Raw genomic sequence first — 144,179 nt, 5'->3', positions numbered from 1 at the left:
GCTGGGCTCCAATTTTGTTTCTTTTTGCGTTGGCTCCGCGGGCGGCTGGAGTTTGTTTTGTTTTGTGGATTAACACTTTTCCTTAAAGAAACTTTTGCATTGACGGAAGATCACTTTTACAATGAAGTTCCCAGGCAGATTGAGAATAGACACTACGGATGAGTGCAAAATATCTACATGCCCACACAAAGGATGTCTTTTATAAAGTTGGAGGACTGTGTAAATCATGGGATATACTTTTATGCGGCCTCCGAGTAAATTGACACTTGACCATCCGAGGAACCGGGATGCATGTTTCGTTTCCTTTTGTGCTGGTTCCACCTAGCGGTTGGAGCTTGTTTTGTTAAATAACACTTCTTAGGGACAGTTATGGATGAATCTGTCAGTTCCTTGTGCTTATGCCTCCTGTTGGCTGGAGTATGATTTGTGGAGTATTTTCATGGGGCAGTGAAATGATTACGTCATCTACTGCACTCATCAGCTGGCTCACTGAAGATTAGTTTGTCTGTCCGAGGAAACTGAACGGCTTTATATCATCTGGAATTTGTTTTGTGAAGGAACACACCTTCGAGACAGTTATGTGAATGAGTCTACATGTTCTTTGTGTTTATTCTGCCTATTGGCTGGGGTTTGTTTTACAAAATATTTGATGTCATGTAATTTTGCCTTACAAATTTGTGAGGAAAATTGAGCAATCCGATGGCAAAGTTGTCGCAGGGGCTCTTGTAGGTGTACATGGACTCTTTGAGTATAAAGGGATTGACGCCGGTTGGCGCTTTCGTGCGCGAGGTTAATGCGCACGTTTTTCTTTTTTCTGTTTGTTTTGTTCTGAGTTTTATTGTTGCATTAATGTTGAAATGTGGTCTTCATTATTTTGTTTTTGGCACACAATATATTTTTTCTATTATATAAAAATGTCAAATGTTATTATGAGTGTACTATCTCTCTCCACATGGAATGTGAATGGGTTGGGGCACCCCATAAAAAGAAGGAAGGTTATTTCTTTTCTTAAGCATAAGAAATATGATATTGTGTTTCTTCAAGAAAAGCATCTTTCTCCACAGGAAGCTGAAAAATTTGGGAAGATATGGGGTGGACATGTTTTCTTTAGTGTTGGCTCAAGTAAGAGCAAGGGAGTCATTATACTGGTAAATAAACATTTACAATTCAAATGTCTCAAACTGTTTAATAATATATTAGGAAGAGTCATTATTGTTTTAGCAGAAATTCAGGCGCAAAGTCTAAATTTGGCTAATATTTACGCACCTAACTCTGATGATCAGGGCTTTTTTATAGATCTTGAAGGGATGTTGCAAGCCGCTGGCACCCCTCATGATATAATTTTGGGAGGAGACTTTAATCTTTTGAAGGACTCAGTCCTTGATCTTAGTGAAGCAAAAGTGTGTAAGCCCCCTAGAGCAACATTGACGCTTCACAGGATGTGTAAAAATCTTGGTCTTACAGATATTTGGAGACTTTTTAACACATCTGGTAGAGTCTATATATTTTTTTCATCAGTCTATAAGATTTATTCTAGAATAGATTTTTTTGATATTCAAATCCCTCATTTCATCTGATGTTGATTGCTCTATTGGAAACATTTTAGTCTCAGATCATGCCCTGGTGAATTTAGAGGTGTTTCCACATATAGAGAAATAGAAATCATATAGTTGGCGCCTTAATGTATCCCTTTTGCAAAATCCTGATTTCCAACAAATGTTAAAGACTGAAATCAGTGTTTATATGGAGACCAACTGGTCCTCGGTATCCTCTGTGGGTGTGGCTTGGGAGCACTTAAGGCGGTTCTTAGGGGTCGGATCATACAGTATGCCTCATTCATCAAAAAATCCAAAGCACGAGAACTCATGGAGTTGGAAGGAATTTTTAAAAGTGCAGAGGCAGAGCTGAAGCGCCGTATGTCATCTGATGGCCTCAGAGAATTGACCCGATTGAAATATGGATATAATACTATTTTGTTGCAGAAAGTGGAGTTTTGGTTATTCAGGGCAAGACAGTCATACTTTGAGTCGGGGAACAAAGCAGGGAAGCTTTTGGCTAGATATATAAAGCAGAGAGAGTCTCTTTCTATCATTCCCTCAGTGAAATCTGCTGGTGGTGAAATTTTTAACTGAGCCATTGATATTAATATGCCTTTAAAGAGTTCTATCTTGATCTTTATAGTTTCACGTCTTTGTCTACTGATGAAGATATTAGAAACTTTGTGGAACCATTAGATCTTCCTAAACTGAAGAGTGAGCAAAAAAAAAACTCTCTTGATTCTGAGATAACCTTGGAGGAGCTTGACGAGGTAATTAAGTCCCTACCTACTGGCAAGGCTCCGGGGCCAGATGGTTTTGCCGCAGAATTTTTGAGATCCTATGCTACAGAACTGGCTCCACATTTGTTAGAAGTTTATACTGAATCACTAAAGAATGGAAAACTTCCTCCAACCATGACACAAGCCCGGATCAGTCTGATTCTTAAAAAGAACAAAGATCCAAGCAAGTGTAAAAGTTACCGTCCGATCTCCCTGATCCAACTAAATGTAAAAATGTTGTCAAAAATGTTGGCTAACCGATTAAGTAAGATTATGACATCTCTTATACATATAGATCAGGTGGGGTTTATTCGGGGCCGCAACTCTTCTGATAACATCAGGCGTCTCATCAATATCATGTGGTCAGTAGCGAATGATCAGTCTCCGGTCGCTGCCATCTCACTTGATGCCGAAAAGGCGTTTGATATGGTAAAATGGGATTATCTTTTTAAGATTTTGGAAATGTATGGGTTCGGGAGTACATTTAGTGGTTGGATTAAGTGACTTTATAGACACCCTGTAGCAGCGGTACAAACAAATGGATTAATTTCAGATTATTTTACTCTGGATAGGGGCACTCAGCAGGGTTGCCCTCTTTCCCCATTATTGTTCTGTCTTGCCCTGGAACCATTAGCAGCCACGATAAGAAAGGAGGATAATTTTCCAGGGGTGGTTGCGGGAGGTGTGGCACATAAACTTCTGCTTTACACAGATGATATTTTATTGTCTCTGAACCTGCTAGATCTATGCCTGGCCTCCACAGAATTACTAATTCTCAGGATACAAAGTCAGTTGGTCTAAATCTGAAGCTTTGGCTCTGACAGTATACTGTCCAGTAACGGCTTTCCAGCTGGGTGCCTTCCAGTGGCCCAAACAGGGCATTAAGTATTTGGGGATTTTATTCCCAGCAAATTTGTCTGATTTAGGTAGCGTTAATTTTGACCCTTTAATAAAAAGGTTTTCGAGCAATGTGGGCAGGTGGGCTTCATTATATTTATCGATGATTGGGAAGGTTAATATTATTAAAATGAATTGTATTCCAAAATTTACCTGCTACAATCTCTCACTGTAGATGTCCCCCTTTCTTATTTCAAGCAATTTGATAGCATAGCAAAGTCCTTCATTTGGAATGGTAAACGTCCCAGATTGCATTTTAATAAGTTACAAAGGCCGATAGACAAAGGTGGGCTAGGCCTACCCAAGATTTTGTTTTATTACTATGCGTTCAGTCTCAGACATTTGGCTCATTGGTCACTTCCACCTGAGAGAGCCCCTCCCTGGTTTGTTATTGAACAGGCAGTTCTTGCCCCTATTTCACCATTACAAAGCATCTCTATCAAACTAATCGGAAAAGTTAAGTAACACCCCATTATTTCGCATTTACTTTCGGTATGGACTAAAGTGTCCAGATTGTTAAAATTGGACACTTATTTAAATGTTGCCTCAAGCATATGGCAGAACCCAAGATTGTGTATTGGCAAGTCCCCTTTCTGCTGGCCAGAGTGGATTGTGAGGGGGGTTGCTACACTCGGTGACCTATATGAAAGTGGAGTGTTGAGATCGTTTGAAAACTTGGTCCAACATTTTGGGATCCCCAGACCTCAGTTTTATAGGTATTTACAACTGCGCCACCTGCTTTGTACTATTTTGTGGAGTAGCACACCCCCCCCAAGGAGGCAGATGCTTTGGTAGAGGTGATTGCGGCTTTTGGAAAAGGTCATGAGGCATCAGTGTACTACTCCCTGTTAATTCAGAGTCTGGGGGATGGAGCCTTATCTTCTCTCAAGAGAGTATGGAAGAAAGATTTCAACTTGGCATTGGAGGAAGGAGTGTGGGCTAAGATTCTTAAAAACGTTAAGTCTGCATCTAGAGATGCAAGGGTGCATCTTATACAATTCAAAATTTTGCATAGATTTTATTGGACCCCCTCTAGACTGTATAGGCTTGGTCTTAAAGACACACCCACCTGGAGATGCCAATCGGAGGATGGAGACATGGCCCATGTTTTTTGGTGGGGTGTTGAGATCCAGAAATTCTGGTCGAAGATTCAGAATTTTGTGTGTGACGTGGTGGGCACTTGGGTTTCGTTTTGCCCCAGACTTTGTGTTCTGGGCAATGGGGCGGTCATCGATGTGGGGGATGGCCATATAGAAAACTGGGTTTGACCTGTGTGATGATCGCCAGGCAGGTTATTTTGAGGGTTTGGAGGTCAGCTGGTGCTCCCCCATATCCGGAGTGGTGCACGGAGGTGGGAGGGTGGCAGCTTATGAGGAGGTGTCATCGGGAAGACGGGGTGGCTTGGATATGTTTATACGGAAATGGGGCAGGTATTTGGAGGTTTTGGAGGGCTCTCGGGTGGGGTGTGGAGAGAGTAGTGTAATATAGTTAGTATGATTATTATGTGTGTGTATGTATGTATGTATTTGTAAATGTAATTACAAAAAGAATGAGACTGATCAGGGCTTGCGCCATGGTTGGCAGTAGTTCCCCTTTCTTTAATGACTCTGTGTAAACTTCTAACATAAGTGGAGCCAGTTCTGTGACATAAGATCTAATAAAATTCTGTGGCAAAACCATCTGGCCCGGTGCCTTACCTGTTAGCAAGGATTTAATTACCTCAACAAGCTCCTCCAAAGTAGTATCTGAGTCAAGAACATCTTTTTGATTATTCATCAATTTAGGAAGTTCTCTACAAAGGCTCTAAGAAGTTACTAATGTCCTTATCAGAAGACGAGGATGTGGAACTATAAAGACTAATATAGAATTCTTTAAAGGCTTTATTAATATCTGTGGCAGAAGTAAATACTGTATATTGCTTCCAGAAGACTTCACTGAAGGAATGGAAACTAAAATGTTCCCAATTGAGCAGTCAGTAGAAGACGGAATAAGTGACTTAGATATAAAAATAAAAAAGTTGCTCTACAGGGTCTACACATCTTTGCATCACTATGATCAAGGACCGGATCTATTAAAAGATTGAAGTCACCACCCAAAACCATATCATGAATGATCCCAGCAGCTTGTAGCGTACCCTCAAGATCTATAAAAAAAGTTCTGATCATCAGCATTAGGTGCATAAATATTAGCCAAAATCAGATTTTGCCCCTGTATTTCAGCCAAAACAGTAATGATTCTTCCTAAATTATCTTTAATCTGTTTGAGACATTTAAATTGTAAATGCTTACTTATTTATCAATGTGATGACTCCCCTATTCTTACTCGTACCAGCACTACAAAACACATGCCCACCCCATGCCCTGCCAAGTTTTTCAGCTTCCTGTGAAGAAGGTGCGTTTCTTGAAGGAACACTATATCAGATTTTTTACGCTTATGAAAAGATACAACATTCCTTCTTTTTATAGGGTGCCACAGCCCATTAACATTCCATGTGGAGAGAAACATTTTACCTATATTAAAGTGTGATATATTGATATGTAAAGATAAATTGTGTACCCAAGGCTAAATTATATAGACCACTATCCAGCATTGATGTTACCATAACATCCTTAATAAACCACAGAACAGAAAAAAGATGCGCTTCAACCCCACTGTCATGTGTATTTTGTTGGTTCATGTTTTTCATGTCTTTTATTTTGAAATGTCTAGTCCCTCCATGTTCATGTGTCTTGTTTTCATTGGTTGATTGTCTTGTAATCTTTTTTAGAGTCCTTTGTGTTTATTGGTTATCTTTGTCATGTGTTCTCCCATGTCATGTATTTAACCCTCATGTTTTCCATTGTCCATTGTCAGCTATTGTTGTGAATGTAGCTGTGTTGGATTATTCAAGTTTATGTCTACTCTAGTTATGCCAATCCAAGTTTATTTTATGTCAAATTCATGTTTATGTTTATTTAGGATTATAGTTAGGGTTTTGGATACACTGTTGGAATAAATTTGCACTTGGGTTCTTTATTTCTTCGTAATCATCTTTGTCATTGCCAGCGCCAGCAAATGTTACAGAATACCTGACTGACGCAATATGAACCCAGCAATCCAGCTTCTTCAATTTCACCAGGGGAATCGTCCCCTGGAGGATTATGTGGAGGAATTCTGCACTCTGGCCTGCAGGGTGCATTTTAATGAGGTGACCCTCAAGGACTGTTTCCGATTTGGACTGTATGACCCCATCTCTTCTCTGATGCCAGGCGGTCAGAGTACCCACAGCCTAGCTCAATATATCGACCTCACCCTGCAGATTATTGGTTCCACGTTCACTGTGGGGGAGGTGGATGCCGAGCCAGAGTTCCACGGCAAGGCCGCCGAGCCAGAGTTCCACGGCATGGCCGCCGAGCCAGAGTTCCACGGCATGGCCGCCGAGCCAGAGTTCCACGGCATGGCCGCCGAGCCAGAGTTCCACGGCATGGCCGTCGAGCCAGAGTTCCTCATAATGGTCGCTGAGCAAGCGCCATCTTTTGCCCCGGATCCTCAGCCTGCTTCATGCCATGTCACAGCAACGCCTCAGCCTGCTCCATGCCATGTCACAGCCATGCCTGAGCCTGCTCCATGCCACGACACAGCCACGCCTGAGTCTGTTCCATGCCATGTCATAGCCACATCTGAGCTAGTGGACCTGGAGATGGTTCCTACCCTTGTACCCACCCTATGGATGCTTCCTCAGGATCAGACAAGGGGAAATCCTGACCCTTCCGAATTTGCCTAGACCCTCCGAGCCCTGGACTCCACCTTAGTTCTCAGAGCCCTCAGTCTCACCTTGGCTCTATGTCCCTTCGGCTCCACCATGGTCCTTTGGCCAATCGGCTTCACAGGGGTCCCTTGTCCCACCTGGCTCCACCTGAGCTCTCCAATCCCACAGCTGCACTTCGTCAATCCGAGCCTGCAGCTCCACTGGGGACCTCCTTCCCTACGACTCCACCTTGGTCCTCAGTCCCACCGGCTCTGCCTCTGTCCTCCAATCTCTCAGCTCCACCTTGGTCCTCCGAGCCTTGGGCGCTACCTCGGTTCTCCGAACCTCCGGCTCCACCATGGTCCTTCGAGTCGTCGGCTACTCTCTGGGCACCAAGTCCCATGGTGTCGCCCTTCAAGTCTCTCACGGCTCTGCCTTCCATGGCTCCACCCCTCAAGTCTCAAGGCTCCGCCCCTCGAGTCTCTCATGGCTCCACCTTCCACAGACGTTGTCCCATGCTCCACGCCTTGTCTTGCCATGCCACGCTTAAAGACACCCCCCCCCCAAGCTTCCTACAGAACTTTGAGTTTATGTGTTGGGGCATCGGGAGCCTCCCCATAGTGGGGGGGATATGTCATGTGTATTTTGTTGGTTCATGTTTTTCATGTGTTTTATTTTAAAATTTCTAATTCCTGTGTCATGTCATGTGGTTCTCTTGTCATGTGATTTCATGTTTCCCTCCATGTTCATGTGTCTTGTTTTCATTGGTTGATTGTCTTGTTATCTTGTTTAGAGTTCTTTGTGTTTTATTGGTTATCTTTGTCATATGTTCTCCCATATCATGTATTTAACCCTCATGTTTTCCATGGTCCATTGTCAGGTATTGTTTGTAAATGTAACTGTGTTGGATTATTCAAGTTTATGTCTAGTCTTGTTATGCCAAGCCAAGTTTATTTTATGTGAAGTTCATGTTTATGTATATTTATGATTGTAGTTAGGGTTTTGGATACACTGTTGGAATAAATTTGCACTTGGGTTCTTTATTTCTTCGTCATCATCTTTGTCATTGCCAGTGCCAGCAAAGGTTACACCCATGCATAACAATCCCAACTGGTGTCCATTGACGGTCCATGCATGCTCACAAGGCTTTCCACAACACTATTGCTACCAGATTTCTCAAATCAATGTGTGTATATATATATATATATATATATATATATATATATATATATATATATATATATAATTTTTTTTCTTAACATAAACCATGCCATTAAATAGTACATAAATATGTTCAATAAAATGAAAAATAAAATAGGCCCCAGTAAACAATAATATCGAACCCACAATGTGAGCAAATGAGCTCAACAGCAAGTTAACAAAGGGAGGGGAAAAAAAGAAAGGAAAAAAAAGAGTCAGGCAGGAGCCAGTGGGCAGACAACAGAACAACAAACCCTCTCAGGCTGCATCAGTAAAATGCATGATGTGTAGTCTGAACTGTTGATCGAGTGCAGGCAAAGTTACCCACTCACTCCATTGATTTAATGAAGGCCATATCTTGTCGTGGCATGAAAAATTCTTACGCCCATCCTTGTCGGTCAATTCTCAGCTTAGCCGGATAGAGCAGTGCCAAGCTTACCTTCTGTTGGTGCAGCAATTTTTTACACTCTTTGTATCCATGCTGCTTCGCTTGAGTCGATCTAGCAAAGTCCGGAAAAACCATGATGTTGTGGTCCTCCCAGCACAACTTTCCTTTATTCCTAGCCGCTCGTAGAACAAAGTCTCTGTCAGCTGACCCCAAGAATCTTGCCAGGATAGAACGGGCTCAGTCACCCGCCCCAGGAAGCTGACCGAGAGCTCTGTGTGCGCTCTTTATCTCGAGCCAGGGGGCCGCTGTTTCCAAAAACTTCACCATATCCTGACCTTCTTTTCCCTCGGTGATTCCAATGAAACGAACATTATTACGTCTGCTCCGATTTTCCTTATCCTCTAGTTTTTCCCACACCCACTCCACATCAGCCTTGGAAGTAGGCGGGTTAGCCTGTAGCTCTCTTTTGACCAACTTCAGAAACTCAACCTGTTTTTCAACATCATCCATTCTTGTGATCAGGGTGGAAAATTTCACCTCCATAGATGAGATCGCTCGACGTATATCTGCAAGGCCCTCCATGTCGGTCGAGATTTTCGTCAGTGCTGCATAAATGTTTGAGATATCCCGACCTACGTCATGAAGCTCGCTGCCGTCACTGTCGACTGGACCTCTGCCATCTTGATCCTGCGAGGCATCTGGCACGTGAGAGCGTAAGTGCTTTTTAATGTCCCCACAGGCCGACGATTTCGAATTTTTTGACATCCTGCCCTCCCAGCACAGTTTACCAAACAAAACTGTTACAGTTCTCACTGGTTAAAATTGTTTAAAAGGATAATTGTAGCAAAGTTTAAGCGGAACTCTCCTTTAAGTGACCAACCCTCACATAGCGTCATGTAACCCCCCACCCCCTAAAATCTCTTTGGGGTCTTGTGCAATACAGTTTATACAAAACATTGTTATAGGATGTTTTGATGTTCAGTGCCATATATTTTCTGTGAGTCAAAGAAAATCTTGAAAAAGCTAAATCAAATACAGGTTACAATCCTTTATTTGCAGTGCATCAAGAGTCAAGTAACATTTGTTGCACATTGCATTGTCTTCATTTAGTATTTGGTAGTATTGCTTAATGTAAAAAAAAAACCCATCAAGTATTTAATTACACATAGCATATATGTATATTTCCATTGTTTGTGGAAGTATATTTGGAGACTGGCAACATTTAGCACTGAGGTAATAAAGACACTGAATGACATTAAAGGCTCTGATAATATTGTCCCATATTGTCTAAAAAATGCTACAAAATGTGATATTTGTGTTATTGTGTCAAAAGCGGGTAATAATATGCCTGAAAATAGTGACAAAATATAGTCCAATTATCCATCAACCCGAAACTGGACATATTTATCAATCTGTAGACAAATATATAACAATTTGCAGGTTCTACTCAAAGATAAGGTATTGAAAGATTTTGAGGTATATACCTTCCTTTGTTTTGTTTTTTCAGTATCAATGGTTCTGTCTTGCTTTGTTCAGATGAGCAAAAAGGACAGAAGCACAATGTGACGAGGAGGAGGGCATGGCCAGGCCGTGATGGAGCACGGTCGGCGCTGAATCAGCTGATCAGCGGGAGAGCGAGATAAAGGGCAGCCAGAGACGCCGGTTCGAGAGAGAGAGATGCACGCAGCCACGTTGCATATGTGTCTGTGTTTGTTTACGTTTGTTTTAAGTTGAGTTTCTCATTAAAGTTTATGTTGACTGTTCTGCTGGTTCCTGCTTCGTCCTTGCCCGTCCTTTATACTTTGACGTAATGTGTGGTGTGTGGTTGAATTTGTGCGGGGGATTTCCATTTCCCAGGGTGCTCAGCGTAGGGCTGGAATGTGTTAATTAAAGTAAGCAGTTAAGTGTTAAATAAAGTGTGTTTAGGAAGAAATTCAGTAAATAGGGATATCTTTTATGTTCTGTTATGCAGGGGTTGAAAAGAGGTGCTTTTATTTCAGGGGGGTTACCATGACTGAGAATGCTGGGGTGTTTGGTTTATCTGGGGCCTGGCTTGTTGAATGGTGAGACTGTTCTTTAAGTTATGAAAAATAAAATGCTGTTCTTGAATCAGCAAACATGCAATGCTCAGTCTCCTCTTCATTTTCATATTCAACTACGCCTTACACTACAATACTGTTACACACAGTTTAGCACGTATAAGTTCCTGCATTGAGTAAACAAATGCAATCTTCATTTTAAAGAGAGCCATTTTAGGGAAAAAATGTTTATGACAATCTGAGATTTAAAATTTCTGTAAATTAGCTTTAACTCTGGTTGTGAGGTTTCTCTATCAGTAATCTAATCAGTACATTGTTTTTCTTCTGCTGTACAGTAGGCTATTGATAAAGATCTATATTTAAAAAGATACAATTATGAATTCACTCACCATACCTGTAATCTAGGTAATGTGTTTGTGTTTGTACTCTATTTGAATAGCTTTCAAGTTACATGGCAACTCAGCGTGATTTGGTATATTACTATAACTTTATAGGACAGGAAATGCAACATCCAGCTCTAATTACAATAATAACAGTCTAATGTGCTTGCATTGTGACTGTGCCCATACTTTTGTTTCAGCAAAAATATGGATATCATAAATTGAGGCACATAATATCTTTGCTAATCTATATTTTGTATCTTTACAATTATTAAAGACAGTGGGCTATATGGTTAATATGTTCCACTAGTACAAGTTAACTAAAATAATGATGAATCTATGATTATATCGTAAAGGGATAGTTTACCCAAAAATGAAAATTCTCTCATCATTTACTCACCCTCATGCCATGTATGACTTTTTAATCTGCTGAAAACAAAGATTTTTAGAAGAATATTTCAGCTCCGTAATGTAGATAATGAATAGGTACCAACATTTTGAAGCTCCAAAAAGCACATAAAGGCAGCGTAAAAGTAATCCATAAGACTCCAGTGGTTAAATCTGTGTCTTCAGAAGCGATATGATAGGTGTGGGTGAGAAACAGATCAATATTTAAGTCCGTTTTCACTATAAATTCTCCTCCCTGCCCAGTAGGTGGCGATATGCACTAAGAATGCGAATCATCAAAAACAAAAGAAGAAGAAAGTTAAAGTGCAGATTTATAGTAAAATAGGACTTAAATATTGATCTGTTTCTCACCCACACCTATTATATCGCTTCACAGATTTAACAACTGGAGTCTTATGGATTACTTTTACACTGCCTTTATGTGCTTTTTGGAGCTTCAGAGATTTGATCACCATTCACTTGTATTGTATGGACCTACAGAGCTGAGATATTCTTCTAAAAATCTTTGTTAACAGCAAATGAAAGAAAGAGAGTCATACACATCTGGGATGGCATGAGAGTGATTAAATAATGAGATTATTTTAATTCTTTAGTGAACTATCCCTTTAAGTGTATAATTATGCAAAATTAAGTGCAAAATTATGTAATATGGATCACATGACCTGTATTTTAGTTTTTTTAAAAGCTATTTTGACATCATATTTGGCCAGTTTTAAATGCATTGATTACATTATAAAGCATGCTGTTTGTATCACAGAAGGCTACACCTTCATGTACCCTGTTTTAGGTAAATTTGCTCCCTGACTTTGAAGTGCTCTGACAGCAAGCATTATTTAAAGGGATAAGCTTGCTTTTATAATTTTGGGTCTCAAGTCGCAGGTAAGTACTAGGTGTCAGTGCTTTGTAAAAAAAAAAAAAAAAAAAAAACTGCATAGATTAAACTTTTCCTGTTGAAATCCATCAACAAATTAACATAAGAATCCAGCATTCAGTTCAAATTACAGAGCATATAATGGTAGAGAACTAAGATTCAGAACAGTCATATGTATCTAGTCAGACTCCAGTTTGTGCAAACAAGGCCTGCGTCTACATCACCAAACAGTAACATTAGTTGTAAAAATAATCAATCTTCACTAATGCAAAATCCAATTGAGCTATGATGTGCCATTGTGTGGCTTTGTGGCCACATTTTCATAAAAGAATAGTTCACACAAAAAAAGCACAATTATTTACTCGCCCATGTTATTTTTTCAGTTGAACACAAAAGTAGAGATTTTTGAAGAATGACATGAGGGTGAGTAAATAATTACATAATTTTCATTTTTGGGTGAACTATCCCTTTAAATACAACTAAAGTTCAACAAGAGAAGCAGAGTGGTCAGTAAAAAGGCATTTTGTAAAGGCACAGCAGTATCCCTTTCCTCTTCGTGTCTCTCCTGTTCCACCTTTTTCTCCTCCTCCACCTCCTCTTTTATCATGTTGTCCTCCTCTTTCTCCGTTGGCTCTATGCTATCACAGCGATCCCCCTGGTAACCCTGATAACAATGACAGTGGAACCTCTCGGCCAACAGCTGCAGCTCGTGCTGGGAGTGCCAGCCTGTCACGGTGAAGGTGCCGTTGCGGTTGTTCAGTATGCGGTAGTTGGTGCGGCTCAGGTGCAGGTAGTGGGGTGCCTCCGGGTCTCGGCGGATGCAGCGTCCATTTGACTGACACAGGAATTCGCTACAAACTTCTGCTGCCCGGGTAACGTTAATGATGTACTGACCCAGTCTATGGTTTAGAAATGCCTTCACCTTGGAACAGTTGTGCTGAGGAGAAATTCAGAGGAAGTTATAATGTGTGGCATAAACCTGTAGGGAAACTTTACCTAAAATTAGCTGTCAAGTATACAAGTAGTTCACCCAAAAATGAAAATTCAGTCAATTTACTCCCCCCTCATGTCATTTCAAACCCATATGACTTTCTTTCTTATGTGGAACACAAAAGGAAAATTTGTAAAGATTTTTTTGTATTTTCAACACAGTGGCAGTGGATGCCTCACTTTAAAGATTAAACAAAAAGCACTAACGCGGTCTCGTGAAGTTCGTAAGAAATCAGACTTTCGTAAGAAAGCATGCAACTTTTTCTCCCATAGAGAAAAATAAATGAAACACGTGATGATGTTGTTCCTAAGTTTAAGGCTGCATTTCATTCAACTCGAAAAGTTGGAAAAGTGCAATAAAACGGCGCTTTTACAATCGTCCGGACTTCCAGTTTGGAGATTTGTGCATTTTGGAAAACATCAACTCTGATTTCGTCAAGTTGCAGGTGCGTGACGTCACACAATCATGTCAGCACCTGGGGCGATGTACAAAGTTAGTGATTAAACATTAACTTTTATTAAATAATATTGATAAATGAGTCAAAGTTCCCACATTACTTGATATTAAAGATTGTTTAACAAACATTTGCAGAGACAGGTGTACAAATCATGGTAAATTATACTCTCTTTTGATAATCGTACACCTGTAGCACAAATGCTAGCACTGCAGCATTGTTTATCAGTTGGGTTGCTAAGAGGCATCTCTGGTGACAGTAAAACCCCTGCTAAGCTAACGGGAGCATTGCAGTTTTGTTTCCTTACACGTCATCTTCCGAGCATCTGGGAATGGAATGCCTTTAAGGCCGGAGAGGAATATCCCACAACTGACTTTGAATGGAACGTAGCATAACCACTATGCCAAACCAAAACCTAATCATAAAGTCGATCACCATATTCAAACCCTAAATCTTACCATGATTTGAATAGGAAAATAAGTTTTGTGTATCACAGAAGAAAGAAACATAAGGGTTTGGAACATATTACAGGTTATTGAGATACATCAGTGTTGTTCCAAATTGGAACCACATTTGTTCACAGACTTGTCCTTTATTTGAAGAAAGTGTTTGGTAGAAGTGTTGCTAAAATTTGATGCCTGTATTGTATTGATTTGAAATTCTGTATGTTGATTGGTTGATCTCTATGGGAATAGAATTTTTTCATAAAAACCAAGCTGTGCAATGTCATACGATTTTGCCATCTTGTTCGAATTATTACGAGATGTCATGAGATATTGAAAGCACCACAAAAGTAGTCAGTATGGCTTGTGCGTCATATACTAAGTCTTCTGAAGACATATGAGAAACAGGCCGAAATTAAAGTCCTTTTTCAGTAAAAATCTTGATGACTGTTGCACATCCATGAGCGCTATGAGACGCTTACCAGGGAATAGGACATGAGGTCCCTTTTAAGCTTTAAAGTGCATCACTATCAACTGCCCCATTGTATTGAAAAGACATTACAGAACAGATATTATTTTTTTCTTTTGTGTAAGAAAGTCAAAAAGGTTTTGAACAACATGAGGGTGAGTAAACAATGACAGTATTTTCATTTTATTTTCATGAATACATTCTGTATTGAACCTGAAATCAATATGAATTTCATATTATTGCAACTGCAGTGATAAATCATCTCATTTGGAGGCTGCTACAAACATCCTCGAACCATATTGAAAATCTCTAAGAATGTATGAACATTTCTCCTTGAAGCAGATTATCTAGTCTTGACCTGCACCACTTAAATAAGTATGTGAAGAGCAGAAACAGATGTTTAGAGATGTTTCAGGTGCATACATGAACAGGTGTTAAAATACTCACCCTTGAGGAAGTGAGGTTAAGATCTCCCCAAATTACAAAACCTGCAGCTCCCAAAGCAGCAATTTCTCCTATTGTGTGTATCAAGTCCTTCTGTGAAATAAGTGAATTAAATAATTAATAACATTATTAGAATATAAAATGTATTTATTATGACATCAGGCTGTGATGTGTTAGTATCGTTACATTAAATTCAGTGCCACAGTTTCTTAAAACATGAAATGGTTATACTGAGGTTTTATATGTAAATGTAAGTATTTTTTTTTCTTTTTTTTTTTTTTATTGTAGTCAATCCAGCCATTAGTGTCTTAAATTGTAAGTGTGCTTTTGGACCACTAGAGGGAGCTCTTGATTTCAGTCTTGTACAGGTGATATTACAGTGGAAAACAATAAGTATTTTGTTTCACCATTTGCTATAGGCTATTATTTTGAAAGCATCTAATAATAACATCAGATAAAGACATTTGTTGTAGAATTTATCTTTTAGCTGACTGTAACAGCTTTTTGTAAAAATTAGGTTTTATGTAAAAAAGCCAATAATATATGCACAGGTTACTTACCTGAGTCAGAAATGTCATTGCCTCATCCCTATACCCCAGTCGTGTGTATACGTATGTAGGCAGCTCATAGGGCAATGAGGTAAGGGAGGCCAGCCTCAGCGCCTCCATTACCCGATTCTTCGAGAAGTGCAGGTTGCGAACGCTGTCTGTGTGGCTCTTGCGTATCGCCAGGGCCGGAAAAAGGGCAGTGCTGCTGTTCCACATCCAAAACAGCTCTTCATTTCGGAGGGTTTCCTGTTGGGGGCATGTGCCACTGTAGTTGTGTGCATGAACATTGTAATTGTGACAGTCAGGGTACAGATAGAAACCCCAGAGGCCATGTGGGCGAATTTGAGTAGCAAGCTGCAAAGTGCCCTGCATGAACGCCCTGGCACTCTTTTCGAATCGCAAACGCGCCAACTCTTCCACCTGCTCTTCGGTCACATTAATGTACGCCTGTGCGATCAGCTCGCGTGAATGCTGTCGGTAAATGTCTTTCTTGTGCCAATTCCGACTCCATTGCGGTCTCCAGTACTCCCAGTCGATTACAGCCAAGCCATGGAAGTCTTCCGAAGGAATGAAGTGTGCTATGTCTTTTTGGGCTTTGCGAAGATGTTCTTCAAGACTAGTGTTCTGAGGTAGGCCTCCGTTGATGGAAACCCCTTGTTCATTGTAGAAAGGGTAGTAGCCCAGGCGGTTGGCATAGAAGATGGTGACATTTTGGCCTGTGTGGACCGCTCGTGGACTGCCGCTGATGTGGAAAAGATCAAGACTGACGTTGACATTGTACTTCAAGGTACACATGTCCAGTGGAGCATTCCAGGCTGCAAGGAAAGGCTTGCGGCCCACCAGAGGCAGTTTAGCAGGTTTCTGGCAAAAGGTGGAGTGGACCAGGATCAGCAGCCAGGAACAGATGATGGCACAGGCTACGGGCACAGTGTGGTGTTGCAAGGCCCCCCAGGGCACACCGGGCATTCTGCTGCGTGACTCAGCACAGGCAAATGTCAATCATCCTGTGAGATAAAAATACAGAAAATATTGTTTAGAGGTTTGGTCGAAAAGACATGTACTATTTTAACCATAATTTGTATGTCTTGAATTAGACAATAACTTGAATACTTCGGAAATAACATGCACTGATGAATTGTGCACAATAAGACCAAAAATGCATGTGTTAATGTATTAATAAAGTAAGTAGGGTCTATTTTGATTACATGTTGACTTCAAATGCTGTCCTAGGGGCATGCTAATGCTAATTACATTTAATGAGCCTGCCATTAGCAAATACTCGTGGCAAAAGGAAAGCATTTGTACAAATGATTGTAAAATTATATCTAGCTTAAAGTTTAATAGCTTGTGAAACAGAAAAATTTGAAATATTCAGAAAATTTGGCAAAAATTGCAACTAAGTGAATATAAACACAAGAAATGCAACTCTGAGCATGTTGTGAATGATGCATTGGTATACATGGAGCACAGCTCTATATTTATATACATTTATACTTTCCAAATTTAAACAAAAACATACAAGCATGTTAGCTATTGACGAAGTAGCTAACAGCTAAAATGGGTAATGCGCTCATTTGTAAGATAAATGTGACACCTTTGGCCCAAAATCTTAAGCCAAGTTAAATGTGAAATGTAGGGAGAAGTCAACTGTAAACACATTTTGTGCTTCTGTCTGGTTTGTTGATGAGTCAAATGGTCATTTAGGGGGTTGCAGTCATCAGTGAAACCAGCAGTTAACCACAAGTGTAATGGCCAAATCCAGCCACATACTCTCACCAGTGTGGCGCCCACATAGCCATAATCATAGCTGTCCTCTCCGGATGGCCTATCAGCACACAAAAGCTTTCAAAGACAAATTAGCTGAGTTCACCACACAAGTAAAGGGTAACCTTTACATATGTGGTTAAACATTTTGCAAGGTTTTTCCAACACAGATCATGGACCTAAATGCAATTGTCCAAATTCATGCCACTTCTGTGGCAACTTCATATGCATAGATCAAAATTCCAAAGCTTTCATCTGGGTTTCAGTACATAGTTGATGGAGAAATATTGAAAAAATGATGGCTTAAATGACCAAAATCCTATATCACGATATGAGCAATTTTATATCACGATAACGATATATATCACGATATAGTTACATTTTTCTGAAAAATCAATAAAATTTTATTATATATGAAGCCATGTTGCAATGTGTAATTTTGAGTAATCCAGTCAGTGAATTAAATTCTTTATAAATGAAAACTTCTTCATCTTATATCATTTTCTCTTTATTTTGAACTTGACAAACATAGTCAAAGTAAAAACATAAATAAAAATACACATTTCGGTCTGATGATGTGCACCAATTTTCTTCTTCTTTTTCTTGTTGTTGTTGTTGTTGTTATGATTATTGTTATATAATTACTGTTATATGTAACTTTCCTCAAGAAACTTAACATCTTCTCAAAGCAATGCAAAAAGTAAAATGACATAAATTAAAAAAAATATCCATAAATAAAGCATTAAATTATGCTCTTTGTTTTTTAGTAATCTCTATAAAGAAAATATAAAATATCTGAAGGACAATATGGCTGGTTTGTCTCCTGATATCAAAAATCATTTGAACTGAATTTTAGAAAGGGGTTTGATGTGTCTTTTTAAAAACCCACTTGACATCGAGAGAAACCAGAATGAGTAACGGGTGTGATCTGCGCTTTTTCTGTCATAGGAGCACAAATAAAGGGACCGGGATGACTTTAAGACTCAGCGCACTTGCATGTTTCCGACTGCATGTGCAACACTTGCACAAAACACAGCTGTGTGTGTTTGGATGGGAGGCATGTTTGGAGCACAGGATGAATGTCACTGAATTTGCTTTGACGGTCACTCAAGCGAAATTTCATGCCACAGAAGCTGATTCAGGATTAATTTTTTCTCGCGTTCTAGACAAGCTTTTCATCTAATGGCATATGCAGCTGTCAGTGAAAAACTGCGTATCTTTATTTCTATCAGTCTCATGTGAAGCCCTGACCTCTGATATATACGCGCACATGGATAAATCGACATACACAATGTACAAACCTTGCAAATTGCTGTTTCCTGCCCGGTATCGCGTTTTCTAAAGCCAAACCAGTTCTACACCACGGAGGATGTTTGTTTTTTTTTCTCCATAATCTCATTTTCTCATTCAAATGAATTTGAGGAACGAGCAGTCCCTCTGCCTTCCTCCATTTATCCGACAGAGTGTGTATTGTGGACATGTTATGTGCTGTACACAAGGGCGTAGATTTGGCTTGAACACACATACAATGTGAAGAATTTACATGTTTCCATTGATCATGGTATAAATATTGGGGGGGGGGGTTGTACTTGCTTGTTTTTATTATTGGGGGGGGTTACCCACCCCCCCCCAGAATCTACGCCCCTGACTGTACACATTTCTCATGTGGCAAATTTGCATTACCGTGATAGAGACGATAATCCAAAATGTATACCAATTGGCAAATTTCTACTGGTTTATCATGTTTACCGGTATATCGCCCACCCCTAGCTTAAATTAGAGACTTATTCATGTCCAAGTTACTTTAAAAATGTTACAACATGTCTCAGGAGTCTCTGATTTCTCTCGGCTGCTGCATTAGAGTAAGGCATGGAATCAGTCACTGGTAGCCATCGCAGTAATAACACATGCACTCGAAGGTTATTAATGCCAGTCATGTGCTAAATCAGAGATTGAAAAATTAGGTACAGCGTGGAATGTTGCGGAAGAAGGCAAATTCTGTAGCCCCGTGGTCGTTGTGTTATTGACTGGAAAGAGCCTGGCTGAGAGCGCTGGGCCCATGCCAGGAGGGGGAAGAATAAACCACTTCCTGCATAATAAGACCTCTGCTTTGCAGTAAGCTTCACAGATACAGTTGACTGCTCTTTATGGCATTTGTTTACCTTGTGTAGGATGTTCGATGTGTTTAGTATGATATGGAGTTCATATAATACCTTAATAACTTGGATCTATGAAAGGTTTTACTTACTGTAACGATTGTTTTGTTAGGTAATAAAAAAAGTGCTTAAATGTTGTAAAATCTAATTAAACTGTCTTTTAATCATCAAAAATATGATTTAATATGACTGCATCAACCTGACTACATTTAGTCACAAAAATCAGTTTTAAGGTATAGATCAAGTAGAAATAACTAGCTACTCTAGCTGAAGTTTTTAATTTTTTGTTATTGTTAAAATAATTTCTCCTTTCCCAGCATAACATCCAGAGACAACTGTAAGTGAGCCATTTTAGGTTAATTTCCCCAAAAATTTAACACTGTGGTTCTGTCACTTTAAAATCATTGCCCTGATTATTCAGACTATTCACACTGTGAATTTGGTGACCGTTGGTCAATAGTTTTGCTGCTGAAATCATTTCCTGCTGACTGAAATTCAAATTACTGCCCCCAGGGGCCAAAGCTGGAAGTTTTGTTGAGGTGAAATGTCTACAAGGTGGCACTAAATGTGAGTTGTATTTATAGTTTTAAATGATTTAGTAAAATAAAGAGGGAATGCATATTTTAAAAGCTCTGCCCCTTAACCCAATCCCCAACCCTAAACCTAACCATCATGAAGTAAAAATGTCATGGTGGTTTATTTGAGCATCCCAAACTTCCTGACTCAACAACATTTACGTTAGTTTGGGGCGGGACTATCTGTTTTTTCGATCAATGGAAGACTGGTGTAACATTCGGGAAAACTGGTTTGAAAATATTAATTTATTTTTGCAGTTTCAGCATAGAAATTATCTTTAATGCATTGACTTACCGATTTCATAAATGTATGTTTGTGAAAGGCTTTACTAAAGGCACTTTAATCCAGAGCATATTTTCAAGAGCACAAGACAAGGTTTTTTCTTTTTTTCTTTTTTTTTTTTTTTTCAAAGTACTGTATTTGGGGAATCCAAGTCGGGGGGGAATGAATAAAACTTTCCATGAAGCTTCTGGGTTAGCATTCAGTGAAAACACTGGGGCATGTGAACTTACCATACAGAATTGAAGAGATTACGTTTGAATGGCTTTCAAATAGATTTATTTACCATACCTTCAAGCTTCCTCAAACCCTCAGCCCTCTCTGGCAATAATTAAGATACATGTGGGTTAGTGAGAGTGGTTTATGCAGAAACCTTTCAGGAAGCAGCTTCAGAGAAACTACAAAAGACATGGAGTCAACCTGATGTGAACATTTCAACGCATCTTCATTGAATACAATCCAAATGTGAATTCAATCCAAATTGGAAACATAAATAAGACCAAAACCAGATTTACAACAGGAGACAGAAAGGCTTCTTGAATAGCCATAAAGGAACCTCAGAGCTATTTGGCAGAAGTGTGGTTTAATCACTGTGGCTTTGAGGACGATGTGAGGCAAGCTCATTCAAGCATCTTACCATTTAACCTTTTGTTAGTCTCAAATGAAATTAAATGATATTCTGTGACAGGCATAGCTTTCAATTTTATTATGAATATTTTCTGTTTGATCTTTCGACTCTTTATGTAGTTGGAATCCAAAGATCACACAGAAAGATCACAGATAAGAGGTTTAATTTGGTTATTTATTGCTGTTTGATGCTTGAATGGTAAACAACCCAAAAAAGGGAATCTTAATCATGGTGTAACCCAAACAGACTTTAACAGACTAAAACAAAAATTATAATCAAGTTAATCTGAGGTTGTGTTTTGGTTTGAAGTAGATTGTCATCTCTTAGATGGTAGGGGACCATTCACACCGAATATATATTTTTGTGTCCATCAGCGATGTTTTATAATTGCTTTTCTATGTAAACATGCGCTAAATCAATGTCTTAGACCATTACACTACATCTCACTGTTTTTTCATCATCTCATGGAGAAGCGCTGAATTTTTAAGATGCCATGTCAAGTTCAAGTTGTAAAACATGCTCCATCTAGTTTTTTGCATTGTTCTGGCCCCTAAGAGTGTTCCTTTAGCTCAACTGGGAGAACATGGCACAAACAACACCATGGTTGTAGGTTAGATATGTGTTCCCAAGAACCACAAACTACTAAAGCATATAGCTGGAATGCACTGCAAGTTGCATTGGATAAACGTATCTGCCAAATGTGTTATTGTAAATTGCAATAAGGTTAATGAATGGATCACGCTGGATATTCTGAATAAAGCTGTCACCATCCATTGCACTGTAATCTACTTTTCAGTCATATGGATAATGAACAGTTATGAATACACAAGCGCATTGACCAAACATTTCCTATTTATAAACAAACGTTCACTATAATTGACGACAATGGCACCACATTTGTCTGTCGTTTACTCATCTTCAGTGTTGGTGCATTTTGGCTGTGATCCCAGAGAAGCTCTTGATCAGGAAGTTAGTTATCTCATCTCTAAACCCTTCCCTCTTATTAAGTCACTTCAAAATATTTACAGTGGCACTGTTCAATGACATCAGTGGTGCTTCAGCACACTTCCTCACAGTAAATTTTAAATTAAACTGACTCTGAGGAACTGAGGAAACTGAGGAACGCATGGGCTAATTAGGTTTTCTTTAATTTGATTTCCTTTTAAAACACTTGTGGAAAGGTCTTACCCTGTCACTTTTACATCCAAACCCATAAAGTCACAACACACTCGAACATGCCCTTTACACTATTAATGAAACATTTAGAGTTGCTTGAAAGCCCATGTAAACACCACTGACTCTTGAAATAACTTGAAATCCTTGAACTTGTAACTTGAAAGTTTCCTCTTGAATGAGAGCAAACATTGTTCATTGACAGCTACAGTATCATACCAAGGAAATGTGCTTCTGATATCAAAAATGCAATAAATTCAATATAAAATTCCATGTAAAAAATGTTTTATCATTTTTTTACAGCAACACCTTTGTTTCCATCCATTTACTGGAACTTGTCCCAAGAATTTCTGTCATCTCTACTCAAGTTTCAACTCAATTATTTCCATTTAAATCATTTAAATTAAATAAGTAATTTAGATTAGGTTTAAAAGTGTGTACTCTCACTCAAGTAAACAATTGGTGGCATTCCTGTCATTACATTACTGGGCTTAATTTTAGTTCATGTGTAATTTATTGAGAGATTATTGAATGGGACTTTTATGACAGCGGAAGTTTACAGCTGCGCTCGCTGTCACAGACTGTCACTCAAGCCGAATCCATCACTGCTGCAGCTTCGTGCTCTTCAAACAAAGTAAAACACTCTTTGCTCTGCACAGTGAAAAAATAATAGTTTCGTCATGCAATGCCTTCATTTAACACCAAGACAAGCGGATATTTCAAGATTAAAATTGCAGCTCCAACTTAAGGCAGCACTCAAAGGTAAGTTGTGGCTCTAATGCTAACGCGGGCTTTTCTGTGTAATGCGATGGTCATTTTCAGGGTGATTCTGTAATTGGACTCTTATGAGTGCTCATTTGAGTGTACATTTTTAAATCTGCAGCAAGATATCAGTATGCTTTGTCCCGTGTCCCACATGTCATGAGCAGTATTTACACATTTACTCCACGCCCTCGTGAGGGTTCTAGATACTATGGCAGCTATGGGCTGATTAACTGTATAAATCCATGTAGACATCCAAGTTAAGTGTAAATGCATTTTGCGTGATTGACAACTGGAGCGCAAACACACAACATTTCTGCACGTGTGTTAGAGATGGGCAGGCGCGAGGTGATCTTATGATGATGAGAGTGGCTGTGTCCAAAATCGTTCACTCATTCATTATTTCCTATTTAGTGAATGGCAGTAAGTGCACTATATATCAGCAGTGAGTGAACAAAATGTGTGAGTGAATTCAGACGCTGACGTATACACTGAGCTTTGGAGCTCTGGGGCTGTCGCAGAAACAACATCACATATGAACTTTTAAAATTCTTGGGCCTTACTTGTTATTCTTATTAAATAATAATAATAAATGAATACAATAAATCGTCATTCTGTTTGTCATTTTTAATATATATGTTAATATAAAGAGTAAACACATTTTATCAAATGTACATTATTGTATTTATTTGTTATACTTTAGTATCTTTAAACTCCAATACAAGCTGGGTAGCATTTCTGATGCTGATAATTTGCTCATCCGACCAACTTATCATAACCTACATGCTATAATGGAATATTTCAATCATCCATTGAATTAAGGGGCCTGGGTAGCTCAGCAAGTATTGACTACCACCCCTGGAGTCGCGAGTTCGAATCCAGGGTGTGCTGAGTGACTCCAGCCAGGTCTCCTAAGCAACCAAATTGACGCGGTTGCTAGGGAGGGTAGAGTCACATGGGGTAACCTGCTCGTGGTCACAATTAGTGGTTCTCGCTCTCAATGGGGCGTGTGGTAAGTTGTGCATGGAGCGCGGAGAATAGCATGAGCCTCCACATGCTGCGAGTCTCTGCGGTGTCATACACAGTGAGCCACGTGATAAGATGCACGGATCTCAGAAGTGGAGGTAACTGAGACTTGTCCTCCGCCACCTGGATTGAGGTGAATAACCGTGCCACCATGAGGACCTAGTAAGAAGTGGGAATTGGGCATGCCAATTTGGGGAGAATAAGGGGATTAAAAAAAATAAAAATCATCCACAGAATTATAATTTCCACTGTGTGCAGTCTCCTAAATTAGAAATAATATCATCTCAGTGAATTATTTATTAAATAAAGAATTCTTCATCTTAATGGCAAAATTCTGTATAAATATAAATAAAGAGTACATTTTAAAATGTATCTGTATGTTGTTGCTTCTCTATATGTTGTTATTTTAATCAAGTAATGATTTGTCAAAAAGTAATTTAATATATTCAGCATGAAATAAAACATTGCAGGAGTGAAGGAAGCAGTAAACTCCCAGCTCGTATGTCTCAATTGTACACTTAAAATTAGAGTCAATTGTGGGTAAGAATGAGTGAACAAAAGTAGGGAACGAGTGGCTCACGCAGAATTCAGACAATCCTACAAAATGGCGTACACCCGAAATAGTGCATTATATAGTGGATAGGGGGCGGTTTCAGACACAGCGAGAGTTCTGTGCCCTACGCAGGCTGCATACTCTGCGTTTAGGGAGCGGTGGTACTGCTGTACAGAACTAATGATCTAAATTCTTTCGACACTGAAAACTGTAACTACACTGAAATAAAAATCCACGCAGGACTTTAAAAGCTATGAAATAGCGAAAAGTAGGCATTAATAAAGTATGATCTTGTTTTGGTTTATATTTCAGCATTATATATAATGTCCATGTGGGACATTGTTCACATTATAACTGTAATAATTACTAGAAAGGTTTCCAAACCTCTCTTCTTATTGACAAATTCATCCAGATCTGACAAGAGCCCTTAAAGGAATAGTTCACCCAAAAATGAAAATTCTCTCATCATTTACTAACCCTCATGCCATCACAGATGTGTATGACTTTCTTTCAACTGCTGAACACAAATGAAGATTTTTAGAAGAATTTTTCAGCTCTTTTGGTCCATAAAATGCAAGTGAATGGATGCCAACATTTTAAAGCTAAAAAAAATCAAATAAGTCAGCATAAAAGTAATCCATGAGACTCCAGTGGTTAAATCAATATCTTCAGAAGCGATGTGATATGAGAATGTGTGGATGAGGAACAGAGAAACAGATCACTTTCACATTCTTCTTGTGTTTTTGGTGTTTGTTCTCTGCATATTGTCCCCTGCTGGGCAGGGAGAAGAATGTCTAGCAAAAAATGACAAATATTGATCTGTTTCTCACCCACACCTATCATATCACTTCTGAAGATGTGGATTTAATTATTGGAGTCATATGGATTACTTTTATGCTGCCTTTATATGCTTTTTGGGACATCAAAATTTTGGCACCCATTCACTTGCATTGTACTGATCTACAGAGCTGAAATATTCTTCTAAAAATCTTAATTTGTGTTATGGAGAAGAAAGGAAGTCATGCACATCTGGGATGGTATGAGGGTGAGTAAATGAGAGAATTTTCATTTTTGGGTGAATTATCCCTTTAAAGTGATAATAGTAATAATTTAATATTCTGTCATAATTTCCCTACACTCAAGTTGTTGCAAACCCGTGTGACCATCTCTATTCTGGGGTACACAAAAGATGTTACACAGAATGTAGATACTGACAAAATACATGACAAAATAAATGGTGACTCAGGCAAACATTCTGTCTAATATCTCCTTATTGTGTTGCATGGAAGAAAGAAAGTCATACGGGTTTGGAACAACATGATGGTAAATGATGACAGAATTTCCATTAATAACAATTATAATAATTCTGGTATATATGTTAAATGTGTATTATGTAGTGGAATATAGGGGAGTTAACGTCTATTATGTCATTTGTGAAAGTAATGATTTACTCACTACTTAAGTACTCTTTTATTTGGATACTTTATTACTCTTACTCAGGTATTATTTATGTTAGTACTTTTATTCTACTTGAGTAATTTTATTTTATTTGTTTAAGTAATTGTACTTTTACTTGAGTACAGTTTTTGGCTACTCTTCCCACCTATTTTACTGCTGCTTCAAGCTAAACTCTCAACAGAAAATTTGTCTAGAAACAAATAACCCTGTATTTCAGTGTACATTACACTGTAAACTTAGCTAAAATAGAAACAACACAGACAACTATTTTTGAATGGAATTTTACTTCAGTGCCTACCTTTACCATGCACATTGTTTTGAGAGCAGATGTCAACAGTACCATGTGAGCTCTGTATATAAAGTACTATACACTATACAGTATATATACTATGTGTAATATAAACATAATAGTAGTGAGTCAAGGTAATGAGAGGTCACTCACCTGTACATCCCACGCTGCTGCCTCAATCGCATTCTACTGGTAATACACTACGCACACCTCTCTACTTCTACAGAACACTAGCATAGTTTTTTACTATCTGCTCAACAGCCTACCCACCACTTTCTTATATACACAGTTAAGAGAGAGAGGAAGAGAGACAGATAGTTTCCAGAGAGGGAGGGAAAAAAACCAACCATAGAACCTCGGCAAGAAAGCCACAACACTGCGATTAGCCTAGACCAGGAGGGGAGGGAGAACTCCCGTCTAAATCCCATTGACTGAGTGTGTATGTGAAAGTTTGTGTGTGTGTGTGTGTGTGTGTGTGTCTGTCTGTCTCTGTCTCTGTGTGTGTGTGTGTGTGTGTGTGTGCATGTGTGTGTGTGTGTGTATGCAGTTGATCCTACCTCAAGACACTGTACACAGTGTCAGCGTCTTACGCTCATCCACATCACTCAGCATTAGCTGGGTTTATATAGTTTTTCATCCCTCAGTCACCTGGTTTGTGTGTTCACATGGGATTTTAGTGCAATACAGACAAAGTCAGGTACTGCCATTTGGATGCTCTGGGAGCATTTTTCCTGCTCAAGTTACTGTCCCCTGTGGCCTATGATTGTCTTGTTTTTCTGTCTTAGTCACTGTCTTTTGTGGATTTGGAGTAGACGTTTGTCAAGAAATATATCTAGAGGCTGTAAATTAACAAGAATATTAAAGTTCTTCTCAAGGTAATTTCTCAGTAATGTAGTATTTGAATAATTTATTGTTATGATGTAATAAATTATATATTTCATATGAGTTATGCATGCATGGATGGATGGATGGATGGATGGATCAATGCATGGTTGGATGGATGTATTGAGAGATAGATAGATAGATAGCTAGATAGATAGATAGCTAGATAGATAGATAGCTAGATAGATAGATATCATAAATGGATGGATGAATGGATTGATAGATTATTATATCCAAACAAGATACACAATCCACACAATTTGCATAGTATATTTTACAATAAAAATACAAATTTAAAAATAGTAAACATTATATGACAATTACACAATATGGACCTTGATCAAAGGTATACAATAACTTGAATATTTGTGAAAGCCATTTCAAATTTATGTTCACACATTTGAATTTCTCCATGCTTAAAAACACAAATAAATCCTTGCTTTGGTTAAAAATGCATTGGATTGCAATAATCCATGGTGTGATTTCTGGAACCATTAGTTGGCCTCCCCATCGCATTCCTATGGCAAACCGTGCTAAATTACCATGTGAAAGTTACAGTCCCCAAAGTTTGTTAGCACATTTATCTTAAAATAATTTCCTCTGACTCTAATTTAAAGACAGCACATGAGACCTGTGGTGCAGCTGTCTCTACATTTTATGGGGTTCCTTTAGATGCTTGACTTGCAGTTGAGATAAACAGGGGATTCTGCCTTTCAATCTCACATTCATCCTCCTTAAACAAAGTCTGAATTCTCAATCAAACAATTGCATCAGGTACAGAATAGTACTTGTCTTTCTGAAATGACTGTGACTATTCAGTTGATATATGGAAAGATAGTAGAAACCTGTTAGATCTTGCCACGATTTCATGTTGTTATCCAAGCATAAGGAAGTCAGCTGAATGGAGTGTTGTTGACAGCCAACAGTCACCAAGTCATCTGCTATGCAGGGCGTACAAATTATAGGGTCTAGGTCAATGTGCAGGGGTAGTGGAGGCCGGTTGTCATGGTGTACACAATTTTCAAACTGAAAGCCATTGCAGAGAAGGCCTTACTCTGTCTTTCCCCTTATGCAAAATTCCTTTGTTGTACATGAGTTAAAGAAAATAAGATACCAGCCAAAATGGATAGATACTGTAGATAAGCAAATGCAAAATGCCAACAGAAAATAGACTGACCTGTTCTTTTTTCAGGGAAAACAAACAGAACTACTTGTTTAAGAAAAGGAAATGTCTTTATGACTAACAAGGACCACCGACACACCAAGCAGATCTTGATCCATTGAGTGCAGGATGCTGGATTCCACCTCCTCAAAGTGAAAGTCAAAGTTGAAATTAATTTATTTGTGATAAGTTTATTCAGTGGTGTGAGAGAAATGAGGGTAGTCCAAGTGGTTGGAATGCTTCAATAGAAAACCACATTCCCACATCTAAAATATTTGAGAAGGTTGCATTGGCCCAGCACCGTGGATCATTGGTTAAGATTTACCTGACCTCTTGTACCCTTAGAGAAAAGGGCAAATCTGTTTCTAGGGAACAAATGGCAGGCTCTGGACAAACGCTTTAAGAGTAGGAAATGATTTGTTGGCACCAGACCTTAGGGGGGCAGTGCAAGACTCAAGGACTTCAGACATTTGCTTTCCTGTTTTGATAGACTTGTTATTGCACATCCACTCTCAAAAGTTTGGAACAGATGAGCCATAGAATTCCATCTGACAAGAGCATTAAATTTTGAGGAACGAGTAGTGTAGGTTCAAAGGTATACAGTTGAAGTCAGAAGTTTACATACACCTTAGCCAAATACATTTAAACTCAGTTTTTCACAATTCCTGACATTTAATCATAGAAAAAAATTCCCTGCCTTAGGTCAGTTAGGATCACTACTTCAATTAAAAAATGTGAAATGTCAGAATCATAGCTTTTATTTCTTTCATCACATTCCCAGTGCGTCAGAAGTTTACATACACTTTGTTAGTATTTCGTAGCACTGCCTTTAAATTGTTTAACTTGGGTCAAACATTTTGGATATTGCTGGAATTTTTGCCCATTCCTCCAGACAGAACTAGTGTAACTGAGTCAGGTTTGTAGGCCTCCTTGCTTGCACACACTTTTTCAGTTCTGCCCATAGATTTTCTATCAGATTGAGGTCAGGGCTTTGTAGTGGCCACTCCAATACCTTGACTTTGTTGTCCTTAAGCCACTTTGCCACAACTTTGGAGGTATGCTTGGGGTCATTGTCCATTTGGAAGACCCATTTGAATCCGAGCTTTAATGTCCTGGCTGATGTCTTGAGATGTTGCTTCAATATATCCACATAATTTTCCTTCCTTGTGATGCCATCTATTTTGTGTTGTGCACCAGTCCCTCCTGCAGCAAAGCACCCCCACAACATGATGCTGCCACCCCCATGCTTCACGGTTGGGATGGTGTTCTTCGGTTTGCAAACCTCACCCTTTTTCCTCCAAACATAACGATAGTCATTATGGCCAAACATTTCAAATTTTGTTTCATTAGACCAGAGGACATTTCTCCAAAAAGTAAGATCTTTGTCCCCATGTGCACTTGTAAACTGTAGTCTGGCTTTTTATGGCGGTTTTGGAGCAGTGGCTTCTTCCTTACTGAGCAGCCTTTTAGGTTATGTCGATATAGGACTTGTTTTACTGTGGATATAGATAATTGTCTACCTGTTTCCTCCAGCATTTTCACAAGGTCCTTTGCTGTTTGCACTTTTCGAACCAAACTACGCTCATCTCTAGGAGACAGAATGCATCTCCTTCCTGAGCGGTATGATGGCTGCATGGACCCATGGTGTTTATTCTTGCATACTATTGTTTGTACAGATTAATGTTGTACCTTCAGGCATTTGGAAATTGCTCCCAAGGGTGAACCAGACTTGTGGAGGTCCACAATTTTTTTCTGAGGTCTTGGCTGATTTCTTTTGATTCACCCATGATGTCAAGCAAAGAGGCAATGAGTTTGAAGGTAGGCCTTAAAATACTTCCACAGGTAAACCTCCAATTCAGTACACCTCCTATCAGAAGCTAATTGGCTAATTGTCTAAAGGCTTGACATCATTTTCTGGAATTTTCCAAGCTGCTTAAAGGCACAGTTAACAGTTGGTGTACAGCCTCGACAGCCCCCTCCCAGCAAAAATGAAACTGACGTATCCTTACCTAGACACAGATCAATGCAAAGTAGAGGGTGCATCTGCATCTTTAACTGTTGTCACCTTGTACATTTCGCTGGCAGCAATTTTTCTCAGTGTGCGCTTGTCTTTCAAGAGTTTATCGTAAAATGCAGAGCAGTCCAGTCTAAAATTAAAATGTACGGAAAGCATTGCCTTCATGACTGTTTCACTGTGTCGAGATTTATCCGGTGTCCATGCTGCATTCATTAATGAGAACACACGCTCCACAGATGCAGATGTTCCAGGCCAGCATAAAACAAACTCCACGACCTTGGATAAGACTCAGAAGTTGATGGTCTTGCTCTCAGCTCACAAAAAACGTCTGTCCATCTCTCAGACACAGCCGTTTTCTTCATGTTCCACTCAATGATGCGACAATTAACAATGTTTTTCATGCAAGCCCACTCATCAAAGAGTGTGGTTTCGTCAATCAAACTGAGAGCGAGGATTCTGGAGCAGAAGTGTTCGAGGCTGCTCTGAATGTCTTTCCACCCTGGGATGTCTCTCAGTAGGGCCCACTCAAGTTTTTCTGTGTTCTTCAATGAGCGGCTCCAATTTAGGAGGTAATCCACTGATGCTGAATAAAAGTTTCTCACTGCACAAAAGAATGAATCCTCTCATATGTCACCAGCTTCAATCAGGGCATCCAACTGCTTTTTAATGTCAGAGGGTATGAATGATTCCTCCAGCCTGGTCTGCAAGACTTTTCTCAGGTCATGTGTAAAGCCACTTCTGTGGCTGATATGTGGTCTTGCTCTACTATCTCCAGTGCATGGTTAAAAGTGTCTGTTTGCTTAAGTGCAAAGCCAATCCAAAGTTTAATGCAAGGATTGCTGAAAATGTTTCTCAGAAACTTTGGGCATTTTTCTTGAGAAAGAAATTATGCACGCAGACCATTGAAAATGTGTTGTATACTTTCAAGAGCTGGACCAAGAGAGAGGAAACATGTGTTGCCATGCTACAGTAATTTCTGATAGTCCAGCTGCACAAAATCACAAACATCTATGAGCTCCTTCATACGCACTGTGTAGATATGGATGTATTTGTACACCTTCACAGCAAAACTCTCCAAATCTATCGGAAGACAATCCACTGCTGTTTGCAATGTGTTATGGATGATGTGTGCATTACAGCCAATCCCCAAAATTTCCCTTCCTAGCTTTGACTGCAGCTTTCTCCAGATATTGCCTTTACAAGCTCTCTTAACACCACCAAAGTGTTGGTGTTGTTGGCACAGAGGGCAATTAGTTTTTGATCAAGGCCATGTTTTTTCAATGACGTTGGAAATGTAGTCAGTTTGCAAATCTGACATCTCAACTGGCAGAGCCGAAAACTCAGTTATCTTGAATTTTATACCATCTAGTGGATTAAAGTAACGCACAAGCACAGTGAACAATTGTATGTCTTTGTGATTGGATGCATCCACAGTCAATGTGATAAATGAGCACTTGTCCAAATCACTCTGAACTTCATCCTCTGACAAAGGAGCGAGTACTTTGCATATGACAGCTACAGATTTAGTGTGGGCAGAAGAAAATTTCGGATCATACAATTTCTTGATCAATTTCGCAGTGTAGTCAGCTGACCGAAAATTATGGTCATGCACAACAGAATGATAAGCAAAAAGTCCTTCACTTGTGTACACCTTGTAAGATTCGGAACTTTGCTTCACAAAAAAATCGCTAACACTTGGTGTGGCACACTTACTTTTAGCAACATCCACATGCTTTTTTGTATGAATGTGCTGCGCGATGTCGGTGCAGCCTCCATGGGCGATGGAAAAGCGAGCTCCACAAATCTCACACCTCACTTTATTATGCTCTGTCTGTAACTCCTTTTTTAGAAATGTAAACTCTTTTTGAAGATCCTCATTAAATGTACATGCACGCTTCCTTGACATTTTTCCAGCAGCAGTTTCATCTGTGTGCTCTTTCAAACTGGCTGACTCTTCAATCAGTTCACTAACTGGACGTCTATTGATAGGGGATTGTGATTGGATAGTTTAATACAATCATGTACTTCAAATAACACAGTGTGATTTTAATGGTTTTACAAGCCGTATCCTTGGCTACCTTTTATTAGAATAATAAATCCCAAAAGTGGGACTGTCCCGGGAAAAACAGGACGTCTGGCCACCCTAGCAATAATGCGCGTGAGGGTTTAAAACATGCACGTAAGTTCTTCTTGTTTCCACACGCGGCTATAATCTATCGCAAGGGTAAATAATGCGCTTTGATTAATGGCATTAAAATGCTGTTATAGTAATATGTTGATATATAATTAATAATTTACGCTAACATCACCCAGGGAAAGAGCCGCAGGTAAGCCAAAACTGCACACACTCCCTTCCATTTTTAAGCAGGCACTCAGTGCTAATTCTGACAGACATGAAACAATAACTAAAGCACTTGGGGTGTTCATGTGGGATTTCTACGTATTATTAAAATACTCGAGCAGCATTATCACAACATCCCTTCTCGTATGCTTTTTAATAGCAATGTTATTCCTTTTATAGTGATGTACAGCTTCTGAAAATATTGAATATATGTTGAGATGAATTTGAAGTGAACTTTATGTTGATGCATGTAGCGTATTAGTGCAGGTATTAAGTTAAAATGTTTATTTAGTAATTTGAGAAATTTTTTTTTTTTTTTTTAATTTAAGGGCCCTGACGAAAATTAACCATGGTTTTACTATAGTAATATTGTAGTAACCGTGACTGTTGTTTCCATGGTTTTCTGAGCAGAAATCATGGTTTTGATACAATTAACCACGGTTTTATAACAGTAATACTGTAGTTTCTATATAGTAACCATGATTTTACTATATATTGTAACCATGACAGTAACTATGTTTAAATTGTGGTTACTATGATTTTACTACAAATGACATGGTTAAACTATGGTTACTTTTGTAAAACAATGATTGTTATTTAAAGGAAAACCTGTTGAAGTGTTTACCAAGTAGATTATTCATTGGATTTGGCAGTAATATTTTTTTCTGAACAAAGCAAATACCGAACCGTATCGAAACTGTGACCTTAAACTGTGATACAAACTGAACCGTTACACCCTTAGTTAATGTTGATGTTGATGGAGTGGGGACAAAATTTTGCAGAAATGTCAAGAAACCAGTGAGGCCTAGTCAAGTGGAGTCATAAGATTCCAAACCTCAGGGATCTGTGCCAGACCAAGTGGTCAGGGAGCTGTTTCTTTGGCACTTTACCCTTCAGGAACATACTCTTCAAGACTCCCCCCTCACACTCATTCCCTCTACCCTTAGTAAATTGTTGTATATGCCTGCAATTGCTTCTCATCGTTTCTCCTAGACATCAATGAGATTAGATGGAGATCAAATGTACACTTTGGCTGAAATCTCCTCAGATTTTTCTCCTCGGAAATAGACCCCTGTAATCCCACAAATGTCTGCTCCAAAAGCAGATTATCTGAGTCATGTACATTAATTTTGTAGCTCTGTGCTGGTCTCATTTGTGTCCATTTTTATTTCTCCTACTGAGTTTTAGGAGAAATATCTGATTCTGATACTTCAGTGACACATACATGTAAATGACTATTCCATTAAGTCTTAACTTATTCTGGGAATGGAAGTACAACATAAATTGTTAAAATTTTGGTGTATAATCCTTTCAGGGGTTTTCAAACTGGGGTCCAGGGACCCCAAGGGGGCCAAAGTGAGGTGCCAGTGGTTCTGGGGGAAATTTAATAGAAAGAAAGTGTAAAAAAAATACACTGACCCGAGGCAGCCGCGCTGAGGGGACCCTCGAAGCACTTACCTTGCTTCGCGCGCCCGGCGTAAGGCGGGCCAGTGACTGAGGAGGAGGGCCTCTCGGGCCGTCCTCGAGACTCGTCACCACCGGCCGCCTCACCGTGCACTTCCGGGAAGAAAGGGACAGGAGGGGGGCGTGGCCGCGAGCGGCGCGCCGAACCCAGAAACCAGTCGGCCCGGGCAAGCATGGCGGTCAGCTCCGCATCGGCCTCGGACTGGGCTGCCACACCCGAAGGCGGCAGCCCGGTCGAGTCCTCGGTGTCCGACATCACCAAGGCGCTCTCCGATGCAGTGATCGACATCTCATCCGGCTCATGTGCTCCAAAAGAGACATTAGGCTGGCACTGAGGTGAGCTGCCTGTCTCATCCCAAAACTGGACAGGCGCAAACGAACATACCAGGGAGTGGGCAGTCCGTGGGGGTTTACCCAGCAGAACCGTACCCATTGAAGCCCCCATATCGCCTTCAGCGTCAACCAGGCCGTCCTCGTACCCGTAGGTAGAAGGACCAGCTGGGGGGACAGCTGAAGTGGCTTTCCCTCAAAAGAAGGAAAGCCTCGACTGCAACATTGCCATGGTCATGTTCTCGCAATGAGAACATGAACCATCCATGAATGCTTCCTCAACGTGATTTTGGCCCAGGCACGTGAGGCAGTGATCATGACCGTCAGAGGCGGAGAGGTAACGACCGCATCCAGGAACTGCACAGAGACGGAAGGGCATCTTTAAAAAGACGCGTCTTTAAAAAGATGTTCAACGTCACTGTGCCTGCTCTAATAGAGGAAATATACTCTCTAGAGGAAATAAACTCTTTTAAAACACTGTCGAAGCACTGCAGTGGAGTGCAGAGTGGAGAGAAAGCCACTGGAATGCGCTGTATATCCAACAGCACACGTTTCTGAAGAGGTGAATGGATCAGTAGTAGTATTCAGCTCGCTGGAATACAACCGCTCGGCTCCAAAGAAAAAATCTGAATGAATCCGCATTCCAGCCTCCCTTTTATTATGCATATTATGAATTATAGATATCAACAATTAAATTTTCACTAGTTAAAATGGCAATTCTTGATATCAGAAATGGATTTACTAGTAATTTTTCATATCAGTGATTACATTTGCACTAGTAAAAATGTTAATTTTTGATATAAGAAATTACGTTTTGCAGAAATACACATTCTTAATATAAAAAAAATGGAATTTCAACTCGTAAAAAAACGGAGAAAAAAATTATTTTTACATGTAATTGCATTTGATATTGTAATTGCATCAATACCAATTTACTAGTAAAAAGTATAATTTTGTATTACTAGTGCAAATGTCGATTCCTGATATCAACAATTTAATTACAACAATTTTTTAAATGTGTAATTTGGTTTAAACTAGTGGAAATGTTCATTTCAGATATCTGTAATGTGATTGCAACTAGTAAGAACTTTATAAGCTTGTGGCAGCGGGGGCGTGTTCAAGCGTCCGTCCGGAGAGAGAGAAAGCAATAAGGGCGCTTGCACCTGAGCTAGATTATGTTTAACACCTGTCTCTAATTCCTGTGAGCAGGGGGAGAGCGACATATAAACAGCCACGCCACCAGCAACCAAGAGAGAGAGAGAGAGACTGGCATAAGGAAGGCCACGGTGCTACAGAAGCTATTGTGTTTATTGTGTTTATGAAGTTAAAGTGTTTAAGTAACTATTTGCCTGTGAAGCTGATATGTTTAAATAACTCTGTAAGCATCAAGGTGGCCAAATTAAACACTTACCTGAACCTGGAAACCTCGCTTCCCTGTTCTCCTTTCCACTGAACAGTGTTACAAAGCTATTTTTTTAATTACTCTCCAATTTATTGATATCTAACATGTTGAAATACATTTACAGATATCAAAAAATAACATTTTTGAATGGATATTTGTATTAGTATTGATATAAAAAAATATCATTTTTTACTAGTAAGAAGCACATAGCTGACATGCAAAATTGCCGTTTCAACTGATATGAAATGAATTATTGATATCTGTAATTGTGTTTTGAATAAGAGTGATTGACAGATCATTGTAAACTTCTACTAGTGAAAATGCAATACAGATATCAAGAATTATGTTTTTTACTAGTTGGAATCACATTTTTGACATCAAGAATGTATATTTCTGCAAATAATTACATTTTTTGATATCAAGAACATTTTTTAGAACATTTTTACAAGTGCAGATGTAATTACTGAAACCAAAAATCAGCACTTTCACTAGTAGTTCCATTCCTGATTGAGATTTAGCATTTTAACTAGTGAAAATGGAATTGTTTATCTATAATGCATCTCATCTTATCATAATCCAGCCTCTGCTTTATAACGAGCTGACTTTCATCACTCGTTATGCCTTCCTTTGTTTTTACCTCCCTCCACCCCATCACCACCAGTTTAGGTCCTGTCCTGCCACTGGGGTAAGTTCCTCTCACCTGCCCTCATCGCCTTCTGGCAGGATCTGATGGTTCGAGCGAGCATCTCAGCGCTGAACTGTAGGATGGGGCTTACGCCAAAGGAAACAAATTTATCACTATATTTGTAATTTTTTCTTATTTATTTTGAGTCTTTCTGGTCGAAAAATCTGTTTCATTCTACATACATTATGGTGATTGGTGCACATTCATGAGTGATTGAGATCCATGTTGAGATCATATGACCAGCCGAATATTACTCGCTTATCTCAGTAACCTCCTATTATTGGATGCTTTTAATTTATGAAATATATTAATCATGGCTAACTGCAAATAGTGCACTTCTACAATGAGAGCTGTGGCACAGTGGATAGTGCACAGCTTATGGGGTTCAGGTTTGTATGTGGCTTGGGTCATGTTTTAATCCCTTTCCCCCTGCAAACTGTCCGTTATTGTAAAGGCAAAAAGCCCAAAAAGACTGAAATAAGTGTGAGTTTTGTAACAACAGTAACCATCCAACCAGCCTGTCATCATGGATGGTAAATTTAATGTTGCATGTCATTTCCATAACATACTGTTGGCCCACTATTATATTATATAATAATATTTGGAGTGTGATTTTTTTTTTGGACATTGAATACCCTACAGTATGTCCTTTCATATAAAACCACATTTCACTATACAAACTGGGAGGTCCGTTTTATTAAACCGCTGCTTAGGAAATGCGAGAATACTGTTGATTTAACACTACTTTCAAGTTTGCTGTATCCTGAATCTAGTGATTGGTTTGCTTGTTCAGATGGGGCATGCCTGTACTGTACAAACTTGCTGAGAATGAACTGCTCTTTTGAACTACCCATCTAAAGGGCAAACAGGCTGGCATGTGATCTGAACCTCTGCAAAGAAAATAACGATTCTTCCAGTGCTCTGAATGTTCCTTGTTAGAGTAGCTTTTGGCACAAGGAATTATGGCATAATTGTATGGAAACATTAGCTTCTCCTACTTACAAAAATCGCATTTATGTAAACCAGGTCCAGAGAACAAGTGATGAATCATTCATGGTGCTGTCCTTTAAATGTACCCAGGATGATGTAGTGATTACTGGAATTTTTTTTTTTTTTACAAATAGTACAACTTTTTCTTTAATCCAATAGGTTTTAAAAATGTTGAGTTTTTTAAAATGCTATACAGGTGTTGCAAAACAGGGCAAAGAAACTGAAACTTCTGGTCTGTATTGTGGTCTATTTTGTGCCAGAGTGATTATACATACATGTATCTGGTGCCAATACAATGTCAAAGTCTGATCTCATGTGAGAATCGGCAACAGGAGGTAAAATGTTTTCTCTGCTAAAATCAGTCTATGCTTTTCGAATGTTCAAACTATCCCCAGTGGCTGAAGTGGAACTACAGTTGTGTGCATTGTGTCTCGCTAACCGGAGTTCAAAATCGATTTTCAGGGCATGAACATTCGCTGCATGGTAGGAGTTGCACAGACTAGTCGCACTGTTAGCCTGATGTTGACAAGTCGCTTACCATGTGATAGCCTCTGCTAGTCAACTTCTAAAAATCAGTAGTCGTGCAACCTCTACCGCATGGTGGCACTTGTCTGTAATTCGGCACTTTGGGTCTGACTTAAGGTGGCAAAACATTCTGATCTAACACTGTTTTTCACTTTTTTTATTTTATTGATCCAATCACTTGAGCCATAAATGGCATGAGACTGATCACTTTACAGTATATTAGATCTCTTTGCAGCAGATAGAGAAAAATATAATCAATTTCATGCTTTAAAGAGTCCTCCAAAAAAATCGGTCCCTGGTAGAACAGACTGATAAAAATGTATTCAGATGGACCCTTACCAACATCCTTCACAGTTTTAGCAATAAATGCTTTTTGAGTTGTTATTAATAATAATAAGTGTATATCCTTACTTATATGCTGAGAGCTTTCCTGACCCATGACTTAGAAAAAATATTCTTATTTTAATTTCTTCGATTATTTATCTTCTTTATCTTATTTATGTATACATCTGTGTTGGTTTATATGTGCAGTATTTTAAAGTTGTTGTTTTTTATTTAGTGTTGGCAGGTATGGTTGTAAATCGAGTTATTTTAGTTGTAAATGGAGTTATCTGCCCTTACAAAAATAGAGTTCATGGCAAATATTTGTGGAAAATCAGAAGCTCATTTGCATGTGAAAATAATGAGTGGCAAATTTGTGGAAAGTTTGCAGCTAGTTTGCCAAAACCCTAGAACCTCAACAGGACTGCATATTTTATTAACTCTAACCCAAAACCCCAACCCCTTAACCTAAACGTTAATGGAGGAAAAACTTAATCTCTGAGGGAAAATGCAACCTCAGAATAATGCTCATCACTGATAATGTGAATGCAATTGCTTCCTAGTTACCATGGGAACAGAGCCTGTGTCTCTGAGGTTGCTGACGTAACATGCTATCAGTAGAAAAGGAAAAGGTAAACATGTTTGAATTATGAAAATGTCTGATGGGTATGGAGATGGAATTGTTGCATATTAACATACAAATGAAAAGATATTCACAAATAGAAAGTTGGTTCACAAATAAATTTAATGAGATCCACAAATAAATGTAAGGAGTTTCACAAAAATAAAGTGAATTCACAAATAAGTAAAATTTGCAAATAAAAAAAATATTTACAAATAAAATTTTTAACTCACAAACACAACTCTGTCCAGCATTCATATGTGAATCATGCGCATTTATTTGTGAATCGTTTCCTGTGCGTTTGCGGATCACTACACACATTTGTCGATTTTGAAACAAATCTAGCATCAAGACGTGCACATAAATCTTCAAATAGGTGGACTCCACCCATCGTCTACTCAAGCCAATCAGATAACAGCCACATTACTCGGACCAATCAAAGCACGTTTTATCTTCAACCAATCACGCTTCGTTTTACTATCAGGGTGGGACCAGAGTCACAGCTCTCATGAGCATGGAATCAAGCACATACAGATAAGCTCCAAGGCCACAAACTTTTAAAGAAACAGACATCATCAGAGGAATACTGTGATTTAAGGTTCGTATCATTTTCTCTCAGTTATAAAGATGTGTAATGTCTTTTTAAATGTCAACAGCTGAAAATTGCCCATTTGTAGAGTGTTCTGGGCAGGGTTGCACCAGCTGTGCGTAAGGTCTCACTTAAGCTGAGACGTGAAGTTCACACTAAGGGCGTAGTAACTACTAGTTAGTTTGTTACTAAGCCAGTGCTTAATTTGGTTGCACCACCTGTTCTTAAGGCAAGACTTAACTATTAGGTCATAAGCTCTTCGTGAAGTAATGTGTAGTCGCATAATATGACGTTTACCTGTATTGATCCAATAAGCAGCCTTCAAATTTGTACACAGAAATGTTAAAAAGCCGTGAATTTCAGTTTGATCTTGTTACGGTTGATGTTCAAACCTTGTTTGCTCACGTAAATGTCAGCTGTAATAAATTATATCTCCATTAAAATACGATACGTAATAAAACAAGATTTAATTAATGGTATATTTAGCCTATGTAAATAACAATATTTAATAACTTTATCTAAAATGAATAAGGGGCAATAAATAAATACTAATACAGCAGGCTGGAAAAATAGACATGTATTAATTTTAATATCTATTTCGTATGTTGAAACTTGACACCGGGCAGCGTACACAGGAAAGTGCACCGTTAGATTGGTTGAATCATGCTGAAGAAGTAAGTTTTTTACATAATGTTTTCTTCCATAAATTTAAACGTGTGTTATGCAAAATCATCATACATGTCAAAAGAACTGAAGCCTGTCAACCAAAACATGAGCTCACTGATGTCATTAAGTGACTGCTTTTTATTCCATCCGTTACTCCTGGTCGGAGGCTTCCGTAAATATTTAATTTAAACGTAGGGTTACATCCTACCTCAGTTCAATGGTGTGACGCTCAAATATTTAGTAGTGCGTAAATTGTGACTTAGTGCCCATTTACGCCACAACTTGGCTAAGTTGTATCGTACGTATAGCTGGTGCAAACGGCCCATGATCATTATCTTTATAGCTAACCTGGCTGACTGTATGAGTCTGCTATTTTAATTTTAACCAAGTTTCTTGACTGAAATGTGTTGTCAAAACCTTTACTCTTAATGTTACGTGGCAGATCCAAACAGACACACTACTAGACACTACAAAAGATCAGTAGTACAGATAGTGTCTTTATAAAACATGAATCATATTAGATGATCTTAGGAGCACAAACCATATATTAATACTCTATATTATACACTGTACAAGATCAGCTATGGCATTAATTTGGTTTCACATTATGTAAATGTATAAAAAAATAAAATTATCCATTGATTGATTTATCTTTTTAGCACTTAGTGTTACGGCAGACCAGTCCAATGTTACTCACAATAAATAATTATGTTAACCCTGTAAAACAATGCATGTTTCACTTATTTACTCAGGAAGTAAATGGGCTGTGAGATACAGGAGGACAATAATAATAATAATAATAATAATAATAATAAAAGTGTTGTGAGGATACTGTAGAACTGGTGCTCTATGCTCCACATCACAAAAAGAAGGAAACAGTTGTGGGACTTTTGTGCTATTGGTGGTAAGACATCACAAAGCTCCATGGCCCAATCTTGTTTGTGTAGCATGTTCTTTTCCATACAGTAATGGACTTGTTTACAACATGTAACAGTTATTTTTTCCAATCATTTGTGCAGAATGCTCTTACCCTGACTAGGAGTATCTGTCCTAGACAACTGATACTACACCATGACGTGGCAATGAGGATGTTCATGTACAACAAACTTGAGCAAAATGCAAGCGCTCCAGTTGTAATGTTTAATTCCAGTGTTTGTGTGTGTAAATACATGTGCTCAAATGTATTGTCTTCTGTAGTTACATGCATGACAACCTGTAATTTAACCAATAACCAAAAAATTATACCTTTTAGCCAACCATTTAAACTTGCTTTAAAGTGCTAAAAAAAAAAAAAAAAAAAAAAAGACACTCTTTAAAACCTATTTACCTCAAAATGCCTTGATAGAACTCAATAAAAGATTTGTCAACTAAATAAAAAATATTTTGTCAAATGGGATGAGTCATCATTTATACTCCTATTCATATTGTTCCAAACCCAAATGACTGAATTTCTTCTTTGGGAGGAAGGAATTATGATAGCCTCGCTTTCATTTCAGCCTCATTAGCAGCATCTACATTTTACAGTGTATTCTCATATTCCACAGAAGAAACTAAATAGTACAGGTTTACAAAAACATGCGGGTGAGTAAATGACAGAATTTTCATTTTTAAGTAAGTCAACCCAAAGACAATGTTACGGTTTATTTAAATTTTGTATTGCACTTTCATTTCAAGACATGATATTGTAACTTAAAAGAAATTTGACATAACAGAAAAATAAAGAATCTCATATTACACATTTTAAAAGGTGTCCTGTATTGGAGCTGGAACCACTGAGTTTTGGTGCAGGTGAGTCAAGTACTCGAAGTCAGGGCCGTAGCAAGGTAATCTGGGCCTCCTGACTGTACATTGCTCTGGGCCCCTTTCCTATTAAAAAATACAGTTTAGAATTTGTTGTGGGGCCCCTAGAATCATTACCAGCTTTCACCCCACTAGCTACGGCCCTGCTCAAAGCTGATGGGCAGTACACAAGAGAAACATGGCAATAACCAATGAGATGGCAATAACCAATGTGTCAATTATCACTGTCAGAACATGATGCTGTATTTTATGAAGGGACCCCGTACCTCCTAAAACATTCACACAAAAGTGCTAAAATGCAAAATTCTAGTAAATATTACCTTACAGCTGCTTTTATTAAATACATTAACATAATGTGAAACCAAATTATTGGCATAGCAGATTTTGTACACTGTGTAATATAGGGTATTAGTTTATAGTTTGTGCTCCTAAGATCATCTAATATGACATTCATTTACATTTATTTAATTCACTCTATTTATTTATTTGTGAATTCACTTTATTTTTGTGAAACTCCTCTAACATATATTTATAAATCTCATTCTTTTTATTTGTGAATTAATTTCATTTTTGTGAAACTCCTTACATTCTATTTGTGAATATCTTTTCATTTGTATGTTAATATGCAACAACTCCATCTCCACGGTATGGGAGATGGCGCTTGCCAGTATCTCAGCAGAATGGGGTCGATGTCAGTGTTCTAGAACATTCAGTGTCAACATGTCAAGTTCCACTGTGATCTTTTTGACTTTAAAAAAATTAATTTTTCTATAATTTATATGTTACTTGCAAAAAAATATATTTATTCAGAATACACTGCTAATATAAATGGCCATCAATGGAGAAAGAAGTTTTTTAGCCACATACTAGTGTAGTTCCCTATCTGTCACTCACTCAACGTTGTGTTGATGTAGTGACACTAGGGGTCACTCTTGGGAGCCTGAGACACCTCTGGTCTTTGATAAAAGGCCAATGAAAATTGGCGGGTGGTATTTGCATGCCACTCCCCCAAACATACGGGTATAAATGGAGCTGGTATGCAACCACTCATTCAGATTTTCTCTTTGGAGCCGAACGGTCATGCTCACTGAGCTGAATTACCACGACTGTTCATTCACCTCTGCTGGATCTGACGGCGCATTTCAGCGGCTTCTCCCTCCTCTGCACTGGTGCACTGCAGAGAATGCCCCTGGCAGAATATATTTCTCTAAAAGAGTATATTTCTCTAAAAGAGTATATTTCTCTAAAAGGGCGGCACACATGGAACGTCTTTTTAAAGACGTGTCTTTTTAAAGATGCCTTTCCTTTGTATGTTATTCCTGGTTGTGCTCGTTATCTCTCACCTTCTGATGATCACGATCACTGTCTTTCATGTCTGGGCACTGCTCACGCGGAGACAGCGTTCGTGGATGGGTCATGTTCTCATTGCGAGAACATGTCCATGGCAACGATGCGGTTGCGGCTTACCTTCGTCAGAAAGCAAGCCACCCCAGAGGCTCCCCGCTTTGGTCCTTCTACCTACGGGTATGAGGCCAGCGCGGCTAACACTGGGGGCGATTTGGGTACCCCAATGGGACCACCTCTGTCGGGTATCCCCCCACGGACCTCCCATTCACCAGCACGCTCGTCTGCCCCGATCGGGCTTCCGTATGAGTCCACCGGCTCGTCTCACGGCGAGTTCGACCTCTTATTCAGAGCCCGCGAAAGTGATGAGCTCTCGAGTGCAGCATCGGAGAGCGGGCTCGTCCAGTCGGATGCGGAAGCCTCAGCTGGGCTCCTCCCTCCGAGTGCGGTCGCCCAGTCACAGGCTGACGTGGAGATGACGACATGCTTTCCCGGGCAGCCATGAGCGTCGTGCTAGAATGGAACCCTCCACTCTCCCCTGAACCCTCGTGGCTCGATGATTGGTTCCTGGGCATGGAGATCGCTACCCTCCTACGGAAGGGCGCGATAGAACCTGTCCCTCCAGCCGAGATGAAGAAGGGGTTTTACAGCCCCTACTTCATCCTACCGAAAAAAGGCGGTGGGTTGTGGCCAATCTTGGACCTGTGAGTACTGAACTGGGCCTTACACAGACTCCCGTTCAAGATGCTGACACAAAAACGCATTCATGCGAGCGTCCGGCATCAAGATTGGTTCGCGGCGGTAGACCTGAAGGACGCATACTTCCACGTCTCGATCCTTCCTCGACACAGACCCTTCCTGCGGTTTGCATTCGAGGGTCAGGCATATCAGTACAAGGTCCTCCCTTTCGGCCTGTTCCTGTCTCCTCGCATCTTCACGAAGGTCGCAGAGGCAGCACTCTCAACTATCTCGACAACTGGCTAATCTTAGCTCACTCTCGGGACATGTTGTGCGCACACAAGGACTTGGTGCTCTCAAACCTCAGCCGACTAGGGCTTCGTGTCAACTGGGAAAAGAGCAAGCTCCTCTCGGTTCAGAGCATCTCTTTTCTCGGTCTTGCTCGCCCTGCGTAGGTTTTGGCCATTGATCCAGGGCAAGCATGTGTTAGTTCAGACAGACAACACGGCAACGGTAGCATATGTCGTTGCTGTGTCTGGTGTGCACTTTATGCATCTATTTGGATCGCACACAGAGCTTTAGGATCTCTGAGCAGCTCTTTGTCTGCTTTGGTGCACAGTGGAAAGGAAGCGCTGTCTCCAAGCAGAGGATCGCCCACTGGCTCATTGACACCATAACTATGGCATATCACGCCCAGGACATGCCGCCCCCGGTAGGGCTATGAGCCCATTCTACCAGGGGTGTAGCAGCCTCCTGGGCCCTGGCCAGGAGTGCCTCTCTAACAGACATTTGCAGAGCAGCAGGCTGGGCAACACCCAACACCTTTGCAAGGTTCTAAAACCTCCGGGTGGAACCGGTTTCATCCCAGGTAGTGGCACGCAATACAAGTGGATAAGCCTGGTCGAGTGATAGATAGGGAACGTCATGGTTACTTGTGTAACCTCCGTTCCCTGATGGAGGGAACGAGACGCTGTGTCCCTCCTGCCACAACACTGAACTACCCGCTGAAATGGCCAGACCTTGTCTCGGCTCCTCAGCATAAAACCTGAATGAGCATACCAGCTCCTTTTATACCTGTATGTCCGGGGGAGTGGCATGCAAATACCACTCGCCAATTTTCATTGGCCTTTTATCAAAGACCAGAGGTGTCTCGGGCTCCCAAGAGTGACCCCTAGTGTCACTACATCGACACAACGTCTCGTTCCCTCCATCAGGGAACGGAAGTTATGCAAGTAACCATGACGTTATGAAATCTACCAGCGGGGCTAACTGCTAAAGCTACCATCCAAACTATGACCCTTTTGTCAATATCCATCTTTATTTATTCCTCAAAACTGTTGACCATCTCATGGATACTTCCATAATTCACCTAATTTAGAAAGTGTCATCAGAGCAATTTACAAATTGAAGTATCACTGAAGAAAACTATCTTTTGTTTTAACAAAGGACAGTGTCAAAGCAATTCACACTCACTTCTGAGGAACATGTGCAGACAATCATCTTGTATTTTTAACAAAGGGTCAAAACAAATTAATCTTTGATTGTAGCAAGGCGGTGTTTTAACAGATTCTGCACTTTTCACAGTGGCACTTTGATTGACAGACTTGTTAGAAACCTCAACACTGTAGAGTACATTTAATGTAGAATGTTTTCATATTTGTATAAAAAAAATGTTAGTATATTGTAACTATAAAATTAATTAGACTTCACATTACAGTGTGAATGCATACTACACACATACTAAGTAATAATAATGAACAACATTTATGCAATAATTACTGTTATTATGTTTTGAAAAAGCCTGTAGTTACTCATTGGCTTTGCTTTCATAATTAATTGTATTAACATAATTAACTTATTTTACAAGCAGTTATGATTTTTTAATGCAATAATCAATATATTAAACCTAGTCTTAACCTGGTGTTAGATTTATAGACTCTGTTTAACAGTTCTAAAACTTTTCTTAAAAGCTTTTAAAACACATAATAATATATCTAATTATATCATTTAAATATTTTTGTTATTAACTTTATAATTCTTTTAGTATAAGAGGTAGTGATCAACCCAAATTTAATGTAATGCCTGTGAGTGGGTATATGATAAATTAATGTGTAGTACATTCTAACGTCCCGTAACCTGTTATTAGTGGTGAGCGAGTGGGGTAATGTAAACTGGTAGTTTGTGGAGAAATGATGGAAAGAGGAAAGAAGACATCACCACTGAAGCCTTTCCTTTCTCCTCTCCAGTTTTCAGTCAAAAAAAAAAAACACCTGGTAATTATTGGAATTCAGACTCACTCTTTGCCCAGGAGATGTCAGTATGCTTTTCTGTAAAATGGAAGGAAATTATCCATGGCTTAAGGTTAAAAGAAGGTACAAATGTTTTAATAGGAATGAGTACAGGGCAAAGACAGATTATTGCACATCCCTAGGAACAAAATATTTCTAAATATTGATTTTCTTAAAAATTATTTTTCACATCAAAGTCTGCACTACAAAAACACACGACTGATAACAAAACGACTAGAAAAGCTTTCCTCCAAATGTTTGTAAGCCTTGACTTCAAGTAGAGAATTCTTAAGGAATGCAGAGTTAAGCAATAAGAATCTAAATAAAGGAAAATTTCACAAGGGTTCTGTGTACATAAATTATAGAGCAGTAAAATTGGGTCGCAGGTCTGTTCTGATTGGGTTGCGGACATCGGAGAAAAAAGTTAAATGCAAAAAGTTAATTACCACTAAATATATAATTGCGCATAAATAGATTATCACAATAAATAGACTTATGAACTTCAACATATCTTTTGTTGTTGACATAAAATGCTGTGCTTCAAGGTATGTTGGGACTAATTCATCTGTCACTTGGTAGACGCTAGCCAAATTTGTCAGGTGTCAAAATGGACAAGTTGCGTGACATACCCTCATCCTCGAAAAAATATATATGAACCAGACTGCAGAAAATATCTGTTCACATGAGGAAAAACATGGTTTGTGTCAAGCATAATGTGTTTTGTTCTGCGAATTAATAGCTGCAGAGAGCCAGTAGAAGATAAATGAGAAAGTGAAACTTGATGAACATTTTTACCTCTCCTTTTGTGTTCCACAGAAGAAAGAACATCGTACAGGTTTAGAAAAAACACGAGGGTGTAAAAATGATTACAGAATTTTTAATTTTGGATGAGCTATGTCTGTAATGATGAGTGTTATCTGTTGATTGGTATGAACTTATGACTCCTTGGTCCATTAGGATAACTGTATGAATTTGTTGTTGTAGTTAAAAATGCACTTCTGTACGGTCTGCTCTCTATTGCACCAGCAAAGTACACAAATACCCATCTACCCACCAAAACACACATATTGTACTGCCTTTGATGTGTTCCCCATAGAGCACAAACTATGTGAAGGCACTGAATGACCCCACTCTCCCTCATATATACGGGTGTTTTCTTTCTCTTAACTTCCCGGCAAGGGGTCTGGAGGTGCTCATGTTGGATATGTCTGTCCCACCCAAACCTCCAGGAATTCCTCCATCTGTAGATCAGGTTCCAGGTCTGTGTTTCTGAGTGTATCCTGGGCTCAAACCAACACACTACGAGGTGTGTCTCTGTTATGCATGACCTTGGTAGCCTAAAACCTTTCCTTGTATTCCCTTTTTTACGTGTGCAATGATCTGCAATGTGCCAGATTCAACAAATAACATAAATGCATATACATATTCAAATCTAACTCCAGAGCTGTGTTTTATGTAAAAGGGAAAGTTCTTTGATTTTGAGTGGGACTATGTTTGTTTTCAGAAAATGTAGATCTAAAATTAAATTAAAGGAATCAGGAGTCACATAGACTACTTTTATGAGACTTTTGGGTCCTTTTTAAGGTTTAATGTGAGGTACTATCAATTGCCATTGTGTTGAAAAAACAGGCTGTTAGGCATATGCCATAACATATCAATATATCGATTATATATTGGCAAGTTATTTTATCAATATGTTTTTGAGGCATCAATATATTAACATTAGCCGACATTTAAATTATAAGTCTAATTTGCATGCTTTCCAATTCACTGTCAGTTAGCCTTGTTTAATTTTGTCTGGCGTAATAGCTTTGGGAGACCACAAGAGGGTGATATAAAATTTACTGAAGCCGGTCGAGGGACAAGGCAAACAATTCTGAACTACGGATCTAGTCACTATACACACAAACGTTACAAGGTTTTTGTACTTCTTCAAGAATGAACAAAGTGATGTTGATGAGTTTACAGGTTAGTGTATGAAACTGGTGTAACTGTGCAAACTGAACGATTAGAAGTTAATATGCAATTTGTCTGTATGTAGCTTTGAATATGTTTCATTCAAGTTGTCAAACCACAAAAAGACACACTTGTAACTGAAAATACATTGTGTAGGTTATACGAAAGATACATATTCAATTGTGTATATATATAACATGTATATGTATATGTATAACATCCAATGATGGCTAGAGTAAATAATCTTTGTCCTTTGATAATGATTTGGGTCGAATTTAATGGAAAAGTATGCGTGTTGTGCTCCGTGGTGCTGCAGAATTTTGAGCAGCCTCTGGAGTCGTAGCTGGGAGGCGTAGGTGTGCCGTATGTGTGCGTACTCTCGTAGAAAATAATTATTTCGAATTTTAGAATGCGCCATGTCGTTTACCAGATGCGTCCTGTGTGCAACCCCCTTTAATTTACCTTGCCGCTCACACTTTACCAGAGTTGTGTTGAGAAATTTGTTTGAAGAGACCATTGTGAAACGAGCAGCCCTATTTATACCTGAAAAAAAATGAAGAAATATAATATGTTCTGGTTATCTGTGCGTGAAAAAAGCATCGATCCCAGGCCTACAGGCTGTGATATTCATAACAACATCTTTTGTGTTCTGCATAATAAAGAAAGTCCTATGGGTTGGAACCTCATGAGGATGAGTAAATAATGACAGAAATGTAATTTTTGTGTGAACTTTTCCTTTAATACTCCTTAAAAACAAAGACAGTTCCATCAATAAATGACGAGTCCTGACAAATTAAATAAAAAGCTTTACTAAATATTTTGTTTAGTGTACACTTTCCTGAAAAGCCAAAAACATACACCCTCCTCTTCCTCTCCTTATGACTCACTTTTACCAAGACAAAGTCAACAGTGGACTACATGCACCACATATTGTTTGCAAAAACAACAGTTTTATGTAATGTCTTGGTCCAACATTGGACAAAGGAGTTTTTTCCAATAGAAGAGCCTCACATGCCCTAACAGAAGATGTTGAAATTCAACTGCAACAAAAAGAGATGCTATTTAATTTTAAATGAGCAGAAATCCGAGTTTTCCCAGGGTTTGTAATTTATTGCAATTTTGGTTGACAAGCTGAATCACAATCCACAGAGCCTCAGTCTACACTGAGACGTCTCGGTCAACCATTTTTGTCTCATTACACCACACTGTTATACTGTATGTCATTTCTGTGGGAATAATTGTGAAAAGCAACATTTTGTGTTCTTTAAATAATGAAAATGTTTGTTTTTATTCTAAACACTGAAAATTTGAAATGTGACTATACAGTATACTGTTAAAGTTAAAAGTTGGCTAAAAAGATAAAATATGGAAAGCATGGATCAATCTATCACTTTTACTGGATATTTTTAAATTAAAAATCTATATTAAAACCTGCAATTGTTACCATAAGGACCTACTAGATATAGTCAGGTTGATTCAGTAATATTTTTTACTTAAATAAAACCAGTTAATTTAGATAATACCACATGATGCAAATTTTTAGGTTTTTCAGTGTATATTCATGTAAATTAAATGTATTCCCAGTTCTTTTTGTTTTACCAGACAGATCTCACAATGAAATCGGAAACAGTGGGTTGAGTTTTCTTTAGCTAAAGTCGGTCTGTGCTTCCCAAAATTCTAAACACTGCCCCTAGTGGCCAAAGGGTGTTGTTGGGCATGCTGGGCATTTGAGCATGTGTGAGCTCCATTTTCCGGGAATAATGTCCACTACTGGGTGCCAAAAGCGAGTTGTGAAGCGAGTTATTTTCAGCTGTAAAGAATGTAATAAAATGAAGAGGAATGCATATTTTATAAACTGCAACCCCAACCCAAACCCCAAACCTATACCTAACCATCAGTGAAGTAAAAACGTAATGTTAGAGGGGGAAAATGCAACCTCTGAATTGTGCTCTTCACTGATTATGCAAATACAATTTCTTCCTGGTTTCAATGCAGGATCCGAATCCAGGTCTCCCATGCTGCTGACACAATGTGGTTATGGTTGCGCCACAAGGGAAGGTATATATGCTTAAGCTGATAGAAAAATATCTGATAGCAGATGCTTCTTGCCAGTGAGTCGGCATAATATGGCCGAACCAAGGGTACTGGAACTCTCAGAAACAACATGCCGACTTCCCATGTGATCATATTTGTTTTACAAATACAGTCCAAAGTCATATTTGCACAATAAATCTGTTTTACAGTTTCAGACACTTAATTATGAGACAAAGACCCAAAAATATTATGACAGACAGACAGGAAAAATGGAAAGACAGGACCACCAGCAGCTCTCCCAGGACACTGTCTCTCGGGTGGGGGGAAGAGGCTGTGCTACCTGAGGCATCTCACAGTAGATACCGGTCCAGCCCTGATAACACTGATAGGGGAACTTTTGCCTCATGTCCAGGATATCGTGGTTATTGAGGTGTCCACAGACATGAAAGTGCGATCCACGGATGCCACGGTTAAGGCAAATTTTGTAGAATCGAGGGTTGAGGTGCAGATAAGCTCTAGAGTCTAGACTCTTACAGACACATTTGCCATTCTTTTTGCACAAAGCCTTGCTGCACAGCTTAGCAGTTGGGGTCACATTGATAACACAGTGACCCAGTGGACCATCAATGTACTTCTTGACTGTCAAGCAGTTTCTCTGCACAAAAACAGCTCACATACTGTATACTTTCAAAGAATTATATTGCTCTGAAATAACCACATTTCCCAAAGCCGGGGGATATCTCTTACTGTTAGAACTACCCAGAGTAAAATTTTATTCACACATACTGTGGACTAATTGCAAAAAAATTAGTCTCATTTTTTCAGAACACCCGCCAAATAAAAAAAAAGACTCCAATTATTCATAAAAAATATTGTATATGTTTACAGTCTTATGATGAACAGAAATAATTAAAAAAAAAAACGTTTTTGTTGTCCTAACATTATAAGCATGTGTCGTGTATTGTGTTGATTCATGTCTTTTATTTTGAAATTCTAGTTCCTGGTTCATGTCATGTGTTCCTGTTTCCCTTGTCATATGATTTCTGTTTTCCCTCCATGTTCTTGTGTCATGTTTTCATTGGGTTATTGTTTAATTAGTTTGTTATGAGTTCTGTTTGTTCATTGGTTTATGTTCTCCCATGTCTTGTATTTAAGCCCTCATGTTTGCGTTGTCTAGTATTGAATGTGATGAATGTGAATGGGTATGTTTGTAGTCAAGCCATGTTTGTAGTCAAGCCATGTTTGTAGTCAAGCCATGTTTGTAGTCAAGCCATGTTTGTAGTCAAGTCATGTTTGTAGTCAAGTCAAGTCAAGTCATAGTCATAGTCAAGTTCATGTTTATGTTTTATGTTTAACGTTTGTAGTTAGGGTTATTGGTTCACGTTTGTAAATAAACTGCACTTGGGTTCTTCATCTCATCATTGTCTTCATCTTTGCCATCATTGTCAGCAGCCAACAATGTTACAGCATGTAATTCTAGTTCTGTTCACTCTATCTCCCTTAAAAAGTTCTTATTTTATTCCACTAGATGGCAGAAAGTAAAATATTTTTTTTCCCTCTATCATCTTCCATCACAAAATGAAGATCATAAATGTAGGTGGCTCTCTAACGCATTTTAGCCCTCACAAATTTGCTTGTCCATTGACATTCAGTCTAATTTTCAGTTCATGCACCACCCCCATTGTTTCATAGAATATCTCAGCATCTGAGTCGACTAGAAGCTCAATCTACAGTAGGTGTCATTAGAAATCTGAGATTCTGCCCTTTGTGATTATATAAATAAAGTAAAAAAAAAATAAAAAAAAATAAAAAACATTTCAAAGATTTGTTTAGCATGCTTTTCCTGCTGGACTGCATATTTTGTTCTGGATATCTTAGATATAACATTGGATTATTCACCTAAGCAAGCTCACAGACAAGTTAATATGTGACTCATTTTGTAAACAACTGCCTAATGTAAAAGCAGATATAAATTTTTTTGGCTACTTGGGGCTTACAGCTGCATTGATCAGCATATATTTGATCATATAGTCATATTTCACTTTGTGATTCTTTTGAAAATATTTCAAACTGTGGTATAAGGGCAACAAAATAAACTGTACAGTCACATTCCTGATAATGAGAGATTTCCTTTGATATATAACTTGTCCATTTAAGTGCTAAGTGAAAGACTTTTAAATTCACATTAATATTTCTACCACATTACCTCTAGGTGGTGCTTATGTGCGACACAAATGTTTTGAGGCCTTATTTTATTATTTTATGTAACATAAATGGATGGTATTCTATGAAAAGTTCAGATTCTAAGCTTGATTCAAATGATACAACATATGCCTAACTTATGTATCTGGGGTCACTCTTGGGAGCCCCAAACACCTCTGCTTTTTTGAAAAAAGGCCAATGGGAATTGGCGAGTGGAATTTGCATGCCACTCCCCTGGACATACGGGTATAAAAGGAGCTGGTATGCAACCACTCTTTCAGGTTTTGTGCTGAGGAGCCGAGACCAGGTCCTGGCCATTTCAGCGAGTAGTTCAGTGTTGTGGCAAGAGGGACACAATGTCTCGTTCCCTCCATCAGGGAATGGAGGTTACGAAAGTAATCATGACGTTCCCTATCTGTCACTCACTCGATGTTGTGTCAATGTAGTGACACTAGGGGTCCCTATACAAAACGCCACAACTATCTGAATAGTGTTACGTGAACTGGCGGTGTGTGATGGGCAGACTGCTGTGTGCCTCGTAGCCAGCACACCAGGCCATCACGTAACCTCCCCCAACGCTCTTATGAGCGTCGAACGGTCCCACAGGAACAAGTCGACTGCCCAACAGTAGTTTTCCTCTCTTTTCTCCCCAAAAAGAGTGGAATTTATTAACCGACTGGGAGTCATAAGTGTCTACGTCGGGGGGTGTCCCTCCCAAGGGGAAGACACCACAGAGACCACACCCCGCCCAAAAAGGGGGAGGGGGGGCATTTTGAGTGGAATACGTCACATGGCCTTACCGAGTCTTGTCATGTGGAGAGGTCCCATGGTAGGTCCTACCCGAAGGGGGAGGAGTTTCTACAGAGCATGGCGACCGGGGGCAGAGGGGTCTCTGCCCAAGGAAGATGCAGTTTACCGACAGGGAAACGATTTTGCGGAAGACATCACATGAGGTTGCCTTCGAGGAACCAGCACATGTGGAGCACCTACCTCAGTACAGGGTCTCATTAGTGCACGTACTGGGCCAGCAGCGAGTTTCTCCGCAAACTCAACTACCAGAGGGCTAAGGGTATAAGTCATCCAGGGATCACAGTCTGTGAACACGACTGGGAGTCAAGAGTGCACGTCTTCACCTCAAGGGAGGGGAAAGGCGCTATGTGCAAGCGGTACACCCGGCCAGCTGTCCCGGAACTTACCTGCTCGTGCCTGCCAAAACACGGGATGAGACCGGCTTAACCCGGAGATTGTAGAACCTCACAAAGGTGTTGGGTGCTGCCCAGCCCACTGAAAGGGGTTGTGGGAACCTTGGGCACATAGCCTGGTCGGGGTCTCAGGATCACGTGAGAGTAACCCGGACCGAACTCCAGGCATGATTCACTGACAGAGTACACCTGCAGTTCCCCTACCCTTTTGATGGAAGTGAGCGCAGTCAGGAGGGCAGTCTTCAAAGAGAGTGCCTTAAGCTCAGCTGACTCCAAGGGCTCAAAGGGAGCTCCCTGTAGACCCCAAAGGACTACAGAGAGGTCCCATGAGGGGACGAGGCACGGTCTGGAGGAATTCAACCTCCTAGTGCCTCTCAGGAACCTGATGATCAAGTCATGCTTCCCCAAGTACTTACCATCTACTGCATCGTGATGAGCCAAAATAGCGGCTACATACACCTTCAAGGTGGAGGGGGACAGCCACCCCTCCAGCCTCTCCTGCAGGAAGGAAAGTACCGATCCGACTGCGCATCTCTGGGGGTCTTCGTGTCTGGAAAAACACCACTTAGCGAACAGACGCCACTTCAAGGCATACAGACACCTCGTAGAGGGATCCCAAGCCTGAGTGATCGTGTCTACCACCGCGGGTGGTAGGCCACTTAGGTCTTCCGTGTCCCATCCAAGGGCCAGACGTGGAGATTCCAGAGGTCTGGTCGCGGGTGCCAGATGATGCCCCAGATGATGTGTTGTCCGTCCGGACCAACACGTGCTTGCCCTGGATCAACGGCCGAAACCTCCGCAGGGTGAGCAGTATTGCCAACAACTCTAGGCAGTTGATGTGCCAACGCAGCCATGGGCCAGTCCAGGAGCCGGCGGCTGTGTGCCCGTTGCATACGGTACCCCAGCCCATCTTGGAGGCATCCTTCCTCAGGGGAATTCATCAGGGGGGCTGTCGTGAGGAGCGTGAGATCCGAGAACCATGTCTGGGTGGGCCAGTAGGGTGCTACTAGGACGATCTGCTCCTCGTCCTCCCTGACCTTGCACTGGGTCTGTGCAAGTAGGCTCACAGGGGGAAATGCGTATTTGTGTAGTCCAGGGGCCAGCTGTGTGCCAGCGCAACTATACTGAGGGGTGCCTCGGTCAGGGCGTACCAAATCGGGCAGTGGGAGGATTCCCGGGAAGCGAACAGGTCTACCTGTACTCGACCGAATCGACTCCAAATCAGCTGGACCACCTGAGGGTGGAGTCTCCACTCTCCCCTGAGGGTAACCTAATGTGACAGCGCGTCCGCTGCAGTGTTGAGGTCGCCCGGGATGTGAGTGGCTCGCTGCTGACTCCAGAGGAGGAGACGGCGGGCGAGTTGTGACATGCAACGGGAGTGTAGACCGCCTTGATGGTTGATGTATGCTACCATCGCTGTGTTGTCCGTCCGGACCAACACGTGCTTGCTCTGGATCAACGGCCGAAACCTCCACAGGGTGAGCAGTACTGCCAACAGCTCTAGGCAGTTGATGTGCCAATGCAGCCATGGGCCAGTCCAGGAGCCGGCGGCTGTGTGCCCATTGCATACGGTGCCCCAGCCCGTCTTGGAGGAGTCTGTTGTAACCATGACGCACCTGGAGACCTGCTCTAGGGGAACTGTACTGGTACACCTGGCCTTCGAAGGTAAACCGCAGGAAGGGTCTGTGTCAAGGTAAGACCGAGACATGGAAGTACATGGTCTTCAGGTCTACCACCGCAAACCAATCTTGATGCCGGACGCTCGCTAGAATGCGTTTTTTCATCAGCATCTTGGACGGGAGTGCACAAGTGCACCGCGAGCACCTTATCCACCTAGGGGATCACCGAATACCCCCTGGCTGCTCCTCCATTGAGGGTTGGGTCACCCCCAGTGCTAACCGATGCGGCCTCAAACCCATAGGTAGAAGGACCAGTGCGGGGAGCCGCTGGGGTGTCTTTCTTTCTTACGAAAGCAAGCCGCAACCGCAACGTTGCCATGGTCATGTTCTCGCAATGAGGACATGACTCATCCACGAACGATGTCTCTGCGTGGGCAGTGCCCAGACACGTAAGACAGCGATCGTGGCCGTCAGAAGCAGAGAGATAAGGACCGCAACCGGGAATAACACACAAACGGAAAGACATCTTTAAAAAGACGTTCCGTGTGTGCCGCTGTTTTTGTGAATGAAAATATACTCTTTTAGAATATACTCTCTTATTTTCGCTCTGCCGAAGCGCCCAGGGGTGTTCTCTGCACTCCACGCTGAAATGCGCCGTAAATCCAGCAGTTTTCAGGTGCGTCTTTGGAGGGAATTGAATTCAGTGCACTGAATACAACCGCTCAGCTCCGAAGAGAAAATCTGAATGAGTGGTTGCGTACCAGCTCCTTTTATACCCATATGTCCGGGGGAGTGGCATGCAAATTCCACTCGCCAATTCTCATTGGCCTTTTTTCAAAAATGCAGAGGTGTTTGGGGCTCCCAAGAGTGACCCCTAGTGTCACTACATCGACACAACGTCGAGTGAGTGACATATAGGGAACATGATTTAAGTGTGATAAAATTGCTTACTAACATTTAATGTGTTTTATTCAGCAGGGAAATAGACTATAGATCTATAAAAGTTTAGTGGATAGCATAGCTTGGATAATTTGGTTTGATTCATTTTGAAATGTATGACTTTTGATTGCAGACTTGGGTATCTTGGCAAATCTGGCCACAGTTTGTGACATTGTTGAGATTTGTTTTAAAAACTCCACAGACTTGTAAGATTATTGGGGTCTTTTTCTCAGGAGAAAAATATGAGAGGCAGGAGACTGAAGCCAAAGTCTCAATATGGTCTCCATTTAATCTCACTGATATTAAAGAGATGTGATTTTTCTTTCCTATAAATAAGTGTGTTTTTGTGTACTTCCATTAACAAGACTGAACATGTTACAACTCAGAGCTAGTCAAAAATTTCCTGATAAGTGGGACATATAATATTCTAAGCTAATTTACGTGTCAGACAAGTAAATATTTAAAAAATGCCATTACGTCATACAATAGAAAAACATATTAGCATGTTGTTAACTCTTTCCATCTGGTTCAGTTAACTCTCACCCTGTGCTTTTTGTAAACAGGAAATGGGACGAACCCACAAAATGAGCATGTGTCCTTTAGAAGTACGTCGGTCTGTCATTGAGTGAAATATATCACCAAATACAGAGACACCCTGATGTCATCAGTCATGGTATCACCAGTATTGTTCTATTTTAGGTTTAGACAGAAATAGCAGAAATAATCTTTGAGATGTCCCTTATAAGACATAAAACAACAAATGGATTGATAGTACTCTGAGCTACCATAAGCTCGAATTGATTAAAATAATAAGTAGATGCTGATCCCTAAGTGGTTCCAAATGCTTCTGGTTATGGATGCAAATAGTTGAATGAATTTTATAAATGCAGCATCTTAAAGCCAAAATGGTTTAATTTAGAATTTGTTTGAAGGATGTTTATTAGATTATTGATTCAGTGGTTAAATGTGCCTCATGTCTGATGTAGATGATGAGTACCTGAGATTTTGCATATTCAGATGACCCCCACAGTATCACTCCAGCAGCCCCAAGTGCTGCGCTCTCCCCTATGGTGTGCACCAGGTCTCTCTGTACAAGGTGAGAATATCCATATTTTAATGAAAGTTAAAATGAGGATAATTACCGCCAGGTAGGTGCTAACTTGGTCTAACAGGCCTGGTGAAGAAATTTGTTATAAGTCATCCTTACTATGGCAAGCATTACTAGTACTTTTGCTCATACTTATGGCTAGGGATTTATTCTGAATGCATAACTCTTCTAAATGAATTAAAAACAGTACTCAGAATACCATAGCAACTGCAACAAGAAGGCTATAGCTGCAGACATTGCTCCAAAAAGGTGTGTGAGCTCCAAATTGCCATTAATGGAGCCCTTAAAATGTTTCCATCAGCTTAAGTGTATATACCTTCCCTTGTTACGCCCCCCTTTTGGAGCTGGCGCAATCCCCTTTTGGAGTAACCCCACCCCATTTTGAGGTCTCCGGCCTGCAGCTATACCTACTTGACTGCAACCACACTGGCAAACAACCCCAACACTCTAACATCGTAGCAGCAACTTTTTCACATTCAAGGACCATTTATATTTCTTCAGAAAATGTAAAATCTAGTTTTTAATCTTAGCACAAAAGAAAAAAATTCTTAAATGCTTTCTTATTTGCATCTATCTAGACATTGTACAAATGGTTAGTACAGGTAGTTAACTTTTAACTTATGGTCTGGAATCTGTTTTATCACAATGAACATATGGAAGCTATTGGTTGTAACCCAAACTAGTCATAAAAAGTACATTACCTTGATGTACCTCACTGTCTAGAAAGGCGGGTGGTCCCATCAAACTGAAAACATGACTGCAGACCTACTGCAGAGTTTGATTTGGAACATTCCCCTCATAATTATGTGACAGATGAGTGTTTTAGCATATCGCTGGCACTTCAGATTCTGGAGAGGGTCTGTCATTCAAGTATCTGACGAGAGATTAAAACAATGTGTGTTTGAGAGGTTCCTACAGTATAGAGGGCTGCAGCAAAGTTCTCATCTTGAAAGTACCCTTGTAAGTATTGGGAAATGCAAAAATAAAGTTAAAGAGTACTAAAACAATTCCATGCTAAAATTAATTCTCATTAACTAATTGTTAAAGGTCATTTATTTTTTTTAATTCCCAATAAATATGCAGAGATGTAAGCCATTCATATAATAGGTTTGTTCACCCAAAAAGTGTAAACACTGTGGCTTGACCAGACTGACATAGCAACTTTGGCTCAATTAATAGCGTGAGTTTGGAGAAGGACCAAAATAGGTCGAAAGTTCTTCAGTTGAAATCGGCCTGTGCTTACTGAAATTCAAACCACAGCCCTGAGTGGCAGAAGCTGGAAGTGTTGTTGAGCGTATGGGCAAGTGTGAGCTCCAGTTTTGGGTGAAATGGCCAAAAAGTGGCACCAAAAGAATTGTAAAGCGAGAAAACAGGAATGCGTATTTTGTTAACCCTACCTCCTAACCCAAACCCTAATCCTAAACTTAACTGTCTGAGGAGTAAAAATGCAATTTTAAAGAGAAAACACTACCTCCGAAATGCGCTTATCATTGTTAATGTGAACGTGATTACTTCCTGGCTTCCATGGGACCAGAACCTGTGTCTCTGAGGCTGCTTGCACAACACACTATAAGTAGCCCCACAGAAAAAGATAAACAATTTGAATTGGTGCAAAAATGTCTAATAGGAGATGCCACTTTTCAGTAATTCAGCAGAACGGGTCGATTTCAAGGGTACCAGGACATTCAGTAGCAACATATCGATTTCCTGTGTAATCATGTTGGAGGGACTATTTGCTTTGCAAACCAATTTCATATTTGAGAGTGTTTACTCCAGTGGCACTTCACCTTTAACTTTTTGATTTATTTTTAGCCTTTTGCCATTTTCTATTGATATGCATATGGTAGTAGAGAGATGATTGGAGTGGAATCGAAAAATGAAATCTCCAGTCAACCGCTTCTCCATAGCTCCAAATTAATATTTTTAACTTTTTTACTTAAAAATGAATGGATTGTTACCCCAAACCATTATCTGAACCTTCCAATACTCTGCTCACTTCTGACAGTACGACACATGTATAGGCATAGAAGGGCCTTGAGTAGATGAAAACAGGCAATGTGTAGTCGTTCCGGGCGATTGAGGCAATCCGCATGGCCTCCTTGACACGGTAGTGCACAAATCTTACTCTATTGTGTGAAGACTTAAGCTCATAACCGAGATAGATTGAAGGGTAGAGGGCTGTACTTACTTTCCAAAGCCACATAAGGTGATCATTACATACATGCTCTATATTAGGACCCTCTCCATTTAAATGTGATGGATGCTCCTTGTATCCGTAGTTGTAACAGTCAGGAAAGAGGTAAAAACCCCATAGACCATGCGGTCGGCAACTTTCGGCCAATAGAAGTGCTGAATTCATGAACACTTGTCCAGCTCTCTCATAAAGCTCTTTTGCTTCATTCTCCACCTTACTTTGTGGCCAGCCTGGATGCAGCTTCCTAATAAGCTCCTTGGACTTGTTCCGGTAAATGTCTTTAGAGCCCCAGTTGCGCACCCACTGTGGTTGCCAGTTTTCGCAGTTGATGACAGCCAAGTCTTTGAAGGCTATAAGCTTGTCAATGTCAGCTTGAGCTTTGCTGAGGTTTTTGCTCAGACTTGGTTCTGAGGAAGTCCACCGTTGACGGGAATTGCAGAGCTGGTGTAGTAAGGGTAGTAACCCAGGTGACTGTGGTAAAAGATGGTCACGTTGGGGCCACTTAGAGTCTCGTTGTGGTTAGCAACTATGTCAAAGACACTAAGGTCCAAATCCACCTTGTAAAAGAGAAAGACAAGATGGTTTTTCCATCATTTGGACCACACAGATGTAACATTTGCTAGATTGAGAGAACACACGTTATAACTAGTGTTATTATCATTTATGAACACTAAAACGAGAACTAAAATTAAAACTAAATTAATACATTTTTGTATTGCTGCCAACTTGTGGTGTATGTAGAGCTTTACGCAAAAACAGAATTCCACAGTTTCTGGTGTAATTTAAAAAATGCGCTATTTGCAGTCAGCTCTGATGAATTTATTCCGCGAGTAAAAGCGTCCAATTACAAAGAATAATTATTGCGATAAAGCTAGTAATATTTGGCTGATAATGTGATCTCAATGTGGCAACACTCAAAAATGTGTTTCCAGCACCAGTTGTAGAATAAAGCAACTTTTTCTCAAAGACTGATATGATGAAAGTCTTCTCACGTCTCATCTCACTTGAGTGTACATTTTAAAAGATTTTCAAAAATACTATTCTAATATTAGCTTCTATTTCTTTCTGTTTAAAAGTTTAGCAATTAGCAAAAAAAAGTACTAAGTGCACCTTTAAGTAAAATAAAAATAAAAGTTGAAACTAAACTGATACATTTTCATGAATTCAAAACTAACTAACATAAAAATTACCACAAATAAATTTTAGTTGAAAATCAGTTAATTAACTAGCTTTGACAACAAGTAAAAAAAAAAAAAAAAATAAAAATGTTAATGCTAAAACTTAAGTCAAGTCATTTTTATTTGTATAGCGCCTTTCACAACACACATCGTTTCAAAGCAGCTTTACAGAAGATCATGCATTAACAGAAAATGAAACTGTAATATCTATACTGTCTTAGAGTCATCACTGTGTAGTTTGATAAAATACGATTGTGAATTGTGTTTAAAAATAAATAATCAAATAATAATTGTATTTATAACCCCAGTGAGCAAGCCGAAGGTGACTGTGGCAAGGAACACAAAACTCCATAAGATGTTGGTTAATGGAGAAAAATAACCTTGGGAGAAACCAGGCTCACTGTGGGGGCCAGTTCCCCTCTGGCTAGCATTATGAATATAATGCCAATATTACTTATGTATAGTGCAAGTTATGATTTAAAATTATTAAACTAAGTAAATGTTAAGGGTCAGTGTTTAAACAAAGATTTTGTATGAACTGTAAGACTAATGTCTTTGAAGTCCATCCTGGATTAACTGCAGACGTTCACATAGATGCAATTGTCCTTGTTAGTTGGCTGATGAAAAGATTTGTTGGCAATTAATTGATAGTCTATGTATTCTATTTCAAGAGTGTAGTCCATCATTAGACTGAGGTGATGCAGGCAGAGATCAGTGAGGTGCATCGCAGTTCAACTGGCTGGTAATTTCGGTGAGGTCTATCCTAAATCCAAGGTTCAGGTAATGGCATATGATGTATCCCATGGCTTATGGTTGGAGTTGGCATCAGTTCATCCCCTGAAATCCATCGTAATAGACTGAAGTGATGTTTGGCTGGCACCGGCTGCTATTAGTTGTCATTACTCAGAGACACATAGCAGTGGAGTCCAACATGAAGCAGGAATGGAGCTGGATCCAGCCGGTTCTTGTGACCTCAGGATAGGAGTCCTGAGGTTGAGACAGGGAAACAAATAGGATAATATTAGCATAGATGCCATTCAATTTATTGCAGAGTTATAGATCATTATCAATGTTTCTGGTTTCTGGTAAAACTTAACAAAAACAGTCACAGAGTAAAAAATACCAAAAACTAATTTGAAAGGATACATTGAAAATAAAATGGAAAAAAAATGGAATCAAAAATGTGTTAAACCTTGAATCGAAGATGGCAGGATTCAGTAGGCGCGTTCCACACAACCACAAATGGCCGATGGGGAAGCAAAGGTGTGCGGGACTACTTCAACTGATCGCCCCTGGCAACCACCAATCCACACTGCCAAAGCCAGATAGCCAATCAGTGCCATTGCCCGAGCACCCTCATAGACCAATCAACCCACATGCCACAACCTGAAGAGATCTATGAAGAACAAAATATAAAGAATCACATCACTGCTGAAAAAATTGTTACATTATGAGGCCTTTGGCCTTTGGTCTTTGGCCCGCCAACTACCCTTGGGCCAAACAAAGCAAATGGGGAGTGAGTCGGGGTCAATGTCAAAGGTGGAGATTCGTCAAACTTGCCAGGTTGGCACCAAGGCGCCGTGTTAAATGCGGGTTTTAGGGCAATGCTGCGGGGCTATTGGCCCGATGGTGGGAACGCAGATTGATTTTTGTCTCACGGCTCAAGGTCCGAGGGTATTGGCCCCGGCTGGCCAGTTGATAGCCCTGGCTCGCACTGGCCTGATAGTGGAAAAGCTGCTACTGGTAAGCACGATTCAGAGGTTGCATTTTGCTCTTAAATTTAATTTTTAGACTGAGAGTTAGGTTTAGTGTTTGGGAGTAATAAAATATGCATTTCTCACATTTACAACTCATTTCAGCCACCGGGGGCAGTGCTTTAAATTTCGGTAAGCACAGACTGATTTCAGCAGCAGAACTTTCAACCTGCTGTTGCCGAATTCACTGTGCAATCAGTCTTTTGTCAAAATGTATGAGTTCATGATTTTAACAATAATGACCGAAATCGAATCTCTTGGTTTGGCTCAACTATGCACAGATTCAGAGAAAACTGCAGTAACTGAGTGTGAAAATTGCAGTAACTACAAAATCCACACTTAAACCAAGTAATTTTTAAGCCATTTTTTCTTAGTTTCAGTTTTGGCGTAGTAACTGTGTTTTGCCTTTGTAGGACAGAATTGCTGTAAAAATTTCCCCAAATCAGCATTTTTACACAACCACAAAACAACACCATTGACAATACCTAGATTCATACTTCTGAATATTTGGGATCAGATTTGCAATTTTGCTTACATAACAGAAGACTAGTATGTTAAATTACAAGTCTGTTGTGAAGTTTTAAGAGTTTCAAACAAAATAAGATTACAGGAGCTTTGGCATTCACAATTTTTATCTGTTTTTTCCTACTCTTTTGATTGACACTTGAAAATTGATGTGTGTTACGTTAAAATTCCTCGCTAATCTCTGTTGAATCCCTTTCACTTTATAAGTGTGAGCGTGTACACGTTGGAGGCCTCGTAAATGAAATCCACACTGAACATGGCCATCCTGCCTTTTTTTAATTTATTTTTTATAATTCTCTTGAATGAAGTCTTGAATTTTTCTAAAAAGTTTTGGTTAAAATAAATTAAAGATCAAGGTTTGTTTTTATTCATTTTTATAAGGTGTTCTGCCTCTTTCAGAGTTGTTTTTTTTTTTTTTAATTTAATTTATTTATTTATTTATTTATTTATTTTTTCAGATACTCTCATATTTTTAACAGATAATATCTCATAGGTTTTTGGCGGTCTGTCAGATACAATAAAGGGATGATGTTACTACGGTAGATGGGGAAGATCTACATTTCCTCTTCCAATGAGATGGCAGTGAAATTTAAAGCTCTGCCCAAGAGCAACATCGTGGTGAAGTCACTAAGTCCTTACATAAACCACAACCATCCACAGTGCCCAACCACAAAAAAGACCCCCCAAAAGACATGTCTGAGACAAAACTGGCACAGGCTTTTTCCTCAAACACAAAGAGGTTCTCAAGGGACATGAGAGCCAAGTCATTTTTTCCTTTTTGTCTTAAAAAATGGATTAAATCCAGATGACTAAAAAGCTGAACATCATTATATAGATTGAAATTTTCTGCATTTATGTTGGAAAAATTAACTAAGTCACCTTAATAACTGTACAATGTAGATGTATGTAAAAGTTTTTGTGGACCACAAATCAATACCTTCATACTGTGCATGCACTGATATGAATAAGTTTGATCAGATTTTTGCTTTCATTAAGACCTCATAAATAATTAAATTATTTTTTAATCTAAAGTAACCATCTTGAAAAAGAAAATGGACTGCAAAAAGTCTTCTCTCTTATATTTTGCGATACAACCAGAGCATTTGCTTCATATTGTAACCATCTGTGTGCAACTGGAATAAATACAGTGGTCAGCAGCAGCAATTAAAAGCCCTCATGTTGCATACTTAAAATCTTGTGTTCTCTAACTTGTGTTCACTCATTTGCTTTTCTGAAAAGAAAGTTGGAAAAATGGAGACAGTGCAGAAATAAATGTAAACCTCATTCAAGCCTTTAAACACAGAAAAATAATTTTATATCTGAGACTGGGAAAAGGTTTGTCATTTCTGAAGATTTTCCAACATTATTCTCATAAGTTTATGACCTAATAGCTTTGACAGAAACAAACCCTGAATAGATTTTGCATGAGATATGTTGATGTAACTTCATAATACTCTCTAAAATAATATTTCATCATTGCTGGTGAAGATGGAACTGGAGTTTGCCTAGCTACAAACTGCACATCATTTTACTAAAGTCAAGCTAATCTTTTGAAAAGTTTTATACAGCTACACTACAGACTACTATCTAAAACAAAAAGTAGCTAACTACTTTAAAACTAGTTAAGGGGGCAATATATTTATTTTGACACAAAAACAAAGACGACTTTTGAATGAATGAGCATTTAAGCTTAAACAGATAAATTTACACTAAACACAATAAAAAAAAAATTCTATATAAGTTCAAAACATTTGCCATAAAAAGATGCCACACAGGGATTCAAATCAGTGACGATACATATGAGAAAAGGCAGTTTAGGAGAGTGCGTTCTATTATTGCCTTAGTTCGCTCAGCTATAAGGTAGTGTGTGCAATACAATGTGACAAAAAATAAAAAATATAATGTAGTGTTTTGTAGTGTGCTTACACTAGAAAAGCTACACAAATTACAGCTGAACTACTGTCATGCTATTAAAAATTTAGCTAAGTTAGCAAAGTAACTACTTTTAGTTAGTTACTCCAACACTGTCCTTCCCTGATGAAGAAAAAAAAAACAAAAAAAACAAGCTGGTCTCCCAGCCTGGCAAAGCTGGTCTTCAGCTGTTCCTCAGCTGGTCTCCTATCTTGGCCAAGCTGTTCTTCATCTGGTCTAGCTGCTTTTCTAGTTTGGCCAAGCTGGTCTTCAGCTGGTCTAGCTGGTCACCTAACCTGGCCACGCTGGTCTTCAGCTGATCTCCTAGTCTGGCCAAGCTGGTCTTCAGCCGGTCTAGCTGGTCTCCTGGCGTGGAAAAGCTGGTCTTCAACTTGCCTAGCTGATATCCCAGCCTGACCAAGCTGGTCTTCAAATGGTCTAGCTGGTGCATCTGGTCTCCCAGCCTGGCCAAGCTGGTCTTCAGCTGGTCTAGCTGGTCTCCCTGCTTGGCCAAGCAGGTCTTCAGCTGGTCTAGTAGGTTTCCTTGCCTGGACAAGCTTGTCTTCTGCTGGTCTAGCTGATCTCCTAGCTTGGCCAAGTTGGTATTCAGCTGGTCTAAATGGTTTTCTAGCTTGTCCAAGCTGGTTTTCAGATGGTCTAGTTGACCTCCAAGCTTGGCCAAGCTGGTCTTCAGCTGGTCTAGCTTGTCTCCATGCTTGGCCAAGCTGGTTTTCAGCTGGTCCAGCTGACCTCCAAGCTTGGCCAAGTTGGTCTTTAGCTGGTCTAGATGGTCTTCTAGCTTGGCAAAGCTAGTCTTCAGCTGTGTTAGCTGATCTCCAAGTTTGGCCAAGCTAGTTTTTAGCTGATCTAGCTGGTCTCCTAGCCTGGCCAAGCTGGTCTTCAGCTGGTTTAGCGGGTCTTCTACTGTAGCTTGGCCAAGCTGGTGTTTAGCAGGTCTAGCAAGTCATTAGCTGATCTCCCAGCCTGGCCAAGTTGGTGTTCATCAGGTTTAGCTGGCCGATCAGCTGGTCTCTCAACTGACAAGTGGCAAAAAGTCCTCTGAAACCAGCAAACAAATCAGCCTGACTAGGCTAAAGCAGGTTTAAGCTGTTTTCCAGCAGGGTTGTGGCATACAACAGTTGTTGATGTAAGGCATTTGGTATATACAGCTTGTGTGAGCATAGTGTGTATGTGACAATGTGTAAATTCTATAAATACAATTTGCATATGGCTTTTGGCTGATGTGGGATACTTTGCATGGGAATAAGAATGTAAATTAAAAATGTGAGAGCTTTTTCGTCTTGCCTCAACAAGACAGAAAAAATGAGTCAGCTGCCACAGACTCTTTTGCCTGCTGGAGTCAGCATGTGGAAATACAGTATGTGTTTATATCTGCTGTTGGTCCCATATATCTTGTGGAAAAGGCTTGTAGACCTGCTGTGTTTGCATTTTTCTGGGTGCTCTAAATATGTTTGTTCCCAAGGGTCATGTCTGAATGACCCGCTGTGCTTCATAGATTATTTACAGATTTACGTGCTTCATCCGGACATACATGCAAGTGGGCATTTGTTTATGTGCTGTCACTCTACAGTTGGATGGTTCCCAAGAAACAGGTTGCCCTCGCAATGAATAAATGGGAACTGATGCTATTGAAAGCCTCTTCTGTCAAGCCCTGGTGAACTTGTCTCTTGTCCAGTCCTAATTATGAGTGACTTGGTCTCGCTTGGCCTACACTAAATCATTTTGTTACCAGCAAGTTCATCAGCAGGACTTTGTCCATGCCTTGAACATGTTATTTCTTATAGTCAGCTTCTTTTTAAGAACTTCTGCTCTCTAATTTAAAGGTGAAGTGTGTAACTTTCTGTTCCACTAGTGACACAAAATGGAATTGCTAAAATAATGATTGTTTTTAAGTTTCCTAAACACTCCCCCTGTCTGCCATTGTTCGGCGAAACAGTTAGGTCTGCTCCAAATGCCATTGGTTGAGCCAGAAGTTGACATGTCAGGCCTATCAAACAAAAAGATCAATGTATTGATAGCGCCACATTGTTTACATTTTTGGGAGGAATCAATCTATGAATGGCTTACTTACTGTATAGTAATTAAGTGTTTAATATTAAAAAAATTACACTGATTGGTAATTTCCTCTGCATAGAAATCATATCCAATGGCAATGCTGAACTGGTTAAATTGTGCACAATATATTTTCAGTCAGTTGTAGGCTACTTGGTAGTTCTTCTTCTAAAAAACACTGGCAATTCATCCATAGTTTTTGGGGGGTTCATGCCGCATAAAACTTAATGTCAACGAAAGTTTCTGTTTTGAAGCTTCAAACTGTCTGAATGGTATTTCAGAGAATATAGTTGAGTCAGCAATACTTTACATTAAACATTAAAAGCTGTAAAGACTTTATGCAAGACTTGTTAAAGGATTCTACTCTTTGATTGGGATAAACACACTACACTCACCTCTACAGCCTGTTTTCAAAGAAGAACCAGCAGACTTCTTGAGCCACCACTGTGTCCAATGTCCCCTAATGCAAACTAGGAGGCACCAAGTAACATGTCCAGTGCCGTTATCTTGTCTCTTTATGGGATATCCAGTTTTGAAGTTCAGCTGTGCGGTTTGTGCTCAAAGGTATCACAGATTATCAGGGTTTGCAATACTTCTTGTTGTGTAAGTGAATGGCACCAGCATTGGCGCTCTCTTGCATTGGTAATTGATTTGGCTCCTCCTTACCAAGCTCCTACATAAAATCAACAACAATTAGAGATCGCTGATGTGCCAAAAGCAGTCTGCGTTGCTCCAATGATTTTTGGTGTGTTCACAATTAAAATCTTTTGCTTTTGTTACTTTGAGATTAATTATGGGTTTATGCATGTTGCAGTCAAGGCCTGAATATTCTAGAGACTGTTGTGTGTGAAAATCCCAGGAGATCAGCAGTTACAGAAATATTCAAACCAGCCCATCTGGCACCAACAATCATCCATGCGATTATCTAATCAGCCAATTGTGCGGCAGCAGTGCATAAAATCATGCCGATACGGACCAGGAGCTTCAGTTAATGTTCACATCAACCATCAGAATGGGGAAAAATGTGATCTCAGTGATTTTGACCTTGGCATGATTGCTGGTGCCAGATAAGCTGGTTTGAGTATTTCTGTAACTGCTGAACTCCTGGGATTTTCACGCACAACAGTCTCTAGAATTTACTCGGAATGGTGGCAAAAATAAAAAAACATCCAGTGAGGGGCAGTTCTGGTGATGGAAATGCCTTGTTGATGAGAGAGGTCAACAGAGAATGGCCGGACTGGTTAGAACTGACAAAGTCTATGGTAACTCAGATAACTGCTCTGTACAACTGTGGTGAGAAGAATAGCTTCTCAGAATGCTATTCTGAGATGCAGGTTGGCACTGTTTTGGTGGCATGAGGGGGGCCTACATAATATTAGGCAGGTGGTTTTAATGTTGTGGCTGATCAGTGTATATATAAACAGACCGCCTATGAAAGGAGCATGTATTGAGAATATGCTTAGCCCTGCACTCTTGACATTCATTCTTATATTTATACAGTTGTAAAAACATGGCCCCGTTTTTTATGGTAATGCAATATCGCTGTTGTCATGGAGAGTAAATCTACTAAAGTAGACAGTTTCTGTAATGTCAGGTGGATTAACTTTTCAGACACAAACTTTTAGACTACATGACCCTATATCAGAACCACATGCCAGTTTCTTCATTTTTTTTTTTTTCTTATAATGCATGCATTTGTTGCTTTAGACACATTCCTATAGCTTTCATATACAGTACGACAAATGTTACATTTTTCTTGGAGAGGACGTGTTTTGGCAGGACTGATAGCCATTACAGAAAGCCTGATGGTGCATTCCTGTCAGTATTTATCTGATTTTGTTACCCACACATGGGAGGGAATCAAGACCAAAGGAAGTTCCCCCTCTCTGCTTGCAAAACATGAAAATTGCATACTTCAACATTATTTGGCTCCACAGACAGATCAAGGACTACCGTTAGATTGCATATTCGTAATAGCAGCACGAGGGGGGAGAGTTGGTCTCAGCCAGCAAAGTACAATCGAGAGTGCAGCAAGGTGTGCAATATACAGACATCATGCACCTATCTATTTAGTTATTTTACATTTTTGAGGGGGCACCAGTGGCAGTTCTGTCTCACTGTCTCTGTTCTTTATATAAGAGGAAGATGGGACCGTCTGGTGTCACAGCTTTTGTTTGGCTTGAAACAGGACACTGGTTTAAATCCTGACTGAACATTTCTCTGGCTAAATGAGTAAAAGATATTAAAACCATGAGTTTGCCATCGTGTGACATTTGTAAGTGTGAGTTGTGCAAGGGTTTAACACAAGTGAATCAAAAAACAATATTCATCAAGCATATAAAAGTCCTCTTATTTGAATACATTAGTGTCTGGTGCGCTTAGTCTGAGTGAAGATCAGGGTGATGATTGTGCTGTTAGAATTTCATGAAAGAACACATACGATGCTTCAGTACATTACCTGATACAGACAGAAGATTTAAAAGAATTGTTCACCCAAAATGGAAATAATTTACTTACTCTCACTCCAAACTCTGAACTCAAAAGCAGATATTTAGTAGAATGTCCAAACTGCTCTTGTCCTTAGAATGAAAGTGATTGGCAACCATGTCATAAAAATCCAATAACTAAAAAATGACAAAAAGTACCAAAAAAGTATGGTAAAAGTGACCAGTAAGATTTGTGTGCTACTGCATATTCTTCCAAAGCCATACAATAGGTTTGTGTAAGAAACAGAAACACAAGTCATTATTGACTGTAAAGCCTGCCTTGCAATAGATTTATTGTAATTGTCGATGCCATGAAAAAAAATATATAAACAAAAAATAAAAAAATAAAAAAAATATATATATATACACTATATTGCCAAAAGTATTCGCTCACCCATCCAAATAATTGAATTCAGGTGTTGCAATCACTTCCATGGCCACAGGTGTATAAAATGAAGCACCTAGGCATGCAGACTGCTTCTACAAACATTTGTGAAAGAATGGGCCGCTCTCAGGAGCTCAGTGAATTCCAGCGTGGTACTGTGATAGGATGCCACCTGTGCAACAAGTCCAGTCGTGAAATTTCCTCGCTACTAAATATTCCACAGTCAACTGTCAGTGGTATTATAACAAAGTGGAAGCGATTGGGAATGACAGCAACTCAGCCATGAAGTGGTAGGCCACGTAAAATGACAGAGCGGGGTCAGCGGATGCTGAGGCGCATAGTGCGCAGAGGTCGCCAACTTTCTGCAGAGTCAACCGCTACAGACCTCCAAAGTTCATGTGGCCTTCAGATTAGCTCAAGAACAGTGCATAGAGAGCTTCATGGAATGGGTTTCCATGGCCGAGCAGCTGCATCCAAGCCATACATCACCAAGTGCAATGCAAAGCGTCGGATGCAGTGGTGTAAAGCACGCCGCCACTGGACTCTAGAGCAGTGGAGACGCGTTCTCTGGAGTGACGAATCATGCTTCTCCATCTGGCAATCTGATGGACGAGTCTGGGTTTGGCTGTTGCCAGGAGAACGGTACTTGTCTGACTGCATTGTGCCAACTGTGAAGTTTGGTGGAGGGGGATTATGGTGTGGGGTTGTTTTTCAGGAGCTGGGCTTGGCCCCTTAGTTCCAGTGAAAGGAACTCTGAATGCTTCAGCATACCAAGAGATTTTGGACAATTCCTTGCTCCCAACTTTGTGGGAACAGTTTGGGGATGGCCCCTTCCTGTTCCAACATGACTGCGCACCAGTGCACAAAGCAAGGTCCATAAAGACATGGATGAGCTAGTTTGGTGTGGAAGAACTTGACTGGCCTGCACAGAGTCCTGACCTCAACCCGATAGAGCACCTTTGGGATGAATTAGAGCGAAGTCTGCGAGCCAGGCCTTCTCGTCCAACATCAGTGTCTGACCTCACAAATGCGCTTCTGGAAGAATGGTCAAAAATTCCCATAAACACACTCCTAAACCTTGTGGAAAGCCTTCCCAGAAGAGTTGAAGCTGTTATAGCTGCAAAGGGTGGGCCAACGTCATATTAAACCCTATGGATTAAGAATGGGATGTCACTTAAGTTCATATGCGTCTAAAGGCAGATGAGCGAATACTTTTGGCAATATAGTGTGTGTGTGTGTGTATATATATATATATATATATATATATATATATATATATATATATATATATATATATATATATATATGATGTGGTTAGTGTAATAGGCTTATTTTTAGCTGTTTATTGACTTTATGCTGTTATTATCGTTTGTTGTTGTCACTGTTAATCAATTGTTGTGTGGTGATGTTGGGAGCTCATCTTTTAACTTAATGAGGTTTGTTGATTGCCACTGTTATTGAGGTTTGTGTGTTAAGGGTTTAGGTCTATTGTGTGTCTATGTCAAATAATTGTATGTACTGCCTTGCAAGACATACCTCTCTTTAGAGGCAAAGATTGCAGTTAACTTCATGTAAAAAGATATTTAGTAGAATTTCCCAACTGCTCTTTTCCTTAGAATGAAAGTGATTGGCAACCATGTCTCAAAAATACAATAATTTAAAAAATGACAAAAAGTACCATAAAAGTATGGTAAAAGTGATTTGTGTGCTACTGTATATTCTTCCAAAACAGTGACAAAATGAAAGTTCTCATATTGTGAATTGATAGTTGGTTGAACAAGAAATCAGTAGTTCTCTCAAAAAGAATTGTTGCATTTAATGAACTGACAAATGCACATTGACTAAACAAAGCAATGTAACTGAGGACAATTATTACGAGGACAGTTGTTGAGAGATCTCAAAAATCTTACTGTAATATGTTGCTTTGATATTTTTAAGTTTGCTCAACAATTTATTTTTCAGTGATGCAGATAAATCTAATAAAAATGTTGACAATTTCGGGAAAATTTCTAGAATGCATGAACGTATAAATGTCTTGTGCTTTGGCTGTTCTTGAGTATTTTTTATTTATTTTTATAAATGTGATGTGATGCAAATATATATATATATATACACTATATTGCCAAAAGTATTCGCTCACCCATCCAAATAATTGAATTCAGGTGTTCCAATCACTTCCATGGCCACAGGTGTATAAAATGAAGCACCTAGGCATGCAGACTGCTTCTACAAACATTTGTGAAAGAATGGGCCGCTCTCAGGAGCTCAGTGAATTCCAGCGTGGTACTGTGATAGGATGCCACCTGTGCAACAAGTCCAGTCGTGAAATTTCCTCGCTACTAAATATTCCACAGTCAACTGTCAGTGGTATTATAACAAAGTGGAAGCAATTGGGAATGACAGCAACTCAGCCACAAAGTGGTAGGCCACGTAAAATGACAGAGCGGGGTCAGCGGATGCTGAGGCGCATAGTGCGCAGAGGTCGCCAACTTTCTGCAGAGTCAACCGCTACAGACCTCCAAAGTTCATGTGGCCTTCAGATTAGCTCAAGAACAGTGCGTAGAGAGCTTCATGGAATGGGTTTCCATGGCCGAGCAGCTGCATCCAAGCCATACATCACCAAGTGCAATGCAAAGCGTCGGATGCAGTGGTGTAAAGCACGCCGCCACTGGACTCTAGAGCAGTGGAGACGCGTTCTCTGGAGTGACGAATCACGCTTCTCCATCTGGCAATCTGATGGACGAGTCTAGGTTTGGCGGTTGCCAGGAGAACGGTACTTGTCTGACTGCATTGTGCCAACTGTGAAGTTTGGTGGAGGGGGATTATGGTGTGGGGTTGTTTTTCAGGAGCTAGGCTTGGCCCCTTAGTTCCAGTGAAAGGAACTCTGAATGCTTCAGCATACCAAGAGATTTTGGACAATTCCATGCTCCCAACTTTCTGGGAACAGTTTGGGGATGGCCCCTTCCTGTTCCAACATGACTGCGCACCAGTGCACAAAGCAAGGTCCATAAAGACATGGATGAGCGAGTCTGGTGTGGAAGAACTTGACTGGCCTGCACAGAGTCCTGACCTCAACCCGATAGAGCACCTTTGGGATGAATTAGAGCGAAGTCTGCGAGCCAGGCCTTCTCGTCCAACATCAGTGTCTGACCTCACAAACGTGGAAAGCCTTCCCAGAAGAGTTGAAGCTGTTATAGCTGCAAAGGGTGGGCCGATGTCATATTAAACCCTATGGATTAAGAATGGGATGTCACTTAAGTTCATATGCGTCTAAAGGCAGATGAGCGAATACTTTTGGCAATATAGTGTATATATATATATATATATATATATATATATATATATATATATATGTGTATGTATTTGTCTTATTGTGTATTTCTATATATATTTATACTTTCTATTCACTTTTTATTTTTATTCCATTTTTGTTCTCTTGTTGTTGTATTGTTTGTGCACTGGAAGCTTCTGTCACCAAGATAAATTCCTTGTATGTGTAAGCATACTTGTCAATAAAGCTCATTCTGATTCTGATAGCATTGGTAAGCAAAAATAAAAATAAACTTAAACTTTAAACTTCAACATATTGTGAAATATTTAAGGCAGATTAAGTGAATAACAGCATCTCTGCAAAAATCAGTATACTATATATATACAGTATACAGTGTAATCAAGACACAGAACTTATAGTCCATTACATACAAAAAAATGAATTTCCTGACAATGCTATTGAGACTTGAGTGGGAGAATGTGTCCTTGTGTGAGGAGGAAACAGCATTGTACTTGTCTGGACTAAGCTAATGCCAAAAATTGCTCCAAGATGCATTGTGGAGAGGTCTGGGTGTAAAGAACATCCTGAACTAGCAAAACACTAATATCCTGACAACAAAGTATGCTGGAATAAGCCTGTGAAGCCAGACCTGACACATCCCATCACTCCCTATAATTCCCAAAGAGCATTCAATCCTATACTGTTGCACTTCATTGCATTCTAGTGGCCAGTTCATAGAATAACACTTGTCTAGATGTAAAAACATGTAAATAATGTATATTGTTATGCTTATGTTTTTAACAGATGACTTAAGATAAAGTGCATTTCAAGTTGCCATTTACCAGGACATGTGCGTTACTGAACAAAGAGTGAATGTAAAGTACGGCCAACAATGAGACTGCTCAGAGCACTCACAGTAACCTGGTTACTATGAAGCCCATTTACATGCACACCAATATGCTGATTATTCTCTAAAATCAGCTATTTAAAAAGTCTGACAAGGCAAGAAATCCACGTTTACATGACATTTGAAAGAATCTTTTATTCTCTACTTTTGACATCAAATCGTGAAGAGGCATGTGCTCAACACATGAGCACATTGGATGAACCGGTAAGAACATTGGGTAAGGTGTTTACATGCCACATGAAATTGGCGTAATGGGCCAAAATCTACCCGTGTCAGTCGGGTGATTCATAAGCTGTTTATGGCCTTTACGCCGATAAAGGAATGCAGTTTATGGCGTTTACATGGCCGCACGTTGTCGGCTTATTAAGCATAATAGGTGTAAGATCGTGCATGTAAACGGCTCAGTGTATGGAAAAGTGTACACCTTTTGTGTTCCATTGAAAAAATGACAAAATACAGGTTTGAAACGACATGAGGGGATTTTCATTTTTGGGTGGATCAGGCCATTAAAACTCATTTACTTTAAAGTTAACATTATCAAGGTAGACAGACACAACCACAATTGGCTACAATTCAACACATGAACACATTTTTGGTGTTAAAAGGCAAAATCATCTTTGTAGAAAAATAGCATGCAAGTGTGCACAATGCACATCCAAACCCAAGTTGGGTACAGGTGCAGGACAAAATACAACAAATGTAGAAAAAATGGAAAGCTTGGTAATACAGTATCAGTGTGCAGACATCTACGTATTTCCTTTTTCTAAAATCGTCTTTGTAAACACCTTCTTATAAGAACATCTACCGAACATCTTTTTTTCCCTGCACATAAATTTAGTCAGGGATCAATTTCCTTACAATTTCTAAAGGAAAACTTATAAAAGGAAAAGAAGGATGAGAAGAAGTTGTGCACTAACATTTTACATGCATCATCAATGTACCAGGCAGGTTTCAATGTGCAGAAGTAACAAGCGAATACTGATTATTTTCTGTGAATAACGTTATGGTTATGGATTTTGGATTACAGAGCACTGACAATAAGATAATTAATAACTTACATTTATTTGTAATTATTGGAATTGTCAATTGCAGTCAGAGACTACTGGGACAAAATAGTCAAGAATGAGCACACCTCCATCAAACATCTTTATTTCTGCACACAGATTTAGTCAGACATCTACAGCATATCCCTAAAATCTCTAAAGGGTCTAAAAAAGTAATCAAGCTTCAGTAGTTAAAATCTGACAAGGCAATGGAAAATATAAAAAATACATTGCATGATTATTGAATTAATGATGCATCTTCAGTGCTTAATGTATGTTATCACAAAGTATAACTGTAAACAGTTTTTATAGTTCATTGTAAACAGTAAAAAAAAAAAAATGACAATCCACAGTTTAAACAAAAACACAAACATGGGCAATAGAGGCCATTAATAAATGCATATGAGAAAGATGTTGATGTTCAGAATTCACATGAGTAACCTTAAACGGCACAATTTTGAATTTGATTAGCTCTTTGCAAGACCAATTTAAGGAAACTGCATGTTTTAAACTATGAAGAGATGCTCGAAACAAATCCAACTACTGCATTTTAATATACTGAATGTTCAAGTCCTAATGTTTCATGCTAGCTCTGAAGCCAAGACAGGAATGAATTTGGAAGAAGTTTGCCTACCAAACATTTAAAAATGGATGTTGCTTGTCTATAGCTGTATCTGAATTATATCTACTTCACAACTGCTTGACTTGTCCAGCAAAAACAACCCCTTCGAATCTGTTAAAAAACAACATCTCTCCATCCTGAACTAATTCCACTTAGAAAACACTTATACTGTAGTTTGCAGTTGTAACCGGTCCTGTTAGACCCGCTCTGAGCGGCATGGGAGGCGGATGCGCTAATGAGGAGGCTAAAGGCTACAGCCCCTAGCGTCAGTCACTAGTGCGCCTTTTGAGGCCAGGGGAGTGAGGATTACACACACTGCACAGCTATCATGTACCAGCTGGCTCCCGTTACACTCACCTCCCTAAACCTCACTCCCATCCGGGTCACAGCACCACTGTAACTGATCCTGCTACACCCGCTCAGAGCGGGATTCGAACCGGCGTCGCCAGCATGGGAGGTCGACGTGCTAACGAGGAGGCTAAAGGCTACAGATGGCTCCCATGTCATAAGCCAAAAAGCATGTAAAATAAAGGAGGAAATTGAAGGAAATTCTAAATGAGAGACCTCAAGGTGAGAGGTTCAGTGCAGAGAATGGACCAGAAGGACATTTTTAGAAAACTCATATTGGAAAATGAATTAAACTTCAGACTGCGCAATCAATGGAATTAAAATGTTTGCTGATTTTAAAAGGGTTTTGTACACACACACATATATGTATACCTTTAGTATAAATATCTTTAAAGTGGTTTCGTGCATTTATGTTCAGTTCTTGTAGCTTTACTGCCAAATGAATTAATGTAAATATATACTGAAATTGAAGAAAGAAAAAAAAATACCACAACCATAAAAAAGCAGAACAATTACAGGTAAATAGGCCATTCAGACTAATAGTGAATTTTGGGTACATATCAAAAACATTTTCTGTATTTTTCTTTGTTCTTTTTTTTATTTTCTCCCCTTTTTCTCCCCAATTTGGAATGCCCAATTCCCAATGCGCTCTAAGTTCTCGCGGTGGCGTAGTGACTCGCCTCAATCTGGGTGGTGGAGAACGAATCTCAGTTGCCTCCGCATCTGAGACAGTCAATCCACGCATCTTATCACGTGGCTTGTTAAGTGCGTTACTGCGGAGACATAGCACGTGTGCAGGCTTTACGTCATTCTCCACACACAACTCACCATGTGCCCCACCGAGAGCGAGAACCAGATTATAGCGACCACGAGGAGGTTACCCCATTTGACTACCCTCCCTAGCAACCCGGCCAATTTGGTTGCTTAGGAGACCTGGCTGGAGTCACTCAGCACACCCTGGATTCAAACTCGCGACTCCAGGGGTGGCAGTCAGCATCTTTACTTGCTGAGCTACCCAGGCCCCGCTAAAATACATTTTCAATATTTTAGTCAGTTAGAAACTTAAATCTGTTGAGTCTGAGCTCTTCAAGCAGCTGCTTCTTTGCTGTTTCCAAATTGTCTTCCCAGGCTAAAAATAAATTAATAAATTAATAAGTAACAACCAACATGGTGCTTACTGCAATGCTTAAAAATGTAATGTTATAAAATTATATTAAAGTTTAAATATATATATATATATACTGTATAAGAAGAAAGTTTGAGTATTTGTGAGGTTATATGTCAGACTGAGAGCTCACCTGGACTGCAGCAGGTTAACTGAGCAGAGAAAGTCGCTTTTGCTCCAAGTGCCTCTTCTATGTCTTCAAACACTGGCAGTTGCAGCTTATTTTTTTTAAACCACTCATCTAAACAGTTTCTTAAAGATGAATTGTTTGGTTCTATGAAAGGTATAGAATGGAAGAAAAAGTATTATATTACCATCATAAACCTGGAGATTCATGTTAAGATTAGCCGTTGCGGTGCGTCTTGTGCCATATGCGAGACCTCACAGCCTCATTTTAATTTCATCTAAATTACATACTGTATGGTGCTACTATGAATAAGTTCCACATTAAATTAAAAGCCCAGAAGCCTTTGACTTATGACTTAGGTCCTCTAAACCAAAGTAAAGATGTGTCAAATGTAGGCCAATGGCTATTAGGTTATTTGGACCCACTTTATATTAGGTGTATTTATCTACTATGTACTTCAGCATTTGATACAGTGTACTTGGTATGTACATAAGAGTTGTTGCATTGTACTTACATTTAAAGCACCTGCATTTAAATACATCTGTTGTTACATTGTCGACCTTAACCCAAAACCTACCCTAACCTTACTCCAACTCCTAAACCTACCTGTATCTCAACATCAGTAGTAGAGAATTTTGCACATGAACACATGTAGTTACACAATAAATACATTGTATTGTATGTATTTTATTGTTATACATAGTAGTTAAAGACACCTAATATAAAGTGAACTGATTATTTTTAGCACTCATATACCTGTTAAGGCATTTGGTTTAATAAAAGGTGACTGAAGATCTAGCATCTGTATTTGTTTTTTATGTGATATTATTTTTTTGCATGTTTTGTGCAGTTTAGTGCTTTCCAGTAAACACATCCTGCAGTTAGTGAGATTTGCCCACCCATTTTAATTGAAGCCCACCAAAAATTACACCTCTGGTTAGGGGGCATGATTAGATGCATAAATTTTTTAGCACATTAGTTTTTATTATTAATTGTCCTAAATGAATGCGTTAATTTTGGGACAGACATAGTTTTTAATCTTCAAGAAAAACAAATTATGTGAAACTGTTGGCATATCATTGCTCTCACCTGGCTTCACCCCCAGCAGGCCCAGTATGCGTGAACTAAGATGATTACGAGCTTCTTTCTTGGAGCCTTTGCATATGCACTTCACTGTGTAGTCACTGAAAGATAGCTGGATGCAGGCCTTTTTCAAAGGGTCTTTAGGGCAAATAATGGGGTCTTTCTGCCCAGCCCCTTTCAGCATGGAGATCAGCTGATTCTCCACCTCTTCAGCAGTATCAGCTCCAGTTAGTGAAGGATAATCAAATAGAGGTGACAGTGAACTTAGGGCTTTCTGAAGAGCATTTAGCTTGGCTTCACTCTCTGAGGACCCTAAGAAAGACCATATCATATTAACAGAAAGGCATGCATACAGGAATATAAATACACATATCTTTCTGTACCCAATTTATATACTGTTGTTTAATAAGGTGTTGCCATCAGCATGTTAAATTAGATTCTACTTCAGGGGTTGGCAACTTTGAGTCTAATTTATACAATGGAAGATGCCAAGCTTTTTTCTCCTGAACGAACTAAAGCACCCTAGGCCAACGAAGCCAGCATTTAAACAACATGTGGTGTAGTTTTAAAATCAGGGTTCCCACGGTCATGGAAAACCTGGATATATCACGGAATTTAAAAAATGTGTTTTTCCAAGTCATGGAAATTAATAGAATCTGAAAAGTCATGAAAATTTCTATAGTGAATATAATTTTGTATAGCTCTGCTCTTAAATATTTCATTACATAAATATTCCTCTTGAAGAGTAGAGTAGACCTTGCTTCTAAACCATCATCTGATTCTGAGTGAAATCTTCTTTTGAGTCGGATTTTCAGTTCATTGGTCGAAATAGTTCACAAATCGGTTGGAATGATTTAGCGTATCGACCTGAACTAAATTTATTTAAAAAAAATCTGTGACCAGAAATCACAAACAACTGTAAAAATCATGGATTTTCAAAAAGGCTGGGAACCCTGTCTAGGGCCCTATAAAATCCTTTTTTTTTTCTCTCGGTTTTATTTTTTCCCAAATTACGTGTTTTCAGTTTTATTTTCTCAGAATTTCAGGTTTTAAAGTTTAATTACATTTTACCATAAAAAAAATAAAAAAAACTGTCTAATAAAATGAATTAATAGAATTTTAATTAAATGAAAACAGAACAATTACTTTTCAACATACCATTACATTATTTTTATTAAATAAAGTGTGTCTATTCTGATCCTCACAGCACAATCCAAAACTTATTATTATTATTATTTTGTTCAAATTATTAATGAAAGCATTGATGAAACTCTTGCTTAAGATATTGCTTTAATATAATGTAATTATTATTGATATATTATTATTATAATTACTACTACTACTACTACTACACTGAGTAACATATTACTATACAGAAGTAACATATTTCTGTTGCATTTTTTCAATTTCATGTATCTAGTAAAAGATTTTGGTGTTTTGGTGGAAAATCGGACGTATTTGATGGCTTCACTTCTCACCTCCGGAAAAGCAGTTTGTTTAATGGGCTAATGTGCTAAAATATATATATATATATATATATATATATATATATATATATATATATATATATATATATATATATATATATACACACACTGGTGGCCAAAAGTTTGGAATAATGTACAGATGTTGCTTGTATGGAAAGAAATTGTTACTTTTATTCACCAAAGTGGCATTCAGCTGATCACAATGTATAGTCAGGACATTAATAACGTGAAAAATTACTATTACAATTAAAAAAAATAATAATTTTACAATGGAAAAAAAACTACTTCAAAGAGTTCTCATCAAAAAATCCTCCACGTACAGCAATGACAGCTTTGCAGATCATTGGCATTCTAGCTGTCAGTTTGTCCAGATACTCAGGTGACATTTCACCCCACACTTCCTGTAGCACTTGCCATAAATGTGGCTATCTTGTCGGGCACTTCTCACACACCTTACAGTCTAGCTGATCCCACAAAAGCTCAGTGGGGTTAAGATCCATAACACTCTTTCCCAATTATCTGTTGTGCAATGTCTGTGTTTCTTTGCCCACTCTAACCTTTTCTTTTGTTTTTCTGTTTCAAAAGTGGCTTTTTCTTTGCAATTCTTCCCATAAGGCCTGCACCCCTGAGTCTTCTCTTTACTGTTGTACATGAAACTGGTGTTGAGCGGGTAGAATTCAATGAAGCTGTCAGCTGAGGACATGTGAGTCGTCTATTTCTCAAATTAGAGACTCTGATGTACTGATCCTCTTGTTTAGTTGTACATCTGGCCTTCCACATCTCTTTCTGTCCTTGTTAGAGCCAGTTGTCCTTTGTCTTTAAAGACTGTAGTGTACACCTTTGTATGAAATCTTCAGTTTTTTGGTAATTTCAAGCATTGTATAGCCTTCATTCCTCAAAACAATGATTGACTGATGTGTTTCTAGAGAAAGCTGTTTCTTTTCTGCCATTTTTGACTTAATATTGACCTTAACACATGCCAGTCTAATGCATACTGTGGCAACTCAAAAACAAACACAAAGACAATATTAAGCTTCATTTAACGAACCAAGCAGCTTTCAGCTGTGTTTGATATAATGGCAAGTGATTTTCTAGTACCAAATTAGCCATTTAGCATGATTACTCAAGGATAAGGTGTTGGAGTGATGGCTGCTGGAAATGAGGCCTGTCTAGATTTTATCAAAAATGCCACTTTGGTGAATAAAAGTACCAATTTCCTTCCGAAACAGTAAAATCTGTACATTATTCCAAACTTTTGGCCGCCAGTGTGTGTGTGTGTGTGTGTGTATATATATATATATATATATATATATGCATAGTCTGCATGTGCTGCATGCTTCACAGTGACTAAAGTGCTCTGCTCTTTGTCATTAATACACACACAGAGCGCATGTGATGTTAATCATGCGGTTAGTGTATAAGCTGCAGCTTCACACATTCACTTTCTGTTAAAGCATGAAGCTCATGCAAACCGTACAGGCTATTTGTTTAATAAAATAGCCTATGGTGGTTTAATCATCACGCTAGGACAAATCACAATTTTAATTTGATTAATGGTGCATTTAAACATTAGTTTTATCCCAAATATGTAAAACCCTGTGACATTCCATGATTTATGGTTAATTCTGCTTTTATAACTGAATTCTGGGATTCGGTCCATGTTTTCTGCAACGCAAAAATCATAGGGCCCTACCTGTCAAATTAGTTTGTTGAGGAAAATGAATAAACAAAGAACGTCATTCACGCCCACCCCCCACCCACGATTAGTTTTAACCAATCATAAACACTCTTCAACTAGCTGAGTTTTCCTATCGCAGGTCAAGAATTTCAGTAATGTGCACAAATAGGAAAAATATCACCAAACGAACACCTTAGCAGAAAAAAATCATCCGGTCATTTCATTATAAATTTTTATGGAAAAAAGAAGCTTGTTCGCCCAGTAAGTTAGTTTATTTAGATTATTTATTAGAAATGTTGAACTTCTTGCAGAAATCCTACTTTGTCTAGCCTCTCATATTTAGTTATAAGGTGAAGAGAAAGCCAAACACTCTAAAAGTGGGATGTGCAATGCGACATACTGTACCTGAAATCAGAAATCTGTTTACTTGCGCAACCCACTGCGGCACAGACAGCACTGCGCAAACCAGAAACTGATCTGCACTACACTAAGTGGGTCACACTCACTAAGGTCAGTTACACTGCACAGTTCAGTTCGGTTGCACGGTTTTATATTGAAAATAATAAATTGAAATAGGGGTAGGGGCGCTATGGCACAGTAATAACCAAGAAAAATGGAATTTAATTTAAAAAAGGTTACCAACCCCGTTCTACTTGATTCTACTAATTGAGTAAAAAAAACCCTGTTGCTTCAATCTATGCAACATCAAATGACAAAACTACTTACCTTGTCCCTTATAGACAACATTGTAAGTTATGTTTTTTAGTAAGCAACAGAATGGCTTTGTAGAGGTTTCAAAATCTTCCTGAGGAAGGGCAAGAGAGTTCTGTGAAAAGTGTTGTTTCACCTGTTCACTGGACTTCTTTTCATCTTGAATTAGAATTAGAAAAAAATAGCTTTGGTTAAGCAGCATAAATATAGCTATATATAAGGAATATTTAGGCTACAAGAATGCAGAAGTATACATAGATACACAACAATGTACCTGTGCTAGGATCAAAAATTGCCACTGCACAGCCGAACAACAGGTAGGTTTTTCGAATGGCTTCTTTCTTAGTGTCATAGCCTTGGTTGTTAGAAAAACTAAAATTTTCAAAGTTGATTCCCACAGTACATATGAAATTTTGATCATACTTGATGTCCTCAAATTTCACATGTGGTGGCTTCAGATTAAATACATTAAAGAGTTCATATATTTCTGTAAAAAAAAAAAAAAAAAGTAGATGAGAACACAGTTACAAACAGGTGCAAATACCTTATTATAAATACTTATATTTATTCAATCATTTTGAAACATCTATTTTCCTACTTTTCTTTTATCAAAGGATACTTCTCTTACAATGTAGCACTGGCACCCCCCAGTGGCATCCCTCACAATAGCACATCATCTTTCTTCACTAAGACTGTAGTCTCCATTACCTGGGCAATCAATCCTGGCCCTTTTCCTGTGTGAGCCTGGAGAACTGGACTCTTTAGGAGCTGATAATAGAGGAACAGTATAACTGACTGGCTCCTGGTGTGATGAGAGCTTCATCGGTGTGGAGATGCTTTCAGGCTCCAGCTCTGAATCCTGTTTCTCTGGTGCCTGAGTGATAGATACTACAGAAATAGCACTAGTCAGAAAAAAAAAAAAGGTTTACTGGCAAAAGAGATGTGTTATTTATGCTACAAATTTTTTATAATTAGCCAAAATACTTAAACATACTTTGCACAATTCCATATGCCACAGTTGTCAGAACATTAAAAAAAAAAATTAACAAAAAATTCAAACTCACAATTTGAACGGTCTGGGCTGGTGCCACTGTTCACCGACTCATTGCTTGGTCCTTCTTTTTTCTCTGTTTCATAGATTGCACTGCTGAGACCCAGCATCTCTAGACGCTCCTTCAGAACACCTTTGAAGTTCTTTTCAGTATCCGGTATTGGACCAGAGTTGAGGATCCCTGACAGATGCTGCAGAGCAACTTTAGCTGCCTGTTGCTCTGCCTGTTTCTTCTTGGTGGAACCAACTAAACAATTTAAGAAATGAAGACTAAAAATCAGCATAAACATCTTGAAAATGTAAACAAACTCTTTTAGTGAAGAGAAGATAAATGGGTAATCTCATAAAGAAATATGACATATTTCACCCTAAAAATGTATGATATTTTGCATAAAGAATGTAAATCCTGTTTAAGATTTATTTGGATTGTAGAATTGCACTGTAACATTATCTTCATGAGAATTAAGCACATTCCCCCCAAAACTCTCATTAGTGTAATAAAAAAAAAAAAAAGAATTCTCATTACTGAAATGCGTGAGAAATAAACAGTACTGCAATACAGTAATGAAAACCATCCTGCCAGACACAATGATTTTTTAAATGAAAATCAGCATAAATTAAATTCAGTACAACAAATACTGCAATGAGGTATACATACTATAGTTCTTTACAAAAGTACTTTATCATTTCAATAATAGCTTCATTATAAATAAATGATTTTTGATTGAAAATCATGTCAAAATGTAAAAAGAAAACTTAATGTTCTTATTCTTTATTATTATTTTGATTTTGGGATGAAATACGACTCAGACAATTCTAGACAGAGATTCACCCAAATGGTGTGTAGTTGATGAATAACAGCAGGATTGAAATCACCTCTGTCATAAAAAGTAAAAGGCCCGTTGAGTTTGAGCTTGCAGATGATTGTGTTGTCATCAGTCGGAACAAAGTGTGCTTCTGGTGTTTGGAAACCACACGTACTGATATATTCCGTGATCGTTGACCTGTATGTTTGACCTGTTGTAGAGGGAATGAAAACCAACCTGATATTCTGAAAATCATTTTTAAACAATAATGCTAATTGTATTTGAACAAAACCTCAAAGCTTTATCATTATTCAAAATATGCTGTAAATGCTAACAGGTTTGCTTCACAATAAGACCTTTAAGACTTTCCCCTCAAGAATAAGTGAAAAACCTTAGATGTCAATATATTGGCTCAGACAAAAATATTTGAAACAGAATCTAAGCTTTTTACTTTACCTTCTTTTGGAGCACTGATGCAAAAATGTTGCCATAAAACCTTGTAAGCTGATTCACATGCTTCCTCTTCATTTGAATAGTGTCCATCAGACACAATTTCTTGATCAAGAACCATAGTAACTTTACCAAAGTAAGTGGACCCTGAAATGTACAAAATCACAATTAGATATATTTCAGTCAGCACCACTTCCATCAAATGAATACTTTTATTCACTTATAGACAACTGAAGCAGTATGTTGGTGCTGGCATTATGGTTCTGTTCTGGGCAAACTCTCCACTCATCCGTGCATGGAAAGAGCAGGGAGTACAGAAAATAACACCCCCCCCCCCCAAACCCCCCGCCCAGGGGGGTAACAGAAAAGATCCAGCAAAAGTATTACAACATTGTTCATTGCACAACAGATTAAATGGACATTTAATGAACTTCAAATACTGTATATCATGTTGGTAAATCAAGAACAACGCGCAATAACACATAGAAGATAGGAATTCCAAACTGGCAAACAATTGTAGTCTTAGTGTGCAGAACACAAGACAGATATAGAGAAAACTAAAAGCACAATTGCCATACAAGAGGTGGAGCTGGGGATGGAGGAGGGTGTTAAGTGCAGCTTGGATCCATGTAATGAAAAGGCAGCTAAGGCAATGAATAAATGGACTGCTCTGATAAACATCTAAATTGTATTGGTACTGTATTGGACGTCATGATCAGCTGAGGGTCAGCTGATTGCGAACTTGACTTACGTGACCTGCCTGAACTGATGCTATGCTTGATTTTCATCTTAGTGCATGAGGACTATGCACCATTATTTAATACTACAATTAACTTTAACCTTTCACCTAATATTGTACCTGTCACCTTGCAACTGTAGAAACAAAAGCCTCATGAAGAACAAAATAATCAAAACTCAACATTGCTCTGATTCTTGAGTGGCCCAAACAATTGTACAAATATTTGTATGAGATGGCAAATTCATAAGATATCGTACTACTTGGCTTGTACGTAAAATGACGACTTTTAGACCAACGAATCAACGAACAGAATTTAAAATCGATACAATACAGGCATCCTATCCAACACTTTTTAGATTTACTGTAGGGTTTGGGATAGGGGTTAAACTTTATGTTTAGGTTTGGGATAAGGAGTTAAACTTAGGAAAAATCATAATAACATTGTTTGCTGGTTCTTTTATATTTTTCTATGGAAGTAAAAGTTTTACATTTTGTACCAGCCAATTAGTATTTCACCATTTCGTACTATTATTACAACTTGCCATAAGAAATGACCAGTGGCATGACTTTGGGGTGGGACTACATTTTTGACCAACAATGAAAGATGGGGGTGTTTGGGAAACATTACTTTTGCAGTTTCATCTGTTGTTGCTAATGGCAGAGGAATTGCACATTGCGACTAAATATGTAAATGTGAACATTTATTTATTTCTTTGTTTGTATTTGTTTTTTATTTATCTATTAGTTTGTTAATTGTTCACTAATTTTGCTGTTTAATATTTTTCTCTTCTGTTTTTTATTTTATTTGTTCTTTTCGCTTTTACATTTTTCATTTAATTATTAAAAAAAATCGTTTTTTAATTAATTTATCTAATTTTTCTGCCGTATTAGTCTGTCAACTTGCAATATACACTCACTGAGCACTTTATTAGGTACATCTGTACACCTACTTATTCATGCGATTATCTAATCAGCCAATCGTGTGTCAACAATGTAGTGTATAAAATCATGCAGATACGGATCAGGAGCTTCAGTTAATGTTCACATCAACCATCAGAATGGGGAAAAATGTGATCTCATTGATTTCGTCCATGGCATGATTGTTCGTGCCAGACGGGCTGGTTTGAGTATTTCTGTAACTGCTGATCTCCTGGGATTTTCACGCACAACAGTCTCTAGAATTTACTCAGAATGGTGCCAAAAACAAAAAACATCCAGTGAGCGCCAGTTCTGCAGACAGAAACACCTTGTTGATGAGAGAGGTCAACAGAGAATGGCCAGACTGCTTCGAGTTGACAGAAAGGCTACGGTAACTCGGATAATCACTCTGTAAAATTGTAGTGAGCAGAATAGCATCTCAGAATTTACAACACATCGAACCTTGAGGCGGATGAGCTACAACAGCAGAAGACCACATCAGGCATTTTATCAGGACCATAGTGTTCCTAATAAAGTGCTCAGTGAGTGCACATGCACCCTGTTCGTGTTTTGGAATTACATTTTAAATAAAAGCATTGGGAAACTACACAAAACTTTTTTGTTTTTTTTGTTTTTTGGTCTTTCATTATACTCTAACTGGCACCTCCAACAATAGCACATCATCTTCTTCTTGAATTTATGCTTCATTACCTGGACAATCAATCTTGGCCTTTTTAGGAGAACTGGAATCTTGAGGGTTCAACGTTAGAGGAACAGTATCACTGACTGAATCCTGGTGTGATGAGAGCTCCAGTGGTGTGGAGATGCTTTCAGACTCCAGCTCTGAATCCTGTTTCACTGTAGTCAGAGTGACAGATGCTACTCAAATAGTTGAGAAGAAAAAACAAACAAACAAACCAAGAGGGATAAACAGAGTGTGTGAGTATGCAACACTTTATTATGTTTTACCAAAATATCTCAAAATATCTTGCACAATTCCATATGTCACAAATTTCATGCCAAGTCAGACTCACAGTTTGAAAGCTCTTGGCTGGTGCCACTGTTCACTGACTCTATGCTGGGTCCTTCTTTTTGCTCTGTTTCATAAATGGGACTTTTAAGACCTTGGCCCTCTAGACGCTCCTTCAAAACACCTTTAAAATTCGTCTCAGTATCGGATATTGGAGCAGAGTTGAGGATCCCTGACAGATGCTGCAGAGCAACTTTAGCTGCCTGTTGCTCTGCCTGCTTCTTCTTGGTGGAGCCCACTAAGCAATTTAAGAAATGAAGACTAAAGATCAACATACAATAAGCTTATAAATCAAAAGAAATGTATTTTGTGAACTGAAGATGAAGATTAATTTAACTGATGAATAACAGCAGGATTTAAATCACCTCTGTCATAAAAAGTAAATGGACCATTGAGTTTGAGCTTGCAGATGGTTGTGTTGTCATCAGTTGGATCAAAGACTTCTGCTGGTTTTTGGAAACCACATTTCATGAAATATTCCATGATCGCGGACCTGTATGTCCGACCTGTTGCAATGGGAATGAAATTGTGCTGTTTCAAAAATCATTTTAAAGCTGTATGTTCTCTTGCACAAGCCAGAAATGGCTTTATTTCAAACAATTTGAAATGCTGACATGTTTGGTTCACAATAAAGGCCAAAGTATATTTCGGGTTTCCGCATTCTGGTACGTCTCACGCACAGTATGCGTGACGCAAATTTCGTCATCAGCAGAGTATGCGCACTGCGCAGTCCGTGTTTTTGAGTTGTCGGCACATTCGCCTGCTGCTGACTGTACTAAAAGAATATCACAAAGTAGGCATAGTGTGCACGCGGAAAACAAAGTATACCCTTAAAGGGAAAGTTCACCCAAAAATGAAAATTCTCTCAGCATTTACAGCCATCCCAGATGTGTATGACTTTCTTTCTTCAGAACATATTTGAAGAAAAAAATAAAAAATCTTAGCTCAGTAGGTCCTTAAAATGCAAGTGGATGGTGATCAGACCTTTGAATCTCCAAAAAGAACAGACAGTCAACATAAACCTCATCCATATGATTCCACTAGTTAAATTAATGTCTTCTCAAGCTAAACGATCGCATCTGGTGTGAAAAAGATCAATATTGAAGTACTTTTTAACAGTAAATCCTCACTTCCGGTCAGCAGCAGTATGTGCATTTACGAGAGGGCAGAGTTCACACGGTCTTTCGTGTGACGTATTTGCTTTGGCATGTTACGGACATAATCTCATGTTTTTCTCTCATCCAGGATGAGCACACAAATGCACCATTGTGAGTAAACAAACGTGCATCTGTTCTGAACATGCCAACGTGATTACGTCATATGTGCGTACTGCTACTGACCGGAAGCGATTATTTATAGTTAAAAAGTATTTAAATATTAATCTTTTTTGCAGCAAAAGTGATCATTTCGCTTCAGAAGGCATTAATTTAACCAGCGGAGTTCTTTGGATGACATTTATGCTGACTGTCTGTTCTTGTCGGATCACTATCCACTTGCATTTTAAAGACCAACAGAGCTAAGATATTTTTCTATTTTTCTTCAAATGTGTTCTGCTGAAGAAAGGAAGTCATATATATCTGGTATGGCATGAGAGTGAGTAAATGATGAGAGAATTTTAATTTTTGGGTGAACTAACCCTTTAACACTGTGTCCTAACCAGAAGTGACGCGTTAAAGTGACAAGCGATAACAGCTTCCATGTAAATCAGATTTTTTGTCCTAAATGAAAAACATTTTGTTGATCGCTTGATTTCTATTTCTCTGGCATTGGGCTGAGAAGCCCAGCCTATTGTGAAATCTTATTTTTCCAAAATTCCACTCCACATAACTGAACATTAAACATTAAATAACTGATTACTGGCTGAGACTATGTCATGTCCTCCAGCAGTTTTACGTGTGCTTGCCACTGAAAAACTTGTTGCATAGCGCTTGGTTAGGAGACAGTGTTTTAATAGTACGTATGAATGCTTTTAAAGGAATAGTTCACCTAAAAATGAAAATGCTCTCATCATTTACTCACCCTCATGCCATCCCAGATGTGTGTGATTTTCTTTCTTCTGCTGAACACAGATGCAATATTTCAGCTCTGTAGGTCCATACAATGCAAGTGAATGGTGACAAGACCTTTCAAGCTCCAAAAATAACATAAAGGCAGCATAAACGTAATTCATACGACTTCTGAAGTGATGCAATCACTTTGGGTGAGAAACAGATCAATATTTAAAGGTGCTGTAAGTAATTTTTTCATGGAAAGGTATGCAAAACATTTTCCTACTCCCTGAAAGATATTAATGAAATAAGTGTTGTGAGATATCTCACCAGTCTCTGTGACAGCACTAGACTCTGTAAGCAGCAAACAAAAATAAGTCCGCTGGCCACAGTCTCTGATGCTTTCTGTCTGTCAATCATTTTGCACGTTCTCAAATTATTTAGGCATAATGCCATTTTTAAGCCATGTTGTTCATAACAGTTATCAGTTGAGGGTGCTATTTTGCTGCTGTTTTTATTAACAACAGTTTTATTTCTATGTCAGTCTCAATAAAGCTCATTTGATATCTTTGGAGTGCAGGGTTTTGGAAAGAGGGGGTGTGGCTAATCCAACAGCTCAGCATGTGGAAATTCTAGAATGTCTAAAATCGCTTACAGCATCTTTAAGTCATTATTTACTATCAATCTCCACTTTCACTTTCACATTCTGAAAGTGAAAGTGGAGATTTATAGTAAAAAAAGATTTAAATATTGATCTGTTTCTCACCCAAAGTGATAATATCTCTTCAGAAGACATATATTAAACCACTGGAGTCGCATGGATTTCTTTTATGCTGTCTTTATGTGATTTTTGGAGCTTCAAATGTTTGGTTACCATTCACTTGCATTGAAAGGACCTACAGAGCTAAAACTATTCTTCTAAAAATCTTCGTTTGTGTTCAGGAGAAGAAAGAAAGTCATACACATCTAGGATGGCATGAGGGTGAGTAAATGATGAGAGAATTTTTGGTTTAAAGCATTTTAAGTATTTTAAATGTACAGAAAAATATAATTTAAAGAAAGCCTTCCTACTCAAGAATAAGTGGGGGGCACTTTAGAGATGACAATAGACTATGCCATATCGAAGTGTAGCTTTACACTGACATTAAATTATTCCTACATCTTTAAAGCCTAACCTAAGCATTTCATGCATTACCTTGTACTGGGTCCATAACCCCTTGTAAATGTTTCCATAAAACCTGATAAGATGATTCAATTGCTTCTTCTTTGTTTGAATAGCATCCATCAGACTCAACTTCTTGATTAAGAACCACAGTCACTTTACTAAAGAAAGTGATCCCTGAAATGTCAGAAGTTACAAATAGATGTTATACTTTACTTTCATCTCAGTTAGGACTGCACACCACTTTTAAATACAGCAATTTTTCTTTTTTTTATTACCCAAGGAAGGAGAACTGGACGTGTCGGTCTGAATGACTGATGAGGCTGAAGAGCTTGATGGTTCATTTGTGGTTTCATCCTGTGATTTCAGTTGCTCAAGGGCAATGCATGCTACCTCCTGATGGGCAGCCTTCCTGCTATTCCACACCTTTTTGCCGGTGAAAATTTGTCCATTCACTTCCACCCGACCCCTGTAACCTGTACATAGAAGAAATTAAATTACTTAATGTTCAAAAAACACCCAACCACGAATGCTGGGTTTTTTTTCATGTCTTTCAAGACTTTTTCGGTCAATTAAAAAAATGTATGATACCACACGTCTGTGTGCGACAGAGTGGTTATTCAAATAATGGCACAGCAGTCTTTATTACTGCCTTAATCAAAACCCTTATATAACTTTTAAAAGATTTGATACCGTTAACATTACAAGATTTGGCAAATCCACCGATTAGGTCTTCTTCAGAAGCTCTTAAAAAAACTTTAGCATGGGAAAAGATTTGGATATGGACAGTAGGGACTTGACACTACCTACTGTAAGATATGAGACTTCTGAATATACCTTATCAATATTTCTAGTGATTACAGTTGTGACAGAATTAAACATAAGTACTGAATGTAATATGAAGGTATTTATAATCTGCACATTTTCTGTTTCACTAGGCAATGTTCGAAAAAGACAGAAGGATGAAGAAAATATTAGCAGAATTAGCAAGAAACATCACTGAGGTTAATTAGTTTGACTTCAGTGGTTAAATTTAGATCTTCAGAAGCGATACAAGTGTGGGTGAGAAACATCAATATTTAAGTCCTTTTTTACTATAAATATCCACTTTCACATTCTTCTTTTGTTTTTGGCAATTCACATTCTTTGTGCATATCGCCACCTACTGGGCAGAGAGGAGAATTTATAGAAAAAAAGGACTTAAATATTGATCTGTTTCTCACACACACCTATCGTATCGCTTCTGAAAATATAGATTTAACAACTGAAGTCTTATGGATTACTTTTATGCTGCCTTTATTTGCATTTTGGACCTTAAAAATTCTGGCCACCATTCACTTTTGGGTGAACTATCCCTTTAAACATTAAAAATATGTTTATTTTTACCTTAACCTAGCTCTAGAGCTGTACAAGAACCAGAATTTTTAAACAAAATCTTCAACCTTCACCATGTTGTAAGCATGTTTTTATTCAATGTCCAAAATGTAGTGTACAAATATTTACATACTTAATATACTAAAATACTTTCTTTAAACAAGCGTAACTGATTGCCTGTAAGATGCAATTTTACTTCAGGTACTGTAAAAACATGGTCCATCTGTATACATGATTGATTTTAAAACATCCCTACTAATGTTAAAACCAAACCTTCACCCTTAGAAATTTGTTTTCTGGCAAACTGATAAAAATCTGTGCACCCTGACTCCTGGAAGTTGTTTCAGCTGAGCCTGAGACTACCTCTGTGCCACTTTACCATATAAAGCAGCGTGGTTTCCTATCAGGACCCCTACCTGACCTGCTCTGTTCTTTTGGTTGTGTGAGTGTATTATATGACTAACTGTGGAATCTAACCTGAATTAAAAGAAACTGCATTCATGTTTTGTATCCCTCATTTACAAAAGTGATTCTGTTATTTTCCTTCATGCATTTACTGCGCATATTTTCCTGTATGTCTTACGTAAAAACTACATGTTTATCTTTTTCTAAAGGACTAATATGCATTTATAGATGGACATATACAGTATGAACTGATGATGGATCTGTTACCTTGAGCTTCCTGGTCCTCAGTAAATTTAGGATCTAGCCATTTCTTTGCACGAGAATATTCTAAAAGATGATTCTTGTATCTTGGTGGTTTGTCAGGACACACTGGATCTGTGAATGGCAAGAAATTGGGTATTTCATTGGGTATTTCAGGACCTGTATGATATTATATTGTTATATTACACAGTAAAACAGGGGATTGCATGAAAACTAAATATCAGTATTAAATTAATAAACACTAAATTAAATTATCTAAATATTAACGGCATGACAGTGATGAAACTCATTTTTTGATGATGATGATGATGATGATGATGATGGCTAATTTTGTTCAGAAGAAACAATGTTTACATTTGTTTAATTCAATTGTAAGCAGCAAAATTCAGATACTAAAGACAACTCTCTAGCCAGTAAATATCAAAATCATTGTACACTTAAAAAAATAACTTTTACTATAGTCAGATTTACTCAATTCTCCCATGTTCATATTACTCAAAAACTCATGTAACCAAGGGAAATTAAATTAACTGAGTCTTGTCATCTTAATCCATTTGTGTTGGGACAACATGAAGATTTTTTGTTTGGTTAAATTAAGTGTTATTTTATGTGTCTTTGTGCAAGATGAATATAATGGAGGAGACTTTTTAGTGTGTAATGTTTTGTTATGAGATTTAGAAGAATTTCTGTTATGTTGGAGCTTTGGCGGTTACCATCATGATGAGTGGAGCTTGAGCCTAGGTTATGTTCCAATACATTTAGAATATTCTACATATTGCTTCAGCCATTGAGCAATTGCTGTGCTAACTAGGGCTGCACGACATGGAGTAAAAACGCAAAAGTTGTTGGAAAATACAATATGAGATATGTAATATGATAATCCTATGATGAAGTCATCGGAGCGTGCAGAACATAAGAACCCCCACCGCCCAAATAAACTGAAGTCAATTGGAATAAAAATGGACCATACATCCCACAGGCCACAAACATAGTTGTCTTTTGTTCCAAATTGCATATAGACTGCGTATAATATGTACAGCTATGTAGCAGATTTTCTTTTTTTATCCCCTTTTTCTCCCCAATTTGGAATGCCCAATTCCCACTACTTAGTAGGTCCTCGTGGTGGGGCGGTTACTCTCCTCAATCCGGGTGGCGGAGGACAAGTCTCAGTTGCCTCCATTTCTGAGACTGTCAATCCGCGCATCTTATCACATGGCTCGCTGTGCATTACACCGTGGAGACTCACAGCATGTGGAGGCTCATGCTATTCTCCGCGATCCACGCACAACTTACCACGTGCCCCATTGAGAGTGAGAACCACTAATCACGACCACGAGGAGGTTGCCCCATGTGACTATCCTCCCTAGCAACCGGGCCAATTTGGTTGCTTAGGAGACCTGGCTGGAGTCACTCAGCACACCCTGGATTCGAAATCACGACTCCAGGGCTGGTAATTAGCGTCAATACTCGCTAAGCTAACCAGGCCCCCCCATGTAGCAGATATTTAAATTTATCTTCAGTTATTAATTTTTTTGTAAAAAGCATATGAATTGAAAGTTAATTTCACCATATTCTGTGATATCCTAAAAGAAGGTGTTCTTCTTACACTGTAATTCATGTTTGATTTCACAGGACAGCCGTTGCGATATGCATATCGCAATATGCACACATGCAATATTTTGGTCAATTCTACATAATGTGCAGCCCTAATGCTAACCACAGCATAGTGACCTACCAGCATGTATTTAGTATGCTAACATTTCGTGTCACTAGCTAGCATATCACTAAAAGAGTTATTTTGATTCAGTAAGGTTACATCAACTTTTTAAATGTTTAAGTTAAAATTACATGGTCATTTTAATATAAGAAAACTCATTTCAATCATGTGGAACCACTGTCCATGACTGATCAAATTCAGCCATAGTTATTTTTTTTTAGTGTAGACAAGGGTAAGGGTGCAGTGAAATATTTCTATGTCGTCACAACATTGCCTTGAGTAGCCTTCTATTTATCTCAATACACCTCAAAAGCATTTTCCAAATCTTTTATCACCTATCAAAGCTAATTACTTGTGGGTGAACAACATTATTATTTTCTGACCCACCATGTGTCACCTGCTCCAGTTGGTCCACTCTGTCAGTCAGGTTGGTTATCTGCTGATCATGTTGATCTACTTTGTCCTGCATCTCTTTAAGTTTGGTGACCTGAGGGCCCAAGTTCTCAAGGAGGTCTTTGTTTTGGTCCAGAAAGTCCAGGAGATTGTTCATACCCTGTGGTTCTTCCTTAAAATACATAGACAAATACAGTTTTACAGCCCATTACAGCTTAATCCAACAGTTCTACATAAAACACTGGTGAGATTAATTTTTTCCATGTTCTTTTAGGGACTGTTCTCTTTAGTTTTCTTTTCATACACAATGCTAAACATGTACTTACTTTGGCGGTTTTATCTGGGTTCCCCTCAAAGCGGAAGAGAATATCTTCAATCTTTTCCTTCATAGCTTGCTGCTCACGATCCAGAACTTTCTGGATATCTTTCATGCTCTGGATGTCTTCCTGTTTGCCATCTACTTCATTTTGCGAGGTTTGACAGAAATTCTTGTCCAAAATGTTGTTAAACTACACAGAACATTGAAAACAATTAAGTACTGAATTCAATTATTATTAATAATAAATTATATTGATTATCTGGACACCACTCACATGATGGTCATGTGACAACTATGTAGCATCCTACTGTTTAAAACATTTATTGTGGAGCAATGCCTACTCTTTCACCTACTATTTATACAGTGTATACAGTGCAGTCTCCAGTAAGTAGTAAACTAGTATTCCATTCTAAACACAGCCTATGAATAACACAATAACTGGGCTTCAGTTGTTTGTGTTAATTATGTGATTAATTTGCCATCTACCTGTGTTATCTCTTCTCTTATGCCTTTGAGATCTGAAGCATAAGGTTCAAGGTCCTTTGCAAACTCCAGGACATTGTGAAGATATCTGGCCATCTCCTCATTGCTTATTTTCATGTCAGGTGAGTGCATCACACTGTTCCGCACATTTATTACCTTAATCGTTCAAGGGGAAAATGTGTTAAAAATCCAGCACAACACGATACATTTTAATACAGCCATAACAATACAGCACACGGCATTTGAAAAGTTTACTCAGATTTTAAAAGATCAGAAAGATATTGAACGTTAAACACGTATGTGTTGAAGAATTGAAGGGAAAAAAACAAGGATATGTGCAATCGAATACTACTATTCTGATGCTAGTGAAACTTTATAATTCAGCACTTTTTGTACCGCTGTCTACTTAAGATGAAACACTTATGATGAATACATTCCTCTTTTGTAAGTCGCTTTGGATGAAAGCATCAGCCAAATGAGTAAATGTAAATGTAAAAAACGTACACTGCTCAGAAATCGTCTTGGAATGTCGTTGAAATGTTTGCAGAAATTCATAAAGTTAAGGATGGCGGAAACATCAAACTGGGCAAACTTGCAATGCTGCTTTTGCCCACGCGACATATATGCCTGCCATGAGAAATATACAACACATATGCAATCAACACATTCTACTGTAACAGACATCTATTATAAAGACATGAATGATTGTTCTTGACACTAAATATAATCACCATATAACATGTAATCATGTAAATATAAATGTAAAATAAATGTAATCACCAGAATAAATGTAATTACCAATCAGTGTCATAATCAACTCTAATTGTAGGCTAACTACTATTAGCAACTCTAAAAGTAACTTACCTTGGCGACTTCCCACTTTTCTATTGACCATAGATGTGGTCGGCAGTTTTCCAAGTGTATAGTTTTCTTTGCCTTATGATTGGCCTCGATTTCATCCTTCCAATTATTACACACATCACAAAGACGAGACTATGGGTATCAGCAAAGCACAATTTGAGAGACGGGTACTTTTTTTTAAGACAATTAGACAATCTTGAATTTTTAGTATGATAAAAAAAATAACTACTCATTGACTTTATTGCTCTACACTTTTAACACTGATCTAGCCTTGCAGTGCTTTCTGGTATCCTTTTGAAATTTTACAATTTGCAGTGCTGATTTTGTTGGCTCCTTCTGATCAATTGCTTTGTATTTTTCCACTTTGTATAAAATGCACATGCAACAATTATGTGTATGTGTTTGTTGCAAAAAAGGAACAATTTATATTTTATTTACTTCATATTTTCTTCTATGCAAAAAAAAACAACAAAAAAAAAAAACATGGGTGGTGTGGCATAAGTCAGACCTGAGCTAGTTGTAACACAGGGAAGTTGTCACAAGGACTGTATCTCAGTAATGATAAGATTTGGAGTCTAAAGTTCAATAACTCAAATGTGTGTTTTCTTATCAGTGGTTTAAGCACCTAATTGAATGCCTCATATGTATAAATCATATGATTTTTTGTTAAATATAAAAAATATATATTCTACAGTATATGTTTCAGAATGTATTTCTAAACGTGGTTAAAGGTGGACTCAGTAATTAATTCTTCATAAAATAAAATAAAGAAAACTTTACTCCTATAGAAATTAACTTCAATTTTGAAATGTATATATATATATATATATATATATATATATATATATATATATATATGTATGTATGTATGTATGTATGTATGTATATAATGATGACTCACATGAGATGAAGACTCTAGTCATGTCAGTAACCTTATAAAAGTGGTTTTATTCTACATGGAGAGGGTCCCCTCATGGAGGCAGCCATGTTAGATCACATGACCAGACAAATACTACTCGCTTAATCTCAGTAACCGCCCAGTTACTGGACACTTTCACTCGTGGATGAACCAGGTGTCAGTGTAAATCCAAGAAAACATGAACGAAAACTTACTGAGTGCACCTTTAAACATTAGAGGAGGTAATGATGTTTGTTCAATTTATTTGAAACTTTCGAAATTAATGAAAGTAAGAAAGTCTATCTTAGTAGTCTTTTACACTGGGTGTCTCTGGGTTGGCTGAGAGTCTGGATGGGGGTCTCTGGGTCTAGTCTGAAACCCCCTGATCTAAAGCACAAGAATTATTGTCCTATAAATCACACATCCAACGTTCCCGAGTTGTATGGCAATTCCTCACTGAGACCAGCCTGCTTCCTTCTCAACTTTATAACAAACCTCCTCAAATACTTAATTTGAAATAATATGTATTGGGTTCAAGAGTGTTTACTGTTGATAAACTCCGTACAGACAATAAACTACTCGAGGCTTGCATAATTTAGGGTGCTGGGGGTTAGGATGAATTCCTTTCATTAATAAAAAGTTGATATTTACCTTGTTATTCTTATATTCGCAATTGTTCGTACATCTTAAACTGAGAGCAGGTTTATTTCGAAGAGATCTGTGATAAGTTTCGGTTTCCTTTTCGACGAAATCCTGAATTCGGCTCCTCAGTATGGCAAGACTCTCCGCTGTTTTTAACCAGTTTTTGTAGTTTTCATCATTGAATCGCTTGCTAGTTGTCATGATGGCTATTTAAAAATTAAACAAAGGTCGCATCCAAATTCGTGTTACTGTATATGAGCGCTGCTGATGTGCCTCTACTGTAATCATCTGATCAGCTGACTCCTGGAGTTGCCAGATACTCACAAATTAATTCTGTAGTTTTATTTACAGCTATCAATATCTATGTTTCTTTACATTTTCAGAACGAACTAAGCACATACATGTAAAATTAAGCATCAATATGAATAATAAATATGCTGGTATTTATAACGTTTTTGATATTCGTTCATTTAAATGTTACCTTATGGTAACTACTTAAATCTCTACTTAAAGGTGCTATATGTAAGATTGACAACAAGCGTTTGAAATGGGTACTGCAGTCCAAATTCGAAATATTGGAGAGTTGTCTGCCCCGCCCCAGACTCGAAGCTCATGCGGGTTGCCAGAATTAGCCAACTCAGCATCCGTTTTAAAGGATTTCTGGGCTTTAAGCTGTCTCCATCTTCCAAAGGCATCTCCCATATTTATCCTTGTTTTACTACGCCTCTGGTCATGGTGGTATTTATACGGATGGCGAGGCTTTTTAGGTCAGGTGGAATCTGTTATCTCTGGTCAGTGGCGGATTTAGGCATGGACGACATGGGCAGTTGCCCAGAGCAGCATCTTCCGGGGGGGGGCACAAGGCACCCACACAGTTTTATTGAAGCGGGTTTTGGCCAGGGTGCCATACAAGCTAGAACCGCTACTGTCTCTGGTCCAGTTCGTTTGCTGGCTTCCATGGCTGCACCACGCAGTGTTGTTTGCCTACAAACTTGTTCAAATCTGGCAACCCAGCGGTGTTGAACTACTACTGGGAAATGGGCAGTGGGCGGGATCACACAGGCCAAAACATAAACAGAAATTCCGGCCCGGAATGGAAACTTAAAAGTAGAATATACTGGCTGTAGCATTGTTATTGGAAAAGCCAGTAGTTCAACTTAGCATGTTTCCTAAGCATGGATTCTCTAATGACATATTATGATAATTTTATCCCCCTTGTTGCAAGAAATACCAAAAAGCATCCCCCTTGTAAAACCACCATCCCCCCCTTACCATCCCTTTTAGATCAATTGTGTCATGTATTAGAACTAATCATGCAAGTAAAATATTTAATATTTAATTTTAATACGTTTGATAAATAACAGACTTTAAATAAGGGTGATTAGCCGGTCAGAATTAGAGTTCGACATGTGTGAGGTTGCCAGATTTCTAGAAGTGAAATCCCCCAATCAGATCTGGACACTTGTATAGTTTGGATATATGCTGCCAGGGTGACACTTTAGTCCCGCAACCTGACAACCTTGAGCCCGCGAGCTCTCTCTCCACCACGAAAAAAGACGGCGGATTTCTGAAAACAATGCAGGTATGTTGGAGTTTGCGATGGGTTGATTTGTCCTTCCTAGTGTTCATGAAACTTACGCCACAAGTTTTCAAATGTTTCACGTACTTTCAAACATGGTAAAGTAGTAGATTGGAGTAGAAAAAATGCGCGTCTGCAGTGGGCGAGCGATCTAAAAAAAAAATCCATAACATGGATTCTTTTCACAGAATTCATCATAAAATACAATTACAGAGGGTAATAGGTGCATATTATGGCCATGTGCCCTAAGGGTCGATGAAGTGATGCTCATTTTTGTCCAGATCTATTAAATTAAAAATACATTAAAAAAAATAAAAATAATACAAAAAAATGCAATTCACACAAACCATTTACTTGAATATGATGAGCATATTTTAAATGTCTGAGTTTAAAGTTATATTGATATTTTTTTCTGGGGCTTAAAGTAAAAGATGTCGTGGTGTCCAGAGACAGTAAAAAAAAAGTCTCATTAAAAGCTGAAATTCCTGAAAAAAGAAATGTTGGCATGACTAGTGCAGAATAATCTTTTATTGTTATTTAAAAAAAATAAAATATAAAAAAAAAAGCAGTGAAACAACTGTGTTTTAAAATATGATTAAAAAGGCTTTTGTCGGGGCCTGGGTAGCTCAGCGAGTAAAGACGCTGACTACCACACCTGGAGCCGCGAGTTCAAATCTGGGGTGTGCTGAGTGACTCCAGCCAGGTCTCTTAAGCAACCAAATTGGCCCGGTTGCTAGGGAGGGTAGAGTCACATGGGGTAACCTCCTCGTGGTCACTATAATGTGGTATAATGCGGTGGGGTGCGTGGTGAGTTGTGCATGGATGCTGCGTAGAGTAGCATGGAGCCTCCACACGCGCTATGTCTCCGTGGTAATGCGTTCAACAAGCCACGTGATAAGATGCGCGGATTGACGGTCTCAGACACGGAGGCAACTGAGATTCATCCTCCGCCACCCAGATCAAGGTGAGTCACAGCGCCACCACGAGGGCTCAGAGCGCATTGGGAATTGGACATTCCAAATTGGGGAGAAAAAGGGGAGGGAAAAAAATGCTTTTGTCCACCCAAATCAATGTCATTGGGTGTAACCAACATGTAGGTAGTTATTTTGTTGTTTGTTGACTATAAAAACCATAAAACAGAGAGGACACCTTTAGACCCTCAAGACTGAGCGTGAAGTTTTAAAAAACTTCTGATAATTATTTGACATTTTTATGAAAAGGCACATTTTGTTTATGTGGTGTAACCCTGAGAAAACCTCTTGATATTTTTGACTCAAATCATAATATTTATAAAAAAAAAAATGATTTATCTTTTTGGAAATTAACGATTAAGTTGTTTATACTCATGTATTCAAGGTGCAAAGAAAGTATTATAATACTTTTTACTTAATGGTTACATTACATGACAATTTTAAAATTCAATTTTTTATTTTTATTTTTTTTATTTTTTGTAGAAAATGCTATAAAGTTTTTTTCAAAAATGTATGAAACCAAATTGGATACAAAGACTTACATTTCTGAGAAGTGTTTTAAACTAGATTTTAAAAAGATTTCTCATTATAACACCTTGTACGACATTATTTGTCAATGACCCATAAGTATTAGCCCCGCAGTATTAGACTGGTTATAACAGGTTTAAGATGGTCTCCTTGTCTGACCTGCTGAAAAGTGCCCCACATCATTCTAAAAACCAGAACACATGATCATGTATGGAAGAGTACTGATGGACCATCAGTTTAAAAATAGAACATCTTTCACAAATTGCTCTTGGAGAAATCTGTTAGGTCTGTATCGCCATCTAATTGTGAGATGAGTGAACTGAAGTTCTCTACTTAAAGGGATAGTTCACCCAAAAGTGAAAATTATTTAATCATTTACTCACCCTTATGACATCCCAGATGTGTATGACTTTCTTTCTTCAGCAGAACACACACACACACACAAAAAAAAAAGATTTTTAGAAGAATATCTCAGTTCTGTAGGTCCATACTATGCAAGTGAATTGTGACCATAATTTTGAAGCTCCAAAAAGCAAATAAAGGCAGCATAAAAGTAATCCATATGACTCCAGTGGTTTAATCCATGTCCAGTCGGTTTTGGGTGGGAACTGACATTTTTTTACTCTTTCTTCACTGTAATCTTGCCATTGCAGTCTCTAGTCACATCATGATATCAAGCTTGATTACACTCCCTAGTGCTTGACGCATGCGCAGAGTGCTACATTGGGTTAGAAAGTGTAATTGAGCTTGAAATCATGATCGCCAAGAAGACTGCTGATTTATAGTGAAAAACTAGTTATATTTTGGTCTGTTCTCACAGTCAATCGTATCACTTCAGAAAACATGGATTAAACCACTGGAGTCATATGGATTACCTTTATGCTGACTTTATGTGCTTTTTGAGTTTCAAAGTTTTGGTTACAATTCACTTGCTTTGTATGGACCTACAGAGCTGAGATATTCTTCTAAAACTCTTTGTTTGTGTTCTGCAGAAGAAGATAGTCATAATAGTCATTAAATATTACTAAATAATGACATGAAGCATATCCTATGTGAAAAAAAATACTATTGCAGAACACAGATTTTATAGTTATTACATTATTATAGTTTATTTTTTATTTATTTATCACACATTATACATTTTTGCACATAAACAGTGAAATTCTTTTTTCACATATCCCAGCTAAACTGGGGTCAGAGTGCAGTGTCAGATTTAGGTCAGATTTGGTTGACAGAATTTAATAACAGATTACAATTATTCCTTCTATGATTATACTGCACTAGCATAATTGTAGATTTTGCTTTGTTTACTTAGTTATGTCTGTGAAATACTCTGTGATGAGGTTTTGTGTGCTCACTGTGCTGTACTTGTTCACTCTACAAATTTTTGTGTTTTCTGTGCAATTGCTCGCGGAAACTGCAGCACCAATATATAAATTATTTATTTTCCAGTGCTGGTCTTTTATCATGGTATAATGTTATATTAAGGGGGCTTCAAGCCCCCCAGCCCCCCACCCCACCAATCAAACGTTGCGCCCCTGTATTAGCACGGCTGTGATTACCTGCGGCCTGCAAGCATTTTTAAATTATCTACTTACATTGCTCCTCAAAAATCTTGATTTACCAATGTGAGAATACTAGTAAACAATGATTTTAACAGTCTGTCAATGCATGAAACCAATGGATGCAGGTCTACCTTCGCCACTAATGTAACTAAACGAAATTCACAATATTATAATTTTGACTTTAAATGTCCTATTTATAACAGCATTAGTTCTCATCTGTCAAATACAGTATTAGATCAGCCTAATAGGCTACTTTAATTCCTCGTCTATCATTGACGGCGCTGTGCTCCACCCTCTCCGCCAGAGTCTCCGCCCCATCCCGTGTGCATCCCGTCCGCATTCTGCAAGAGGCAAGGGAAAACAAGGACAGACCACTATGAGGAAACATAGGGGACAATCGTTTTATAAATGTAATTTTTACATTATAATTCCATGTGTATGGATTTCAAACGAGCAATATTAAAAATTATACTATTTTGTACCATTATTTAAAATAATATTTTTCTGAGAAGGGTGTTTTTGTGGCAATGAAGCAGCAACCAAAACCTTTCCCCCCTTACCGAAGTTTACCATGAACTCTACCGTCCTGCTGCCATGTTGTATTGAAGGATCGTTATTGCTTAAGGAGTTAGGAATGAAAGTTTTTATTATGCAGTCTGTTCAAAGTGGACGTGTTAAAGAATAAATAATCCACGGCAGTTAACGATTCGCTTCCGCACCGCTCGCGCATTGGAAAAACACTACGTCAGATCTACTTGTATGCGGAATTCCTTAAGGGATGAGCCGCGCGCAGGCCATGTTGATCTGTGATTCCACACATTTCACATAGAATAATCTGAGACGAGACAAACGCTGCATTTCATCCGCCTGCCCTCCTGTCAATATGAGCGGCCACCCGCCCCAGAGGAGGGTGGCAAACGTCGGCTCTCTGCTTCTGACCCCGCAGGAAAACGACTGTCTCTTCAACTACCTGGGCAGGAAATGTATTGTAAGTTGTGTTTACTCTCGCGGCCCCATCTGTAGTCCTTTAAACGCAAGTTCATATGCAAATGATCCTGCTATGAAAATAACCCGTTATGCAAATGAAAGAATTGGCGTTGACTTTAACTTCTGGCATGGGCAGTTGTCTTTTAACGCAGTAATAGTGTCCATAAGGGAATGTCTTAATGACTGAGATAGATGAAATATGAGATATTATAGCTCTTACTATGATTGTGAGATGGTAGTTGCACATTGCATGGGATATTTTCAGTAATAGGCCGTCCACTTGACTATGGCAGCGGGCTGTGTCTCAAAATTTGGTGAGCTGCCTACATAGACCGCATTTTGTGGAGTCATTAGCGCGTTCTGAGTCAGCTAAAGTGTACACGTGCCTATGATGCCATCTATTTATCTATCTATCTAGCTATCTGTTTATCTATCTGTCTGTCTGTCTGTCTGTCTTGTATGTACACTGGTTTTAGTTACAGTTCAGTACATGTAAATTTGGGGAGAGCATCAGTAATATTCCTGTTTGTTTGTCCCACTTATGCTGAAATGAGATCTACACCCTGGGTTTTATTATATTCATTATCCTATCCAAAAATTGTGCATATGTTATATGATCTTTTTTGAGTTAATGTTGTTTTCTGTCTCATCAAGGACTTGTGGGTATGTTTAAAGTGAGAGTATATTAGTGGTGTTTCCATATTTTTACAAATTACTGGTGACATGTCACATTAACGATTTTATGTCTGCATAACCAAATCCTTAAAGCCTTTCATACCAACCATTGGCTTTTACGAGAGTTGGGACATATCAGCGAGATGCACAGGGTCATTTGATGACTTTGTTGCCTGTAATACGATTTGATTGCTCAACAAGATTATGTTCTTGTTAAATTGAATGTGAATGTAAGTTAAAGGGTGTCAAAACCAGAGATTGTGGACTATACACTCACTGAGCATTTTATTAGGAACACTATGGTCCTAATAAAGTGCCTGACGTAGTCTTCTGCTGTTGTAGCTCATCCGCCTCAAGGCTCGATGTGTTGTGCATTCTTAGATGCTATTCTGCTCACTACAGTTGTACAGAGCGGTTATCTGAGTTACCGTAGGCTTTCTGGCCATTCTCCATTGACCTCTTTCATCAACAAAGGAGTTTCCGTCCGCAGAACTGCCGCTCTCTGGATGTTTTTTGTTTTTGGCACCATTCTGAGTAAACTCTAGAGACTGTTGTGTGTGAAAATCCCAGGAGATCAGCAGTTACAGAAATACTCAAACCAGCTCATGGTCGAAATCACTGAGATCAAATTTGCTCCCCATTCTGATGGTTGATGTGAACATTAACTGAAGCTCCTGAACCGTATCTGCATGATTTTATACATTGCACTGCTGCCACACAATTGGCTGGTTAGATAACTGTATGAGTAAGTAGGTGTGCAGGTGTTCCTAATAAAGTGCTCAGTAAGCGTATAACTGGTTAGGAGAGGTCATAAACTTGCAGTTGTTAAAGGAATAGTTCACCCAAAAATGAGAATTCTGCCACCATTAACTCACCCTGATGTTTTTCCAAAACTTTGACTTTCTTCCGTGGAACACAAAAGGAGTTGCCAGGCATAATAGTAGCCTTAGTCACAATTCACTTTCAAAAGTAAAAGGTGACTGAGTCTAAAATAGGCCTGTTCTTTTTATATGAGACAATCTCTGCGTACCCTGTCTGAGTGCATACTTGCATGTAGCTGTGCAAGCTTGGCATCAGATATGTGCAAAATAGAATTTTTTCCCCTTTATTTAGTACTGCGTAATGCAGCTGTCTGTGTCTGATTCACAAAAATGGCATGCTTTCTCATCAGACCTAATTAAGTTGCTTGTCCATAACTAGGTTGAAGAGAAGGTTGACCGTTCACGAGCACTGTTAGCCCAGGAACGGCAGCCAAGAGGCAAGGCCATAAAGTGGCCTTTCACAGGGAATGACTAAATATGAGACACGTTGTTTAGGGCCAAGATGTAGCAGTCATGGGTTCATTCATCACTGTTTGACCCAAACCAACACCAAAAACTGAGGGCAGAGCTAGGATGGAGTCCAAATAGCACAATAAAGAGAGGGAGAGATGGAGAGAAGGAAAAAGATAGGAAGGGAAGGGAAGGGAAGGGGGGGGGGGGATGCATGATCAGCAGTCTATGAGGACAGGAAGTGAAATGATCTGCCTCCTTTCCTTGGAGATTTGAGCTTTAATGAATAGGGCTGCTGAGCCATTGCTGATCTAGAGTCAGGTTTCTACACAGACCAACGAAAGCCTGACATAAAGAGGTTGATTGCTATGAAAGTAGGAGAAACAAGTCTTACATGCTTATTCGTTGTTCTTGGCAGACACTTTTCCAGACAGGAATGCCGTACGGATGCAGTTTACATAGAAAGCCTGGCAAATATCCACCAATTTTACCACCCTTGAATTTTGTATTTGGTGTTATGCGTATGATAAACCCAGGTTGATCGATCAAGATATGCAAGTAAACATCAATACTAGTGTATTTGACAGCTTTAAAGACAAACAGTATGAAACTTTGAGTTAAGAACAGTTGATCAGAGTATTCGGTAGCTGGGTTTCTATTCGCACATTTCTTGCAGATTTTGGGGATTTAGTATAAAAAATGCTGTATGGAAACTCCTAAATGCAAATACAATTTCCAAAATGTGCTTAAAGCTTATATGCTCATTATACAGTAATGGCTGGTGTACACTTCATTTTTCCTTGTGCCGTTCTGTTTCGCGCATGGTCGAGCACGCAGCCTTTCAAAGTCGAGGTATACCAATATTACCGATTAATCGGTGCTGATAGTTGCTTTTTGGAACTATTGGTTACCTACCAATATCCTTGCATGGCAGTTAAAATGTTGCTTTGGTCAGGCTGAAATGCTGGAACCAAAGACTGTCATTAAAATGAACAAAACAGTCTCATTGAGAAATCGTACAGATTCATACGAGTTTGCTAAATCGTTTGAAACCGTACGAATTAGTATGACTTTTGCAACAGCCAGTCAGGTGACTCTCCCTCGTCAAACGCGACAATTACTTTTTTCTGTCATACAAAACATACTCTCTAAGCTTCAGATCATCCTTACAGACTCTACTGGTTAGGTTTCAGATATGGGGTTTGGGTTAGGACATAAATTAATAAGCATGTACACAACGTCTGACACACAGAACTTTCGATTGCTTCCGCATTACACATCCGGGAATTTGCACGTATGAACTCATTTATGGGGCATATGCTTTAGCCAATTCGTACAAATTCATGTGAATGAACTCGTACGATTTCACATGATTTTGCCAATTCGTACAAATGTGTACGACTTCTCATAAGATCGGGTTGAAATGAATGCTACACTATTACCTCCCAGAACTGTCTGACACACTGTTGCTCCCATATCGCTAGCAAAGAGTGTTTTGTCTGCATGCTCTAAATTGCAAGTGATTCATTTTTTTTTTCTAAAAGAGTCACAAAGGCTTCTTCAGTGGCTACAACTTACATTTACATTTTTGTTTTGTGCCAGTTTCTCTTGAAGTGACTATTTTGTTTTCTTGATTACATGGGATGGAAACACTGCTTTATTCATGAGTTCTTTTTGCGATATTACAATTTTTAGTATAAATTAAATTTGCAACTTGGATGGAAACCTAGTTAGGTGCTTATACAGTGGCCATGAAAAATATTTGGACACTTAAGCCACACTTAAAAACATAAAAATGACATTGCATTCAGTGACAAAGTATCAAACCAGATGACATTTACACTCACTGATCAATTTATTAGGAACACCTGTACACACTTATTCATGCGATTATCAAATCAGCCAGTCATTTGGCAGCATTGCAGTGCATAAAATCATGCATATATGGGTCAGAAGCTTCAGTTAATGTTCACATCAATCATCAGAATCGGGAAAAAATTGATCTTAGTGAGTTTGACCGTGGCATGATTGCTGGTGCCAGACTGGCTGGTTTGAGTTTTTCTGTAACTGCTGATCTCCTGGGATTTTCACGCACAACATTCTCTAGACTCGAGTTTACTCCGAATGGTGCCAAAAACAAAAAGCATCCAGTGAGCGGCAGTTCTGTGGACGGAAATGCCTTGTTGATGAGAGAGGTCAACGTAGAATGGCCAGACTGGTTCAAGCTGACAAAGTCTACAGTAACTCAGATAACCACTCTGTACAATTGTAGTGAGCAGAATGGCATCTCAGAATGAACATGTTGAACCTTGAGGCGGATGGGCTACAACAGCAGATGACGTCAGACACTTAATTAGGACCATAGTGCTCACTAAGTGTTTTCTAAAGATAGTGCAAGCACACTTTTCAAGCAAAATATTTTACAATAGTAAGTATTTTTAATGCTAACACAATATTTATAAACTACTGTTCAAAATTGTTTGCAAAAATGGCTCACAAATGTTAGTTCTGACAAAAGATCTAGCATCATTTTTTTGCAGATGCCACTGGGTTTGATATTTAGTTTTCTAATGCAATGACATCCAGACATTTTTAAGAGTGGTTTAAGTGTCCATACTGATTGGGGCCACTGTATATCCTATGGAAACTGGGCTCACTCTTGAACTCAGTGAACTCTGAATGCAGGGTGCAGACGTCTTTCTGGCTTGAGGTGGATATTTCTGTGAATACTTGAGTTTACCGATGACCTTGAATTACTCCCCTCACCATGACAGGATAAGGACTCAGATGCTGAGTATGCACATTCTGAGCACGAGAAAGCAGTTTTTCATCACAAGAAATGAATGAAAGTCTTGTTTCATTGATACTTCTGTAACTGATGTGGCTGGATTGCATTAAATGTGTTAGTTACCCAGCAATCAAATTTGTGTTAATAAAAGCTGCATTGTCGTTACATATTATTACATTTATTTATATGAAATATTTGTACATAATGTAGCGTGTGTGCGGTAGTTTCTGATAGATACTGAAGACTGAAAATGAGCACAGATGCTTTTTCAATAAAATGTGGCAAATTAAAGTAGCCTACTTTTTATCTGAATATTCGAGCAATTAAATGATCAATTATCAAAAGTCACGTCAATGTTTATTCAGTGCAAAACAATACATTTGTAAAATAAACTGACGACTTTTGATAATTAATTACCTTGTTAATGGAAGAAATAATCGACAGACTAATTGATTATATAAAGTAATCGGATAGATAAATTGAAGAAATAACACTAATCAATTATATTGATCAGATACTTTGAAATATGTAAAGTTTGATAATTTTCACAAGTTTTTTTTGAATGATCAGTGTTTGATATTTATTCATATCTAAATTGTACACAGGAATGGTGAAAGCAGTTATTGCTCTGCATAAGTCCATGTGTGTGTATTGCTTGTCCATGGAAAATATTTCATCTCTGAGATCTTGGCTGTTCTCGCTATGACAGTATTGCCAAGACGTTGGCCTATTTTTCCCTTTGGTAGCCTACGTCCTGAAAAAGGGTGTTCGCAATGCTACTTTAAGTAATGTGCATGGAACACAGACACACTGAAGGTAAGAGTCCCTGAAGAGAGAGAATAAAATGCCCCATCGGGTTTGACTCTGAGGTCTTGGCTGCAGTTTAAATTACTGCAGTATTTGAGATCTACAGTGGGAATTGTATACTAAAGACCATCATGCAGTATTCATGCACTGATTTTTGTGCAGTTTTGGACATGCATGCAGTTAGTGCAGTTCAGCCCTGAATGCAGCCCTGACATGTAAAATGTGGGATATGAGAATAATTTCATAAAAATCAAGACAAATGCAGGGCTCAACAATAAGGATGGCCCGCTGGCTTGTAGCCAGTGTGAGAGAGTTTTGGGCCAGTTGACCATACTGTCACTGGCTGCTGTGTGAGACACTACATCTTACATTTGTTGACATTGAATGTGTGTTTTTATACCCCTTTTTTTTTTTTTTTTAACATTTGGCTTTCTCTAATGTATTTAGCATTGTTCAGGGATGCAAACTCCTCACCTTTCACTTTTTTGATTTGTGTAGATCCAAAGAGCTTTTGTTTTTTTTGTTGTATTTATATATTTATTTATTTAATTTTTTGAGCTTTTGTTTTATTGTCTGCTTCTGTCTGTTATTAAAGAAACATGAACATATAGCCTAATAAAAAAATAATAATAATCTGGCCAATTTAAAAATACATTGCTAAAAAATTTTTTTATAAATTTTTTGTGCCATTGTTTGTATGTATTGTTTTCCAGCAGAAGTGTGTTTATGAATATAACTGTCATGGAGTTCTATTAAAGGTGTAAAATGTCCAGTTATTGTTGCAAATTAAGCACGTAGTCATATTTATTTATTTATTATTTTACTTAAGTTAAAGAAACCTTAACATTTAATTAAAAATGTATATTTTGTGGCACATATACAAATATATTGCTAAGAAAGTAAGATTTTTTGTGGCATTGTTTGTATGCCATTGTTTTCCAGTAGAAGTGTGTTTATGAATATAGCTGTCATGGAGTCCTTTTATAGCTGTACAATTTTCAGCTATTGTTCCAAATTAAACACCTAGTGATATTTTATTTATGTTTGATAAAGAAACTTTACATTTAATTAAAAATAATTTTTTTATGGCACAAAAATTAGGGCTGGCAGTCAATAATGTTTGTAATTAATCGTGATTAATCGCAGATTTTGAAAATGCTGAAATTTATACTTGGATTATATACTTTTTTTCCCTGTTAAAATGCATTGTTTTTGGAAAGTAGTGTTGTCACAGTACCAAAATTTCAGTAGTCGGTACCGATACCAGTGAAATTTCACGGTTCTCGATACCACAGCAAAAATATGCTAATATGATAATGTGCTACTGAACACAACAGTTTAGTTATTTTTTATAATTGAATATTTATTTTGTATTTATTTTTTTATCCCCTTTTCTCCCAATTTAGAATGCCCAATTCCCACTACTGAGTAGGTCCTCATGGTGGCGCGGTTACTCGCCTCAATCCGGGTGGCGGAGGACAAGTCTCAGTTGCCTCCGTTTCTGAGACAGTCAATCCACACATCTTATCACGTGGCTCGTTGTGCATGACACCGCGGAGACTCGCAGCATGTGGAGGCTCATGCTACTCTCCATGATCCACGCACAACTTATCACATGCCCCATTGAGAGCGAGAACCACTAATTGCGATCACAAGGATGTTACCTCGTGACTCTACCCTCCCTAGCAACCGGGCCAATTTGGTTGCTTAGAAGACCTGGCTGGAGTCACTAAGCACACCCTGGATTCCAACTCACGAATTCAGGGGTGTAATTTAATAATTATTTTAATAATTATAGTTTGATAATAATTATTTTCCAGAACTCCATGTTTTAAAGTTTAATTTCATCATCAAAATGGTGTCTAATCAATCAATTCTTAAAATTTAAACAAGTAAAAATGGATCTTTTCAACATGTCATTGCATTTTTTTCCCCAAACTTTTATTCAACAGCAGTCTCGCTTGTGATATATTGGTTGCTTATTATTATTATTAATACTATTATTATTACAGTAAATATTACATTTTATTATACAGTTGTTATATATTTCTGTCACAATTTCTTCAATTTCAGGCATCTAGCTTTTATTTTGAATTGTGCTTTTATTATGACGTGTGTTTTTTGCCGGAAGCTTCACTTTACCGGATAAACAGTTTGCCACAGGGCCCAGTGTGATCATTGAAGACTTTTGTGCTACGTCTGAAATCTCATCTCTTTACACTAGTCTTTGAGTCTGACAAATGAAATGTAAGACACTGTTTTGTAGTGTTTGGATTTTAGATTACTGATGTTTATGTATGTGTTAATTTTGAAATTTTATGTTTTAAATTTTATTACTTTGAATCACTTTGGTCAACTCTGTTGTTTTAAATATGATATAAATAAAGTTGAGTTGAGATAAAAGCACAAATGCTGTGGTTTAATTATATAAATATATATTTTACATGTGCTGCGTGGTTCACCGTGGCTTAGTGCTCTGCTCTGTCATCTGATACAACGCGAATGATTCTCGATGTCTGATGCGTTTCCAGTGTTTGAGTGGTCGGGTTTATACATTGCTCACCCACGCTGAAGATTCCAGCCATTAGTGGTTTCACGATTTTAATTTGATAAATTTCCCATTTCCGTTTAAAAGGAGTAACAGAGCACACGTTCAAAATAAGCCTGTGAGCATTTTAAAGCCGTCATGTGTCAGTTAGCTGGTACCGGATTGAGTCGGTGCTTGGTACTACCAGTATTGCAGAATCACTGGTATCGTTACAATTTCTCCTCCGCGCTCAAAGCATTCTTTAATCACTTTGATCCAGCTCCACTCCGGGTTGCCATTTCCCGCTCCACGCTCCTGGATTAGAGACACCCTGCTCCATGTTCGCTCCATGGCAAAATTAGCACCTGACTACCTCTCCACTGTAAAGTTTTTTTCAGTATGCTTTTAAATATCGCAACCCTCCATGCAGAAGATGTATTAAATGAAAATAAATACACAATACTAGGAAGAAAAGCTTCAGTGTGCTTTATTGGAACACTAACATTAGCCCAAGACTAAATTATTTTTATAGCTTACTTTTGAAACATGCCTGCAACATTCTCTGGATTTAATAAATTAAATAAATTACAAGACGAAAAAAACATTAAATAAAATTTATAAATTACCAAACTAAAAAAAACAAAAACATTATTAGGCCTATGTATTATTGCAATTATTGCCTTTTATTTTCTATTAGTGCACCTTTAATTAACCTTGCCCTATAATTTTTTGAATGAAAAAATTACATTCTCAGAATGTTCTACACTTTATTAAATCAAAACTAGATAAGACTATCAAAACTATATGTCTAATGCAGAGTTCACTTTTAGAAATACTAGCGTTTGGATTTTTTAAAGATTTTAAGTCTACCTCTCTCTGCTCGCATTTGCTGAGCTTCTTCATCTGCAAATGTATAATGCATAAATTAGCCTACAGCACTAAAATAAATTTAGATGGCAATTGGTCAAAGTCAGACTATGCAATATTAACATATTGATTAGTTCAGTTGGTGTTTTAGGTCGTTAAAAGTTCAATTCTATTTAATGCGGGACATAAGAGCCTACAGTTAAAATTGCGATGCATTAGATTACAATGATTATATGATTATTCAAAATATTTAATAGGGGAGATTTTTTTTTTTTTTTTTTTTACCGATGTAAAAACCAGCACCATCACTATTTGAAAAGTCATTTTTGATCAAATCTAGACAGCCCCATTTCCAGCAGCCATCACTCCAACACCTTATCCTTGAGTAATCATGCTAAATGGCTAATTTGGTACTAGAAAATCACTTGCCATTATATCAAACACAGCTGAAAGCTATTTGGTTCATTAAATGAAGCTTAACATTGTCTTTGTGTTTGTTTTTGAGTTGCCACAGTATGCAATAGACTGGCATGTCTTAAGGTCAATATTAGGTCAAAAATGGAAAAAAAGAAACAGCTTTCTCTAGAAACTCATCAGTCAATCATTGTTTTGAGGAATGAAGGCTATACAATGCTTGAAATTGCCAAAAAAACTGAAGATTTCATACAAAGATGTACACTACAGTCTTCAAAGACAAAGGACAACTGGCTCTAACAAGGACAGAAAGAGATGTGGAAGGCCAGATGTACGACTAAACAAGAGGATCAGTACATCAGAGTCTCTAGTTTGAGAAATAGACGCCTCACATGTCCTCAGCTGACAGCTTCATTGAATTCTACCAACTCAACACCAGTTTCATGTACAACAGTATAGAGAAGACTCAGGGGTGCAGGCCTTTTGAAAAATCCACTTTTGAAACAGAAAAACAAAAAGAAAAGGTTAGAGTGGGCAAAGAAACACAGACATTGCACAACAGATAATTAGAAAAGAGTGTTATGGATCTTAACCCCATTGAGCTTTTGTGGGATCAGCTAGACTGTAAGGTGTGTGAGAAGTGCCCAACAAGACAGCCACATCTATGGCAAGTGCCATACAGGAAGTGTGGGGTGAAATGTCACCTGAGTATCTGGACAAACTGACAGCTAGAATGCCAAGAATCTGCAAAGCTGTCATTGCTGCACGTGGAGGATTTTTTGATGAGAACTCTTTGAAGTAGTTTTTTTTCAAATTGTAATAGTAAGTTTTCACATTATAAATGTCCTGACTGTACATTGTGATCAGTTGAATGCCACTATGGTGAATTAAAGTACCAATTTCCTCCCATAAGAGCAAAATCTGTATATTATTCCAAACTTTTGGCCGCCTGTGTGTGTGTGTGTGTGTGTGTGTGTGTGTGTGTGTATATATATTACTGACCTTTAGATTTACTCTCCACATATGAATGGATTATCATCATGTTTTCTGTACATGTCTTTTAGGATTTCACAATGAACCTTTGATCGTGGCAATCACCTCTTTACTCGTGTTCTCCTTCGCCGTCCCGTCATTAATTTTCAATATATGCCAGCTGATCTTGGAATAAAGAGATGAGACATGAGCATGTAGTTAACTCAAGCTTTACATCAAACTTATCTCAATAATAGGGAGCGTGAACAGAATACAGAGAGTGAAAGCGAAAGTAACCTTCGCACGGGAGGTCGAATATTACCAAGTGCCTCTAGATTTATTTTTATTTTTTTTTCACAATTTTTATGGTTATATCAGAAATTCCATCTTTCCTTCATGCCAATAGTGTTTAACACTGCATAACATGTGGTGAATTATTGCATTAAAGGCCATTAACAGGTGTTGTGCTCGTGATGTAGCATTAGTGGAGCGCTCTTGAAGCAAGAGAAAACAATAACGCTCTGATTTTTTTAAAAACCAGCTTCAGGCAAAATCATGCCACTCCACTCCTCACTCCGCTTCCACTCCGCTCCACTCACATACTCTGGTATCGACTTGGTACCGAAGTACCTGTACTTTTGACAACACTATAGGAAAGAAAACAAAACAGTAACAATAAACCAAAATATCATCTATTCAAGTAACATTAAACATTTCCCAAAGTCTAAAGAATTAGTCCCATAGGTTGCATATTCATATTTTCATTCATTTCATATTTCTATATTCATCATTTTACATTTAAATGATTCATCTCATAACACTATTTATGCATTTGCAACTGCTGTGTAAATGCATTTATTCCTGCTCTGTGAAAATACACTTAAGTACCACTTCAAATACAGCTTCTGTGCCAGCTTTGCTGTGTAAATATGACTTTAGTCCCCATAGGTTTAGTATTCATTGCAATGGGCATTAAATCTCTTAAGCTCTCATCCTCCACAATATTAATCTGCCGGTAGACTGTGACTATCTGCTTTCCAACAGCAATCCTGAAGCTGCGTTCATGATTTGCATCAGAGCGTCAACGCCAGCGTCCAGCGCCGCTTTGACCTCCACGGGTGATGGTTAAGACTTGACGTGCTTCTGTGGTAATGCTCCTTACACAGGCTGAAAATACTTGATTTCTATCATAAGTCCCATCTGGGCTTGTTTTGTACATCAAATAATAGCACTAAGAGGTCCATTATCCATAATTTTATCACTGACAGGGAAGCACTGTTGTGGTGTGTACATCAGTGTAATGACTCCGAAAGGACACATCACAAAGGTTTCCGCCCTCCCAACCAGTGTTTATGCTGGTTTATGCTGTATCAATGGTAAATGCGTTAATCGCGATTAAGAAAAATGAATGCGTTAAGCTTTGTAAATTGATCACATGTGATTCACACGTTAATTCTGACAGCTCTAATAAAAATATATTGCTAAAAATAAAATGTATTATTTTTTATGGCATCGATTGTTTGCCATAGTTCTGCAATGGAAGTGTGTTTTATGAATATAGCTGTAAAATTTTCAGCTATTGTTTGCAAATTAAACACGTAGTAATTTATATATTTATGTTAAAGAAACCGTAACATTTTAATTGAATTTTTTTTTTCTGCCACATAAAATATGCACTGCTAAAAAGAACATTTTTACAATATCCTTGATTTTTATCTATTTCAATACTGTCTTCAGTTATTGGTTCAGATTTATCAAATGTGAGCTATATTTAGCCAACGCTAATCGATTTACATAAAAAATTTGTCGCTTCTTTACAAAGACAGTCTTAATTTTATGATGCTCACAAGAATCGTGTCTGTATTTGGTAATGAAGGTCTAATTCTTTTGTCTCTTTGCAGACGTTGTGCTCAGCAGTGGTCCAGGTGTACGGAGCAGACAGGGGCTCGTCCTGGTCGAAGAGGTGCTGCGGTGTGGCGTGTTTGGTGAAAGACAACCCTCAGAGGTCCTATTTTATCCGTGTGTTTGATATCAAGGTGAGCTCTCTGAGCCAATGGACCAGTATGTTTAAATTAAACGTTGACTATACTTCTCTATGCCCAAATTCTGCACTTGTGTTCTCTTGGTGCAAACAAAGTGTACAGTGTCTTTTTTTTTTTCTCTCATTTTTGCAGGATGGGAAAGCAAAGTTTGAGCAGGAGCTCTACAGTAATATCACGATCAATAGTTCTAGGTCATACTTCATTACCTTTGCAGGAGATGTAAGCTCTTTTCCTTCATATTTCACTATTGACCATGCAGGAACGCATACAGAGGATTTTTGTATAGATGTTCCATAGAAAAATGTGTTTTGCTAATTACTGGCTTGTCATTCTTGTAAAACTGCTTAAAACTGCTTTTTTTGTAGTGATGATATATAAAACTGCTTTATTTGTTATTGGATGTGTTGGTTTAGTTATAAGGTGTGTTTTGCCCTTTAGTCGTGTCAGATTGGCCTCAACTTCGCCAGTGAGGAGGAAGCCAAACGATTTCGGAGTGCACTCAACGAACTACTCATCAGACGACAAAGGAAAACTGGTAAATTTGCTATTGTTTCCTAACTTTGATCCTGTCCCACATTCTCCCTGTCTTTTTCCATTATTTAATCACTTTCTTTAACACACTCAGCTAACGTCCTTTACATTTAATGGGATAGTTCACCCAAAAAAGAAAATTCTGTCATCATTTACTCACCCTCATGTTGTTTCACTTTCTTTCTTTTGTGGAACACAAGGGGCAGAAAATTTGCCTTAATCACCTTCAATTTTAGTGTATAGAGAGAAAAAAAAAAGCCATACAATTTTGAAATGACATGAGGTTCACAATTTATTTTTGGGTGAACAATCCCTTTAATAGCAACTGAAGGGAAAAAAATATATTTATACCTCAGCCTGTGCTCTTTTATCTGAATTTTACATTTGTCATAAACCTGTTTCTAGTTACATACTTACCTTTCTTTTTATTTCTAACTGTCTTTTCTCCTTTTCCTCTCAGTCTGTAGTTGGAATCTGTCGTAGTGGCGTAGTCGTAGCGAGTGTGCTGGTATTCTCTCTGTAGGTTGTGTCGTAAAACCTTCATAGTGGGTCTTTTCTCCCCTTGCTCCTCTTGTAAACGCAGCAGTCTCTCTTCACTTCCTGGCTGGGTTCCAGTACTTCCTGTTCTGTTTTGCATGCTGGGCTTTGAAGTTTAGGCTTCTCCTGGCTGACTGTTTTTTAAAGAGGCCCAGGTGCCTTGTACGTCTCATGTGTCTGTCTAGTCTGCTCTCTCCTTACATTTTAATGTGTAGAATGAAGACAAAACATCATATTAGCTCAAAGTGATAGTTGAATTCTGTCATCATTTACTAACCCTCATGTTGTTTCAAACCTGTATGACTTTCTTTCTTCTGTGGAACATAAAAGGAGCTGTCAGGCCAATTGTTGGCCTCAGTCACCATTCACTTTTTCTGCAGCTTTCTTCATACAATGAATGTGAATGGTGACTGAGATTGCCATTCTGCCTAATGCTGATTCTAATGCTGAAGCCAAAGAAAAAAGAATGTAATATTAAACTATTAATGTGATTGGAGGATCTTATGTCTTGAAAAAAATGTGAATGAGTTCAGAACACCTCTTTTTTTGTCTTGTACCCTAACCTTTCCAAAACTAACACCATAAAACCATTTCCTCTCCTTTGGGTGACTTCCTGCTGGCTCTCTTCCTCTCCGTTACTGACCTCAGTAGTCGTTAAAATTTGGCCTCCACATTTTAACAATGTTAATTTTGTTTTTGCAGAGAAAAGGCGTGACCCACCAAATGGTATGTCTGCTGGTACTTACATTCACTCATGAATTTACTCCTAATGTTGTCAATGATAATAATTTCTGGTTGATATTGTTTTTTATTACTCTTTTTGAAAGGAATTCACAAATGTCTTCGATAGAATTTTTTTTTCCCTTGTGTGAGCATGGTCAAGCGTGATGGCACGTGAATGTACATGCATCGTACATGACCTAATTGAGAGCAGTGTTCAAGCCATCTATGGAAGCCTGGTGTTAATCTGTGTGCCGGGAGGCCATATGTATGCCACATGGATAATTCCATACGACTGCACTGCTGTGGTCATCTCCCATTCAGTCACACTTAATTTAAAGATTTTCTCATGGATGTACTTAGGAACCATCCCTAATAGTTACTCAGTTATGTTTAGTTTGTCCTTTGACAAGCTGACAGGCTGTAGCAGAACAAGTGTGACACCAAATATAGACCATCAATACTTTTGTCTAATTGCATTGTTATATGCTAGAAAGAACACTGTGCCTTAAAGCTTGAAGTATACTTCGGTCAGACGCGAATGCTGAGCATCCGCGTTCAAGACGCGTGACGCAAATTTCGTCATAGCAGAGTGCTCGAGCGGCCCGTTTTTTTCTAATCGCATGTCTTTGAACGTGCAGAATGTGCCTGGAATTATTTGCACTAATTATTGGGTCCACAAGGTGGCAACACTCACAGTTGAGCCGTTGCAGTCACAAAGAAGCACTAGAAGAAGAGAGAATCACCAGTAAACAACAGGAGACAAATGTGAAAACATCAGTGAATGTGCAAGTCAAGAGCATATGTGTGAGGAGGTCAGAAGATACCTGCATTTGTATAATCTGAGTATGAAGGAATATAAAGACAACTTTATGTGTCTAAACTCCTGAGTCCAGAATCTCGTAGCATTTGTAGCGCACTTGCACTAATCGCCTGTGTATGCGCACTACTGAAGTATACTTTGATAGGCTCGCCTTCGACTGTACGCTGATGCTAAGCGTTTTCGGCAAAACCAAAGTATACTTCGGGCTTAAGAGTAATAGTAATCTTTTAGTAGAGAATAAAGTATTAAACTTTAGTGAAAGTTTTCTTTATTTTTCAGCATTAGTAGACTTGTCATTATAATTTTCTGGTTGAAATGTTATTATCTTTGAAATTCAGGCCCATTACTTGAATATGAATATGAAAAGTCAGCATGTTTGCCCTAGATTTGCAGCTCTGGAGGCCAATTACTTGATTTTTTTATATTTTTATTTTTTTATGCAATCTGTTCACATTACAAATTCACTTTCATAATTTATAGCTGTGGTTACAACCGTATTGTGCCCCTGCTTAACAATGCAATGAATAATGATATCATTCAAATCAGATTTACACAATGTGTCTACAAATTAATGCTGTCTTTAGCCCAAAGTATACTTTGGTTTTAAAACTAACGCTTTGCTTCTGCATACAGTCAAATGCTAGCCTTTCAAAGGATACTTCATTTAACTGTGTGCACTATGACTGCTATGAAACACTGGACTATTTCTCTTCAAGAGTTTAGACCTATAAAGATGTGTTCATATTTCTTCAGACTCGAGCTATACAAATGCAGGTATCTCCAGACCTCCTCACACACGCGCTGTTGACGTGCGTATCCACTGTTTCTGCATTAGTTTCCTGTTGTTTAGTTGCAATTAAATCATCTTCTAGCACTTCCTCGTGACAGCAACTGCTCAAATGTGAGTGTTGACACTTTGTGGACACACACATTAATGCAAATAATTCCAGGCGCATGCGCATACAGCGTGTTCAGAGTATGCGCGGTTAGAAAAACCGGGTCACACATGTTCAGTGCTTGAGCACTCTGCGCAGAATGAAATTTGCATAATGTGTCCTGTAGGCAGGCGCCTAGTGTTCGCATCTAGCCAAAGTATACTTTGGGCTTTATAAGGTGTCCATCTGCAGATAAAAGCTAACGTAATCTTTCCTCAGCTCACTTCCTTCTCCTGCACTTCTAATTGTGTAACTTGCTTGGCAGCCAAGATATCCGACTGAACATGCTCAGTGCCATTGTTTTATCTTCATAAAGATATTTGCAGTAAATCAGTAATTTACTAGAATGCTCCAATGAAAGGTTCGCGGCATTGTTTAGCTAAAAGAACCAGTTTGGGCTGCATAGTGTTTTTGACTTAAATTTCTTGATGTTACATAATAGGTTCTTCAGATCAGCATATTGGTTTCTGGGTTCTTCATAACATTAGCATAACATGGTTTTCTCTAGAGATACAGAATAAAAAGTTTAAAACGGTTCTCCTATTGCATCAGGCAGCGAAATCCTTTTTGGTCCCAGTTGAAACCTGTATTTTTAAGTGTGTATCATGACAAAAGATAGCAATATGTTTGTTAGGTGAAACGCACATGCTTAATCTTGTTTATAAGATGTAATCTGTGGTCTTTCCTGCATTTGCAGACTTGTAATGCTTACAGCAAATTTCAGAGATTAAGCAAGATTAGCGGTGACTTCAGTAATTTACGTAATATTCTGCATTCATACTTTTTCAGGATTTCTAGTGTGATTGGTTTGGTGGGTAGCCTGCTCATAAAAAAATGTAAAAAATCCCAATTGGTTTAAAGAGCATCTCAGGAGACGACACAGGCATTTGAGCAAAATGCATCTCCCTAGTTTGGTAACCTTTCACGTAGGGTAAATAAGGTAGTTGTTCTGTTGCTTCACGGCTCAATGCGAGGCTACAAAGATGATGTTCTGCACAACCATCCTGTCAGCCCCATCTGAGGAGTTTTTAGAGCATCTCGAAGCCAGATGGTAGCCTGATACCCCTGCAATGTCTGGTGTTGTCCGGGGACGAACTGAATGTGCCTTTACCTCGACCGTGTTTTAGTACGGTGTTGAAATTTAGCAACATACCCTCCATATTGGCAGAGGATATTCTCTCAGGTGCTCTGGGTTATGTCTGGAGGGATGTTAAAGCTCAGAGGAATTTCATGGCTCTCAATCGAGGTAGGTGTCCAAGGAGATTTGTTTTTATGGGGTTTAGCAGGTATGGTGCAGAGAGATCTGTGATTTTGGTACACTTCTAGTTAAAAAAAGTGTGTAACTGTGATATTGATGTGAGTAAAACTTCTCTTGGGCATTTTCAGAAGTATTTGGGGGGACCAAATGTATTAATTTAATAATCAACCATGGAAAAAACCCATATCAGTAGACCACTGTTATGAATATGGGGGGGGACATGTCCCCCTTGACATACAATACCCTATAAAATATACAAATTTAAACACACCAATACAAAATAACGCCTATTGTCCCTCACGTCTGTATATACAGTTGTGCTCAAAAGCTTGCATACCCTGGCAGAAATTGTGAAATTTTGGCATTGATTTTGAAAATATGACTGATCATGCAAAAAAAAAAAAAAAACATATTTAAGGATAGTGCTCATATGAAGCCATTTTTTATCACATAGTTGTTTGGCTCCTTTTTAAATCATAATGATAACAGAAATCACCCAAATGGCCCTGATCAAAAGTTTACATACCCTTGAATGTTTGGCCTTGTTACAGACATACAAGGTGATACACACAGGTTTAAATGGCAATTAAAGGTTAATTTCCCACACCTGTGGCTTTTTAAATTGCAATTAGTGTCTGTGTATAAATAGTCAATGAGTTTGTTAGCTCTCACAGGGATGCACTGAGCAGGCTAGATACTGAGCCATGGGGAGCAGAAAAGAACTGTCAAAAGACCTGCGTAACAAGGTAATGGAACTTTATAAAGATGGATATAAAAAGATATCCAAAGCAGTACTGTTCAATCACTTATTAAGAAGTGGAAAATTCAGGGATCTCTTGATACCAAGTCAAGGTCAGGTAGACCAAGAAAGATTTCAGCCACAACTGCCAGAAGAATTGTTCAGGATACAAAGAAAAACCCACAGGTAACCTCAGGAGAAATACAGGCTGCTCTGGAAAAAGACAGTGTGGTTGTTTCAAGGAGCACAATACAACGATACTTGAACAAAAATGAGGTGCATGGTCGAGTTGCCAGAAAGAAGCCTTTCCTGCACCAATGCCACAAAAATACACCTTGACACGCCTCACAGCTTCTGACACACTGTAATTTGGAGTGATGAGACCAAAATAGAGCTTTATGGTCACAACCATAAGCGCTATGTTTGGAGAGGGGTCAACAAGGCCTATAGTGAAAAGACTACCATCCCCACTGTGAAGCATGGTGGTGGGTCACTGATGTTTTGGGGGTGTGTGAGCTCTAAAGGCACGGGGAATCTTGTGAAGATTGATGGCAAGATGAATGCAGCATGTTATCAGAAAATACCGGCAGACAATTTGCATTCTTCTGCACGAACGCTGCGCATGGGACGCTCTTGGACTTTCCAGCACAACAATGACCCTAAGCACAAGGCCAAGTTGAGCCTCCAGTGGTTACAGCTGAAAAAGGTGAAGGTTATGGAGTGGCCATCACAGTCTCCTGACCTTAATATCATCGAGCCACTCTGGGGAGATCTTAAACATGCGGTTCATGCAAGACGACCAAAGACTTTGCATGACCTGGAGGCATTTTGCCAAGACGAATGGGCAGCTATACCACCTGCAAGAATTTGGGGCCTCATAGACAACTATTACAAAAGACTGCACGCTGTCATTGATGCTAAAGGGGGCAATACACAGTATTAAGAACTAAGGGTATGCAGACTTTTGAACAGGGATCATTTAATTTTTTTTCTCCGTTACCATGTTTTGTTTTATGATTGTGCCATTCTGTTATAACCTACAGTTGAATATGAATCCCATAAGAAATAAAAGAAATGTGTTTTGCCTGCTCACTCATGTTTTCTTTAGAAATGGTACATATATTACCAATTCTCCAAGGGTATGCAAACTTTTGAGCACAACTGTATACACTCAAGTATATTTGGGATTCCCAGAGTTTTACATAAAAGGGAAACCCCATTATTGAAGTGCAATTCCGCTGCAGGCCACAATGGAAAGTTAAGGAAAAAACACAGCCACAACTCTGGAATATCTGAAAATAAATCAAAGCAAAAGAGAATAAATTAGTGAAGTCTTCCTCAAATCCCATGTTTGCTATTTACACAAGCGTCACAGGGAAATTGCATTGCTGTGGAGAAAGCTGCTTACTGACCGAGCCGCATGTATACGTGAGTAAAGAAAAAGCTGATAAAATAGTTATTGTGAACGCATATGCTGATTTTGAGTCTTAAGCAGCTTTCTCGCAATAAACATCTTTCTGGTGTCCATGTATATGAGCTCAGTGAAAAAAAAAAAAGTCTCATTAAAAGCTAAAATTCTTGAGAAAAGAAATGTTGGCGTAAGTAGGTTGGAAATAATCTTTCATAATAATTTCTTTGAAAAAAATAACTAGGAAAACAATCTAATTTTAAATAATTTTTATATATGTTTGTCTACCAATTGAAAGTCAGTTGGTGTAACCATTTTGTTTTCATGTGACAAAAACAAACAAAAAAACAAAGCACAGAGCACCCCTTTAGACCCTCATGACTGTGTGAAGTTTGAATTTGGAGTCAAATGAAGTAGCACTACAAAAACTTGATATTCATGACTCAAATTATTGATATTTGTAATATACTGTGTGTGTGTGTATTTGCCTTTCAAATAATGATCAAGTTATGTTAATACCTCTTAAAGGTTACAATACTTGACATTTTTAAAGTAACTTTTTTTTTTTTTTTTAGAAAAAGCTCAGTATTTTTCAAATATCTATAAAACCAACATGGACACGAAAATATAATTTCTATGAATTTTTAAAATGCGTATTAAACCAGATTATAAAAAGATTTCTCCGTTTTATTACCTTGGAAACATTTTTTGTCATTAACTTTTGGACATAATGGAGAACAAATAATTGGATAAATAGCTGCAGTTTTTTTTTTATTCAGTGAAAACCGTAGTTAACTTGTTTAGATAAAGGTCTGACTGCTTTGGGACTTTGTTTTATTGTTCTTTTCTTGAACTATGTATTCTTGCAAATTATGTACACAGACATTTATGGCTTTGTGTTCCAGTTGAACTCCCTAGTTAACTTGAGACTGACTACTAGCTAATGCTTGTGGGCTTTGGGAAAGTTTTTTTGACACAAAGCCTGTTGTTCCTACAGCAGCCGTTGCTATGAAAGCTGCTTTGTATCCCTTGATGAGAATTATTGTGACATCATATCTGTCATGATTCACAATTTATTTTGCTTGTGGCTATGTTGGTCACTGGCCATCTGTCTAAAGGGATCATGTTAGTATGAACGAAATGAATAATAAGAAATTTTGTTAAAATGTTCATTTAGTTGGAGAAAACATTTGGGGCTTATCTTATGAGGTAAACAGCCTTTGCTAAAATATAATAACTTAATATTAGTAAAAAGTTTGGACACACCTACTCATACTTTACTATTATAAATGTGGAAAATATTCATAATGAATTCACGAAACTTTGCAGTAACACAAATGGGAGTGTGAGAATTATGTAGTAAACTATCTTATATTATTGCTTATTTAAAGAAGCCACCCTTTATCTAGATTACAGCTCTGCACAATATAGATATTCTTTAAAATGACTTCATGAGGTGCCACCTGAGATGCTTTTTATTCAGTATTGAAGTTCCCTTGAATTCTGGTCTCTTTTTGGAGGCTTTTTCTTCTCTATCCAGTCATAAAAAAATAAATTTGAAGCTATGAAGTTATTTTGTTTTTATATCAAAATGTACATAAAGATCATTAGGAACATGCATTTGTCAATTGTGTATGCCAAATATGGGCATTATGATTCCAAAAACACCAGCATTATCTGAATGTTGAATGTATAAGGCATCAAACAAAAACATTCAAGAATATGTGTAATTCATTCATGTAGATTGCAAAGAACCACAACTTTATGCGACGCCCCCTCAGTGTTCAGTGCTTACACATGGAGAGAATCAGCTGTTGTTGACAACACAAACTCTCAGAGCTCGACCAGCGAGGACTCCTGTCCTTCTTACATAGTAATATGTTCAACTGGTTTGGGATTGTCAGACTGTAGCTAATGACTGTTGTCATGTGCCCAGGTCCCGCTCTCCCGATGGCAACGGTGGACATCAAGAATCCGGAAATAAACAACATGCGCTTTCACAACAATTCCCACATGAATAACATGGTGCACAGTGGCCTTAACAAGAAAGAAAAGAAGGTGAAGGGCAAGAGGAAGAAGCTCACAAAGGCTGACATTGGGACACCCAGCAACTTTCAGTGAGTCTTTGAGTCTTAACAGTTTCAGTCAGCAAAAGGACTTCCTGTGTTTGCAGGAAGTGACATCAGAATTGCATATCATAGTAGGGTTGGGTATCGATACAGAGTTCCCTATTTGATTCAATTCTGATTCACAAGTGCTTGATTTGATATGATTTGATTCAATTCTGATTCATTTGGTTAGGGCTTTCGGTTTAACGCATTAAGTGTGATTATATAAAAAATAACGAGTTTACAAAATGTGCACGATTAATCATGCCTCTTGACACATACGTAAATTGCTTAAAGTATTTTCCTACCATCAGAACAATTGAAGCTTGAAGTACATGTAACCGGGTTCCCACACGTCCTGGAAAACCTGGAATTTTGTAATGCAATTTTCCATTCATGGAAAATGAGAAAAGTACCTAAATGTCCTGGAACTAATTATTTGTCCTGTAAAGTATTTTAGTATAATTAAACGATTTGACTGTGTTGCTAGCAAGGATTTCGTTACATGTACAAAAACATGGTAACCATCGGGACTGAATTGGAGTCAAATACACATTCGTATCATTTTGTCACTGTCGGCGGCTGCGCATTGTGTAACAACGTCAGTGGTTAAGGCCGCTTACTCCTCGTGATTGATTACAGCAGCAGCCAATCGTGTGCTTGGCAGTCGCAGTCCAACCGAGGCAGATCGCTTGATTGGTTACAGCTATGACCAATCGTGTGCTTGGCTATAGCAGCACAGTAAGAAGCGGTACTTGTGAAACTTCTCATTCATAAATTGAGTGACCTGGTACATGTACCGACCAACTGAATGAGAAAGGCATGTTGTTTGTTTACTTCAGCATCGGCATGTGAGTCTACCTTTTTTGTCATGGAGAGAAAAGGGCAGAAGAGCTATTAATGTGTAAAAGTGACTGATGTTTATATACGTTTACATACGGCTTTCACATGACTCGCATCAGTCCTGCCGAATACCCTGAAGTCCATGAAGTGACGCGTCAGTGCAACCTCGGCTCCAACTTCACACCAAAATGTTTTTCACGCACGTTTTTGCCTCACACAGTGATGTCTTTGAGAGTACAAAGCTACAAGAAATATTTTAAAACTGTCCGAGTTTATGAGGAGATATTGAATGTCTCATTTATTTTAATTAATTATTACCTTATCGTTTCCGAGTATCCAGAGACCCCAGTTATTGAACTACAGTAATTACGTTCACGCAAAAAAATAAAAATAAAAATCATGTTCAGCAGTTTAAATGCTGTAGGAAAATAATACAGTAGTTCTGCTTTGTTATAATGCTTAAACATTCTACTGAAGTCAGTAGATTTGACGTGCAAATTTTAATAAAGGAGGAGACGGGGGGGCCTGGGTAGCTCAGCGAGTATTGACGCTGACTACCACCCCTGGAGTTGTGAGTTCGAATCCAGGGTGTGCTGAGTGACTCCAGCCAGGTCTCCTAAGCAACCAAATTGGCCCGGTTGCGAGGGAGGGTAGTCACATGGGGTAACCTCCTCGTGGTCACGATTAGTGGTTCTCGCTCTCAGTGGGGCAGGTGGTAAGTTGTGCGTGGATCGTGGAGAGTAGCATGAGCCTCCACATGCTTGGAGCCTCCGCTGTGTTATGCACAATGAGCCACGTGATAAGATGCGTGGATTGACGGTCTCAGAAGCGGAGGCAACTGAGACTTGTCCTCCACCACCCGGATTGAGGTGAGTAACCGCGCCACCACGAGAACCTACTAAGTAGTGGGAATTGGGCATTCCAAATTGGGAGAAAAGGGAATAAATAAAAAAATTAAGGAGAAGATGTTATTGATACTCATTAATATTTATTAGATATTATTCTTGTATTTTTGGATGAAAAGTCATGCTTAGCAGTTCACTTTTTTGCCTCTTGCGAGTTTGCATTGCTGTGAGTTATACACTTTAGACAATGATGAGAGTCTGACCACTGATTTGTTTTATTTTTATTAAATGAATTCACACTGGGTTGGTAGCGTGGTGATTCAGCCTTAATACCTCGGGGTGTGAATTAATTTACAATAAGTCAACAATTAGAGTCAGTTTTTACCGCGGTTACCACATGTATTATGAGGAAAACAGAATCTAGACATAAAAATGGCATTAGCAGTAAAACGCAGCATGTCATGGAATATTACACATTTAGATGAAAATGAATGTTTGAATGTACAATTAATCAAATTAAAATTGTGATATGTCCTAGTGTGTTAATTAAACTAAAAAAGACTCTGATTTAATTGAATAAATAAATAATCTGCAAGTGATGCACGCTTCAAAATGAATGTATGGAGCAGGCCTCTCATACACTGAAAACACCTCATCATTATCATCACGTGTGCTCTTGTGTGTGTAAGATGACAGAGACCACTCTGAAGTGTACAGCACATACAGCTACATACAATCACAGCTTTACGGGGATTAATAATCACACTGGGCCATGGAGCAAACTGCTTATCTGGAGGTGAGAAACTACCGTCAAAAAACAAACAGAAACGCCAAAATAAAGGCTTGATTGACACTTATGTGTTTTTGCTTAAATATTATCCTTGTTGGGCACATATAATGTCCTGGAAATGTCCAGGAAAATTGTGCCTTGAAAAGAGTGGGAACCCTGATGTAATTTCGTGTTTTTATGAGCTGCATTAGCAGGGGGCAGTCAGCACACCTCAACAAACTTCATAAGCAGCACGGCAACAGAATTAGAGCTGGTCACACATGGTGTGCTCTTCACAGCTCGACGAAGCACAACAAAATTTCAAGACCAATTTCAAAGTTTCGCGACAAAGTGACACTTAAGAACAGGACAGACTGATGGACTCAGTTGCAAAATGGGATGCTGTCGTGTCGACTGTAGGCTTATGTTCAATGATATGGGAATAAAACGAACAATATATTCAATTCTAAAGACACTATGTATTGTCTAATCAATGCTTGTCTGCCACAATAATGCAATATATTTCAGTCTGAATATCTGAATTATTCTATTTATTATATATTTTATATTAGGGATGCACCGATATGAAAATCTTTGATACTGATTTTAACAAAAAACTATAGACCAATACCGATATTTTGCCATTTATCTTATTTTGTCATCAGATCACCGTTTTACTTGGAAATGCTTAAACATTTTTAAAGTGGTACAAAAGCTTTTTTACTGTTGTAACAATAAATAATTTCCAGTATATTTAATTTCTGATATCTCAGAAGTCAAAATCTGCTGGTTTCAAAGCGTTTTGGATGGTTTCCCTCATCATGTAGCCTATCGGTAAGTGTTCCTATAACAACAGTTACGTCCGTTTATGCCGTTCTTTCTGCATTACCGTGAGGACAAGAAAGAATAAAAATTTTATATTACATGTTCTTAGGAGTGCCATCCCTTCTACATATTGTGGCTATTATTATTTATGGATTGTACATTTGAATTCAGAATTTTTACAAAGTGTGTTACTAAATAAATGATCAGTTTTTTTAAATTCGTGTTTTCATGCTTATTACCGTAAATTGGTGGTTTTAATTTGGTCAATTAGCCGACGAATATCGGCAGCCGATACATCAGTGCATCCCTATTTTATATTTATAATTTATATTAGTGTATAATACATTTTTTATTATCCTTTTTTGGGGGCCATTTTCAGCAAATATTGATATGCCATTATTTGTGATTAATCGGCATGTCGTAATTAATTTGATTAAAAAAATGTTTGACAGCCCTACTTTAAACTGAAAATAAAAGATCAGTCTCTGGATTTTTAAGACTCTATATCGGAATAGTTCAAATGAATGTCGTGAATAATCAGAAAAACAATATTTTAACCCAGACCTACAGTGGTATGAAAAGTATGTGAACCCTTTTGGAATTAGCTGGTTTTCTGCATTAATTGGACATAAAATGTGATCTCATCTTCATGAAAGTCATAAGTATAGACAAAGTACAATGTGCTTAAGCTAACAGCACAATCAATTATAATCTTTCATATCTTTAGTGAACACATCCCATTAAACATTCACAGTGCTGTGGATAAAGTAAGTGAACCCTTGGATTTAATAACTAGTTGATCCTCCTTTGGCTTCTATAACCTCAACCAAGCATTTCCAGTAGCTGTGGATTAGACCTGCACACCGTTCAGAATAATTTTGGACCATTCTTCCTTACAGAACTGCTTCAGCTCAGCCATATTCTTAGGATGTCTGGTGTGAACGGCTCTCTTGAGGTCATTCCACAGCATCTATATTGGGTTATGGTCTGGGCTCTGACTGGGCCACTTTAAAAGGTGGCTTTTCTTTTTTGAAGCCATTCTGAAGTTGATTTACTTCGATGTTTCAGGTCATTGTCCTGCTGCATCACAAACTTCTACTAAGCTAATGTTTTCTGTATAGTAGACGCATGAACAGAGATGTTAACCAGTTCCAGTGATTCCTTCAAGTCTTTAGCTGTCACTCTAGGTGTGCCCTTTGAGTCATCTTGGCTGGATGGCCACTTCTAGGGAGAGTAGCCACAGTACTAAATGGTCTCCATTTATAGACAATTTGTCTAACTGTGGACAGATGAATATCTAAGCTCTTCGAGATAACTTTGTAACCCTTACCAGCTGTATGCAAAGTAACAGTTCTTGATCGTAGGTCTTCTAAGATCTCTTTTTTTGCGAGGCATGGTCCACATCAACAGATGCTTCTTGTGAATAGCAAACTCAAAATGTTTGAGTGCTTTTTATAAAGTAGCTCTAACCCACACCTCAAATCTAGTTTCATTAACTGGATGCCAGGTTTGCCATCTCCTTACTCCAACATTTGTTGACATCTTTAGCATATGGGTTCACTTACTTTTTCCACAGCACTGTGAATGTTTAATGGGTTGTGTTCAGTAATGAAAGCTTATAATTTTTTGTGTGTTGTTAGCTTAAGCACATTGTGTTTTGTCTATACTTGTGACTTTAATGAAGATGAGATCACATTTTATGATAAAATGTATGCAGAAAACCAGCAAATTCCAAAGGGTTCACATACTTTTTCTTGCCACTGTATATCCAAGTTCTGTCACACTGCTTTCACAAGTTTTTATAGCTTTTAATGAGCCATGTTTTGTTTGTAAGTCTTTTTTTGGCTTTCTGCTCAAAAGCAAACACTGTAGCGTGTATTGCATGTAGTTTGGTTTAGCCTGTTTTTTTAAGTTCACCCTTGTGTCATGTGGCCCTTATCAGGTTATAGTTTGTGCTTCTGCATTGACACTGACCTGAGCACTTTCATGTGTTTAATACAATCTTTTACAGGCACATTGGCCATGTAGGCTGGGATCCGAACACAGGCTTCGATGTGAGTACACAACAATGACTTGCTGTCACTCCCAACCAGCACACTCTCTGTGTCTCATACAGGCTCTTACATACAAATTGAAGAATCTCTTATAGGAAAACAATGCTGACCTGTGTAGACATGGCATGATGAAATGCCTAAATAGCCTTGTGTTCATGCAGGCTGAAGCATCTGACGCTTGAAAATGCAGCCTCTCACCCACAACAATCCACATGCTGCATTTTTACACATTATTGCAGTATACATATATTCACATTGTTTATAATATTGATTTATGGCAAATATTTTTTATGGAAATACTGCAGGTCCTGCCAACGTGGTCGTGTAAAATAAAATTACCTAATGTTTTAAATTTATGATTCGATCAGAATTTCAGTGTCAGACAAGCTTTCTTGTGCCAGAAACAATAAAGTATAAAGTGTTTCTCTTAAGTCTCTGGAATTTTTTAAAATGCTCTCAAGACGCTCTCGGATTTCAAGTGTTGCATTGTGCATGCCGTTGGAATGTCCTGCATGACATAATGGCTGGTTTTACCAAAGCCCTCTGTGTTTACCATTAACAGTTTCACCACAAGGTGGCAAGATCGCACTGAATTTGATTACAGCATGGAGTTCAACTGGGAAAATGTGCTGTATTATTTGCATACTGAGTTGCGATTGATCTTTTATATCTTTTGGCATACTGAATTGGGATTGGTCTTTTCGTTCTTACTATTACCATTACTATTAATCTTCTCTCTCTCTCTCTCTCTCTCTCTCTCTCTCTCTCGCTCTCTCCCTCTCTCTTTCTATATTTAGTGGTGCTTGCTAAGGCAAGCATTACTATTGCTCTTACTTAAGGTAAGGGATTTAAGCAAACCCCGAACCCTAAGTATTAAACTTCAGCATGTAGCTAGTAAATAGAACTTTTTGAGTTATGGACATGAATTATACCTCAAATCATGCAACCTATTGTGGAGAAGTGTGCTGTTTCTTTTGTAAGCGATCAGATGATTTTTGTGGACAATAAAACAAGCAAATAAATCCTATAGAATTGCATTGAAAAGGGGACCCGAGCCATATCTAGGGACCAGAATATCACAGAAATTTGGCCAGTAAGCAAGCACCCAGAACTCCCTAGCAACTGTGTTGCAACACCGTAAAAACCAATGCTAACACCTAGGCAACTGCATAGCAGCGCACTCGCAAGCATCCACAACAATCTAGCATCAGTGCGCTGACTTTTGCACGGCCAAGTACACTCAATAAGTGTTGTTTTACTTAAAATTAACACTGTTATATTGACGCCTTGCAAGCACTAGTATTTACTTCAGGAAAAGGCAAATTTAGTTTAATACCCAGTTTCCTTGAATTTCAAAACAAAGTCAGTATTAATTAAATGTGCTGTGGTGCTGATTGTAAAAAAAGTCATAATACTTGGTCTTAATACTTGTTATTGCAGTTAAATAACTTGGACCCAGAGCTGAAGAACCTTTTTGACATGTGTGGCATCTCCGAGGCCCAGCTTAAAGACAAGGAGACGTCTAAGGTCATCTATGACTTCATTGAGAAGAAGGGAGGAGTAGAGGCAGTGAAGAATGAGTTGAGGAGACAAGGTGAGACTGATTGCTGTCATATACTCACTGCACTGAACACCTGCAATTTTGTGACCTCACATATTTATATCTTTGGGGTCTGTGCACAAACCATAATCAGTTGAAAAAGTTGTCTGGCCTGTTGCAGACGTGTATTAACAAAAAATAGTTTTCCAAGGCCATAGTAACACTTTGTCCTAATTAGGCACAGCATGACATGTTTCAAGCGTCAAGGCAGAGACAAAATGCTCCACAGAAAATCACAGTCATTCAGTCAAACTTGTATTTAAAACACGTAATTGAATTGCAAAAATAACCCATTTCCAAATGTGTTTTACAAACATTCCTAACGCCTTTTGACTCGACTCCCAGTCTTCCATTGTTTGAACAAACAGCAGACCAGAAGCAGCAATCAGAAGCATGTTTTTATATATATTCAGTATATTCTTTCATAGCAAGAAATTATTTATCAGAACACATTCAGAACTTTAATAGAGGCTTTATGCTATATTTGATCCATCTATGTGGTCTGTCTTCAGGTCCTCCCCGGTGGTGTGGTAGGTAAAACATGTTTTTTTTTTTTAGTGAACCTAGGCTTAGATTTGCATGAATAAGAGGTCCGAGCCTTTGCAAGCAGATGCGGCTTGTTTTGAATGTTTACTTGATTAACACCTTAAAGGACATGCCTTAGGTGTGAGAGTGCCTGTTGAATTTAATGTGAGTAGAGAGTTGTGCATGAGCATATTAGTAGACTTATTACACTAAGTGGAATACATTTTGAATAAAGGCCTGGCTCCTCTTCTTCTTGATTCTTAATGAGGCATTTATTTATGTACGATGATTTTATAGAAGCAAATAGACATTAAACCTTATTTAAAGAAGCTAAATGTTTTTGATCTTTTTAAGTGTGATATACCATTCATAAAGACCTCATTTAAACCTGATATTAAGATGCAATTCGGGTGATCCGATCACAAGTGTTCAATGCTAATTTCAGGTGTAAAAGTGGATCTAAAACTTTGTGATTGGATTACAAAAGCCAAATAGAAAGGTAGTCAAAAATGCATGTGACCACATCGCATTTGAGGTGTAAACGCCAATCCATCCTGATGCGACCCAGACAGCAGCAAATCAACACCTCTCGCCTTTCAAAGAACCACTGCGCTAAAACAAGAGTTTAAACTGTGCCTGTCACTAGCGGCTTTAAAAGGAAATAACCACCCAATCTGAACATTTGAAAAAGCAAATTCATATACCTACACGAGAACTTCACAAATCTTTTTTTATTGTGTCTGATATCGACATGCAGAGACACAGATGACATGCACACATCTGAAGCTCCGCTAACACAGGTACTCCACTAAAATAACTGCCCTTTTTTTCCGTGCTTTCCATGTCTTTTCTGTCTTTTTATGCAGTTTATTATCATGCATTAACACACTGGCATATTGTTTGATTGATTGATGTCGTCATGAAATCGGAGGACCCTCCTCTCGAAATCTAAACACAAAAAGTCAAAGGAAAGGTATTTAAGAGAGCAGGTGTAAACAGCGATGTGTCTTGCCTGAACACATGTGATTGGATCTCCCTAAACGCCTCTTTACACCAGGTGTTAACGGGGTCAGTGCGGATGTTGATGTGGTTTTGTGGTGCAATTTATTGTGCACGATAAATCTGTGAACATTAAAAAAATAAAAAATAAAAAATTCAAATCTTTTATAATATTCAAATGTATTTACTTGCTCTGCTTTACTCCAAAACGACTTTACTTTTCGGCTGACATCACCTAGACTGCGTGGGTGTGGAAAATGATGTTAACCAACAGACAAACAGCTGTTTAGCCGTTGTTTTGGGCTACTGTTATTTGTAATCAGGGTTTATCCTGCATTTGAAATTTTTCGGTCGCTGCCAATGTGAAAGTTCTGGCCACCAAAGCAAATTTAATGGTAATTATCATGCACTCTGCGCTTAAAATGCTTATTATTTGAAACGCGTATCTGTGCGGTGCGTTTGAAGCTTGTTTTCACATGCAGAACCACTCTTGCTAGTGATCCACTCTGCACCATCCTAAATAGAGCACTCGGGTGCGCAGGCTTCAACAAGACATTCCTCGATGTACATGTTCCAGGCATAGGAGAACGCAGAGTGGATCACTTGCCCGAGTCAACCAGATTTTCTTCTATTGCGGCGCAGACCACAAAATGATAATTACATTTTCCAGATGCTTAGATGATCAAAAATAAATCGTCCAGTATGTGAACATTATATCTAGTTATATAATTGTTACAAATGTTAATTAATTGTAATTATATTAAAAATATATATATATATTTAAAGATAAAATTACCCTTGACCCAGGAAGAAGCAAAGTGTGTTTCAAATACTGTATCATGTCCATTTTAAACTGTGCTAAAATAGGGGAGAGAGCTCATTTTTCTTTTATCTTAATTCATTTTCTTTACTGGCAGCACCCCCACCTCCACCCTCCCGAGGTGGCCCACCTCCCCCACCCCCTCCTCACACTTCTGGACCCCCACCTCCACCACCTCCAGTGCGGGGACGAGGAGCCCCACCACCCCCTCCACCTTCAAGGGCACCCACATCCGCCCCCCCTCCACCTCCTCCATCACGGCCAACCATGGGAGCGCCTCCACCACCACCGCCCAGTAGAGGACATCCACCTCCTCCTCCACCTGCCCCGGCCTCAATACCTCCACCACCACCTTCATCTGGAGGAGCCACCCCTCCTCCGCCTCCCCCTCCACCACCACCACCTGGACCTCCACCACCTTCTGAAATGGATGGAGGCCACAGTGAACCTGCGCCCTCACCCATGGATGGCAAGTCAGCTCTACTTGAGCAAATTAGGGAGGGCGCCAGTCTGAAGAAGGTGGAGCAAAACAACAGGCCTGTGTCGTCCACAGGGCGAGATGCACTACTCGACCAGATCCGACAGGGCATCCAGCTCAAAACAGTGAGGATCACAACCTTTATCCAGGATAAACTATTATTTATTTATTTTGGGGCTTCTCCCCTTTTATTACATTGTACAGTTAAAAGTGAATGGGATATTTTTGGGGGAGGGAGTGAGTTGACAATTTGTTTCTCTGCTTTCCAGTAAAGCAAAACAAAGATCCTAACGTATAATGATTATTTCCCATTAAGTGGAGGTGGACAATATGTTTAAAAGTTAACATGTCCTTTTCAAGGGGAAATGACTTCATACAGCCACAGAAAATTGCAAAAATGGAAAATTGAAAAAAAAATTTTTATGAATTACATTAATTGTGGCCCAAGTGTCCAAATAAGTTTTTGGGGCAAATGTGTCATATAAAACATTTTATTTCTACTGAAAATCATGGCTGAGCATGGTTCTGATTCCTTTTCCTATTTTTGACTGTACAGGTATCAGATAATGACTCAGGACCACCCACCCCTGCTCAGTCAGCAGGCATTGTTGGCGCTCTGATGGAGGTAATGCAAAAGAGGAGCAAAGCCATCCACTCCTCGGGTAAGTGCCTTGTCCACTCTCCAGTATGACCTTATATTGGGTCATAAAAATGGCCTTTTAACCATTTAAGCTCTGAGGGTGTTTTTAAAGATTTCCTGTTTCAGTTGCATACCTAAAATTAAAGACTTGTGACTTGACATAATATGATAATATTATAAATTCTGAGACTCTCAGCCTAAGAAACTACTGAAAACTCACACAAAAAATGAGCCAAAAATGTTCTTTTTTTTTTTTCTTATTTTTCTGAATTGACATTATATACCTCAGGGTATAAATACGTTGGCTCAGAAAAACTGCATTTGTTTTGTTCCCAATCATGTCAACTGTAACAGAGTAAAATTTTGTGTTGATACAACAAAGCAATCAAAAGTTATAGCATTACAAATATAATTTTTCCTTGTGTCCAAAAACATCTCCAAGTGTCCAAAAGCCTCTCCAAACAAATAAAACATAAAAATTGTACATAAGAAATAAGTACACAGGCAAACACAAAAATGACTAATGGTTTGCATAGCATGCAGACATCATTTTTGTAATGAGATTTCACAGAATGATTTTCATTCTGTGCCATTTGAGTCATCATTGAGTCTGTGTCATGTACTTGGCTCCATCTCCTTTACTGATTACAATATGTACAGTGCAAAATTATGAATAAATTATAAAAATGGAAAACTTCTGATTTGTCTGCAAATTTCAAAGCACTTGTTTATTTTTGGTCATAATGCCTACATACATTGTAAAGTAGAGCTTCTAAGCTTTCAAACGATACCTATTTTGTGTTGGTCAAAACTGTAGTTATTAATATTTCCCAAGCTTAAATGGTTAGATAATCCCTGACTGTTGAGTTAGGGCACTTAGCTCTGTATGATTGTTTGATTTATAGGAATGCGTAAGATTCATAAATGTGTAGAAAAAGCCAGTTTGAAATCAAGCAGGAACACAGTGAAATTGGATTTCCGAAAGCAAAACTGGACCCGCCTCTCTGACATTCTCTTTGGTCACTGGATTCCTGCATTAGCATGCATTGCAACAAATGTTTATTTGGCAAACCCTGGTTTGGAACATTGAAGAATGCGCTGGTCGCTCTTTTCCAAGCAATTACAATGAATGGTCACTGGAGATTTCAAGCTTCAAAAAGCATTCAAAAGCACTATAAAAGTAGTTGCAAGGAACGGAAATTTAAGTTGTTTATCATTTTTGGGGTGATTTTTTTTCATACGATCATACGTTGCAAAAAATGTACCTTTAGGTGACACTTTGTTTAGATGAACTTCACTACTGATTGTGAGTTAGAGTGGAATTCAGTGTTAACTACTGAGTTTTTAACTGTGGTTATGCAATATCTTTGATCCCTCAGATGAAGATGAGGATGACGAGGATGATGAAGACTTTGAGGATGATGACGAATGGGATGATTAATCCCCCAACACTAACCCCACCCAGTAGAGTAAATGATACTAAAATCTCACTTCCCCAAATTTTACTCAAAATTCTGTGTATGTTTTTTTTCAAATTGCTGTATATTTTTGTTGCCTTTTTTTATATATATATATATATAATCTGTGCAATACCTTATGTAATCTGTAAAGTATTGTCATTTATCCTCTGTAAAATAATCTTCTGGAATAACCATGTGAATTTTTATGCCAGGAGTCATTATTTGTTGACCTGAATGTTTTTGTTTCCCTGTGAGAGGGGAAAGGGAGATGGACAGGACGCTTGATGTCCTTATTAATTGTTGATTAATGATTTAGATAACACTATTTTCATACCCTACTTTTCTGTACATTTCTTATTCAAATCCTAGTTCTCCTATCAGATTATGTATGTGCCCTGTATTGTTTCCCTTGTAAATGTACACCAGGCTGATATATTGAGGCTATATATATTTTTGCACGAATAGCGAAAGGAAATTCACTGCAGGATGACAACACATTGGCTGAACACATTAAATATGATTTCAATGGCAGTCACGATCAACTTAAGATGTCACACTACATTGCACGTCACAGAGTAGAGAGTTTGGAGTTTTTGGTTTCACTTTATTAACAGAAAAAATATATACTGTAGATTGAAACTGTATTTATGAGTACAGCCTACTTTAAATCTGAAAAGTCATCGATTCCCAAATGTAGAATAAAATAATAAAAAAAGCACTTCACAACTCTATATTTAAACTTCCATTCGTTAGAAGCTTTTTATAGTCAATGTTTGACCGCCAACTACATTCAAGGTAATGAAAAAAAAAAAAACACCCTTGTGTACAATTACTGCTGGTTTAACATTTTAAAATTGACAAAAAATCTTACAAGTGGGTTGGTATGTGAAATGAAAACACTAAATTCTATACTTAAATAAATGGTAATATTTACAAACCCGACATGGTGCCTTTCTTGATAATCAACACTTTTGTATTGCTTATAGGTTTAGTTTATGCAAATGTTATCGGCGAAAGTTTATGCCCTGAATATCGCACACAGTGTGCCTTTTATGTCACATCCCTTTTGATCTCTGGCTTACTTGATTTTACATTTACAAAGAAGTAAATGAAAGAATGCTGTTTTGTTCTGTTGCATTCCAAAATACATCAGACCGCAATTCATAACACAATGGAAGTACATGTTGCATTCTCAACATTGCCACAAGGGGTGCTATTGCAAATATTAGTGTGAACGATCCGAGTTTTTTCTTTCAAGTCTATTTTTTTTACACATTTACATTTCCAAACAAAATACCATCAAACTGAATGTGTAATATTTTACCTAAAGTAAATATAAAAAATTTTCATTATTATTTTGTAAAAGATTTCTCAATTACATTGAAATGCCTAAATCTTTTTTTTTTTTGTGTGTGTGGTGTTGAGAGTATATCAATCTAATTATTATTCAGGTTAATGAAAAACTAACACACTGCCTTTTATGTACGTGCAAAGGTGCGCACTGCCCATGCACACGACTGTAGTTCCAAATTCGGCCACTGGGGGAAAGCGTAGGCCAATTTTAGCAGACAAAACATTCAACCTCCTGTCACCAATGTTCTGTGTGATGATCAATCTGGAAAAATTATGTTTTGCAAACCTTTTGCAAAAAGAATCATTAGTCAATTTAATGTTAAAACAAGCATGTTCTTTACAAATTTAATCAGACAATTTGTGCTATAGCTAAGTGGATAGTATATTATGGTTATCTGCCCTCTAGGTCAATGGTTTCAGTTGACAAAAACTTTTGGGAACTCCTGCTCTAGAGAGTTTGCATAATGAGATGGGTAAGTCTGCATTCTATCATTTGCTTTTTAGGGTGGCCTAACATCACTAATATGCCTTAGAATGGGTTACTTGGACTGTGCAAGGACTCTTAACAAGCATTTACATTAATTAGTTTATTCAATGCCAGATTTGCAGCTTAAATTGACAGAATATGCTCCTATATGTGTGGCAGATACCCTAAGCAAAGTTTACAAAGTTATAAATTCTTATTAGTGACATTTGCCTTTTCAAGGATGATTATATGTAGAGGTTTGATATTTTAAGTGTCTGTCAAATAAGAGTGTGTTTGCTTCAGAACAAAGTTGCATGTACAGTAGAACCCTCAGTGCTCAGGGGTTCTGTCCTGTCCAGCAATGTTGCTAGAGTCAGTTGTCAATTTGAGGGTTGTATTTTTGAGGCTTGGCTACTTGAATATGTCCAGGACAAGTAAAATGTCTACCCTCCGAAGTGTACCAATGCTGCTTCTACGAATGGCTGCCAATAGATTATCACACATTGACCCCTGATCACCTTCCAGACACTTTGTCATCTTTTCTGATCATTTTTTCAAATACTGATTTTAGGGGATTTTTGTGGTCTTGAAGAATATTCTCACCATGTTTGTCACCTGTGAGTTCATTTTCTTTATTTGCGTTAACCTTGCTTTGGCCTACAACGTTATCTGTTGGTGTCTCTTCATGCTGTTTGACCATCTTAGCAATCTTTCTAGTTGGTACATTTCTTGCTCCATTGGGTTGACTGTGAAGTTGATGGGGTAAAGAAGACAAGATAGAATTGTGCAGTTTTGTCTGCGTAATGCTCTTCTCGTCTGTTGAAGTCTAAAAATTTGATGATTGTGTGTTGTCCATAGTGTCCAATGTTTTTGCTTCTTGTTCAGTACTTTCCAAATTGTCTTGCTCTCTCCTTTGCTGTAGCCGGCTTTGCCTCTGACGGTCTTGGTTGCAGGTTAAGATACTGGTTGCACTCATCCTCGGGCCAGGTAAGTCAAACTGGTATCCTAGTTTCAAGAGAGTGGTGTTGGGGGGCCCTGGGTAGCTCAGTGGTAAAATATGCTGGCTACCACCCCTGGAGTTCGCTAGTTCGAATCCCAGTGTGTGCTGAGTGACTTTAGCCAGGTCTCCTAAGCAACCAAATTGGCCGGTTGCTAGGGAGGGTAGTGTCACATGGGGTAACCTCCTCGTGTTCGCTATAATGTGGTTCGTTCTCGGTGGGGCACGTGGTGAGTTGAGCACGGATGCCATGGTGGACGGCGTGAAGTCTCACACGTGCTATGTCTCCGTGGCAACGCGCTCAACAAGCCACGTGATAAGATGCGCGGGTTGATGGTCTCAGACGCGGAGGCAACTGGGATTCGTCCTCTGCCACCCGGATTGAGGTGAATCAGTACGCGACCACGAGGACTTAAAAGCGCACTGGGAATTGGGCATTCCAAATTGGGTGAAAAAAAAGAAAGAGAGTGGTGTTGTCCCTCAGAAGTGTTACCATCTCAACTTGGCCTCCACAGATGTGCCGCTGGTTGTGGAATCGGAGCTCCACCAGTGTGTTGTATTGAAGAGACCCAATCAGGGCCAGGATGCCTTTGCCTGAAATAAAGTTGGACTTGATGTTAAGGTTGGTGATGTTCCAGTTCTCCTTAAGCATTTTGGCCAAGGCCAAAGCTACTTGGTCATCTGCATGGGTGTTGGCAAAGCTGAAGACCTTAAAGTTAGTGTTTGAGATTAAGGCATCAGCAAAGCTCACCAAAACCCCTTGGGAGATGTTTTCAGTGTTGTTTAGGTTGACAGAACTTACTGAGGGATCATTTGTCAAGATTTTCTTCAAGGTCTGGTCAATGTCAATGGGATTACCACTTGGCCTCTCTGGCTTAGCATTCAGGTTTGAGTCTACATGATGCAGGACAGCTATACTAATGCCATTTGGTTTCCGACTACTGTAGCAATTTCTCTTACAATCTGATTGGGATAAGTCCTTAAAATTCTGTCTGCTTGACCTTGTTTCTTTCTCCCCATCACCCACCTTTCCAAGCCTTTTGTTTTGTTGCACTCCCCCCTCTTCATTATCCTCAGGGTCTTCATTGCCACATTCCTCTTCACTCTTATCTGTCTGGCTCTCATCCATGCTGTCCTGTGAATTGCCATGGAAAGGAAAACAAGGCTGAGCACTGGCATACCTCAGGCAGTGACTCTTAATTAACAAAGACTGTCACCATCTGAGACAACTACACAAGCAACAGCTATGTATAACTAGGTTCTATGAAGGCAAGTTTGCGATCACAAAATATTTGGTAATCCCATTTGAAGAAAGTTTAGAAAATTTAGAATGTTTTTTTGACATAGAATATAGATTTTATATCATGGAGACTTTCAGTTTACTTCTGCTGTTGTTATATTGAGCTGTTAGGTACCCTAACCTAACTGCAGTACCTTAACCCTATACCTACCCCAAACCCTTACCTAAACCTTTTTGAATTCTCAGATTTTAAGAATATTTAGTTCCTTTATCAAGGCACGGTCATTTACCTTTGCATGGTGAAATTCTGCGGACGAAATAAGTATCTTAATGGGAACCCGTGTGATCATGTATTTAACCTGATGGACTTCCAGTGGCAAAGAAATTTGTTAACACGAATTTTATGTGGGGTTCAAGTTTGGTGAACTCGCAGCACTGACCAATAGGAAGTTACTTGGTTTAGCATTGACCTCTGTGATGGCAGTGCTTCATATATAGCACACACACTCTCTTGTTTTTACATTATGTTGGGATTTCCCATTGACATTGCTAATTATGATATTCTGTACGCCTATAATACGTTTTAGATTTCAGTAAAAACATTATTTAGTCAGGGGAACTTCTAAAGGTCTCAGAATGTTGGTCGTTTAAGGTTGTGCTAACTTTGTGGGTATATTTGGTCCAAGATAGCATAATCTGACCCTTAAACGCACATCCATAAACTGCAGTCTTGTTTTCTGTGTAAAAGTAAAATGAATGCATTAAATAACATCAAGGATTTAGAATCAAAAATATGTCACTCAATCACTACTTTCAAACCTCTGAATACCTCTAGCAATCTGTAAGTCTCGTCTTCCCAATACTTCAGCAGAGCATCACAGCAAAAATCCCTGTTGGCTGCTTGGCCATCTGGTCCTCTTGCCTTAGTCCAGTGGGTGTACGTACATCAGGTTCCATCTCAGCCATTGCCTTCTCAAGCTCTTTACAGTATCCAAAGCCACTCATACTTCTAATTCTACAATCTCCCTCCTGAAATTGAACTCTTACTCTCCTTTCGCAAATACTTAAATGTGGGATTAGTACCCTGTACAAGCGTGTGAGTGTTTGTTGCCTGGCGTATGTTGAAGCCTGAGAGATGCACTGTTAATCTAATCTGGGAAGCTAGTGGAGGAACTTCAGGGGAGGGAGATGCAAAACAAAGTGTCTATGAATGATGGCGTCTCACCATGGGGAAAACCAGATTAGTTTACATGAAGAATGTGAGTTCATTTTGAGGTGGTGAAACCTGTCAGCAACTGTTGGCCCAGTACAAACACAGGAACTGGCACTACGGGTGACATCTAAAACAAATTTAATTTGTATGGAGAGTGCCACATAATGAAATTTGTCATGTAACACAGCTTTTTAAATTGCTGTACTGGAAGCATCCTGGCATGAGGCATCAAAAAGATCTTATATTCATGTACACAGAGTGGGGTACAAAAGTCCAATAGTGTGACCATTAATGAAAGTTCTTTTATTTGGATTTTTTGTTTTTTAATTAATAAAAAGTCCAGCATGATCTGAGAATGTTTTAAAGAGCATCTTGTGTGCTTCAATGAAAGCAAGGAAATATGAACTTCTTTACAAAGGAGATAACATAGTCATTGTCACAAATTTGCTTACCTTTTATTGGTAACTTAGAACTATTTCATTTTACATTGTAACTTTATTAAAAAAAATTCAAAATCCTAAAACTTTTGTTTATTTCCAGATGTAAATAGAACTGAGTTGCAGACTTTTGGACCCCACTGTACTTCCATATTTTTGTGCAATATGAATGTATGTTTCAACTGGGCCACTTTCATATGACTTTGAACAATCAGGTCAGAGTTCATGTGTTTGTTTTGTTTTTTGTCAACCTACGCTCTAATCTTATCTATATTAGTGATCTACTATTAATGAATCACACTTTAAAATATTACGCAGAGAGTTGCAAAAATATGATTGGTTCAAAATGCATATTGATGTTCATTTGGTCTCAAGTGTTGTGAACATAGAAAGTGACAATGGTTATGTTAAGGGATAGATATGAGACTGGAATTTCTAATTTCATATAATAACAAAATATGATCTGATATTATGATATTTGTTTATGCATGGTGTTTAATGCATGCAGATCAGTTTAGGAGCATTGCCAGTTTTGGGCTAGTGTCTGTTATGGACCACATTTAAAAGGGCATGTGATCAACCTAAAAAAACAAAAAAATTGGGCACTTTGCCTTGCATTGTGAAAGTAGCCATATATCATAGTGTATACTCCTACCTTTAGTATTATACAACCTTTTATGCCTAGTTGATTGTCCAAAGCAGCTCTTCAGACAGTAGTTGAGATATCACCAGATCACCTATGCATTAATTACATTTCACTAATTCATTTCAAAATAAACTTTTAAAAATGTACTGATTGTACGTAATTAATATATGCAACATTGAAGCTTCTTAATTAGCCAGTAATGACAAAGCAAACTATAGACAAGTTCATGATCTCAAGAACCATGTAGTGACAAATAAGCTTCTTGATAACACTTTACAATAAGGTTCCATTTGTTAATATTATAGGTATCATCATGAACAAACAATTAACAATATATTTACTTGATTTATAAATTTTTGTTAATGTAAGTTATTAGAAATACAGTTGTTCATTATTTGTTCATGTTAGTTCATAGAACTTTTACAAATTTAAAAAATGTATTACTATATGTTGAAATTAAGATTAATAAATGTTTAAGTATTGTTCATTGTTAGTTCATGTTAACTAATATTGTTAACTAATGTTAATAAATGCAACCTTATTGTAAAGTGTTACCAGCTCATACTTTAATATATATCATAACAGGACTCACACAATGCACTGTCATTGTATGGTTACTTGTGCATTATCATAACCATTTCTATCAGATGAAATTATCAGAAGTACTTGAATGGGAACAAATAAAACACCTTGCCTATCCAATAAACTACAAATACGTCTAATAACAGTGCTCTCTGTATCACAAGGTTAGTGAGTGCTGAGATCAAAAGTTTTTCCTTGCTTTTTGATATTAACAGGACATAAAGCTATAAATAGATATGACCTGCTTTTGTGACATCCATTGTGCAGGTCATTCCAGTACCACAGTTATGATGTGTAATCAAATTCCCAATGTCACAGACACAATAAAAGCACACAGCATGTGTACTATTGTGGCAGCGGGGGCGTGGTCAAGCATCTCTCCGGAGACAGAGAAAGCGGTAAGGGCGCTTACACCTGAGCTAAATTATGTCTAACACCTGTCTCTAATTTCAGTGAGCACGGGGAGAGCGGCATAAAAAGAGCC

At 38.5% G+C, this 144,179-nt stretch overlaps 4 protein-coding genes, 1 long non-coding RNA gene and 1 pseudogene across 8 annotated transcripts; 1 reads left to right on the top strand and 5 right to left on the bottom strand.

Annotated features, from left to right (window-relative positions):
* Nucleotides 1-11,799: 11,799 nt before the first annotated feature.
* On the bottom strand, nucleotides 11,800-26,578 carry LOC127436344 (hyaluronidase-4-like). Its single transcript, XM_051690449.1, has 4 exons — nucleotides 26,394-26,578; nucleotides 15,589-16,580; nucleotides 15,032-15,121; nucleotides 11,800-13,164 (listed from the first exon to the last, which is right to left on the bottom strand). Exons 2-4 carry the CDS (start codon nucleotides 16,540-16,542, stop codon nucleotides 12,697-12,699), a joined length of 1,512 nt encoding a protein of 503 aa, XP_051546409.1. The 5' UTR covers nucleotides 16,543-16,580; nucleotides 26,394-26,578; the 3' UTR covers nucleotides 11,800-12,696.
* Nucleotides 26,579-50,539: 23,961 nt separating this feature from the next.
* LOC127436346 (hyaluronidase-like) lies at nucleotides 50,540-62,121 on the bottom strand (annotated as a pseudogene).
* Nucleotides 62,122-75,223: 13,102 nt separating this feature from the next.
* Nucleotides 75,224-98,142, bottom strand: si:ch211-91p5.3 (uncharacterized). The gene is made up of 21 exons (XM_051690428.1): nucleotides 97,861-98,142; nucleotides 96,315-96,443; nucleotides 95,955-96,077; nucleotides 95,454-95,606; nucleotides 94,975-95,157; nucleotides 94,643-94,820; nucleotides 92,545-92,652; nucleotides 90,777-90,974; nucleotides 90,532-90,675; nucleotides 87,714-87,854; nucleotides 87,353-87,586; nucleotides 87,030-87,197; nucleotides 84,668-84,808; nucleotides 84,282-84,422; nucleotides 83,419-83,652; nucleotides 83,063-83,242; nucleotides 82,629-82,841; nucleotides 82,370-82,513; nucleotides 78,485-78,790; nucleotides 77,402-77,542; nucleotides 75,224-77,232 (listed from the first exon to the last, which is right to left on the bottom strand). The coding sequence occupies exons 1-21, from the start codon at nucleotides 98,050-98,052 to the stop codon at nucleotides 77,150-77,152; spliced, it is 3,534 nt and encodes a 1,177-aa protein (XP_051546388.1). The 5' UTR covers nucleotides 98,053-98,142; the 3' UTR covers nucleotides 75,224-77,149.
* Nucleotides 98,143-103,076: 4,934 nt separating this feature from the next.
* Nucleotides 103,077-137,698, top strand: LOC127436343 (actin nucleation-promoting factor WASL-like). 3 transcript variants are annotated; one of them, XM_051690446.1, is made up of 12 exons: nucleotides 103,078-103,482; nucleotides 115,704-115,838; nucleotides 115,977-116,063; nucleotides 116,283-116,379; nucleotides 117,615-117,638; nucleotides 124,732-124,912; nucleotides 130,197-130,239; nucleotides 131,680-131,833; nucleotides 132,352-132,369; nucleotides 134,281-134,786; nucleotides 135,218-135,323; nucleotides 136,681-137,698. In XM_051690446.1, the coding sequence occupies exons 1-12, from the start codon at nucleotides 103,378-103,380 to the stop codon at nucleotides 136,740-136,742; spliced, it is 1,518 nt and encodes a 505-aa protein (XP_051546406.1). In that variant the 5' UTR covers nucleotides 103,078-103,377; the 3' UTR covers nucleotides 136,743-137,698. The 3 variants fall into 3 exon arrangements, with proteins under 3 accessions (XP_051546408.1, XP_051546406.1, XP_051546407.1); XM_051690448.1 differs by lacking the exon at nucleotides 117,615-117,638 and having other exon boundaries at nucleotides 103,077-103,482; XM_051690447.1 differs by lacking the exon at nucleotides 132,352-132,369 and having other exon boundaries at nucleotides 103,080-103,482.
* Nucleotides 110,430-117,589, bottom strand: LOC127436351 (uncharacterized). 2 transcript variants are annotated; one of them, XR_007896373.1, is made up of 3 exons: nucleotides 116,793-117,589; nucleotides 113,833-114,449; nucleotides 110,430-113,325 (listed from the first exon to the last, which is right to left on the bottom strand). It is a non-coding gene; the product is annotated as an uncharacterized LOC127436351 (long non-coding RNA). The 2 variants fall into 2 exon arrangements; XR_007896372.1 differs by having other exon boundaries at nucleotides 113,833-113,988.
* Nucleotides 137,699-137,830: 132 nt separating the features above from the next.
* Nucleotides 137,831-142,276, bottom strand: lmod2a (leiomodin 2 (cardiac) a). The gene is given in 3 exon segments (XM_051690450.1): nucleotides 137,831-140,712; nucleotides 141,647-141,705; nucleotides 141,708-142,276. Coding segments are annotated over 3 exon segments (897 nt in total). The 5' UTR covers nucleotides 141,823-142,276; the 3' UTR covers nucleotides 137,831-139,989.
* Nucleotides 142,277-144,179: the final 1,903 nt, after the last annotated feature.

Source organism: Myxocyprinus asiaticus, chromosome 46, assembly GCF_019703515.2.
Source record: "Myxocyprinus asiaticus isolate MX2 ecotype Aquarium Trade chromosome 46, UBuf_Myxa_2, whole genome shotgun sequence".
NCBI classification, from domain to species: Eukaryota; Metazoa; Chordata; class Actinopteri; order Cypriniformes; family Catostomidae; genus Myxocyprinus; species Myxocyprinus asiaticus.
Note: the sequence above shows the minus strand (reverse complement) of the source record. Positions and strands in the feature narration are given on the sequence as shown.

Coding starts and splice junctions, on each gene's coding strand:
- LOC127436344 (XM_051690449.1), bottom strand. CDS start 16,542: ATGCCCGGTGTGCCCTGGGGGGCCTTGCAACACCACACTGTGCCCGTA. Junction 15,122..15,588: donor CAATGACATTTCTGACTCAG/GTAAGTAACCTG, acceptor CTTATTTCACAG/AAGGACTTGATACACACAAT. Junction 13,165..15,031: donor TTAACCTCACTTCCTCAAGG/GTGAGTATTTTA, acceptor ATTTCTCCTCAG/CACAACTGTTCCAAGGTGAA.
- si:ch211-91p5.3 (XM_051690428.1), bottom strand. CDS start 98,052: ATGACAACTAGCAAGCGATTCAATGATGAAAACTACAAAAACTGGTTA. Junction 87,855..90,531: donor GGTTATGGACCCAGTACAAG/GTAATGCATGAA, acceptor CCATTGCAACAG/GTCGGACATACAGGTCCGCG. Junction 84,423..84,667: donor CATCAGTGCTCCAAAAGAAG/GTAAAGTAAAAA, acceptor CCTCTACAACAG/GTCAAACATACAGGTCAACG.
- LOC127436343 (XM_051690446.1), top strand. CDS start 103,378: ATGAGCGGCCACCCGCCCCAGAGGAGGGTGGCAAACGTCGGCTCTCTG. Junction 116,380..117,614: donor CAGACGACAAAGGAAAACTG/GTAAATTTGCTA, acceptor TTGTTTTTGCAG/AGAAAAGGCGTGACCCACCA. Junction 117,639..124,731: donor AAGGCGTGACCCACCAAATG/GTATGTCTGCTG, acceptor TCATGTGCCCAG/GTCCCGCTCTCCCGATGGCA.